Genomic DNA, 144,179 nt, shown 5'->3' on the forward strand with positions numbered 1-144,179 from the left:
TGATTTATACTACACCGTTCTCAACTTTCAACTTATTTTTCTCTGGCACTCTCAAACTAACTCAACCCTAACCTAGTTCATAGCTACGGTTACCCCGGAGAATGAGTCATTAAATCTGAAGCTATTAGTCGGTAAATGGGATCATTATCCTTTTCTTCTTATTATAATTAGTTAAGGGTTTTTTTTTTTCTAAAAAAGAATTAATATGATGTAGTATTTCAAAATAAATGCCATGACTATAACTTAATCAATTGGATTAAAAGCATTATGCTTACAATCTATTACAATTCATATTCATATAAATTTCTTTGCATTTAATTATGTGTGGTTACAAATCGAAATGAGGATTGCAATAATTCATTAATACAAAATTCAAGCTGCACTAATTAGAAAATCATTTCCATTACCAAATTATGGGTATAGAGTCAAAAACGGTCACAAGTCATGGTATTGAATCTGTGCACCAATATCCATCACAACAAAATAAAATATTCCATTACATATCTATATATAATAAATGAAAATAATTTGAGACACGTGACATGTTATAGCGTAATTTGAACAATTCTCTAAAAAAAATATTTTTGAAAAATATTGATGTATTTATTCTTTTTTTTAAATACTGAAACATGTGATTTTTTTTTTCAGAACCATAAAAATCACTTCTTTTGCCTCCTCATTCTGCTTGAAGCCTCCATAATATTATCAATATCAGATAAGCAAATCTTTTTTATGCAGTTGTTAATCCTTTTGTTAATCAAATTAGGTTTGATTCTTGTTGAATTTGAGATAGCGTGATGTGTGTGTTTTTTATTTAAACAGATTAAATATATATGAAAATTAAAGTAAAAACAGTTAGTACAAACACATTATCATCAAGACACTTGCAGTCGTTGGGAATGAGTACATAATGAGTTCATTCATAATGTTTACAATACAATTAATAACTAGTTTTTGTTTTTTTTTTTAACGGCCAACAAATCAATCCTGAGCACTCTCGGGGCACTCACTGAACAAACAAACGGAGTACTCCGAGAGTAACACGAGTCGTCCACCACCAATTCTAGGGAAAACCTAGTAACCCACCCGCCCGTAGGCACGGTGGTAAATTAGTGGTAAAACTCGTTTGGTTCAAGAATCGAACCTAGGTTTCCTTGGGTCTCCTATGCCTCACTCTTTTTTTGCACCAAATGAGAATTGAACTTGAGTCTTCAAAGAAGAACTCAAATCCTCCTACCACTTGAGCTAGAGGTCATTGTCAATAACTAGTTATTGTTTAAATGACAATTTCATTTTTTATTCTTTATGGGACTTGAACTCATGACCTTCCTAATTTGCTTTGTTTCTCTCAATGCGCCACCAACCCAAATTATTAATAACTAGTTAGATATTTCCATTTTTTCTTAAATGACCATTTAATATTTGTAATTTTTTTTTGAATGGCAAAGTCGCTTCTAAAGTGGCATTGGTTAAAAGAGGTGCCATTGGCTTTGATATCTTGTGTTCTACCAGTGGGATAAAAGATGAAGATTGTAACCACATATTTGCTTCTTGTCTTTATGCACAAAAGATTTGGTGGCCCATACTTCAGTGGCTCTGAATTCCAATATTGACTGAAGTGCACTTGGTTGCTCAAATTCTGGACCATGTCGTATCTCAAGTGGGTTCGAATAAATGGAAGAAAACAACTCATATGGTAGTCAACGCCACAGTTTGTAGGATATTGATTGAAGTGTACTTGGTTGCTCAAACAAGGGAACGCGCTACCAGGGCGGAAATTGGTAGAATTTATAAAGGAAGAATCGTTCATGTGGTAAAGAATAGGATAGTGGTTTATGTGGTCTCCTGAGAGAACTAGGCTGAATTCGACTTAATGACTATGCTATAATTTGCTTTCTCTGTCTTGCTTTTTTTTTTCTTTTTGTATGTTGTATCCCAGCCCCTAGCCCCTAGCTGGAGCTTTGTTAGTTCCAAATATATATATATATATATATATATATATATATATAGGGGATGATTCAAATGAAAACCACTTTTATTGTGAAAACTCGAAAACTAACTAAAAAAAGCCTAAAAGACACACAAATTTTTTTTTTCAATTTTTTTTTATAAAAATCGCGGGTTTTTATATATATAAAAAAACTTTTTTTCAAAAAAAAAATTTTTTTTTTGTGTAGTGCACATGTGTAATAATACACACGTGTAGTATTACACATGTGCACTACACAAATTTTTTTTTTTGAATTTTTTTTATATAAAAATACCCGCGAAATTTGGTTTGCAAAAAAAAAAATTTGTATGTTTTTTTGGCTTTTTTTAATTAGTTTTCGAGTTTTCACAATAACTAGTGGTTTTCATTTGAACTTTCCCCTATATATATATATATATATATATATATATATATATATATATATATATATATATATATATATATATATATAGGCAAATTATAAGGAGAAAACTCACTCCAGTTGACTAAACCCTGAAAACTCTAACATGTGGCTAGAATTGATCCACGTTTGAATTTAGATTGAAAGGAGTAAGGGCATGATCGTCTTTTTCTATCTTACATTTTTGACATTATGGTGATGGGTTGGTGATGTGTCTACACACTTCTCATACTTGCTTCTTCTTGTCATCTTTTTAATTAATTAAAGTTGTACTTGTGTAGACTTTTCAAGTTTGCTTTTTCTCTCACATCTTCCTCTCACAACCTTCCTTTTCTCTCATTAATACATATCCCTCATCATCTCACATCATTTTATTCGAACCAGAGAGAAGAGTGAAAGAAAGAATCCTTACTCACCATTGAAGAATCCTCTCACAACTTTCCTTCCCAAAAATCTCTCAAATCTCTCACATCTCATTTCTCCCAAACAGAGTCTTTTTGTGTTTTATGAAGCATTTCTCAAATGAAGAACATATTTTACTTCCCAAAAATCTAGAGAGATAGATGGTTAGAGAGAGAAGATCAGAGAGAGAGAGGCAATGAGGATCGGTGAGAGAGGCAGTGAAGATCGGAGAAAGATCAGAAGATCGAACTGGTGTTCCATACAACATCAGACTCAGATCTGGTTCAGATCCGAAATCCAAAAAAATGTTCCAGTTGATGTTACCAGATCCAAAAGATGCTCCAGATCCGGTTGAAGATGTTCGATGTTGAAGATGATATTTCATATAACGATTCGATGTTGAAGATGATCCAATAGATGTTCGATGTTGAACATGATGTTCCAGATCTAAAAGATCCTCCAGATCCATAAGTATGTTTGTTTTCAGGGTTTTTTTTTTTCAGATTTGCATTTTTTGTGTTTTATAGATCTTCATTTTTTGTGATTTGTAGATCTGCAACTTTTTCATTTTTTTGTTCAAGAAGATGAATGTTTTTTAGTTCTTGTTTTCTGGATATGTTGTTTTATATTACTGATTTTTCATTTTTTTGTGTAAAATTTGTTCTTATATAAACAATTTGATTTTTTTATATCTGAACAAATGCAAACAATTTGATTTAAGTTCTTATGTATTGGATTAAAATATAAGTTACTTTCTTGTTTATTGTTATGATGATTGAATCTAAAAAATCTGTTGTTGTTGGATTCTTGTTAATAAAGTTATATTTTTATATGCATGTTATATTTTTGATGTAACAATAACAATTTTATGCGTCTTAGTTATGAAACTCCAAGATCTAGGCATTTTTTATGTAACACTGTGTAACCGGGTATTAGAAATGTAACAATCGAAGAAAAAAAACATGTTATATTTTTTGTGTTACATAAATAATGCCAGTTACGTTTTTTTGTGTTACATAAATAATGCCCGTTACATTTTTTGTAACAATCAAATCAAAAATGTCTGTTACATTTTTTTTGTTACATAAAAAATGTAACAATCAAAGAAAAAATGCCTGTTACATTTTTTGTGTTACAGAAATAATGCACGTTAAAGAAAATAAAGTGCATTGTTACACTTTTTTTTAAATTACTGTAAAAAATAAAGTGTGTTGTTACATTTTTTACAGGTTATATGTTACGTTTCTATGTAACACATGTAACAAAACAAAAAAAATATGTTACAAAAATAGATTGTCATATACACATGTAACAAAACCAAAAAAAAAATATACGTCCAAAAATATATTATAAAAATATACGTACAAAAATAGATTGAAAAGTAGTCTTACAACTTGCAGACTTTTGTAAGAGAAGAAAAGTAGTCCTACAACATGCAGACTTTTGTAAGAGAAATTGAATTAATATTTCAAGATTACCCTTCAGGACATGAATATATTATAAAATTGAGACAAAAGTACACAAAAGCAACTTATGGGCAAAAGTGAATCATAGCCATCCATCAAGTATGATCAATGGTTGTTATTGGGTTTTCAGGGTTTAGTCAACTGTAGTGGGTTTTCGATTTATCCTTCCCCTATATATATATATATATATATATATATATATATGTTAAGAGTAAAATACAAATGTGCTTATCGTACGATACGTACGCGATCATCTCAGCCGTTCAATCAGGTGCAGATCTGGTGCGAATTCAATACATATCGCATGTGAAAAAGTGGTTAGCATGGGGTAGTGTGAAAAATGGCACGGGGTGTGTAGATGGACAAAATCGCATGTGGAAGATTTGAATATCGCATGTGAAAAAATGGCATGGGGTAATGTGAAAAATGGCATGGGGTGTGTAGAATCGCATGTGGAAAATTGAATATCGCATGTGAAAAATGGCATGGGGTAATGTGAAAATGGCATGGGGTGTGTAGAATCGCATGTGGAAAATTGAATATCGCATGTGAAAAAATGGCGTGGGGTAATGTGAAAAATGGCATGGGGTGTGTAGAATCGCATGTGGAAAATTGAATATCGCATGTGAAAATAATGGCTAGCATGGGGTAATGTGAAAAATGGCATGGGGTGTGTAGAATCGCATGTGGAAAATTGAATATCGCATGTGAAAAATCTCTGTGTGTGTTACTGTTCATCTTCTTCGATTGTTGGTCAATCATTGTCAGTCTTCTTCCGTTTGACCCTTACAACTCCCAAATTAGTAGTTCTTATTATCGATATCGCACTAAAAGGAACGAAGGGAGGTTGGGGAAGAAGATTTTCAGGTTTTTGAATTTGATTTAGGGTTTAATTTTGAACTATCATCGGTCAATTACAGAGATTTATGACCTCGCAATGACGTTTAACCTTCCTGGTATGATTTAGATATATTAAAATGATTAATTTAATCATTTAAATTAGTTTTGCTCGCGTTTGATCGATTGAAGATCGTACGGCTGAGGGTATCGCGTACATAATGTAGGATAAGAGGTATTGTACATTAACCGGCCTCTATATATATATATATATATATATATATATATATATATATATATATATATATATATATATATATATATATATATATATATATATATATATATATATATATATATATATATATATATATATGGGGCCGCTAGAATGAGAACCACCCCGAGTTGTAAGAACCGCGAGAACTACACCCCACGGGTGGGCGTTCACCATGATTTATTTTTACAACTAGATGTGTGTATTATAAACACAGCCGTAAAAAAAAAATTTTAAACGCCGCGGCCGAGGGGGTAGTTTTTTACACCACAAGTTTGGTGAAAAAAAAAGAAAAAAGAAAAAAAATTAAAAACACCAAACTTGTGGTGTAAAAAACTACCCGCTCGGCCGCGGCGTTTAAATTTTTTTTTTACGGCTGTGTTTATAATACACACATCTAGTTGTAAAAAAAAAATCATGGTGAACGCCCACCCGTGGGGTGTAGTTCTCGCGGTTCTTACAATTCGAGGTGGTTCTCATTCTAGCAGCCCTATATATATATATATATATATATATATATATATATATATGGGGGAGGTTCATTTGAGAAGAAAATTAAATTGAGAAGAAAAAGAACAAAGGGTACAATTGTAAAACATTAAATAGTTTTTCTTTCATCTCATTTATTATTATTTTTGACTAATTAATTAGTCATAAAGACTATCATCCTCCACAGTAAAATATTTGCCTAGACACATCAAAATTTATCCTACACGTTTTTGAAATTTATCCTACACATACTGAAATTTATCCTACACAACTCGTAATTTATCCTACACACCTCATAATTTATCCTACACTTTAAATTAAATTTTTTCTTCTTTGAAAATTTTTTTTTTTTTTTGAAAATAAGTTACAAATTTAATTTAGTTAGCTATTAAAATGAAAGACTAACAATTAATGATCTATCTAATTTTACCAATATACATTTACACCCATATTAAATACAAAAATTAAATGAAGTAAAATAAAGCATTGTTATTGGTTGAAATTTGTTCTTTTTTATTCTTACAAAAAATTTCTTCTCATTTGAACCCTCCACTATATAGGATTCCACCTGAAAAAATTTTAGTGGCTAAATGTGTATATATAATCACATTATTAATAACTCTTTTTGTTTTAATGGCAATTTTATTTTTCATTTCTTATGTGACTTGAACTCATGATGTTCCTAATTTGCTTTGGTTCTCTCACTTCGCCACCAACCCCAATTGTTAATAACTAGTTAAATATTTCCACTTTTTTTAAACGACCATTTAATTTTTTTAATTTTTTTAACGGCAAAAGCTACATTGTTCCGTCTTTTACTTCTAAACTACTCAAAGAAATCCTGATTATACACTATGTCAAGGATTTGATCCCTGTTTTTTTTCTCTAATAGACAAAAGCCACTGCCCCCCCCCCCCCCCCCCCCCCGCGAAATGGCAATATTTTTAATTAATAGATTTTGTTGACTTATTTGAACAATTTACAAGTCAACCTTTTTCGATGAAAACTGACTGAAGCATTTGATTATACAGCCCAGTCATTCTATCCTGGCCACACGAGTTTAGCGTCATATTATGAAATTTGAATTGGTAATAACTTATTGGAATATGCACTGACTTTGTTGCCCCTTCTACACACTACATATAGTCTTTGATCATCTCCAATTTCTGTACATCTTACATTGTTCCAAAAGGTTGTAATGGACTTACTTTTACCACTAATAATCTTTGTTGCCAGTATTTTATGTTTTTTTTTATCTTTAGTCGTAGGATCAACAACGGGTTGGGCGCAAGAACACCAGAAGAAGCTGCTGGATCATGGCCCATAATTGGCCACTTGCATCTTTTAGCTAGTTCCAAAGTTACTCACAGACTGTTGGGTTCTATGGCTGACATGTTTGGACCAGTTTTCACTCTTAAACTTGGTGTCCATCGAGTTCTAGTTGTTAGCAATTCTGAGATGGCTAAAGAGTGTTTAACTACCAATGATAGAGTCTTTGCTAGCCGGCCAAAAGCCTTGGCAAGCGAGCTGATGGGCTACAACTATGCTAATTTCGGCTTTGCACCATATGGACCATACTGGCGTCATATTCGAAAGATAATTGTGCATGAACTGGTGTCTCAACATCGCCTTCAAGTGCTTGCACATATTCGCGTCTCTGAAGTGAAGTCATCCATAATAGACATCTACAGAAGTTGGGTTCGAAATAAAGAGTCTTCTGAAACCGTAATAGTTGACATAAAAGAATGGTTTGGAAACTTGACTGTGAACATGGTTGCAAGGATGTTGTTTGGCGATCATTTTTTTTTTTCATCTGGTGAACAAAACAGAGACGAGTTTTTAAAGGCCATTAGGCGGTTTGTGGACCTGTTTGGAGCGTTTGTTCCATCAGATGCCATTCCATGGTTGAGGTGGTTAGATTTAGAAGGGTATGAGAAGAAGATGAAGAAGACGGCGCTAGAGATAGATATTGTAGTTAATGGATGGCTAGAAGACCATAAAAAGAAGATGAGTTCTACTTCTACAATGCAGGAAGATGAGAGCAGACACCAAGCAGTCTTCCTGGTTGCATTGTTATCCCATGTTAAGGAAGAAGTAAAGGAGGAAGTGTATGGCTTCAGCACCGCTTTCAAGTTAATCTTTAATGAAGTGTCTATCAACTTCCACGTGTTTTGTGCGATCGTGTTGTACAGGGTTTTCTGAAATTTGTATGGCTGCTTCGTTATCACACATGAGTCTACTGGCTTCGGTTTGGGGAAACCCGATCTCAGTTAGTTGTTTACGTATCCATAGAACCTCTGCTAAGCCTCATGCAATGCCTCGGAATTCTACTTCGGCGCTCGATAAGGCTACCACCTTTTTTTTCTTGCTTCTCCATGTGACTAAATTTCCACCGACCAGGGTAAAGTAGCCCGATGTTGATCTTCGATTTCCTTTGTCTCCTGCCCAGTCTGCATCTGTATAAGCTTGAATCTTCAGATGTTTGTTTGGTTGAAAGAGGATCCCATGACCTGCAGTCCCTTTGAGATACTTTACAATCCTCCAAACTACATCCATGTGCCCTACTTGAGGTTGGTGCATGAATTGACTGACCACCCCAACTGCATATGCTATGTCGGGACGAGTGTGAGAAAGGTATATGAGTTTTCCCACTAAGCGTTGGTATTTCTCTTTGTTTGCAAGTTCTGCTCCTTCTTCCATATACAATTTCTGGTTGGTTATCATTGGAGTGTCAGCCGGCTTATAGTCGATCATTCCTGTTTTAGCTAGAAGACCGAGAATATATTTTTTATGGCATATAAAGATCCCCCGTTTAGACCTGAAAACTTCAATCCTGAGAAGATACTTAAGTCTTCCCAAGTCCTTCATCTCGAACTCAGTGAATAAGTTTGTCTTTAGCTTCCGCATTTCTTCCTCATCGTTTCCTGTAATAATTATATCATCAACATATATAATTAAGCAAGTCACAAGTTTACCTTTTCTTTTAAGAAACAATGTATGATCGGAGTTGCTTTGTTGGAAACCCTATCCCTTCATTGTTAAGCTAAATATTCCAAACCAAGCCCGAGGAGATTGCTTAAGACCGTAGAGGGTCCTTTTTAATCGACATACTTCCTTGGCTTTGAAGTTTCCTGTGAACCCAGGAGGGGGTTCCATGTACACTTCTTATTTTAGTACTCCATGCAGGAATGCATTTTTAACATCAAACTGATGAAGAGGCCATCCTTCGTTCGCAGCAATAGAAAGGAGTACACGAATTGTGTCAATTTTGGCTACTGGAGAAAAGGTTTCAGAGTAGTCAATCCCATATGTTTGGGTGTAGTCTTTAGCTACTAACCGAGCTTTATATCTCTCCATGGTTCCATCTGGTTTGTGTTTGATTGTAAAGACCCATCGACAACCTACTAGTTTCTTTCCAGAGGGAAGGACACACTTTTCCCAAGTTTCATTTTTTATAAGAGCCTTCATTTCTGTTTCCATAGCTTCTTTCCAGATTTTTGATTCCAAGGCTTGTTCTACTGAGTTTGGAGGATGATCTTCGTATAGAGATGCAGTGAACGCTTTGGCTTCTCTTGATAGGTTGTTGGTGGCAATGTTTGCCTTGGGATATCTAGAGGTCCTTGCCTCTCTTTCTGGAGAGTACCGTTTGGGTGGGACCCCTCTATTGAGTTTTGGTGGTAATACATATCTTCTAGTTGCCTCATCTTGCATATCTTGTTCTTGTTCTATTGATACATGATGTGGACGCGACTCGACTCGACGCGACTCGGCTTGAATCACGACATTCCTCCGTCGTGTGTTTGAAGACTACAAGCGGGCCAAGATGCTTAAAAGGACTTGAATTAGTCCTTGGGCTGAAGAAAGAACAACAATCAAGTGCTTTGGGCTTAAACAGTTAGCGGATCAACAGAAACAAGTCATGGGCTTCATCTTTGGCGAAACATCTCTTGGGCCCAAGCCCAAGTTTGGCGAAACAGATGGATCTTGGCGAAACAAGTCTGTTTCGTCAAACATGATTCAATTTCGTCAATTGTTAATGTGTTTCCTCAAGGTTCTGATTCGCCAAGCTGAGTTTCGCCAAGCCAGTTCAGTTTCTTTGTGTCTGTGTGTATAAATAGACTGTGACTAGTAAGAGAACACTGAGAGCACATTGTAGAGAGCACACAGAAAGCAAACACACACACACGAGAGTTTGAGAGAGTTTATAGAATACATCTGTAAACATTGAGCTTGTAACCGAACCTTTCATACGTATTAATACAGTGGTGTTAATCGGTGAATATTACGTGTCGTGTATTTGCGTGTTCTATCTCGGTTTGCCTTTCCGGTTGGATTCCGCACAACCGGGTTGGTTAGTATACAAGGATTAGGCGACTAGATCCTCCTAGCCAGACCTAAAGTGGTATCAGAGCCTTGGCTCTTCTCCTTGTTAAAACCGAGTGTGTTCTTGGTTTGTTTTTTCGGGTGTTAAACTTCATATTTTTCTGGAAAAACATCTTAAAATCTAGTTAAATCTTGTTGTTTTGCTTTGTGTTTGGTTAAAAAAAACCTTGTCATTTTTCGTGTTTACATGTTAGTTATGGGTTTTTATTAAACATTGTGAGCAAAACCGTGTTTCGAAAGTGTGTCGGGTCACCGGAAAACTGATAATCTTACCGGAAAGTTCATCTTGTTCTTGTGACATTCAAAGTGTTCTTCATTAAAACTACTTTTAGATCTTTGAAATATCATTTGATAAGTTGTTTGTGTGTTGAGAAGTGATATCTGATTAAAATATTTACACCTTACTTGTTTGGTGAAAAGCAGGATGTCCTTAGCCGAATGTAGTTCTGTGTTGTGTCAGTAAAAGATAGTTTGAAAAAGTCTTCACCAACCCAGTTACCTTTTTGGCGAAACAAATTTTCAACGAAACAGAATCCCTTTCGTCAAATCAATTCAACGAAACACTTTATTGGGCCTTGTTTCGTCAAAGCCCAAAAAGGCCAAAATAATTCTTGTTTCGTCAAAATAATTCTTGTCAAAATAATTCTTGTTTCGTCAACGGCTATATATTTCTTGTTTCGTCGAGAACAAAGGACAAAAGGAATTTTCTCATTTGTTTCGTAAACTTAAAAGACCAAAACTCATTCTGTTTTGTTTCGCCAAACCATCTTGGGACACACTTATAACTTTGGGCTTTTATTTCGTCAAAGCCCAACGTCCAATCCACAATCTTTGTTTCGCCAAAGGACTTGTTGATTTCTGTTTCATCAAAAACAATTAAAACTTGTTTCGTCAACATTAAAAGTTAAAATCTGTTTCGTAAAAAGTGACAAAACAGTTTCAGTTTCGTAGAAAATTTGTTTCATCGAAACACTTTGTGAATTTAAACAGAAGGTTTTCAATTTATGATTTAACAGTTTGATTTGAGTGTGATTTACAGAGGAATTTATTTTATCACATCAAAGATGAACCCGAGTTGGTGGGGTACTTCGGCTCCGGATGGGGGAAAGTATACAAATACTAGTTTGTCTCCCTCATGGGCCGAATCTCCCGTGTCGACATCTTCACAAGCTAATGCCATATCAACCGGTCAATGGGCATTCGTATCGAATCAAACTCTGAGTATTCGAAAGCGAAACCGGAAGTTTGAATCGACCTCCAAAGTTGATGCACTTGAACGAATATCCGGGTTGGGTTGATAGATTTCGTACATACGTTCTTGGTCAAGATACATAATTGTGGATACGTTTCACTACAGATTTCGATCAAGCTATAGAGGTTGCTGCTTCATCTACTGCTACGTTTGCCGATCTTCCTGAAGATCAAAAGAAGACGTTTGATCTGGAAAAGAAAGCATACGCCATTCTCACTCAGGCGTTAAGCAAAGATATTTACCATCAGTTTGTCAGTTTCAAGACAACAAAAAAGTTGTGGGAGGCGTTGAAGACCAGAGGGGTAGGGAATGAAGCAACACGTCAACTGCGACACGATCTCCTCAAGAAAGAATTCGATGGCTTCACATGTATGGATAAGGAATCGTTGGGAGATATGACAAGACGGTTTTATCACTTGCTTACAGAGTTGGGCAATTTTGGAGTAGTAACAACTACAGCAGAGGTGGTGAAGAAGTTTGCTGATGCGTTGCCTCCCCAATGGAATAGTTTCTTGGAGATTTTGAAGTATAATGTGGTTTTGGCTACTACAAACATCAACGATTTCGTGCAGCTTTTAGAGAACAAGGATCAGGAGGAAACCTTAAAGGCAAAAAGAGTTCCAGTGCCACAAAATCCTGAAATGTATTATGGAACTCCGAGTACTTCTTCTGCAAAATCCATTGTGCCATGCAATCCTGAGATGTATTATGGAACTTCCAGTTCTTCGTCTGCAAGACCTGGTTTACATGCTCCACTTCAAACGGCGTTTGTCACAAGCACGGATTTGTATGGCAATCCAATACAAGTTCCTGTTAAGCCAGCTCCCACCACAGACTTGTATGGAAATCCACTACAACCACCTCCTCCTGCTCAACAACAAGCGTGTTATGGAAATACATCATCTGCTGGTCAGCAATCAAAGCCAAATACAGTACGCCTCGACACTTCAAGCTTTTCAAAGGTCAGTGTGGAAGTAGCAAGGGAACACATGGAGCTGCTTAACACTTTAGTGAGCGCGTACTGTGGGTTAGTGGAAGGTCAGATTGGCAACATTAATCTGACACAAGAAGACTATCAGCAGATTGACAAGGAAGAGATGGACTTGATGGACATCAAGTGGGCCTTTGCTAGTGCTGTAAGAAGGGCAAAGGATTTCATGGAAAGAACTGGCAGAACCAGCTTGGAGAGCAAGAAAGACACCAAGTATGGGTTCGATAAACAGGCAGTAAAGTGCTTCAATTGTGGTGAACGGGGTCACTTTAAAAGGGAATGTACAAGGCCAGCACAACATGGGAACCAGAATCCCTTCATAAACCAAGCAAACCAGCAGAACCAGAACAAGAACAATGAGCGTACATTGATACCTATCAACAACCAGAGCCAAGCTGGAACATCAAATGCCAACCGGGCACTTGTGGTTCAAGTGGATGAAGGTTGTGACTGGTCAATTCAGTTGAGTGGTGATGCTCCAGATGGAACAACATGTTTTGCTGAAGTGGTTAAGGATTTAGTTCACACCAGTGGTGGAGAATCTTCCGCCAATGGTGGTGAATCTTCTGAGGATGAAGACTCTTCTGGTTATAGCAGAAGTTCAGATGAAGAATCCTCAAGTTCAGGCGATGATCATGTGGGTGAGACATCAAGTGCGTCAGTTGATGCTGATATTGATGAGCTTTTGGAGGAAGCTGCAGCAGGAACTCAAAGAAGATCTATCTTGGTGGATCAAGCTGCTTATTCTTCTTTTTCTCTCCATTCAGCCTTTATGGCTAATGTCGACAGTTCATCAAGTCAGGTATGTGTCGATGAACCCACTGCTATTAATTGTGATAATTGTGATAGTTTGCATGTTAAATGTGCTGATTTAGAGGCAAACATGTCTGAGTTGCAAGGCAAACGTGATGCTTTACAAGCTAGTTTGTTTGACTTGCAAGACAAACATGTTTCTTTGAATGCCAAGTGGTGTGAGTTGCAAAGCAAACATGAGGCTTTGCAAGAGAAATATGATGTGACATTCATCCACAACCAGAAGTTAACCGTGGATCTTTCCAAATGCATTGAAGCCAATATGTTTTACGAAAACAATGAAAAAGAGTTTAAATCGGTAATTGAGAAATTAAAGAAAGATAAAACCGAATTAACAAAAATGGTTTCCAGAAAAGAAAACAAACTGACATTAATTTGTATATATCTCGCCTTGAGATAATGCAAAAGGAGATGGCTTGTGTCAAAACAGAAAGTGAGGCGATCCAACTTAAGCTAGACAGTTATTTGAGCTCTAGTTATGTGCTGGATCACATCATTGACGTTCAGAAAGAAAAACGGGATGTCACATGCATAGGCTACAAGAAATGTCCACCACCAGTGAGACACAATTATGATGCTATGCCTGACGAAGAGGATAGAACTTTCTTTGAACCATCTGTTCCTCTAGATGTGAAGGAATTTGCTACAGGACTCGGATACAAGAAAGAAGTATCATCAGATTCAGATGCATCAACAGATACATGTGTGTCTTCTGCTGAACTGAATCAGGATCCTCCAGTCATTATTGAGGATGCTGATTCTTCTGATGATGAATCCGATGATACTATACCAGCAAAGTCTGATGCGGAAATCAAAGAAGAGGACATACCTCTTGAGAATCACATTCTATGTGATCCTCCTGCAAAAACCGCTAAGACTGTTGCGATCGAGTCCTCTTCTGAAAAAGAGTCGGAGAGTGTGAATTTGCTGTACACTCTGGTTGGTGATGATAAAATTTATTCAGACAAAGATTTTCCGATTAAGAATGTTAATCAATCATTAATCAGTAAAGTCTTTGAAAATTCGACAAGTAAGTTTTTGGGAAAGACAGGATCACGTGTTACAGTAACACAATGTCCTCCAATTCCAAAGGCCGAAGTTCAAAAACAATTTGGCAATAAGAAATTACCAACAGTGCCAAAACAGCAAAATCACACCAAACCAAAAGGAAAATCAACGACTCAAGGTCAAAAGAAGCCGAATCAGAAAAAGAACATAAATGTGAACTTTGTGAAATCTAAGGGAACAGACAAAATTGAAACTTTTGAAAACAAAACTAACTTAGATTTTGTTAAGAAAGCAACTGTACAGAAAAGAAATGAATCAAACAGTTCGAAACCTAGTACCTCAGGATCACAAAGTTCATCATCATCGGCAAGACGATCACATGATACTTCGGGGTTTGTTGAACGAAGATCATGTTTTGAATGTGGTACAATTGGACATGTAATTCGAAACTGTCCATACTTTCATAAACAAAAAGGCAAAGTTGATGTTCCCCGTGATCAAACTGACCGTAAGCGATCTGTTTCTGTAACACAAGATCCCGGCCTTGTGAAAGAAAGGGAAAAGAAACAGAAACGCCAACAGGTCAAGAAAATCGAAAAGGCGATTAAAACCGATGTGGTTAACAAAACATCTGTTTCTGTAAAACCAGACAATTCAAAAACTTCAAACAACCATGAAGTTAAGATTTTAAAGAATAACACTGGTAAAACAAAACAGACCTGGAAACCAAAAACGGTTACTGAATCAGGGGGACCATCACAATTTACAAATCATCAAAGAAAAGAAGTAATTGTTGTTGATGAAAATGGAAGACCCAAGACCACAATGGCTTGGGTCCCCATCTCCAACTAATTGATTGAGTTCATGTGCAGGGTGTTCCAGGAGGAACTATCAATAGTCATTGGATTGTTGATAGTGGGGCATCCATGCACATGACAGGCGACATGAAGCTTCTCTACGACGTCAAATCTATTAGAGGAGGTTATGTTGCTTTTGCTGGAGATAAGGGCGGATATATTACGGGTGAAGGAATGATATCCAACGGGATTGCCAGCTTTGATAAGATCAATTTCGTGCAACAACTTGATCACAATCTTCTTAGCGTTTCTCAAATCTGTGACAAGCAGTTCTCAGTACACTTTGATGCTAATGGATGTTATGTGCTGAAGCCCGGCTTCAAGATCCCAAAAGAATGGATTCTCTTGTCAGCTCCAAGGATAAATGATTTGTACGTCCTTGATATGAGCCAAGCTATCACTACGTCTGCACAAGCAACATGTTTCGTTTCCAAAGCCACATAAAAAGACTCAATCTCTTGGCACAGACGTATGGGTCACATTCACTTGCGCAAAATGAATCATTTGGTTTCAAATGAATTGGTGAATGGTGTTCCTCTTAAAAATTTACATCTTCAAGACGTCTGTGTTTCGTGCCAGAAAGGAAAACAAACAAAGAAACGACACCCTACAAAGAAGATCAACACGGTGGCAGTTCCTCTTGAACGTTTGCACATGGATTTATTCGGTCCTATGAAGCACAAAAGCATCAGAAATGATCAATACTGCCTCGTGATTACTGATGATTATTCAAGATTTTCTTGGGTGGCGTTCATAGCACACAAGAGTGAAACCTTTGGTATTATCAAAAACTTGATCATTCAGATTGAGAATTTGTATAAGTTGAAGGTTAGGCGGATACGTAGCGACAATGGTACTGAATTTAAAAATCATGCCATGGCGGAGTTTTGCACCTCAAAAGGTATTCTTCACAAATTTAGTGCGGCTTATACTCCTCAACAGAATGGCGTCGCTGAACATAAGAACCGCACATTGACCGAGACTGCTAGGACTATGTTGGTAGAGTCGCAGTTGCCCATTCCATTCTTGAGTGAAGCTGTGGCCTCTGCATGTTATACATTGAACCGAGTCCTTACAGTCAAAAGGCACAACAAGACCTGTTATGAGCTTCTTCACAAACGGAAACCAGATTTGTCTTATCTTGAACCGTTTGGAGCTCCATGCACAATCATCGATCCTAATGGAAAATTTGGGGAAAAAGCAATTGAGGGATACTTTCTTGGGTATGCCACCCCGAACTTAAGAGTCTGGAATCTAAAGACAAAAAGGGTCGAGGAATGGTCTGAGGTCAGAGTACAAAGGCACACTTTGCCAGTCAAATGTCCTGGTCAGCCTTGGATGTTTGAGTACGATGACTTTTTCAATTCGATCAATGTTGAAGCCGTTGAAGAAAGTGCTGCGGCAAGGATGTTTTTCGAGAGTGACAATGCTACAGTTTCACCGGTGGTTCGTCCAATTCTTGTAAATCAAGACCCATCTTCAGTGAACAACAATGCTCTCGACAATGTGGATTTTCACGATGCTGCCGAATTGAACGAACCTTCAGAGGATGATGAATTTCTAGATGCAGATCAAGAGGTCCCTACAACAGCAGTTCATGGTACTTCAGAGGGTACTCCTCCAGTGGATGCCCCTAGAACAGCTGAAGGTACTGCATCATCCTCTTCGTCAATTCCGGACATTGATTTAGTTGTTGATCTTAATCTCAACAACCTGGGTATAAATATTCAAGTTCGAGAAAATCCTGAAACAAGGATTCATAATACCCATCCTCAACAAAACATCATCGGAAATGTGCAAAGTGGCATTCAAACAAGAAACATGTTGCAGAACAACAACAATGCAGGCTTGTATGCGGCTATTCGAGAATCCGGGCAACAAAATGATTGGTCTTTCGCGTGTTATGTCTCACAGGAAGAGCCAAGAACTTGGAAAGAAGCCATGAAAGATAACTCTTGGGTGGAAGCAATGCAGGAAGAATTGCAACAATTCCAGAAGCTTGGTGTCTGGAAACTCGTAGAGAAACCTGCTGGCTACAAGAAGATTGGTACCCGTTGGGTTTTCAAATGCAAAAAGGATGACCGTGGTGTTGTTATTCGGAACAAAGAACGTTTAGTCGTTCAAGGTTTTCTTCAGATAGAAGGGATCGACTACAACGAAGTGTATGCACCAGTGGCACGTCTTGAAGCAATTCGGATCTTTCTAGCCTATGCGACCTTCAAAGGATTCAAGGTTTATCAAATGGACGTGAAAAGTGCATTCTTACATGGTGTGGTCGAAGAAGAGGTGTACGTCGAACAGCCTCCAGGTTTTGAAGATCCTATCCATCCCGATCGGGTTTGGTTGCTCAACAAAGCTCTCTATGGTCTTCATCAAGCACCGCGAGCTTGGTACGCAACCTTATCTAATTATCTGCTGGAGAACGGTTTTCGAAGGGGTCTTATCGACTGTACTCTTTTCATCAAAGAACAAGATGGAGATCTTCTTCTGGTACAGGTATATGTTGATGATATTATTTTTGGTTCTACTAATGATGTTTTGTGTAGGAATTTCGAGCGCATTATGCAGGATAAATTCGAGATGAGTGCTATGGGGGAAATGAACTTCTTCTTGGGCCTACAAGTGCAACAAACGGAGTCTGGGATATTCATCCATTAGACTAAATATGTTGGCGACATCTTGAGCCGGTTCCAGATGTCTGATGCAACGCCCATTGGTACCCCATTACCACAAAATCACGGAATTACTCCAGACTTGAAGGGTGAAGCTGTTAACCCCTCATACTACCGCGCAATGATCGGATCTCTTATGTACCTCACAGCATCAAGGCCAGACATAATGTACCCAACGTGCCTGCTTGCCAGATATCAAGTCAACCCGAAGGCCTCACATCTTGCAGCTGTAAAAAGGATTTTTCGTTATTTGAAGGGTTGCCCTGACACCGGTCTATGGTACCCTAGGGATAATAACTTTGACTTGATCGCTTTCAGTGATTCTGATTTTGGCGGATGCAAAATCGACGGCAAATTCACAACGGTTGGATGTCAGTTTTTGGGAAATCGCCTAGTCACATGGCAGTGCAAGAAGCAGACATGCGTCGCTACATCAACATGCGAAGCTGAATACATTGCTGCCTCAAGTTGTTGCTCCCAAGTCCTTTGGATCCAACAACAATTACGCGACTACGGTTTTGAATTCCTAACTACTCCTATTTACGTTGATAATTCTGCTGCATTACAGATCACTAGAAATCCTGTGCAACATTCAAAAACCAAACACATCGAAATCAAATATCACTTCATACGTGATTGCTTTGAGAAAAGGCTAATCGATGTTGTTAAGGTCCACACCGATGACCAACGTGCCGACCTTTTTACCAAAGCATTTGACAAATCAAGATTTGACTTTTTATTATTGGTAAATGGCATTAAGGTCAAGCAAGAGTAAACCAACATCGTAAAATCATTTTTGTAAATATCTTTGTGTTTTAAATTTATCTTAGTTTATTGATTTTAGGGGGAGTAAATCCAAAAATCTGAAAATCCAAAAACATCGAAAAATTTCAAAAACACAAAAACAATAGAAAAACAAAAATGAGTTTCCTGGCAAGCAAAAGAGAAAATGATAGTACATCAGTGGTCTATCCAAACCTCTTTAAACCTTAAATGAAAAACGATAAGCAGCTCTATATAAGATGTATCGGTAGGCTTACAATCATTTTAAAGTGTGCAGGGTGATATAAATCTTAAATCGACTGAAGACCAGGTGGGAACCATTCATTGGCATATGGTCTTAGTACCGAAATTTCGTTTGATAGATTGCCGAGGTTCTGAGATATTCGGTCTTTATGCTGCTTATCATCTGGGTATCATGGTTGTATCTTTTACCGAAAAATAACGGGGACGCAAGTCTAGATCTTCCATGATACTATACATATGTGTACATATTGCATTCGACCTCAATAAGTGATCAACAATCACATGTCCATACAAATAAGTGATAATATATCACATTTATCCGGGAGTCAAGTTCGTCTCTCTGCTGTACGAAAGTACTGACCTGTTCACGGACTTGCTCCTGTGCCCTCATGCATATGAAAATCAAGTTCCTCATCAATAAGTGATTATATCACATAGGGCTTGTTTTCAAAATCAAAATAAGTGAGAATCTCACATCATATACGGTCAAACAGATGATAATCAGTATACTCACCGACAAGATGAACTGTCACACCCCCAAAATCCACCCGCGGAGTATCACCGCTTGGGAGCGTGACTGACCAGGATCAAGCCATCAATCATATCAAACATAGCATTTAATAATAATAAAAGTAGTTAAGGTAGTTCATCAAGACATGATTGATGTTTCAAAACCAAACTTTGTTTAAGTAGCGGAAGCATAGTAATGTAATCTCGAAATAGTTATAAGTTCAAACATCGTTCATGATCCAAATCCCACAACGACCTGCTCCTCCCTGTGCAAGCTCCATAATGTACCTAAGGTCCTGTAAGGCATGCAGCAAATAATCAACAAACTAGTTGAGCGAGTTCACAGAAAGTAAGTTCATAACATAGTGCATAAGTATACTAGTGGGGGCTTCCCATACTAGTGTGTACCAAAGGTGGGGGCTTCCCAAACCTTGTGTTTATATTACCGGTGGGGGCTTCCCACGTTTATCCTTACTAATGAGGGCTTCTCATTAGCGGTACTTACTAGACTAACTTCCAACCATGTGTTCTTCTTTACCGAGAACAGGAATACGTACTGGGTCACGTAGGCTTTACGTGACGTGCCCTTCCCCGAGGACAGTGGTACGCGTGGGGGCTACGTAGGCTTTACGCAGCGTGTCCTTCCGACCCGGAAGACAGTATAAGGTATTGGGTTACGTAGGCTTTACGTAACGTGTCCTCCCGACCCGGGAGACAAATGGCAAATACTGGGTTACGTAGGCTTTACGTAACGTGTCCTGACTATCCTGAGGACGATGGTCTATAGTCTAGTGAATGCGTAAGTACGAGTAACTCTTTCAATATCAACATATCCAACCCAATTCCCAACCCGGGAATCCCATGCCTTGGCTGTGTGAACTCACCTTGGTTTGCTCGGCAGATACACAAAGAATATAGTTAAGCTAGTAATTGGTCAACCACGCCCTATCATGGTTATTATACAAGTCAGGTTCGTATAAAGCACGTAGGTTACTAACACGTATTGATCATGGCAATGTACACGTATTCCAATAGCAGCCCAAAACGAACAGTAAATAAATATCCAAGTGCCCGGCCCAAATTAGTTGGGCCTGAAATAGTAAAAGTCCAACAACAGTATGGTCCGTCTCGAGTCGCAACGAGGAGATCCCGAGTCGCAACGGGACTCATAACGGTGATGTTCTCGAGTCGCAATCGGAGCTGGTCTCGAGTTGTTAAGGTCCGGTTACGAGTCGTAACGGGACTCGCAACCTTTGGTCTCGACTTGTCATGTGCTGGTTACGAGTCGCAACGGGACTCGCAACCTCGGTTTCGACTAATGCTGTTTGTGGTCTCGAGTCGAGACTATGGTTTTCGAGTCGCAATCCCCGTCGTGACAAGCAATTGGTAACAGTTTTCCCTGATTTCATGCAATTCAGTTATACACATTTATGCCATCAATTATCAGTTTCCAAAATTCAAATCACTAACAGTTTCTATCCGGAAACTTTATAGATCAAACAGGGAAAATCAACACTAATCCTTATGAACCCTAACCCAAATATATGAACAATTTAACAATCATGAAACCGTTTTATAAACATCAATCAATCATATGAATAATCCGAAATTCTGGACATAAGCATCTAATAATCAACTATCTCATAACAATTAAACTAACAGAACATGATATCCGGGTTAGCATCTATTCGGTTTCACATTTACCATACCATTCGATACCTATGAAACTATAACCGGTTAACAAGCATTCGGTTAACATCAATCCAGAAACAAATCCGATTTACATGCACATAAGAATCACATATATGCATCATAACATCAAATAGTCAAAGAAAACAATGCTAAACACACTAACCGATATGTAACAATGGTGGAGCCGAGAGCTTGGAAGGATGAGTGCGATCCCCGGTTCCGAGAGAGAGAGAGAGAGAGAGAGAGCTTGTGTGTGTGTTGCTTTGTGGTTGCAAAGATTGTAAAAACTAAAACCCTAAGATGTGTATGTGTATATATACGTAGAGTAGGTGTGGGCCGAAACCCCACATGGGTCTCGAGTCCACTATGTTGACCGAGTGGGTTGTTTTTGTAATGATTTACTAATCGGCTCAAATAGTAACATATGCAATCACAATAAATCACGTAACATGTAACATTCAATCAATCAATATAATCACGTAATCACACTAGTTCAATGGTTACATGTAATGCACGAGACGGTAAAGTACGAGTTGTCACATTATCCCCAACTAATTAGAAATTTCATCCCGAAATTTGGTATGCACTCACTGAGGAAGCTAGGTAAGTTCAATCGTTCACTGGTTTTCCTGGGGTGTCACAACCTCCCCCCGTTGATCTGGAATTTCGTCCCGAAATTCCGAAGTAGTAGCTTCAGCCTCAGTAGTGGTAGCATTGGTTTCGAATAACTGGGGGTACTTTTCTGTCATCCTGTCTTCGCGTTCCCAGGTGTACTCTGGGCCACGTTTGGAGTTCCAACGAACTCGAACAAGAGGGATTCTCTTGTGTTTGAGGACCTTCACATCCCGGTCCGTGATTTCAACTGGTTCCTCGACGAACTGCAACCGCTCATCGATAGTGAGTTCCTTAAAAGGAATGATGAGGTTTTCATCTGATAGGCACTTCTTTAAGTTCGATACATGAAAGACATTGTGAACTGCCCCGAGTTCAGCTGGTAGGTTCAACTTGTATGCTACTTTGCCAATCTTTTCTAGTATTTCAAATGGTCCGACGTACCGCGGATTCAGTTTGCCCCGTTTGCCAAAACGAACCACACCCTTCCAGGGTGAAACTTTCAATAAAACCCGGTCCCCGACCTCAAATTCCAATGGCTTTCTACGCTTGTCCGCGTAGGCTTTCTGACGGTCGCGTGCTGCCGCCATGCGTTGTCGTATCTGTGCAATCTTTTCTGTGGCGTCCACTACAATCTCTGGACCTGTGATCTGACTATCCCCCACCTCTGCCCAGCAGAGGGGTGACCGGCATTTACGCCCGTACAATGCCTCGAATGGAGCGGCTTGGATGCTGGTGTGATAGCTATTATTATACGAGAACTCCACCAAAGGGAGATGCTTTTCCCAGCCGTTGCCGAAATCGATAACGCATGCCCGAAGCATGTCTTCTAGAGTTTGGATCGTTCGCTCAGACTGCCCATCCGTCTGAGGGTGATATGCTGTGCTCATGTCTAATCGTGAGCCAAAAGATTTATGCATTGCTTGCCAAAGTTCTGATGTGAATCGTGCATCGCGATCCGAAATGATAGATGTGGGCACCCCGTGCCTCGAAACAACTTCCTTAAGATATACGTCTGCGAGAGTGGAGAACTTGTCCGTTTCCTTTATAGCCAGGAATTTTGCAGACTTGGTGAGTCGATCCACGATCACCCATATGGTATCATTCCCACGCTGGGATCTAGGTAGGCCTGTAACGAAATCCATGGAAATTTCTTCCCATTTCCATTGAGGTATCTTAGGCTGCTGAAGTAGGCCAGCTGGTTTCTGATATTCAACCTTGACTCTCGCACAAGTCAAGCATTTTCCAACGTACGTAGCAATGTGGGCCTTCATACTAGGCCACCAATAAGTAGTGCTGATGTCGTGGTACATTTTATCCGACCCTGGATGTACCGAGTAGTGAGACTTGTGTGCTTCGTCCATCACAAGTTTGCGTAGACCGCCATAAAGTGGGACCCAAATACGCCCCGTTACATAATAGGCGCCGTCTGCCTTCTGTTCCATTTGCTGTCGTGAGCCGCGTAAGGCTTCAGCCTTAATGTTTTCTGGCTTCAGTGCTTCTGTTTGAGCAGCTCGTATCTGAGCAGGAAGGCTAGACTGAATCGTAAGCTGGAGCGCTCGCACGCGCTTCGGTAAGGTGTCTTTCCGACTGAGGGCATCAGCCACAACATTGGCTTTGCCTGGATGGTACTTGATGGCGCATTCGTAATCGTTCAGTAGTTCGACCCATCTTCGTTGACGCATGTTCAAATCCTTCTGCTTAAGGATATGCTCGAGACTCCTGTGATCGGTGTAAATCGTGCACTTGGTACCGTACAGGTAGTGTCGCCATATGTTAAGCGCGAAAACAACAACTCCCAGCTCTAAGTCGTGCGTCGTGTAGTTGCGTTCATGAACCTTAAGTTGGCGAGAGGCGTAGGCAATAACTTTATCCCGCTGCATCAACACACATCCAAGTCCCCGAATGGATGCATCACAATATACCACGAAGTCATCTGTGCCCTCTGGCAATGAGAGGATAGGTGCGCTGCAAAGTCTATCCTTTAGGTGCTGAAAAGCAGTCTCCTGGGGCTCTCCCCAGCGATAGGTAACACCCTTCTGTGTCAGTAGCGTAAGCGGCTGAGCAATCTTCGAAAAGTCTCTAATAAACCGTCTGTAGTAACCTGCCAGACCCAAGAATTGGCGTATTTCTGTCGGCGTACGCGGTGCAGGCCAGTTTCTGATCGAATCTACCTTGGATGGATCGACATGGATCCCATCCCTGTTCACTACATGGCCTAAGAAGTGGACTTCACGAAGCCAGAAGTCGCATTTAGAAAGCTTGGCGTACAGCTGTTCCTTCCGAAGGAGTTCCAATATCAGGCGAAGATGCTGCTCGTGTTCCTCCTGACTCTTGGAGTAAATCAGAATGTCGTCGATGAATACTATGACGAACTTGTCGAGATAGGGTTTGCACACCCTGTTCATAAGATCCATAAATACAGCAGGCGCGTTCGTTAACCCGAACGGCATGACAAGAAACTCGTAGTGACCGTAACGAGTTCTGAAGGCTGTCTTGGAGACGTCCTCATCCCGGACTCTCAGCTGATGGTACCCCGACCTCAAATCTATCTTCGAATAGTAGCACGACCCTTGCAACTGGTCGAATAAGTCGTCGATGCGCGGAAGAGGATAACGGTTCTTCACCGTCACCTTGTTGAGTTCACGGTAGTCTATGCACATTCTGAACGTACCATCTTTCTTTTTCACGAAAAGTACTGGAGCTCCCCAAGGCGAAGAGCTTGGACGAATGAAACCCTTTTCCAAGAGCTCTTGCAGCTGTTTTGACAGTTCCTCCAATTCTGATGGAGTTAGACGATATGGGGCGCGAGCTATGGGTGCTGCTCCTGGAGCGAGCTCGATCTGAAATTCGACCTGTCGATGAGGCGGTAAGCCAGGTAAGTCTTCAGGAAACACCTGAGGGTAATCACGTACAATTGGAATATCCTCCAATTTCTTTTCCTTTGCTGATGCGTCTGTAACGAGAGCCAGAATGGCTGTGTGACCCTTACGTAAGCATTTCTGAGCCTTTAAGAAAGAGATGATGCCAACCACTGCACCACTCTTGTCACCTTGAACCTCGAGAGGTTCCTGACCAGAACGAGGAATGCGAATAATCTTCTCACTGCATAGGATTTCTGCTTGGTGTTGGGATAACCAATCCATCCCAATCACGACGTCGAAACTACCCAAAACTATGGGAATGAGATCGATAGAGAAGGCTTGACCAGCTAGGATAAGATTACAACCCTGAACTACGTGCGTGGCTTCTAGACTTTTACCGTTAGCTAACTCTACTACGTGTTTGGTGGGTAAAAGTGTTGGTGCACGTTTTAGCAGTTGACACATTTTCACAGACATATAGCTTGTATCCGCACCCGAATCAAACAAGACAGTAACATAAATATTGTCGAGGAGAAACTTACCCATAACAACGTTGGGATCGTTCACTGCGTCGCCTCGACCTAGCACAAAAGCGCGTCCCCTAGCCTCGTTGCCATTATTGTTGTTGTTTCCCCCGTTGTTGTTCCCGTTGCCCTGGTTGTTGTTGTTGTTGCGGTTCTGGTTCTGGTTCAATTGAGGGCAGTCGCGTTTGAAATGACCTTCAGCCCCACACTGGAAACATCCCCGGTTTCCACGCTGTGGCTGCTGTTGCTGCTGGTGGTTTTGTGGAGTTGGTTGTTGAGGCTGCTGATTCTGATTCGCAGGCCGTGGACTCCTACAGTCTTTGGCCTCGTGACCCATCTTAAGACACCTTTGACAACGACCCTTGTTACATGGGCCATTGTGATGTCTGTGGCAATTGTAGCACTTAGGTTGACTTCCCTGATATCTCCTCTGCCTGTGGCCACTAGAAGATTGCTGACTGGGACTCTGATAGTGGTCAATCTTCTGCTGCTGAGATTGTGGCTGAACAGATGCTGAACCTTTACTAGAATCTCCATCCCATTTTCTTTTGCTTTCGCTAGTAGTAGCAGGAGTAACTGATGGAGTGACTGTAGCAGTAGCGTTGACACGCTTAGGCAGTTTATTCTGATCCACCGCCTGGTCGGTGATGCGATGAGCGAGACGCTGGATTTCCTGGATGTTGTCAAGATTAGCCGAGGTAACATGTCTCTGGATTTCTGGCGCCAAACCCTTGAGATACATCTCAATGCGCTTGTAGGGAGGGTCCACCATAGTTGGACACAGAACGGCCAGCTCATTCGACCGTTTCGTATACGCTTCGATCTCTGACCCAACCATCTTCAGATTGTACAGCTCGTCTTCCAGCTTGTGAATATCTTCACGTGTACAATACTCACGCTTGATGAGTTCCTTGAAATCGTTCCATGGGGTGGCGTTAGCAGCTGCCAACCCTAAGATCTGAACTTGGGCGTTCCACCAAGTTAGCGCGATTCCTTCCAAGGTGCCGGTAGCAAACTTGACCTTGCGAGCTTCAGGGCACTCGCACATTTCAAATACCGATTCTAACTTTTCAAACCAATGGAGGAGTCCCACTGCCCCCTCGGTGCCACTGAAAGAATTTGGACGACAGTCCATGAAGTTCTTGAATGTGCAGACAGGCTGCTGCGCGTGTTGACCTATTGTGTACGAATAGGACGAAGTTAAATACGAGAGTTAATGTAGGATCTAGAGATCCTAGTGTGTGCCTATACTGCAGGATATACTACCTGCTTGAGCTGCTGCAACTGCCGTAGCAACTTGGGCTTGAACAAGAGCCTCTAACTGGGCTTGTGTCATGTTAATTCTTCCAGCCATTGATCTTCATGTCAAAGGCGAAATAGGTGAGAAAAGTTCGCGAATAGTGCGATGACAGTAAAGTGTAAGCACGTAAGGGTTCTTAAGCAATAGCAAATAGTGAGCATTGTAGTCTAAGCATACCGCGAGCAAAGTTCTAAGTAATTCTAGCAAGTAGGCAATAAACGTAAGCCTTATTACCTAAAATGTCGAGTCTTGCACTTGGAGCGAAGCGTCGTTGTGGATCGTTGAGAGCACTGTTCTGGTTATAGTCCGGTTTTAATAAAAACATTTTCCCATATTAAAACCAAGTTCTCTATAACCAATGGCTCTGATACCAATCTGTCACACCCCCAAAATCCACCCGCGGAGTATCACCGCTTGGGAGCGTGACTGACCAGGATCAAGCCATCAATCATATCAAACATAGCATTTAATAATAATAAAAGTAGTTAAGGTAGTTCATCAAGACATGATTGATGTTTCAAAACCAAACATTGTTTAAGTAGCGGAAGCATAGTAATGTAATCTCGAAATAGTTATAAGTTCAAACATCGTTCATGATCCAAATCCCACAACGACCTGCTCCTCCCTGTGCAAGATCCATAATGTACCTAAGGTCCTGCAAGGCATGCAGCAAATAATCAACAAACTAGTTGAGCGAGTTCACAGAAAGTAAGTTCATAACATAGTGCATAAGTATACTAGTGGGGGCTTCCCATACTAGTGTGTACCAAAGGTGGGGGCTTCCCAAACCTTGTGTTTATATTACCGGTGGGGGCTTCCCACGTTTATCCTTACTAATGAGGGCTTCTCATTAGCGGTACTTACTAGACTAACTTCCAACCATGTGTTCTTCTTTACCGAGAACAGGAATACGTACTGGGTCACGTAGGCTTTACGTGACGTGCCCTTCCCCGAGGACAGTGGTACGCGTGGGGGCTACGTAGGCTTTACGCAGCGTGTCCTTCCGACCCGGAAGACAGTATAAGGTATTGGGTTAGGTAGGCTTTACGTAACGTGTCCTCCCGACCCGGGAGATAAATGGCAAATACTGGGTTACGTAGGCTTTACGTAACGTGTCCTGACTATCCTGAGGACGATGGTCTATAGTCTAGTGAATGCGTAAGTACGAGTAACTCTTTCAATATCAACATATCCAACCCAATTCCCAACCCGGGAATCCCATGCCTTGGCTGTGTGAACTCACCTTGGTTTGCTCGGCAGATACACAAAGAATATAGTTAAGCTAGTAATTGGTCAACCACGCCCTATCATGGTTATTATACAAGTCAGGTTCGTATAAAGCACGTAGGTTACTAACACGTATTGATCATGGCAATGTACACGTATTCCAATAGCAGCCCAAAACGAACAGTAAATAAATATCCAAGTGCCCGGCCCAAATCAGTTGGGCCTGAAATAGTAAAAGTCCAACAACAGTATGGTCCGTCTCGAGTCGCAACGAGGAGATCCCGAGTCGCAACGGGACTCGTAACGGTGATGTTCTCGAGTCGCAATCGGAGCTGGTCTCGAGTTGTTAAGGTCCGGTTACGAGTCGTAACGGGACTCGCAACCTTTGGTCTCGACTTGTCATGTGCTGGTTACGAGTCGCAACGGGACTCGCAACCTCGGTTTCGACTAATGCTGTTTGTGGTCTCGAGTCGAGACTATGGTTTTCGAGTCGCAATCCCCGTCGTGACAAGCAATTGGTAACAGTTTTCCATGATTTCATGCAATTCAGTTATACACATTTATGCCATCAATTATCAGTTTCCAAAATTCAAATCACTAACAGTTTCTATCCGGAAACTTTATAGATCAAACAGGGAAAATCAAGACTAATCCTTATGAACCCTAACCCAAATATATGAACAATTTAACAATCATGAAACCGTTTTATAAACATCAATCAATCATATGAACAATCCAATATTCTGGACATAAGCATCTAATAATCAACTATCTCATAACAATTAAACTAACAGAACATGATATCCGGGTTAGCATCTATTCGGTTTCACATTTACCATACCATTCGATACCTATGAAACTATAACCGGTTAACAAGCATTCGGTTAACATCAATCCAGAAACAAATCCGATTTACATGCACATAAGAATCACATATATGCATCATAACATCAAATAGTCAAAGAAAACAATGCTAAACACACTAACCGATATGTAACAATGGTGGAGCCGAGAGCTTGGAAGGATGAGTGCGATCTCCGGTTCCGAGAGAGAGAGAGAGAGAGAGAGAGAGAGAGAGAGAGCTTGTGTGTGTGTTGCTTTGTGGTTGCAAAGATTGTAAAAACTAAAACCCTAAGATGTGTATGTGTATATATACGTAGAGTAGGTGTGGGCCGAAACCCCACATGGGTCTCGAGTCCACTATGTTGACCGAGTGGGTTGTTTTTGTAATGATTTACTAATCGGCTCAAATAGTAACATATGCAATCACAATAAATCACGTAACATGTAACATTCAATCAATCAATATAATCACGTAATCACACTAGTTCAATGGTTACACGTAATGCACGAGACGGTAAAGTACGAGTTGTCACATGAACCCTCGTGCATACCTTGATACGGGAATGTGTCGTGATGTGGATGAACACCGGTCGGTAAGTATAAATCATACCTTAACGTATCCCCTCGCCATGATTACATTTGATAAGTTGAGCTTAAGTGGACAACAATACCGATAATTGTTATAGGATGCTTATCTTAATGTTAACTAATTAAACAACTAGAGCGTTTTGGCGTGACCGTACACTGATATGATTCTCTTACCCTCGAAACTCGCAAAAAGAATGTCTGTATATATTTATTTACTGCTTTCAATCTTTACATTTGAGATATTCAAAAATACCAAAAAGATTTTAGGTGTGTTTTAATATAAACTTTATAAAAGCCAAAAAGATTTTATTTCTATTTTATTTTCGATCGTACGATGTTGGAGCTCGAGTCTTAGTTGCCTGAAACCTGAACGAAAACCGAATTGACTAAATCTTCGTAAACGGTCGAAATTTGCAAGTTTTGAAAGTTAGAAACTAAAATTGATAAATTTGTTAAACTTTCAAACTGTCGGACGGTGTTTGATTGTGACATGGTCATTCGTGTGTCATTTGTTTATATTAACTATATTCCCAGCAGTTGTTCTCATTACGCGTTTAGATTTCTTGCATGTGCAGATTCTAAAGGCAAGGAGAACATAGTCGATGACAAGCTTCGGAATGAAGACACGACGTGAAGGCACTCAAAAGATGAAGATGATCGAGTTGCCGCTGACCATCATCAACACCACAAGGATCTCAAGCATTAATGATCAAGTCATTCACGAGCATAACTCAAGGGGGAGCTTATGTTAAGGGGGAGTTTGTCAACACACTTCTTACATGATACGAGGAGTTTGTTGATACACTTTCTGCTTTCAAGACGTGAAGACTTTCAAGATCCTCTGACATTGAAGACATGAAAGATGAATCTCGCGAGTAGCGTCCAATGGGGAGTTTGTTGATACATGATGTGGACGCGACTCGACTCGACGCGACTCGGCTTGAATCACGACATTCCTCCGTCGTGTGTTTGAAGACTACAAGCGGGCCAAGATGCTTAAAAGGACTTGAATTAGTCCTTGGGCTGAATAAAGAACAACAATCAAGTGCTTTGGGCTTAAACAGTTAGCGGATCAACAGAAACAAGTCATGGGCTTCATCTTTGGCGAAACATCTCTTGGGCCCAAGCCCAAGTTTGGCAAAACAGATGGATCTTGGCGAAACAAGTCTGTTTCGTCAAACATGATTCAATTTCGTCAATTGTTAATGTGTTTCCTCAAGGTTCTGATTCGCCAAGCTGTGTTTCGCCAAGCCAGTTCAGTTTCGTTGTGTCTGTGTGTATAAATAGACTGTGACTAGTAAGAGAACACGGAGAGCACATTGTAGAGAGCACACAGAAAGCAAACACACACACACACACGAGAGTTTGAGAGAGTTTATAGAATACGTCTGTAAACATTGAGCTTGTAACCGAACCTTTCATACGTATTAATACAGTGGTGTTAATCGGTGAATATTGCGTGTCGTGTATTTGCGTGTTCTATCTCGGTTTGCCTTTCCGGTTGGATTCCGCACAACCGGGTTGGTTAGTATACAAGGATTAGGCGACTAGATCCTCCTAGCCAGACCTACATGTTCTTCTTGTGTTGGTTCCCTTTGTTCCTCCTGCACAGTTTGTTCTATTTCTATTTCGTTGTTGTCAGACATATCAGTATGAGGCCTAATATTTTGAGTATCCTCTTGTGTGTGTGAGTGATTTACCTCATTAGCTGGACTAGAAGGATCTTGGTTAGTGGCACTGTCAGATTGATAGGAAGTAGCTGACTCATCTTGGGTACTGTGATTAGCTTCTTGGGTTGGATTGTGGTTAGTTTCTTCTGACGATGGAACCCACTTTAGCCAACTCAGTGTGTCAAGGTATTCCTTCTCCCCCCGACCACTGTGTTGGGAAGTATAAAAGAATTCAGTTTCAAGGAAGTCACAGTTTAGGGTAGTATACATGTGCCGACGTTTTGGGCTATAGCACCTATACCCCTTTTGGTCGATACCATAGCCTACGAAAACACACTTCTCGGCACATGGACCAAGTTTACGCGGATCTTGTTTGGAATTTGAGCGTAGACCGTGCATCTGAAGACCCGTGGTTTTAATGTAAGGGGTGGAGGAATTTTAGTAAAATTGGATAGGGTTTGGATGGAAGTTTTAAGATCGAGGGCTCTGGTGGGCAACCGATTGATAAGATAAGTGGCGGTAGCAACCGCCTCAGGCCAAAAGGAAGCAGGGACATGAGATTCAATTAAAAAGCTCGAGTTATTTCTAAGAGAATGCGATTCCTCTGTTCGACGGTGCCATTTTGTTCTGGAGTGTTTTGGTGAATGATCCCTTTGTTTTGACAAAATTGTTTCATGTGTTCATTAATAAACTCTCCTCCATTGTCAAAACGAAGAGTTTGAATGTTGGTTTTAAATTGTGTTTGTATCATATTGTAAAACATAGTAAATTTAGTAAAAACCTCATATTTGTGTTTCAAAAAATAAACCCACGTCATACGAGTACAATCGTTAATAAAAAGTACAAAAAACCAAAAGTTTTGTCCCCCAACAATTTCAGCGGGTCCCCAAACGTCAGAATGAATGAGAGAGAAAGGTGAACCAACTTTCGTATTATTTAATTCATAAGTGTGTCTGTGAATTTTAGCTAAAGCACAAGTTTCACAATTCAAAGTTTTATTTGAAGGAAAGAGTTTTGGAAGTAAAATATGTAAATAACTAATAGATGGATGTCCTAGTCTTCTATGCCAAAGCCAGGCTTCCCTATCTGTAGTCCCATGAGCAAGCATCACATTACCCTGTTGAGTCACTTCTTCCACATAATATAATCCTTGGCGTTCAGTGCCACGCCCAATGATCATCCCCGTCCTGATATCCTGAAGGATACAAAAAGTGGGATGCATCAAGACGATGCAATTTAATTCTTTTGTCACATAACTAATGGACAAAAGTTTATGTGACAAGGACGGTACGTAGAGACAATTTGAAAGTTTTATCGTTGGAGATATTTCAATAGTTCCTCCGCCTTTAACAGGAACGATCCCCTGTTAGCGGTTTTAATATGGTTGATTCTTGGTTTATTTTTTACGATAATGTCGGCTAGATCAAATGTCATGGTGTCAGTCGCACCACAATCAAAGATCCAAGATTCATCTAGGTTTTCGCAATTTTGAGCAATATTAACTTGAGGTCCTTTAAAAACATCCTTTTTGTTATTATTAAAAACTTTTTCATTTTGATAATCATGTGTCCAAAAAAGGTTTTGAAAGTTACCATTTTATTTTCAACAGGTGCGTTGGTTTTATAACTTCTACTTTTATTATTTTTATCAAAAAATTCATTTTTAACACATCAAGGTAAATCGGTTGTATACCTTTTGTTTTCATTATTTTTATTAAAAATATTGTTTTCAACACATGACTTAGTATCGTAATTCTCATTTTTAAAAACAGGGTCTTTTGCCATCTTCTCCAAAAAAGAATTAAGGTTAAAAGAGCGGTCTGTGGTTATTCCCTCAGACCCGTTACCTCCATCCATTGCGCCGCTACTTCCAGCAAATGCGATCCCACCAAAACCTCCGTCCATCTGCTGTTCGCCGCCGCTTCCGGTGTCTCCGGTATTGCTGGTGGCGACTGCTGCCTTTCCCCCTTCCCTACTCCCTTTTTTGTGACCATCGTTCCACCATTCGGGGGGGGGGGTAACGGACAAGTTTGAAACATTGTTCTTTGGTGTGTTTCATCATACCATAATGATTACATTTCCGTTTTGACTTGTCGATTTTGGTTTTAAAAAAGGAGTCGGATCGACGCGTTTGTCCTCTAGATGCAAGCCCTAGACCTCCATCATCATTTTCGGTTCGAGTGGCGGCTAACCCAGCTGCCATCCCTGGCTGTGTTTCGGTGATTGCACCAAGAATATTCCGATGTGGAGTCTCTTTTCGGACAACCGCATAAGCTTCTTCGGCTAATGGTAGGGGTTCCATTCGAAGGATCTCTCTTTTGGTAGTATCATAGTGTCGGTCAATCGAGTTTAGGAACTGAAATAACTTCTGTTCGGATCGAATTTTGTTGTATGTAGCAATGTCAACCGGTGAGGTCATGGGGTTCGGATCTCTTCGATCTATCTCTCCCCATATTCCTTGCATTATAATCCAGAATTCCTCGAGAGGAATCCCATTCTGTTTAATTCCATTCGCCTTAACATGTAAGTCGAATGTTTGGAGTTTATCTTTTCCACTACTGTATGTGGTTACGAGTGCATCCCACAGAGATTTAGCCGTGGGAAACTCGGTCAAATTACTTGCAATATTGGGCTCGATGTTTTGTATTAACCACGAAAACACTACAAGGTCGTCTTGTTCCCATTGCTCGTACCCAACATCAGTCGGTTTGGGTGGTGATGGATTTCCTGACAAATAGCCAAGTAGTGGTTTCGATTTTCCACCAATAGCCACTCGGATCATCCGAGCCCATAGCGCATAATTCTGATTGTTAAGCTTGAGACTGATCTTCAAACTGTCTGAAAGGTTATGTTTGGAATTCTGATTTTGGGACTGAATTCCATTGAGGAGATTGGCTAATTGGATAGAAAGGTCGTTGTTGGTTTGATTGCTGGTATCGTTGTCACCAGCCATGGGGTTTAGAAGGGTTTTATGATGTAAAGAGGTAGATGATGAGCAATACGTGAATCGGTCCGAGAACCATTCACTGCTCTGATACCATATTGTTGATAAGAGTTGGGAATTGTATTGAGACTTTGTTGATACTGTGTTTTTTTATATATAAATTGATAAAGAACAGGCCCAATAAATAGGGATACATGCTAACAGTAAAAAGGAAAATAAATCATAGAATGGAAAGGATTGAGCAACGGCTCCTATCCTTGAAAGATCTAGCTGTCAAAGATATCCACCAAAAAAGGAAATGATGAACTTGATTCTGATCCTTTTTATTTTATCTTTCTAACAAGGACAAGAGTGACTCTAGATGGGCAAAAACTCTTTTCTTTTAAATGTTCCTTCAGTCGCACCAAAATAATTTGACTGTAATCAAATTTTACATTTTCTTTGTTTCTTTCTCTTTTCCTCATAGGCGATATTTGTAGCAGCTACTGACACGACAACAGTGACTCTAACATGGGCTTTAGCTTTACTAGTCAACGACCTACTGGTGTTAAAAAAAACCCAACAAGAGCTTGAAAACTATGTTGGAAGAGATAGAAAAGTTGAAGAGTCAGACATGAACAATTTGGTCTATCTTCAAGCCATTATCAAAGAGACGATGCGTCTTTATCCACCTGCGGCCCTTTCGGTTCCTCATGACTCTACAGAAGACTGCATTGTAGGCGGTTACACTATCCCTAAACGCACTCGCCTTTTTGTAAATATTTGGAAGATTCATCACGATCCACAAATTTGGACTGATCCATTTGAATTCCGACCTGAGAGGTTTTTGACAACCAAAAAAGAAATCAATGTGAAGGGACAGCATTTCGAGTTGATCCCATTTGGAAGTGGTAGAAGAATATGCCCGGGGATCTCCTTTGCTTTTGAAGCTATGCAGTTGATACTGGCTAGCATAATTCATGGATTTGAGTTCCAAAACCAACAAATGAGCAGATTGACATGACAGAAAGTCCAGGACTAACTAGTCAAAAAGCTACTCCAATTGAGCTACTTGTCGCACCTCGACTATTGCCACATGTGTATGGAGTCTTGGCTTAGGTCTCTATCTTCCTGTTGCTTTAAACAGAAGTGCTAATGTTAAAGAACTATTCAAGCCATAAGTAGCCACTAAAAGATGCTGGAAGGATGTACATGTTTTCAGAAGTGCCGATGTTAAAGAACTATTCAAGCCATAAGTAGCCACTCTTTTCTGAAATTCTGTTTTCAAATTGTTGCTTTCCGTTGTCATTATTATTAGAAACAATAAACTCGATTATATCTTAGTTAATTATTATGATACGTATATGTACATTATTACTATTATGTGGGTGTATTAAGTAAATAAGCGAAGGGGTATGTGTCGTATATGACACCGGTTCGAATGGCAGTTATTGGCGCCAATACTAACTGCCATTAACAACCGTCAACCGCCGCCTTCATGACTGTATATATACATTTACCGACAGTTTTGTTCGGTACCAAGATATTAATCCTTAATATCCTTATTCCAAATTCTTTCTATTATTAATTTCAATCGAAGTGTGTGTGGTCCTTGTTGACAAACTGATTCAACATGAAATCCGGTTATGGTTGTGATGAATCAAGTTCTGGTTATGAACATGATGTTCATGACAAACTTCCGCTGCCAACAAGTGGTATCAGAGCCACACCAGATCTTACAGAAGACGTGACTCATGTGTCTGCATCGGTGCTTCCATGTAAGCACTGTTCCGATGAACAACGTGAAAGATCAAAGGGCAAAGTGATGCAGAAACGGTGCTATTATTGCAAACTGACAGGACATCAAATAGCATTCTGCAAAGAAAAAGAAAACGATGAAGCGGCGTTGTTGATCAGGCAAGTTATGGACGTCGGTACACAAATTCAAGATGCAGACAACATAAGAGACTCAGAATTCGTCATCAGTGGAACAGACCGTGGACGTTGGTTAGAAATATGGTATGTCAGTACAAAACTCAAGCGTCACTTTTCAGGAAATTTAGAGTCTTTCAAAAGAATCAAAAACATATATGGTGTCGAAACAAACACCGGAGAAAATCAATTTTTCTTTATACGGGGCATAGGGGTTGTGGATGTTATATCCGGAAGTGAAAATTTTCGAATTCAAAGTGTGTATTATACACCAGACTTGGATAGAAATGTCCTCAGCCTTGATCAACTGATCATACAAGGCATTACAGTGAAGTTTAACGGTGAGAGATGTAAATTGTTTCCTATGTTTTGCACACCACTTCAGAATAAGAAAAACTATTTTAATGGAACAACAAGAGAGGATGAAATGGGTGAAAAAGAAAAACTGTGCATAATAGAGAAACAATTGGAACATGAAACATTCAAATCCGATTATTTGAATGAGTATTTCGAAAGGTTAAACTTGTCTTCCAATGAACCCGATTGGAACATTATGATCCTGCAATCCATGAAGATCAACGAATTTCAAGATTGTAAAGCCCTGTTAGACATGTTAGAAGATGGTGAATATGTAGCGAAATACAAGTATTACATAGAAGGAAAATTTGAAGACATGATTGACTGGTTCCTGCACATGCAAATGGGGATACGTTCAAGACCAATACCGGTGTTCATAGGAAATAATAAGAGGGTAAATCTGTTAGATCTTTACATGGTAGTCAAAAGGGAAGGAGGTCACCGTACTGTGACGTTCAACAATCTATGGGCAATGATTTCTAAAGACATGGGGCATGAGTATGAAAATGGAGAATACATGAGGATAGCATATGCCATGTATTTAGATGTTCTTATATACTATTATAAGTTCAAATCTATTCAAGAAAATGTCAGAGGTGATAGTTTACATGGAGCGGCAAGGAGTGAGGATGTAGCTGCTGAAGGAGGAAGGAGAGCCATTAGCGAAGGATGCATGCCGGAAGATGAAAGGGAACACTATGCTCTCTTCGCAGGAAATGATTGGAAAGGAATGAACAAAACGCAGAAGCGGCGAAGATTCGATTTCAGGCAAGCAGAAAAGGCTGTGAACGAAGCCAACCGAAGTGTGTCAATGAATTCCCGTGGATATAATCCAGTTTAAGGGGGAGTATTAGAAACAATAAACTCGATTATATCTTAGTTAATTATTATGATACGTATATGTACATTATTACTATTATGTGGGTGTATTAAGTAAATAAGCGAAGGGGTATGTGTCATATATGACACCGGTTCGAATGGCAGTTATTGGCGCCAATACTAACTGCCATTAACAACCGTCAACCGCCGCCTTCATGACTGTATATATACATTTACCGACAGTTTTGTTCGGTACCAAGATATTAATCCTTAATATCCTTATTCCAAATTCTTTCTATTATTAATTTCAATCGAAGTGTGTGTGGTCCTTGTTGACAAACTGATTCAACATGAAATCCGGTTATGGTTGTGATGAATCAAGTTCTGGTTATGAACATGATGTTCATGACAAACTTCCGCTGCCAACAATTATCTTACCTATTTAAGCTTTGTATGGTGATGAATAAAGATAGCTTCTTCCAGCATATATCAAGTGTGTATATTTTGATATTTCAACGTTATGCTATCAGAGCTTATGGTTTCAAGAGCCTCTGTGAGGCATCCTTCATCCTCTAAATCGAATTCGGTAAGGTTGAAGACATTACTCCGTTCTCATGACATCTAAGAATTTCTTGAAACTGACTTTCTTGTTGAGGATAAAAATAAAGGACGGCTAAAGGAAAATAGGAAGAAAGATGCAAAGGCACTAGCTATCATATGAAGTGTCGCGACGTTTCCCACACACCGGTTTAGAATTTAAATATATAGGGTACAATGTCAAACAAGTCGATACAATCAACAATTCATTATGTACGTAATAAAGATTTTAATTTGCGATAAATCATCATCTTGTTTATTTGATTTTGATCTACGAGTTAGAGTTACCAACATTGGTTTCAGAGTGGTTACGAAAAATCGATCAGGGGAAACATTTTGAAAGACATCGATCATAGCAGGTTATTAATCGAACAACAAATCGTTGAGATCATGTGATTATTAGCCGATTGAATCAAGAAATTGATCAAAGATTTGACCAATTTGTAATCCTCAGCTGGTTTCGATTATTCTAACAACGAAAGGAGTTTGTTCTTGAAAACAGAAACAAAATTCTGGAATTATTTTTGTTGTCAGATATTGTCGTTGAAATCTTAAAGCAAAGGGTTGTTTGATTGTTGAAGATCAATCGCAAAAGGCTAGTGATGATTAATCATAACAAAAGAGCCAAATTATATATAATTATGTTCCCCTTAAAGTTAACTACGATTTAGATTAATCTCAGCTTTCAGATCATTGTGAAATAAAATACTTACCACTCAAAATCAGAAAATGCTTCTAGAAGTAGAGGTTACGAGCAGTTTTAAACTAGTTCCATCTGCTCAAAATTTGTTAGAATTATAATTACTGCATTAGTTATTAAACTTTAGTTATGTTTATTATTGTTATTATTTCGTCATGTATGTATATTTAACATATAATTAGGATGTTTACTTATTAGATTAGATGATAAGCGGTTTTAGGATGATAAGCGGGTCAAGTATTCAAGTCAAACTGCAATGGCAGTTACCCGCCAAAATTAACCGCCATTATGTATGTTTAAATATTACCGGGAATCATATTATCCGGTTATCAAGACAATTTCGTTCACTGAACTTGTCCAATTATTCGTTTTGATTTCTCTGCAAACATTTCTTTGCATTCGTTTCCTTGAATCACTAGTAAACATCATCATGTCTGCAAGTTTGTATCATTCTTCCGCTGCAAATGCTGATGGTGATGTTTCGGATTTCCAACATAGTGGTATCAGAGCCACTTCTGGAAAACGATGAGAAATCAAAGCAACTTCTACCACTCTTCCTTGTCAACATTGTACCGACGAAATTAATGAAAGAAACAAGCGAATCCCTCGTATTCGACTTTGTTACTATTGTCACTTACCGGGTCATCATATCTACAACTGTAAGGCCAAAGATAATGATGAAGCAACGCAACTGTTAAAACAGGCCATCAACGTTGGGATCAGACGAAAGGAAGAAGATGTTCACTGCAAAGATGAAATGATTGTCACTGGCACCGATGGTGGACAATGGGCAGGAATATGGTATGTTAATCCGACGTTCAATCATCATTTTTCAGGCAATATTAATGTTTTCAAAAGGGTGAAACATATGATGGGTGTAGAAACAAGGTCTGGTATGAATAATTTTCTGTTTATAAGAGGGGTAGGATCGGTTGATTTGAAAACAGGGAATGAAACACTGAACATTCAAAGTGTTTTTTATTCACCGGAGATTGATCGGAATGTTTTAAGCCTTGATCAATTAACATTACAAGGCTTTACGGTCAAAAAATCCGGTGATAGATGTAAAATATATCCCATGTTTTCAACTCCGGTAATAAATTCAATAAATGATGAAACTAGTCTGACGAAGGAGGAAGAGTTGGGTGCAAATGAGAAGCGTAGACTGCAAGAACTGGGAAATGTTGATGAACAATTCAAAGAAGAATATCTGAATTCTTATTTTGAAACTCTAAATGTTTATGATGAGAATGAAAGTGATTGGAATTTACTGATTTTAAGAGCGTTAGAATTCCACGAATTTGCAGATTGCAAAGCATTAATAAATATGCTTGATGATAGAGAATATGTTTTTAAGTATAAGGTTGATCTTCAAAAGAAATTTGAAGAAATGGTTCGATGGTTCATGTATGTATATATGGGAATAACATCGAGACCAATTCCTCCTTATTCACCGAGTCAAAAGAAAATTGACTTGTTAAGTTTATTTATTCTGGTCATAAGAGACGGAGGATACCGAGACGTTACTACTACCAACAACACATGGCCAATTATTGCAAAAGACTTAGGATTTGAATATCAAGATGGAGATTACATCAGGATCATATATTCTATGTATCTTGATGTTCTGGAGTATTATTATAAATTCAAATCGGTGCAAGAAGATGTGCATGTGAAGGAGATGGTGAATGATGATGCTGAATTCTCGGGAGGCCGTCACAGGAAGACAAAACGTGCAGAAATTGCAGCAGATAATGATCATGACAATGGTGACACAACGCAATTTGCACTATTTGCTAGGAAGGGATGTGAAGACGACTGGAATGTACACAAGAAGAGGAAGCGGTTTAGTTTCGATCATATGAAGAAAGCAGTAGATGATGCTAACCGGAGTGTCATGCAACAAGGCTATAACATAACCAAAGTTTAAGGGGGTTGTGTTAGAATTATAATTACTGCATTAGTTATTAAACTTTAGTTATGTTTATTATTGTTATTATTTCTTCATGTATGTATGCAGTGGCGGACCCAGGAATTTTTCTATGGGGTGCGAAACATTTTTAAAAATTTTAGGCCCCTAGGTATATAAGTAAAAAAATCGATTCGTATCGGGTCGGTTCGGGTCGGGTCATGTAAAACAAAATAAACTGCGCCATAACGTCCCTACTCATGGTTCCTATCACAAACAAATTGATGCATAAGTTCATCGCTCCATAACATAATCTTTCAATTTTAATTTTCAACCCTAGAAATCGTGTGTAATCACCCTAAAAATCATCTAAACAACATAATCACCCTAAAAATCATCTAAACAACCATAAACAACGTCAAAACACATGAAATTTCAAACCTATTTAAGAATTTTGTTACCCTTTGGTGTCGGACGGCGGTGGTTCGCAGCTGCTGATGACGTGCTGTTGTGGTTGCTGTTGTGTTCGATGATCGCTGGTAGGAGACGACCCAAGAGAGGGAGGGCGGGAGGAATTCTAAGGGACTATTGAGCTTATTTTAATTATTATAGTTTGAACTTAGGTTAAGTTTGGTTAATGGGCTAGTAATTAGTGGGCTAATTATGTTTAATGAAATAGTGGGTTAAGGTATTGGGTATTTGGGTTAAGTTGGGTAGTATAAGTTTATATAATTTACGTAGTTTTTTTAATTAGAGTTTACTAAAAAAATTAAAATATAAATCGAAAACATTTTTTACCTAAGGTGTGTGGACGAAAAATTCCAAGGGGTGCGGATGAAAAAATTCAAGGGGTGCGGACGAAAAAATCCAATGGGTGCAGACGGGATTTTCAACGGAAAATAGCACTAAACTTTTTTTTTCCCGGGGGTGCGCCCGCCCACCTTGGGCTACATGTAATTCCGCCCCTGTATGTATGTTTAACATATAATTAGGATGTTTACTTATTAGATTAGATGATAAGCGGTTTTAGGATGATAAGCGGGTCAAGTATTCAAGTCAAACTGCAATGGCAGTTACCCGCCAAAATTAACCGCCATTATGTATGTTTAAATATTACCGGGAATCATATTATCCGGTTATCAAGACAATTTCATTCACTGAACTTGTCCAATTATTCGTTTTGATTTCTCTGCAAACATTTCTTTGCATTCGTTTCCTTGAATCACTAGTAAACATCATCATGTCTGCAAGTTTGTATCATTCTTCCGCTGCAAATGCTGATGGTGATGTTTCGGATTTCCAACAAAATTGTTGTCCGAGCATAACAGTTCTCTTTCTCTCTCTTACGAAGTAAACTTAAACCAAATTGATGTTGGTGTGTAGAATGTGGAGAATTACAAAGGTATTATTGAGCCTGCAAGAAGCTCAAGTATTAAGGGGAATGCAAATATGCAATCCAGAACCATTTATGAGATATGATCATAATTCCATTTAAATTACGTACGTAGAAGTTGTAATCAAAACACCTTTTGAAGAAAAAGCTATTGTACCAGAAAACACAACATGAGTTCTAATCGTTGCCTTTAACTTAGGATCCATCATCTTTGCTCAAGAGTTCTCCAATTGCATAATTTTTGTTTTTAAAGAATGTTTGTTGTGGTTTGTTACTTATGTTTAAGTTGAGGCCTCAGGGGATGTTTATTCTTTTTTTATATGGATCTTGGATGATTAGTTGTGACGTTTTTCACTAGCGGTAATCATGTATGTTTCCTTAAGGATGCTTCAACAAAAGCTCATCCACCTATACCAGGCCATCTTTCTGCTGATGAAAAGGATTTTATGTTAAAATGCCTCCAAAAGAATGAATTCTGTTTTTCGTTCATGTGTTTGTTACTTGGTTATGCATTTTCTATGTATGAATAGGATGTTGATGTTCGAGTACGCGTCCACCATAAACTTCAAATTTAAACCAATTAGTGAACAAGAGCTATACAAATGAAGACGCCTTTGGCCATAAATGCACTGGAATGGTTGAGGGAACAACTCAAAACATCATAGGTAACTCACTCTTAACGACTAAAATGGATGGAAGACGCCTTTGGCCATAAATGCACTGGAATGGTTGAGGGAACAACTCAAAACATCATAGGTAACTCACTCTTAACGACTAAAATGGATGGAAGAGGTATTCTATATTCTTTACTAACGGAGTGGGATGAAAATAAATTCAAGGACTTGCAAAGGCTAGGGGGAAACTTTATCACACCATGTTGCTTGAGACACACAAAAAAACCTTCATGACACCCTGCATGCATGTTCTCCATCAACAACCCGGTTATGGCCCACAAGTTCCAAAGAAATGGAACCGACCCGATCTCAAGAGTGGTCATGAGAGGGTGCCCGCAAAACCCTATCTCAAGCGTGGTCTGATATTCCTTCAAATTAATCATGGTCACATGAAAGTGAATTTGTGTTTTTGATTCAGGATCAATTATAAAAAATGGATTTTTAAAAGGTGTAATTTGAAAAGTTTGAAACAAATTTTTTTAGAAACAGAATATAAAAAGTAAAAAAAAAAAAAACAAGAAGCATTTAGCCCACCCCTTTAAAATATTTTAAAGTAACCAATATTTTGGTTAAAACTTGAGAAATACAAAGTGGATTGTAAAATGAAATCTCACTTAATCCTATCCTAAGTAACATAAAAAAACTGCACTCTTTCTTTTGTTTGGTGCTAAAAAACAAAAATAAGAGCTGTTATAAATAATCACGAGTGTAGACATTATAATCATCGTTAAACTCACTTATGTATAAGAGTTTGGGTTTCATGTTTAAATACATGTAATATATATGGTTGTACATACTCTTGGAGATATGAATGAATAAGATTACTCTTACGTTACTCTCTAATTTCTTCCTACGTTATCCGTACGAAAGTGCTCTCTTCAAAAATATTTTTTTCTCTTGATTAAGTTCCTTTAATCTCGGTCCACCTCATCAACTATTGTCATTTGTTTTGATAGATTGTGTGAAAAGCTTCTGGTTCGTGGTGTATGGTTGCGAACAAAAATTGGTATTCAATTACTAGCATCAGGGCCGTCTCCGAATATAAAAAAAATTATATTGGCCTTGTGCGTGTGCGAGATAAAAATTTTGGACCGTATTCGCAAATTTCCATTTATTATAAACTTATCAATTATTTAATCACTAAAATTTATATGAAACTAATTTAAATAGCTAAGTGTAGTTAGTAATTTATTAATTAAAAGAAAAGATGTAGTTAACAAAATTAGACATTAAATGTCATATGTAGTTAAAAAAACTAAAAACGAAGCTAAAATAGAGAAGTTGCAGACGGCGGGATTAGAACCCGCGCGCTGGAGGGCAGAGGCCACAGCTAAAATAGTGTGTTGTGTCTACCGATCAATGTGTATCTGCTGACACGTCTGAATCTGATGATACTTCTTTCTTGTATCCTAGTCCTGTTGCAAATTCCTTAACGTCTAGAGGAACAGATGGTTCAAAGAAAGTTCTATCCTCCTCGTCAGGCATTGCATCATAATTGTGTCTCACAGGGGGTGGACATTTCTTGTAACCTATGCATGTGACATCCCATTTTTCTTTCTGAACGTCAATGATGTGATCCAACACATAGCTAGAGCTCAAATAACTGTCTAGCTTAAGTTGGATCGCCTCACTTTCAGTTTTCACACAAGCCATTTCTTTTTGCATAAACTCAAGGCGAGTTATATACAGATTAATGTCAGTTTGTTTTCTGGAAACCATTTTTGTTAACTCGGTTTTACCTTTCTTTAATTTTTCAATTATCGACTTAAACTCCTTTTCATGGTTTTCATAAAACATGTTGGCTTAAGTGCACTTCGAAAGATCCACGGTCAACTTCTGATTGTGGATAAACGTCACATCATATTTCTCTTGCAAAGCCTCGTGTCTGCTTTGCAATTCACACCACTTGGCATTCAGTAAAACATGTTTGTCTTGCAAGTCAAACAAACTAGCTTGTAAAGCATCATGTTTGCCTTGCAACTCAGACATGTTTGCCTCTAAATCAGCACAATTAACACTCATCCTAACACAATTATCACAAATAACAGCAGTGGGTTCATCGACACATACCTGACTTGATGAACTGTCGACATTAGCCATAAAGGCTGAATGGAGAGAAGACGAAGAATAAGCAGCTTGATCCACCAAAATAGATCTTCTTTGAGTTCCTGCTGCAGCTTCTTCCAAGAGCTCATCAATATCTGCATCAACTGACGCACTTGGTGTGTCATACACCTGATCATGGCCTGAACTCGAGGATTCTTCATCTGAACTTCTGCTGTAACCAGAAGAGTCTTCATCCTCAGATGGTTCACCACCATTGGCGGAAGATTCTCCACCACTGGTGTGATTTAGAGCCTTAACAACCTCAGCAAAACAGGTTGTTCCATCCGGAGCATCACTACTCAACTGGATTGACCAATCACAACCTTCATCTACTTGAACCACAAGTGCCTGGTTTGCATTTGATGGTCCTGTTTGGGTATCAACGTACGCTCATTGTTCCTGTTTTGATTCTGCTGGTTGCCTTGGTTTCTGAAGGGATTCTGGTTCCCATGCTGAGCTGGCTTTATGCATTCCCTTTTGAAATGACCCCGTTCACCACAGTTGAAACACTTCACTGCCTGTTTATCAAACCCATACTTGGTGTCTTTCTTGCTTTCCAAGCTGGTTCTGCCTGTTCTCTCCATGAAACCCTTTGCCCGCCTTACAGCACTTGCAAAGGCCCACTTGATGTCCATCAAATCCATCTCTTCCTTGTCAATCTGCTGATAGTCTTCTTGTGTCAGATTAATGTTGCCAATCTGACCTTCCACTAACCCACAGTATGCGCTCACCAAAGTGTTTAGCAGCTCCATGTGTTCCTTTGCTACTTCCACACTGACCTTCGTAAAGCTTGAAGTGTCGAGCCGTACTGTATTCGACTTAGATTGCTGACCAGCAGATGAAGTGTTTCCATAACACGCTTGTTGTTGAGCAGGAAGTGGATTCCCATAGAGATCAGTTGCTACAGTAGATGGTCGATAGGCTTGCTGTTGAGGAACTGGCTGTAGAGGATTCCCATACAGATCTGTTGTTGGAGCTGGCTTGACAGGAACCTGTATCGGGTTGCCATATAAGTCTGTGCACGTGACAAATGTCGTCTGAAGAGGAGCATGAGAGATTGGTCTTGCAGAAGAGGTGCTTGAGGTTCCATAATACATCTCTGGATTCTGTGGCACTGGAACTTTCTTTGCCTTTAGAGTTTCTTCCTGATCTTTATTCTCTAAAAGCTTCACGAAGTCGTTGATGTTTGTTGTAGCCAAAACCCCGTTGTATTTCAGAATCTCCAAGAAGCTATTCCACTGGGGTGGCAATGCATCAGCAAACTTCTTTACTACCTCCACTGGAGTCGTCACAACCCCAAAATTACCCAATTCTGTAAGCAAGTGATAAAACCGACTTGTCATGTCTCCCAACGATTCCTTATCCATACACGTGAAGCCATCGAATTCTTTCTTGAGTAGATCGTGACGCAATTGACGTGTTGCTTCGTTTCCTACCCCTCTGGTCTTCAACGCATCCCACAGTTTCTTCGTGGTCTTGAAACTAACAAACTGATGGTAAATATCTTTGCTTAACACCTGAGTAAGAATGGCATATGCTTTCTTTTCCAGATCATACGTCTTCTTTTGATCTACAGGAAGATCGGCAAACGTGGCGGCAGATGAAGCGGAAACCTCTATTGTTTGATCGAAATCTGTAGTGAAACGTAACCACAATTCTGTCTTTTGCCCTAGCACGTAAGTGTAGAACCTATCAACCCATCCCGGATATTCGTTTAGGTGCATCAACTTTGGAGGTCGATTCAAGCTTCCGGTTTCGCTCTCGCTTAATAAAATGCTTTGAATACTGAGCGTCTGATTTGATACAAAAGCCCATTGACCGGTAGTTATAGCATTTGCTTGCAAAGAAGTAGATACGGGAGATTCTGCCCACGAGGGAGATGAACTAGTATTCCTGTACTTTCCCTCATCTAGAGACGGAGTTCCCCACCAACTTGGATTCATTTTAAATGCTTGATGATGAATACCTAATCAACACACTTGAAACAGACGGTTAAAACACTTATGTAACTATATATATATATATATATTTTTTTTTTTAAAAAAAAAATTTGACGAAACAAAGTCCCACGAAACAAGGATCCGACGAAACAGGTCTTGAATGTCGATGAAACAGAAGCCCAAACAGAACCCCAATTTTATGTTGTGCGAGCCCAATACTTCTTGTGCGACTAATCAGATCTTGTGCGCGTAAAAAAATCTTGTGCGATTAAAATATCTTGTGCGACCAGACAAAGACTTGTGCGATTAAAATATCTTGTGCGACCAGACAAAGACTTGTGCGATTAAAATATCTTGTGCGAGCAGACAAAGACTTGTGCGATTAAAATATCTTGTGCGAGCCCACTAACTTGTGCAATTATATATCTTGTGCAAATAAATAACTTTGTGCGACTGGAGCCCAAAAGAAGTCCAACAGAAGCCCACTTGAAGGTCCGATATAATCAGAACCCCAAATCGGAACCCAGTTCTTGTGAGATCCCAATATCTTGTGCGACCAAATTAATGTTGTGCGATTGAATATTTTAAGCAACTGAATATATTGACTTTCTATCCTCCTGACACAATGTAAGATTACTTTTACAACACAACTTTCGGCTCTCTTCACTGTTTCCAAGTAAACATCATGATGCCTTGTACACAACTTCCAACCTTAATATTATATTTAATAACTACAATAATTCAAACCCAAATCAGATCAAAACAAGGATAATGTTAACAAACAAATATGAAGATGAGATGAATACATGAAGAACAACCCAGAAAATTTGAATTCTCCGGCAAAATTATGAGTTTTCCGGTGAACAGACAAATTTCCGAACACAAATTTTTGCAAGAAACTTCACTAAAAACCAACTTTTAACATGTGAAAATGAAGAATGAAATGGTTTTTATAAGAACTTTCAGCAAACTACCAGAATTTTTGAGGTTTAAGACTAATTTTCAGAAAAATATGAACTTCAAAAATCTGAAACACACCCGAAAACTACTCGGTTTTAACAAGGAGAAGAGCCAAGACTCTGATACCACTTGTAGGTCCGGCTAGGGGAGGATCTAGTCGCCTAATCCTTGTGTACGAACACACCCGGTTGTGCGGAATCCAACCGGAGATGCAAACCGAGTTAGAACACGACAAGAACACGAGAAGGAGACCGAGACTCAACGATTAACACAAATGCATTAATACTTGAAACGGTTACAAATCAATGTTTACAAATTAATCTTTGCAAACTCTCATTAGTTCACTCGGTTGGATGTTCTTGCTTTCTGCCCTCCTACTCTCTTCAGTGTGTGTGTGTGTGTGTTGTGTCTACCGAAATCACTTGATTTTCTCTCCTATATTTTCTTCACATATGGATTAATATGGGGTTCGGCCCATGTGTGATGTATCAGCCCAAAGTTAAGTTGATTGGCCCAAGTTCATTTCCCATGCACGTTCATTATGTTCAACTATGCAGATTTTAGATATTAGTCAACAAATGACATCATCATGACATCATCATGATGATGTCATGATGATGATGTCATGATGATGTGGCAGCGGGAATTGGCTCGCGGCGCTTCGTGCTTCGCGTGTCGAACTCTGGGGCGCACGACGGAGGAATGTCGTGACTTCGGGCTTGAGCCGAACCTAACCGGGTTGAACCGAACCGAGTTGAACCGAACCTAGTCGCGACCACATAATATGTATCAACAGAATATGCACTGACTTTGTTGCCCCTTCTACACACTACATATAGTCTTTGATCATCTCCAATTTCTGTACATCTTACGTTGTTCCAATAGGTTGCAATGGATTTACTTTTACCACTAGTAATCTTTGTTGCCAGTATTTTATGTTTTTTTATCTTTAGTAGTAGGATCAACAACGGGTTGGGATCGAGAACACCAGAAGCTGCTGGATCATGGCCCATAATTGGCCACTTGCATCTTTTAGCTGGTTCCAAAGTTACTCACAAACTGTTTCTATGGCGGACAAGTTTGGACCAGTTTTCACTGTTAAACTTGGTGTCCATCGAGTTCTAGTTGTTAGCAATTCTGAGATGGCTAAAGAGTGTTTAACTACCAATGATAGAGTCTTTGCTAGCCGGCCAAAAGCCTTGGCAAGCGAGCTGATGGGCTACAACTATGCTAATTTCGGCTTTGCACAATATGGACCATACTGGAGTCATATTCGAAAGATAATTGTGCATGAACTGGTGTCTCAACATCGCCTTCAAATGCTTGCACATATTCGCGTCTTGAAGTGAAGTCATCCATAATAGACATCTACAGAAGTTGGGTTCGAAATAAAGAGTTTTCTGAAACCGTAATAGTTGACATGAAAGAACGGTTTGGAAACTTGATTGTGAACATGGTTGTAAGGATGTTGTTTGGCGATCATTTTTCATCTGGTCAACAAAATAGAGACGAGTTTCTAAAGGCCATTAGGTGGTTTGTGGACCTCTTGGAGCGTTTGTTCCATCAGATGCCATTCCATGGTTGAGGTGGTTAGATTTAGGAGGGTATGAGACGGCGCTAGAGATAGATATTGTAGTTAATGGATGGCTAGAAGACCATAAAAAGAAGATGAGTTCTACTTCTACAATGCAGGAAGAAGAGAGCAGACACCAAGCAGTCTTCCTGGCTGCATTGTTATCCCATGTTAAGGAAGAAGTAAAGGAGGAAGTGTATGGCTTCAGCACTGAATAGATTGTGAAAGAAACATACTTGGTATGATCTCTATCTATGACCGTTAGTGGCGGATGAAAAATTAATGATATGGGAGAAATCTGGATTGAGTCAAATTTGAATGGGCAAGATTTGGCTCGGGTTAGAAATACGACTTTTCTTAAAAACAATTCTAGCTCTAATTAAAGAATATGTAACTTGAAAAAGAAATAATCCGCTAAACAAAAACAAGCTAAATACAGAAATGAAATAAAAAACAATTCAAACATAATAATAAATATGATTTTTTTTAATAGAATTGAGAGGACAAGAATGACTCTAGATGGGCAAAAACTCTTTTCTTTTAAATGTTCCTTCAGTCGCACCAAAATAATTTGACTGTAATTAAATTTTATATTTTCTTTGTTTCTTTCTCTTTTCCTCATAGGCGATATTTGTAGCAGCTACTGACACGACAACAGTGACTCTAACATGGGCTTTAGCTTTACTAGTCAACAACCCGCTGGTGTTAAAAAAAGCCCAACAAGAGCTTGAAAACTATGTTGGAAGAGATAGAAAAGTTGAAGAGTCAGACATGAACAATTTGGTCTATCTTCAAGCCATTATCAAAGAGACGATGCGTCTTTATCCAGCTGCGGCCCTTTCGGTTCCTCATGAATCTACAGAAGACTGCATTGTAGGCGGTCACACTGTCCCTAAAGGCACTCGCCTTTTTGTAAATATTTGGAAGATTCATCACGATCCACAAATTTGGACTGATCCATTTGAGTTCCGACCTGAGAGGTTCTTGACAACCAAAAAAGAAATCAATGTGAAGGGACAGCATTTCGAGTTGATTCCATTTGGAAGTGGTAGAAGAATATGCCCGGGGATCTCCTTTGCTTTTGAAGCTATGCAGTTGATACTGGCCAGCCTAATTCATGGATTTGAGTTCCAAAATCCATCAAATGAGCAGATTGACATGACAGAAAGTCCAGGACTAACTAGTCAAAAAGCTACTCCACTTGAGCTACTTGTCGCACCTCGACTATTGCCACATGTGTATGGAGTCTTGGCTTAGGCCTTTAACTTCCTGTTACTTTAAACAGAAGTGGCGATGTTTAGCCACTAAAAGATGTTGGAAGGATGTACATGTTTTCAGAAGTGACGATGTTAAAGAACTATTCAAGCTATAAGTAGCCACTCTTGTAGTTTCTGAAATAAATGCAGTTTGTTACATTTCTGTTTTCAAATTGTTGCTTTCCGTTGTCATTATCTTACCTGTTTAAGCTTTGTATTGTGATGAATAAAGATAACTTCTTCCAGCACATATCAATGTTGGTGCACTTGTGTCTGTACTTTGTCTGTATTCGGTCACGATGTAAACGATGTCCTGATTTGTGTTGTAAGTTGACCAAGTCAACCATCCTCCGGTTTGACTTGGACAACAGTTGGTAAATGTTGAAAGATGTTCTGTCTCGAAGGATAAGAGATCGAAGGATGATGTGGATCCTTCGATCTCATCGAAAGATATGCTTCGAATGATTAGACCTCGAAAAGTGATCTTTAGAGGTCCATGCTGATCCTTCGAGTGACTTGTCATCGATAGATGATCCTTCGGACCATCTATCGGATCCTTCGGACTGGACATCATGGGCTGGGTATAAATACCCATGCAGTGTATGTGTTAGACAGATACTTAGACAGATTTACACAGAGACTTTTGAGAGAGCTTGAGAGCATTCTGTCCAGAAAACACACACACACACTTTGAGAGTTTGCAAGTTAGATTTGTAAACATTGTGCTTGTAACCGAAACCTTCATTTGCATTAATACAAGTTGTGTTAATCGGTGAACCCGTGTGTGTTTGTGTTGATACTTGCTTCATCTCGGTTTGCATGCTAGCTTGGATTCCGCACTCGCTAGTGGGTTAGTATAACAAGGTTTAGGTTTATTCTCGATCCTCCGAGAGGGACCTACAAGTGGTATCAGAGCCTGGCTCTTTACCTTGTTTAAAACCGGGTTTGTTCAAGTTCTTGGTGTGTTTGAACACTTGGTTTAACACCCGTTTTTGTTGGTTTTTCTACACTTTTAAACTGGAAAACGTGTTTTAAACCTACCGGGAGTGTTCTAGTTTGGGTTGGGTAACTTAAAAACTTGTTTTTAAGTGACTTGGTAACTTCCGGCCATTTCTCCGGTAAGTATTCCGGTGACTGGTTTTAGGATAAGGTGGTTCATTCTTGGCAAATTTTTCGAAGTTGGTAAGAAGGTACAGCCTGCACATCCCTTTCTGCCGAAAGTTGACTTACCTACCCATCACCTTTTCACCAACCTGTCACATCAGCGTCAGTGTGTCAGAACCTCTCGAAAGATATCTTTCGACATCGAAAGACCATCCTTCGATCAAGGAAGGCTCGAAAGATTATCATCCTTCGACCCATCCTTCGAAGTCTGAAACATATCTTTGGATAAAGGAATCTATTCGAAAGATCAAGTAAATCTTCGAAGGGTCATCAAACAAAATTTTCGATAGATCATCTTTCGAGACCGGTTTGGTGTTTGTCTTTCGTGTGATCTTTCGGTTGATCCTTCGATAATTTAATCCTTTGTCAATCATCTTTCGAAGATATTCATATAGAATTCATTTTTCTGATAAAAATGAATCCAGCATGGGGTAATCCGTCAACTGCAGAGAGCAGTACGTCTTCTGCAAGATCCAGTGTGCCATGCAATTCTGATATGTATTATGGAACCTTCAGTACTTCGTCTGCAAGACCCGTTCCACATGCTCCATTGCAAACGGCGTACGTCACAAGCACGGATATGTATGGCAATCCAGTGCTAGTTCCTGTTAAGCCGCCTCCCACCACAGACATGTATGGAAATCCGTTACCCCCAGTTGCTTTACAACACCATTATTCTACTGTAGAACCGTCATCTCTTGATCCCAAGAACAGTAGTCAGACAAAAACGGCGTTGTATGCTGAAATTGTCAAAGATGTCAGCAATGGTGGATCCTCGGGGAATGATGACAGTTCTGAACATGATAGAAGTTCAGATGAAGATGCTTCAACTTCAGTTGAGGGTGACACAACTTCAAGTTCAAGCGAGAATGGATCTGTATGTGAATCATCAAGGAAGGCTATTGATTCTGATGCTGAAAGGCCAACACCTGAGAGTGATTCCAGTCAGGTATGTGTTGATAAACCCACTGCTGTAGATTGTGATAATTGTGCTAGATTAAGGGTTAAGTGTGCTGATTTAGAAGCAAACATGTCTGAGTTGCAAGGCAAACATGATGCTGTACAAGCTAGTTTGTTTGACTTGCAAGACAAACATGTTTCTTTGAATGACAAGTGGTGTGAATTGCAAAGCAAACACGAAGCTTTGCAAGAGAAATATGATGTGACATTCATCCACAACCAGAAATTGACCGTGGATCTTTCTAAGTGCACTGAAGCCAACAAGTTTTATGAGAACCATGAAAAAGAGTTTATATCGGTAATTGAGAACCTGAAGAAAGATAAAACCGAATTAACAAAAATGGTTTCCAGAAAACAAACTGATATTAACTTATATATATCTCGCCTTGAGATAATGCAAAAGGAAATGGCTTGTGTGAAAACCGAAAGTGATGCGATCCAACTTAAGCTAGACAGTTATTTGAGCTCTAGCTATGTGTTGGATCACATCATTGAAGTTCAGAAAGAAAAACGGGATGTCACATGCATAGGCTACAAGAAATGTCCACCGCCAGTGAGACACAATTATGATGCGATGCCTGACGAGGAGGATAGAGTGTTCTTTGAACCATCTGTTCCTCTAGATGTAAAGGAGTTTGCAGCAGGACTCGGATACAAGAAAGATGTATCACCAGATTCAGATACTTCAGCAGATACATGTGTGTCTTCTGCTGAACTGAATCAGGATCCTCCAGTCATCATTGAGGATGCTGATTCTTCTGATGATGAATCTGATGATACCATCCCAGCAAAGTCTGATGCGGAGGTCAAAGATGGGGACATACCTCTCGAGAATTACATTCTATGTGATCCTCCTGCAAAACCCGCTAAGACTATTGCAATCGAGTCCTCGTATGGAAAAGAGTCGGAGGGTGTGAACTTGCTGTACACTCTCGTTGGTGATGATAAAATCTACTCTGACAAAGATTTTCCTATTAAAAATGTTAATCAATCTTTAATAAGTAAAGTCTTTGAAGATTCGACAAGTAAGTTTTTGGGAAAGACAGGACCACGTGTTACAGTTACACAGTGTCCTCCTATTCCAAAGGCCGAAATTCGAAAACAATTTGGGAATAAGAAATTACCAACAGTACAAAAACAGCAAAATCATGCCAAACCTAAAGGAAAAACACCGACTCAGGGTCAGAAGCAACAGACCCAAAAGAAAAACAAGAATGTGAACTTTGTGAAATCTAAGGGAAGGACAAAATCGAGACTTATGAGAACAAATCTAACTTAGATTTTGTTAAACAAGCAACAGTGTTGAAAAGAAATGATCCAAACTGTTCAAAACCTAGTACCTCGGGATCACAAAGTTCATCATCGTCGGCAAGACGATCACATGATGCTTCGGGGATTGTTGAACGAAGATATTGTTTTGAGTGTGGAACAATTGGACATATCATTCGAAATTGTCCATATCTTCATAAGTTGAAAGCAAAGGTTGATGATCCCCGTGAACAAAATCATGCCGCCCAAGAGAATAGAAAAGGCAAACAGAGCGAAAACAAGAAAAAGGTTCGGAAGATAAACCTCGTGAAATCAAGAGGGACTGATAAAATTGATACTTCCAAAAACAAATCCAATAAGGATTTTGTTAAACAAAGTAAAATTTTGAAAAGAAACAGTCAAAACAACTATACACAACACACAAACGATTGTGATGTAGGACCAAGTACCTCAAGATCACGAAGTTCATCATCTAGCTATTACAGCTATGATACTCTGAGGTTTGTTGAGCGGAGATCATGCTTTGAATGCTGTGAGTATGGACACATCATTAAGAATTGTCCATATCTCACCAAGGGAAAGTCAAAAGTTGATGCCCCCCATGGTAACAATTACCATAAAAGATCTGTTTCATCAAAACAGGACCCTCGTCTTGTTAAACAACGAGAAAAGAAACAGAAAAAGAAACAAAGAAAAGAAGTTGAAAAGGCTTTAAAACCGGAGGTCATCCAAACAATATCTGTTAAATCAGATGTTAAACATGAAAAACAGAAACAAATTTGGATACCAAAACCGGTAATTGTTTCAGGGGGAGCTACATCAATTCCGAATCATCGGGAAATGGATGTTACAATTCTCGATGATGACGGACGACCCAAGTCTGTGAAGGCTTGGGTCCCCCTCTCCAACTAATCTCTGAATGAGTGTGCAGGATGTTCCAGGAGGAACTATTGATAGTCTTAGGATTGTTGATAGTGGAGCGTCCATGCACAAGATTGGCGACATAAGGCTCCGAAATATTGTTATATCTAGGAAAATGATGTTGTCATTAATGGAGAGGAAGGAAAAGGAAAAGAAGACAAAAATGTCTGATGAAAGAATGTGGTTAAATGAAGCTTCAAAATTCGACCAAATGAAGAACGTGCCAAAATTTGGTTGTTATGGTTCTTGATCGGGTACTCAGGAAAGATTCGAATAAAATGTACGCACTAGAAGCACATCTGAAGTTCACAATCAGCAAGCTAAACGTGCAGTGTACATTTCTTCGCGGTGTGATTGAAGAAAATGTGTTTGTTGAACGAACTACACCGGATGTGCAAATGTCTTGGGTGGATTGAACAACCACACACTACTTCTCAAGAGGAAGACAAATACCTTCGCTGGTGGAATGTGGAAGACCAGCCGGAACCAAAGGTTTTTGATCATGTTACTGTGAAGAGATTCTCCAGTAGCTACAAAATCGACTTTGAAGTCCACACCGGGTGGATATCCAGTTTGGGAGAGTGCTCAAATTCCTTGCAATGCTCGAAACAATTGCAGGATACGGTTTTTAAAATTTCTAATCTCTCCTATACTTGTTGATTTTTAAGCTGCTTTATGAATTATTGTCATCTCATACAACACTCTTTGACCTGACACATTGATCTCGAATATCACCTCACACGTGATTGTTTCTCTATGAAACTCGTCAATGGTGTCATGGTCCGCACCGCTTACCGACATGCCAACTGATTTTTCCAAAATTCAATAAAATCATTTCTGATTAAAATTAATTTTGGTAAACGGCATTGAGGTAAAATACGAGTTAACCAACATCGGAAAATCATTTTTGTAAATACCTTTGTGTTTTAAATTTATCTTAGTTTATTGATTTTAGGGGGAGTAAATCCAAAAATCTGAAAATCCAAAAACATCGAAAAATTTCTAAAACACAAAAACAATAGAAAAACAAAAATGAGTTTCCTGGCGAGCAAAAGAGAAAATGATAGTACATCAGTGGTCTATCCAAACCTCTTTAAACCTTAAATGAAAAACGATAAGCAGCTCTATATAAGATGTATCGGTAGGCTCACAATCATTTTAAAGTGTGCAGGGTGATATAAATCTTAAATCGACTGAAGATCAGGTGGGAACCATTCATTGGCATATGGTCTTAGTACCGAAATTTCGTTTGATAGATTGCCGAGGTTCTGAGATATTCGGTCTTTATGCTGCTTATCATCTGGGTATCATGGTTGTATCTTTTACCGAAAAATAACGGGGACGCAAGTCTAGATCTTCCATGATACTATGCATACGTGTACATATTACATACTGCATTCGACCTCAATAAGTGATAAACAATCACATGTCCAAATCAAATAAGTGATAAAATATCACATTTATCCGGGTGTCAAGTTCGTCTCTCTGCTGTACGGAAGTACTGACCTGTTCACGGACTTGCACCTGTGCCCTCATGCATATGAAAATCAAGTTCCTCATCAATAAGTGATTATATCACATAGGACTTGTTTTCAAATCAAAATAAGTGAGTATCTCACATCATATACGGTCAAACAGATGATAATCGGTATACTCACCGGTAAGATGAACTCTCGTGCATACCTTGATACGGGAATGTGTCGTGATGTGGATGAACACCGGTCGGTAAGTATAAATCATACCCTAACGTATCTCCTAAACATGATTACATCTGATAAGTTGAGCTTAAGTGGACAACAATACCGATAATTGTTATAGGATGCTTATCTTAATGTTAACTAACTGAACAACAAGAGTGTTTTGGCATGATCGTACACTGATATGATTCTCTTACCCTCGAAACTCACAAAAAGAATGTCTGTAAATATTTATTTACTGCTTAACTTTTATTATTGTTTTCTTTTAAACAGTTTCGTCGTTTGGTGCATATCAGCACGACATTAGCGGTGATGTCGTTTGATAACACTCAAAGGATTTTAAATTGTTGTCTTTTAATTTCAAAAATACCAAAAAGATTTTAGGTGTGTTTTAATATAAACTTTATAAAAGCCAAAAAGATTTTATTTCTGCTTTATTTTCGATCGTACGATGTTGGAGCTCTAGTCTTCGTTACCTGAAACCTGAACGAAAACCGAATTGACTAAATCTTCATAAACGGTCAAAATTTGCATATTTTGAAAGTTAAAGACTAAAATTGACAAATTTATTAAACTTTCAAACTGTCGGACGGTGTTTGATTATGACATGGTCATTCGTGTGTCATTTGGTTATACTAACTATTCCAAGCAGTTGTTCTCATTACGCGTTTAGATTTCTTGCATGTGCAGATTATAAAGGCTAGGAGAACATGGTCGATGACAAGCTTTGGAATGAAGACACGACGAGAAGGCGCTCAAAAGATGAAGATGATCGAGTTGCCGCTGGCCATCATCAACACCACAAGGATCTCACTTCATAAAGATAAAGTGTTTCGCGAGCATAACTCAAGGGGGAGTTTATGTTAAGGGGGAGTTTGTCAACACACTTCCTACATGATACGGGTAGTTTGTTGATACACTCTCTGCTTTCAAGACGTGAAGACTTTGAAGATCCTCCGACAATGACGACTTGAAAGGACATCAGAGTTTTGAGAACTCGAAGACCAAAGACCATCGAAGTTCGAGACGAGTCTACAACTATAGAAGATAAAGACAAAGCTACAGCCAAGGGGGAGTTTGTTGGTGCACTTGTGTCTGTACTTTGTCTGTATTCGGTCACGATGTAAACGATGTCCTGATTTGTGTTGTAAGTTGACCAAGTCAACCATCCTCCGGTTTGACTTGGACAACAGTTGGTAAATGTTGAAAGATGTTCTGTCTCGAAGGATAAGAGATCGAAGGATGATGTGGATCCTTCGATCTCATCGAAAGATATGCTTCGAATGATTAGACCTCGAAAGGTGATCTTTCGAGGTCCATGCTGATCCTTCGAGTGACTTGTCATCGATAGATGATCCTTCGGACCATCTATCGGATCCTTCGGACTGGACATCATGGGCTGGGTATAAATACCCATGCAGTGTATGTGTTAGATAGAGACTGAGACAGATTCACACAGAGACTTTCGAGAGAGCTTTGAGAGCATTCTGTCCCAAACTCACACACACACTTTGAGAGTTTACAAGTTAGATTTGTAAACATTGTGCTTGTAACCGAAACCTTCATTTGCATTAATACAAGTTGTGTTAATCGGTGAACCCGTGTGTGTTTGTGTTTATACTTGTCTCATCCCGGTTTGCTTGCTAGCTTGGATTCCGCACTCGCTAGTGGGTTTGTATAACAAGGTTTAGGTTCGTCATCCTCCGTGAAGGGACCTACAATCAAGTGTGTATATTTTGATATTTCAACATTGTGGTTTCAGAGCTTATGGTTTCAAGAGTTTCGGTGAGGCATCCTTTATCCTCTCAATCGAATCGTTAATGGTAAGTAGTGCATCGGTGCAATGCAGCCCCATATTTAAGTCCTCACATGTGATAGCTATGAGTTTTGAAGTGTAAGGTTGAAGACATTACTCCGTTCTCATGACATCTAAGAATTTCTTGAAACTGACTTTCTTGTTGAGGATAAAAATAAAGGACGGCTAAAGGAAAATAGGAAGAAAGATGCGAAGGCACTAGCTATCATATGAAGCGTTGCGACGTTTCCCACACACAGGTTTAGAATTTAAATATATAGGGTACAATTAATAGACTACCGACTTATAGAATTGTAAAGATATTATGATTATTGTAAATATCTCTTCCTATAATAGAGGAGAGCCCTTTGTATTATATATAGATTATTGAATTAATGAGAATCAAGGGAGTTTACCATTCTATCATGGTATCAAACCTAAACTTACGATCCTAACCCTACTGCCCTCTCCTTGCGCCGCTACCCCCTAATTCCGATCATAATTTTTTCCCAGCTTCTTTTCCACAGCCTCTTTCTCTTTCATTCTATTCCCTATGGCTACTCCTCTACACCCAGCGGTCACCGTGACCAACATCCGAGAACTTATACCCATCACTTTAGACGTTGAATCAGGCCATTATACCTCATGGTCGGAGCTATTCAAATTACAATGCAAGGTGTATCTGGTTTATGATCATCTTCAGCCTAGGACTTCCTCTGCTACCTCGTCTGATAAGTGATAAGACACAGACAATAATAAAGATAAAGACAAAGACAAGACCACTCCTTTTGAATCACGGGAGCGTCTTGATTCCATTGTTTTACAATGGATTTACGGGACGATCTCCCAGCATCTTCTCCACACAATTCTGAAGCCGAACACCACAGCTTTCGATGCTTGGACTGCTCTCTCTAACCTCTTCCAAGACAACAAGGCCACACGGACTATAGACCACAATAATCGGTTTGCCAACACCCGTCTTGATCAGTTCAATTCTATGTTTGCGTATTGTCAAGCTATGAAAGTTATCTATGACCAACTTATGAACGTTGGATCTACTATAACGGATGAACAACTGGTGCTACAGGTTCTTACCGGCCTCACGGAACAATATGAAAGTATCGCTTTAATCATACAACAGACGAAAGCCTTACCTGACTTTTATGAAACCCGGTCTCGTCTTTGTACGGCTAAAACCCGCAAAATTAACCAAGCTAAGCAAGCACACAGGTTGCAGGTAGGGGTGTTCAGGATTCGTTTCGAATTCGAAAAATTCGAAATTCGTTTAAATTCGATTTGATTATCAAGAATTCGTTTCGATTATAAGAATTCGAATTCGATTCAATTCGAGTCAAGTAAATCGAATACGAATCGAATACGAATTTATAATTTCAAATTGGATTCGATTCAAAATTCGAATAAAAATTATACATTTTTATTTATTATTTTTATATATAATTCATATATAACTTTTATTAAGCTATACTATAAATTATTTTCAAATTTTTTCCAAGTATTAAAATTACCCATTACCATACCATACCCACTCCATGACCCATAAGTAAAACCTAAGTAACAAATCTATCAATTGATTTCTAACCATAAAAGTATTAACTTGTAATGTGGAGTGACTATTCCCGACTTCTCGTTTTGAATTTTAGACTTGTGATACTTTATTTGAAACTTTTTAATGTGACATCATGCTTTATGGCTGCTTTAAAATTTATGTTTCATTTTGATAGTTTTTACATGTTTTAAAGAATATGAATTAAATCGAATTTATTCGAATTCGATTCGAAATTTTAATCGAATACGAATTCGAATCGAATTCGACAGGTTTTAATCGAATTCGAATCGAATACGAATTCAAGGAAAATAAAAATTATTCAAACAATTCGATTCGAATAATTAGAAAATTCGATATTCGATTCGATGAACACCCCTAGTTGCAGGTACTACTCTTAGTTAATGCCACAGCCGAAGGAAATTCGTTTAGTCGCTCACAAGAACAACGTAACGACTCGCAAGACAACCGCAGCCGTGGCAGAGGTCGGGGCCACGATCTGAACAACTCCACCAGGGGACGCACGCGGCGGCTAGACCTACTCCCCACAAACTGTTGTTCAGCTGTGGCCCTCTCCGTGTATCTCACTTGGGCCGGTCCGCAACCAACCTACTCTCCGCAACAATGGGCACCATGGATAGCTCCCCATGTCCGTACCCGACTGCCGCAAAACCCACTAACCCAGGTCAAGGAATTCTCGGCCCACGGCCTGCTCAGAATTATGCAGCCAGTCAAGCTCCATCTTATGACACTCAGAGTCTTACCGAAATGAATCAAGCACTTTACAACATGTCGCTAAATCAGTCTGATCCGAACTGGACCTTGGATACAGGTGCATCTGACCACATGACTCATAATTCGATTAATTTCTCATATTTTTTAATAACGCCCTGTTTCGTCACATCATAGCCGGTAATGCAAGACCATACCCGTTCACGGACATGGCAACCAAACCCTACCACACCCATTTCCACCTTTTAAACTAAATAACGTCCTTTACGCGTCATCCCTAACTAAAAGCTTACTTTCTGTCCACCGTTTTACAATGGACAATCACGTATCTATTGAATTTGACCCTTTTGGTTTTCTTGTGAAAGATCTCTAAGACCCGGACCCCTATCCTAAGATGCAATAGCTCCGGGCATCTCTACACACTCGATCCTAAGCAAGTTTCCAAGTTCACCTCTCCTACCACTTTTACAGCTATCACTTCAGACATTTGGCATAAACGCCTCGGTCACCCAGGCAATAATTTATTACATTCTCTTAAGACTTCTAGTTTTATTAAATTTGGTTCTTTTAAACCTACAATTTGTCAATCATGCGTGTTTGGAAAACATATTAAATTACCATTTGTGGCTTTTCTTAATTCTACATCTTTACCATTTGATATTGTTTACAGTGATTTATGGACCTCTCCAATTTTGAGTAGTGTAGGTCACTGCTATTACGTCTTATTGCTTGATGATTTTAGAAACTTCTGATGGACTTACCCAATTAGTAACAAATCACAAGTTTTCTCCATCTTCACCACTTTTTCCAAATTCATAACCACCCAATTTGAACGACCAATTAAACAATTTCAGTGCGACCCACCCCCTAACCAAACTGATTTTTCATCCAACCCACCTATTCTTCACACGTACTCCAGACGTCCTCGTACGTCCTCTATACCTCAGCCTCCCCACCCCCACCCCCACTCATACCATTCGCACACACTCCATGGATAGAATATCCAAACCGAAACAACTCTTTAATCTATACGCTACGCTAATTACCCCATCCCGAAATCTCCCAAAGATGTCTTGTCCTCTACGAAATGGTACAATGCCATGACTATTGAATTCATTGCAACTATTAAAAAAACAGGACGTGGGAATTAGTCCCTCGAGCGCCAGACATGCATTTTATACGTAGCATGTGGTTATTTCGCCAGAAATTCAGGTCCGATGGCCCTTTGGAACGATATAAAGCTTGTTTGGTATGTGATGGCAACACTCAACAGGTTGGCATTGACCGTGGTGAAACTTTTAGTCCAGTTGTAAAACCAGCTACCATGAGGACAGTTTTGACACCGGCTCTATCTCAGTCTTGGCCTATTCATCAACTGGACGTCACAAATGTGTTTTTGCATGGGAATTTGTATAAGGCCTCCTAATCCAAGATCTCACTCAGCTAAAGCCACCAACAGGTGTGCGGAATCCACCTGATGATTAACCACTGCAGATGAAACACTAGTATGCAAAGATTTGTGAGAGAAATCAAGAATACACTGAGTATTCTTGATGATGAAGATGAATGACGTCACTCACACAAAGCAGCCGCCAGATAAAACACACACAATGATTAGGGTTAGGTGCACAGAATTTCACACAGAATCGCTGCCTTGTCTATTCCACATAAAGGTATATAAACAAGGCAAAACCCGGACTTTCAAGACAAACTAGAAAGCCCGGACAAAACATACTACACAAAGCTCAGACCTTTTGACCTAGACAAAACTCAGACAAAAGGCTACACAAACAAAACTCTGACCTTAGTCCTATACAAAACTCAGACAAAGGCCTATGCTAAAACTTGGACAAAATGTCCAAGGATAAACTTGGGACTATCTTTCAACAAATGTACAATAAAGACCCTACTAAATGGGAGACATGCACTTACCACCTAAAGTGCATTAACAAACTCCCCCTTGATCAGTGCATGGTCTTCATTGGTCTTGAGATTTTCATCCTTTCTTCGAGAACTCGCTTCCTGCCCATACCTTGCTCTTCATACAGAATTGAACTACCATGATGAACTGATCAGCTAGCACACGATCTTCTTCAAGGTATTTCAGAGGTAGGCGACGAAGCTTCTTCAAATCTTCCATCTTGAGATGAACGAACCAGACGCACACAGCTTCTTCAAATCTTCCATCTTGAGATGAACAAACCAGACGCACACAGCTTCTTCAAATCTTCCATCTTGTGATGAACGATCCAGATGCACACAGCTTCTTTAAATCTTCCATCTTGTGATGAACGACCCAGACGCACACAACTTCTTTAAATCTTCCATCTTGAGATGAACGATCCAGACCTGAAACACTTAACACCGGATTAAGAAACTTGACCCCTAAGACATCGGCCCAGACCTGGATCCCAAAAATAAATTCCAATACCCCAGAATTAATAATTTAAATATTAAACAACCAACATTTAATAATTTGTATTTCAAAACACGATCATTTAGAACATGTTACTTCAAAAACTTATACTTTTGGGAAAATATCACAACTTGGAACAAATTTTATGACTTCCTTAACCTGATGAAATTTCTCACATGCACTTATTTATGAATCTTACACGACCGATTTTTCATAAGGAAAACTTATTTTAACTTACCGAACTTGATATTTAATATCTTATTAAAATAATTTTCACAACCCTAGAGTATTCTTAATAAGATAACTCGCACATAGAAACAAGAAAGCAAAATCTTTTTGTGGTTTTTTCAATTTGAACTAAATTAAATAGGTTAAACCTAAGAACATATTTACACTAATTATCTTTTTGTGAAATCGGAGCAAAGGAATCATATCGGTTTTACTGTCAGTACCCAACACACAAGAACCATAGCGTTTAGCTTTAATCTTTTAGAATGATGTTGACAGTTCAAGACGTTCAACGGTATTGTGGTCCACGTAAGTTTTAGCACGCTTTCGAACACTGTTTTCGAGATATGTAATTAAGTGTATTAATAGCTGACAGTAATTGTGTTTACCCACCTCAGAATATACTCCCGTATCAAGGTATGCACGAGAGATCATCTTACTGGTGAGTATACCATTTATCATCTGTTTTTTGACGTATAAGCTAATGTGAGATACTCACTTATTTGGAATTGAAAACAAGTCCTTTGTGATAGAATCACTTATTGAGGAGGAACTTGAATTTCAGATGCAAAGGGCACAGGAGCAAGTCCGTGAACAGGTTAGTACCATCGTACAGACAAAGAGACGAACTTGACTCCCGCATGATTATGTGGGACATGTGATTGTTTATCACTTATTTGGGTCGAATGCATCAGGAATTAAGGATATTTACACGTATATATGGTATCATGGAAGATCTAGACTTGTGTCCCCATTATTTTCAGTAAAAGAAGCAACCATGATACCCAGATACCCAGATGATAAACAGCATAAAGACCACGTATCTCAGAACCTCGGCAATCTATCAAACGAAATTACGGTACCAAGACCATATATCCGAGAGATGTGCCACACAAGTTACGCAGTTCATTATGTTTATATACCAAAGACAGGTTCTTATTTACGCGTAAAACCTACAGAAGCAACGTATAATGAAGCTATCACAGTTAACGGTTAATTTTATGCATATAACCATAGTCCTGCACCAGTTACGACTAACCGATGCACTATCATTTCCCTTATATCTCAACATGACTTCATTTTAAATTTTTCATATGTTTTAGTATTTTTCTGAAAATTTATCCTACAACTAAGTAAAATATTTTTGGAGTTTTTCAATTTTTCGAAAGCGGTAAGAACTGTACAGAAAAGATAAAATAAAGTTTCTATGCGAGTTTAGAAAGCATTTTACTCTGGGTTGATCATGCCAATCATTCGGACTAGATTTTCAAATCTAGCCCGATCGAATGTTTTCGTAAACAGGTCGGCAAGATTATCCAAGGTGTCTACCCTAACCACTTCTATTAAACCCTTCTCAGCACAGTCGCGAATAAAATGATGCCTAACATCTATGTGCTTAGTGCGTGAGTGATTAACTGGATTGTTTGTTATGGAAATGGCAGAGTTGTTATCGACAAGGATAGGAGTTCGAGTAAAATTCAAACCGTAGTCCCTCATTTGCTGCTGAATCCACAAAACCTGAGCACAACAGCTTGAAGCAGCAATGTACTCAGCCTCGCACGTGGATAGAGAAACGACAACCTGCTTTTTGCATTGCCAAGAGACAAGACGATTCCCAAGAAGTTGTGCGCCGCCAGAGGTTGACTTTCTGTTCATCCGGCACCCTCCAAAATCTGCGTCAGCATACGCCATCAAATCCAGACCACCTTCAGCTGGATACCACAATCCAAGCTTTGGCGTCCCTTTCAGATATCTGAAAATACGCTTGACTGCTTTCAAGTGAGACTCCTTCGGAGTTGATTGGTACCTAACACACAAACAAACAAAGAACATAATATCTGGTCGTGAAGCAGTAAGATACATCAATGAACCTATCATTGCCCGATATAGAGTCGGATCCACTTCAGGATCTTTCACATCATCGGGTGAAAGCTTGAGATTTGTCGGGAGAGGCGTGTCATAGGGTAAGCTATCTTCCAATCCAAATCTTTTGAGAATCTCGTGGACATACTTTGTCTGATGCACGTACGTCCCGGTTTTTCCTTGACTCACTTGAAGACCTAAAAAGAATGATAACTCGCCCATCGCGCTCATTTCAAATTTTGACTTCATCACCGCCTCAAACTCACGACACAATTCTTCATTTGAAGAACCAAAAATTATGTCATCAACGTAAATTTGCACGATCAGAAAATCTCCCCCTTTCTTCAAAATGAACAGTGTGGAGTCAATCGCACCACGCGAGAACCCATGCTCCAAAAGATGCTTTGACAACGTCTCGTACCATGCTCGAGGGGCCTGATGGAGACCATAAAGAGCCTTGTCCAACAGATAGACCTTGTTGTCTAACCCTGGAGCTTTGAAACCCGGTGGTTGGGACACATGCACAGTTTCATGCAATTTCCCGTAAAGGAAGACGCTTTTCACATCCAACTGATAGACTTTGATACGCATATGTGCAGCAAAGGCTAGAAACAAACGAATAGCTTCCAGTCTTGCCACCGGTGCATAAACTATGGTATAATCAATCCCTTCCTCCTGATTGAAGCCTTGAACAACCAACCGTGCTTTGTTTCTGACAACGACACCCTTATCGTCTTTCTTGCACTTGAAAACCCATTTCGTGTTGATTGCATGTTGGCCCTTTGGAAGATCGACCAAATTCCACACCTTTAACTTGTCGAACTGAGCTAACTCTTCTTGCATCGCCTCACACCAAGAATTATCCTTCAGAGCCATTTGATAGTTCTTCGGCTCTATCTGAGAGATAAAACATTCATACAGGCTAAGATTGTAGATTTCTTCTTTCTTGATAACAGAGAACAGACATTGCATCTCCGAAATACTCCTTCACGTTTGCACTCCCGCATTTGGATTCCCAATAATATTATCAACAGGATGATGAACATTTGTTCTTGGAACTGAGATTGCCGGAGCTTGAAGATTGTTTCCCAAATTCGATTGAATCTCCCCCTCAACATTTGCATTACTACTAGAAGCTTCACCATTACCAGAAGACGCATCAACATTTAGATATGCTGAAAAGTCAACGTATAGATCTCCACTGGTAGTTTGAGCAGCTGCATTGGGGATCTGCTCAGCAACAACATCATTTACGGTCGAAGAATCAGCGACTGGAACATTCGAAGACACATTAGTAGGAATACTTGCTCTCCAGCTCGCATCCACTTCATCTTTGTTCACAAGATGTGTGTATACAACCTCCGAATCTTCTTCTGAAACATCAGGAAGATCAAATGAATCAAATAATTTATCATAATCATAACCGCTTTTGGGACCGAATTCGTACGGTGGAGGATCGAAACTCAAAGGAGTTATATCAAACACGATCTCCACTGTTCGCTTCTTGATATTATAAACGCGTTTGTTTGGAGTTCCATTGGCATATCCCAAAAAGAACCCAACTTCACCAACTTCCCCCATTTTAGGAGTATCTTTGGTGCGTTTGATAACACACTTAATCCCAAAAGGTTGAAAACCAGATAAGTTCGGTTTCCTGTTTTCAAGCAATTCATAACACGTTTTATCTTCTCTTTTGACAATAAGCACATGATTTAACACATAACATGCAGTGTTTACCGTTTCGGCCCAGAAGAAAATTGGCAATTTCGATTCAGAAAGCATAGTGCGGGCCGCCTCAATCAGGGTACGATTCTTCCGTTCTGCAACTCCGTTCTGTTGAGGAACATATGGAGCGCTGAACTGATGAATTATTCCCATTTCCCGACATAACTCATCCATATACTGATTTTTAAACTCAGTGCCGTTGTCACTTCGGATTTTCTTAATAGGAAGTGAATAATTTTTCTCAAGTTGTTTGAATAAGTCTCTTAAAATACTAGCAGTTTGATCCTTAGTTTTTAAGAAAAATACCCATGAGTAACGTGAGAAATCGTTAGTGACAACTAAGCAATAAGACATCCCACCAATGCTAGCAACATGGATCGGGCCGAAAAGATCCATGTGAAGCAATTCAAGTGGTTTTCGGATTGAGTTAACTGTTTTCGGTTTATGAGGCTTTCGTTTGATTTTTCCTTTTTCACATGATTCACATTTGTTGTGCATATTGAAACTACGTAAAGGAACCCTCAACACTAAGTTGTTTTTCACTAAGTGGTTCATTTTTCGCAGATGCACGTGGCCCATTCTCCTATGCCAGAGATACGATTGATCTTCAGTCGCCTTTGAAAGTAGACATGTCGCTGGAGCAGTCGAGTTAACCAACGGGCGCATGTCCATGACGTATGTGTTATTCACCCTTGGAGCCCTCATAACGATCCAATCTTCAGGAACAGCAAATCCCGGACGTAAGACGAAGCAAGCTTTATCAGTGAACATCATCGTGTACTTGTTATCACAGATTTGAGAAACCGACATCAAGTTATGCTTCAATTCTTCAACGTAGTTCACTTTATGCAGTGTGATTTTTCCATTTGACACAGAGCCTTCACCAGTGATGTATCCACCCTTTTCACCGGCAAAGTTCACATAACCACCACGAATTTGTTTAAAATTGTTCAATAGCTCTTTATTTCCTGTCATGTGTCTGGAACAGCCATTATCGATATACCAAATATAGATAGCCCTCATCAGCTGCTCCTACACTCCCCAACAAGAAAATTTAGTTAGAGTGTGGGACCCAAGCCATGATGGTCTTGGTTCGTCCTGATTCGTCAACATAAGAAAACTCTTTAAAATAACCATCATCGCCTCTGTGTCCACCATTTCCATTTTGGAAATTATTGGAATGAGTCCCCGCAAATCATGGATTATACGGAGTTGACGATCTGTTGGTATAACCAGAGTTTCCATAACCTCGGCTTCCATAGTTTTGGTAACTGTATTTTGATTCCTGGGTGGCTCAAAATTCCTACCAAATCTAGGAGCATCTTCGTGTCTTGAGAATGATCGTGGATGACTATCCGAATGCGGTCTTTGATTTGGAAATTGGGGGGGGGGGGTGATGCATTTTGGTCATTCACGAATCTGTTCTGTGCATGAGGTCTAACATAGTTGTTGTTCGAACCTCCAGAGCGTTGGTCATTCTCAACTAGTTGAAAGGTGACATGATTTTGTCGTCTGTGAGGGGTTTTCTCACGAGTATCATGTCTTTGAGATACATTTTCTGATCTGTCCCCACGGTTAATAACAACGGGTTTCTCCTCTTGATCCTGATTAGGTTGTGATTTAATATTTGGTTTGACAACTGGTCTTACTTCTTGTTTAATCACTTTGTTTTTCTCAACCTTCTGATTTTTACCATTTTTCTTTTCAACATTAACTAATTCATTTTGTGGTTTTTCAATAAAAGGTTTCTTTTGATCAGGATCAACAAGAGATTTACCCCTGTCATCTGGACAGTCTGCTGCTAAGTGTCCTTTCCCACGACACTTGTAGCATTTGCGAATTTTCGCAGCATTCTTTGGACGTTCCTCATGAGTGGTCGAAGATGATGAGTCGTTGGTGGAATTTTTTAAAATTTGGTTCACAAACTGAGAGTTGGAACCTGTTTCGATCTTAACTTCTTCTTTGACAAAATCCTCCCCTTTCACAAACTCAGTTTTAGGGATATTTTTCAAAGCCTTTTTAGTTTTCCCACGTGACTTTGGTTTTGACTTCACATTTTGAACTTGATTAAACATTTCCAAAATCTTATTGCTTATCAAATTTTCAATGTTTTCAAGATTTACTTCATTTTTCTTTGAAACTCCACTCATCTTCGACTGATCTGAGTCAGTAACTTCATCTGGCTCAGATTCTGACTCACTTTGCGGTTCAACCGTCAGAGGAGTCTTTGGCACAAAATTTACCAATTCAGGATCAATGCTTGGCATTGATGTATAATTATGGTTTACCGGAGGAGGTACCTTAGTATAACCAATGCCGAACATTTCTTCCTCAGATTCTTTGAGACGTTGGCTGTTAATACAGAAATTCATCACTTCGGATGAATCCCTGAACTTTTCAATCTTTCGTTGCAGATCTAAAATCAGATTATCTTTTTCCAAAATGATTTTGTTCTTTTCCAAAACACAATTTTGATTCATTTCAAGTTCAGATTTTAATTCCTGATTTTTAAGATTTCCCTGAGCCACAAGTCTCTCAAATTCAGAGATATCATTTTTCAGTGCTTTTATCTTAATTCGGTGTTCTTTATCCGAATTAGATAAAACAGCAATGAGTTCTCTGGATTTTTCTAAATCTGCAATTAAGTTTGTATTATGAAGTGCATATCTATCAATCTTAGTCACAAACTCAACACATCTAGCACATCGCTTATCTACAGAAGATAATTTTACCTCAATGCCAGCCATGAATGCACAAGCCTCGTTTTCAACGGAGTTTTCTTCCAACCTTTTAGCTTCTGCATCCGCAAATTGCTGCATTTCGGCTGTGGAGATGTTGAATTCAAAGCGTTCTCCTTTTTCTCCATCTTCTGTCTTGTTTGACTTTTCAACAGTCTCTTCAATTGAGGGATCCACATTTTCAGCAAGATTTCCCGAGTCCAATTCTTCCCCAATAACCTCAGCTACAACTGCAAGTTCCTCTATGCTAGTCTCTTCGACAATCTCCTCACACACTTCTTCGTTCACAATTTCAGCTATAAATGCTTGCGACACAATAGCTCCTGAAATGTCTTCCAAAGCACAACCCCAGTCATAAGGCTCAGTCATATTTTGTAGAGGTTGAGCCACCATAGCATTGTTTGTCGAAGGTGTAAGATTTTCAGACCCACTTGAACGAGCACTTGAGTTAGAGGTAGCAGTTGATGCATTGTTGTGAGGTCTTGAATTACTGCCTCGAGAATTGTTATCAGATCTTTCCATTTTCGGCTTTCGACAATCACGTGCGAAATGCCCGTAGATACCGCAGTTGTAACATTTTACTTTGGACATGTCGACTCCCATTCGAGTCTTTGTCTGACCTCTTATGAACTTCCTACTCGTCTTCAACAGAAACTTCTTCGCTCTTCGGACTAACAGTGCCATATTGAGTTGTAGATCAAGTTCTTCCATTTCGTCTTGATCTATCTGATCAAAGTCCTTATCGAGACTTGACGGTTCAACGAGCTTTCCAAGACAGATGTTCTCGTAGGCAGTCATGAAGGACGCCAACAGACTCATGTTTTCTTCAATCATCTTCAAACAGCTTGCATCTATCTTGGGAATGTTCAAACTTGTTCCTTGAGATTTCTGAGCTCCACTAGAAGAGTACATCCCTTGATTAGAATTGGTTGTTCCACTTGAACTGTCATTGTTGCTTATAAAGGCGTGTTCACTTGCAGGGCCTTCATTCTCCGAATACAAGGCAACACCAACTCCACCATTACTGCCCTTATCCGTTGGTTTCGAAGCCTTATATAACTGAGGATCTTGGATCTTCTCGAAATCCGATGCTTGATCTTCCATATTCCAAGCATAACCCCTCAGTTTTTGAACAGCTTCTTCCAATGAGAGCTCTTCATAGAGAACACCCTCTCTAATCAAAGCGGTGTACATATTCCATTCTCTGGAAAGACAATTCACTCAACCTTCTCAAATTCAGTGTAGATACCCTCTTGACTTCTATCAAGTTCGCTCAGCAGATGATAAAATCGGTTCACTGTGTCATCAAATGATTCATTTCTTAAAGCCTTGAACACAACGAATTGAGTCTTCAAACGTTCGAGACGTCGCTTCTTGTACATTTCATTTCCTTCATATCGCTGGATCATACTATCCCACAACTCCTTTGAGCTATTTCTCTTACCGAACGTATGAAGTATAGATTGCGACATTGCCATCGTTATCATTGACATAGCTTTCTCTTCACAGTCAAAAAATCTCTTTTGGTCGTCAGTGAGTGCCAAATACGTATCAATCGTCAACGTACGTACTGGAGTAGCTCCACATCCTTTAACGATACACAACCAGATTTTGATGTCTTTTGCTCGTACATATCTTTCGAAACACTCCTTCCACTCAGGAAAATCAAGCTCGTTTATCAACAAAGGAGGTTTGTCGCTACTTCCTACCTCAGCATTGTGCTTGAGGTTTTGCACCATTGCAGTCAGATTGTTGTTTGCCATTTCAGAAAACAACAGTAGGTTACCAAGTAAGAACTGTGTTACTGAAAAGATTTTCTAAGTCCAAACTCGGAGAGAAAACACGGAGTGAAATGTCTGAGCTTTAATCAGAGTGTGAAACCCGGATCACAAAAACCTGAAATAAAACACAAACAGAAAAACTTGGACACTACACAGTTAGAAGTCTAAACTCAGACCACCTAAAGAGAATTTGGACTCCCTAACAACACAAAACACAAAGTTCGGACTGGTGTTAAAACTCTCACACAAGGTAAAATTCGGACGAAATATATTAAACTTGGACTCCTAATAAATAATAAAAAAAACGGACTCTAATAAAGGTTAACTAAAAATTCGGACTCCTAAATAAAGATTAAAAAAAAATCGGACTAGGTAGAGAGATAGTTATAAAGTCGGACTTTAACAAAGCTAAATAAATAAAAAAAATCGGACCTATATATAAAAAACTCGGACCTATAGACTTAACTAACTAAACAAAAAAGTCGGACCTATATATAAAGAACTCGGACCTATATGACTTAACTAACTAAACAAAAAAGTCGGACCTATATATAAAGAACTCGGACCTTGACTTAACTAACTAAATTGAAACTCGGACTAAACAAAATAAAAAGAATTCGGACTCATATAATAACTAAAAGTTCGGACTTCTATTTAATGAAGTGAAATAAAAGAAACAAAGTCAGACTTCTAGAACCTACGACTTAAAACTCAGACAAATAACATATTAAAAATTCGGACTAGGTAAAGCCTTAAAGATCACCTAAACTAATATTCGGACAAAGTCAACAAAGAAGAAATAAAATTCGGAGACTAATAATTTACTATAAAACTCAACAAAGAAGTCGGACAAAGTCAAACTTCTTAAACCTCGGACTCCTAAATAAAAATAAAAAATTCGGACTATGCTTATAAACTAAAAATTCGGACCTGGGTAAAATTCGGACAGAGATTTTGAAACTCAGAACAGGTTCAAAACTCAGAAGAACCAATCCCCGGACTATCTCCCCAATGTGACTTCACACTGGTTCAACAATAACCCGGAGACACAAACACAGAATTTAAACTACGGACAAATCTTCTAAAGATCAAACTCAGAATCTTTTTCAACCTTCAAACTCTGTATGAACAAGAACCAAAACCCCTGTAAAACCCAGATGAAGAACAACACTAATAATCACCAAACTACTCAAAATCCATCATCAAATCACTAGATATGAATGAAGAATCATGAATAAAACACAAAAACTCACTAAACACTCACTAACCCCTATCAAAGATTGAACTTTTCTCACAAAAACCTTCAAACTAAGAAACACCTACAGTAGTATGAGCACACTGCTCTGATACCACTTATAAGGCCTCCTAATCCAAGATCTCACTCAACTAAAGCCACCAACAGGTGTGCGGAATCCACCTGATGATTAACCACTGCAGATGAAACACTAGTATGCAAAGATATGTGAGAGAAATCAAGAATACACTGAGTATTCTTGATGATGAAGATGAATGACGTCACTCACACAAAGCAGCCGCCAGACAAAACACACACAATGATTAGGGTTAGGTGCACAGAATTTCACACAGAATCGCTGCCTTGTCTATTCCACATAAAGGTATATAAACAAGGCAAAACCCGGACTTTCAAGACAAACTAGAAAGCCCGGACAAAACATACTACACAAAGCTCAGACCTTTTGACCTAGACAAAACTCAGACAAAAGGCTACACAAACAAAACTCTGACCTTAGTCCTATACAAAACTCAGACAAAGGCCTATGCTAAAACTTGGACAAAATGTCCAAGGATAAACTTGGGACTATCTTTCAACAAATGTACAATAAAGACCCTACTAAATGGGAGACATGCACTTATCACCTAAAGTGCATTAACAATTTGAGTGAAACAGTATACATGTATCAACCCATGGGGTTTCAACATCGTCATCATCCGGATCATGTATGCTTGCTAAAGAAATCCTTATATGATTTGAAACAGCCCCCTGGGTCTTGTACCAGCGGTTTACTGATTTTGTCTTGCACATTGGTTTTCAACATAGCAAATGTGATAATTCTTTATTTATTTATCATCATGGATGTGATATTGCCTATCTGCTTATTTATGTTGATGATATAATTCTAACCACGTCGCATGATGCATTACGGGTTATGCTCATGAAGAGATTAGCTAATGAGTCATTTTCTAGGCATTACTGTGACTCATCAGCAAAACTGCATGTTTCTATCCTAACAGAGCTATGCTATGGATACCATTGACCAGGCTGGTATGCACTCATGTAAACCAGTTGCTACATAAGTTGACATAAACTCTACCGTCGCCTTGTTGGGGGTCTACGGTATCTCACATTCACTAGACCTGACATAAGCTATGTAGTATAGCAGGTTTGTATGCACATGCAATCCCCGCGTATTGATCACTGGAATGCATTGAAACGCATTATTCACTATCTTCAGGAAACGTCCTCTTATGGTCTTACGCTACCATTTTTATGACCCTACACGCTACCGTCGCCTTGTTGAGGCCCTACAGTATCTCACATTCACTAGACTTGACATAAGCTACGCAGTCCAATAGGTTTGTATGCACATGCACTCCCCGCGTATTGATCACTAGAATGCACTGAAACGCATTATTTTCTATCTTTAGGGCACGTCCTCTTATGGTCTTACGCTTGGACCACTTACAGATTTCTCCCTCCGTGGCTACACTGATGCAGATTGGGCCGGTTGCCCTGACACCTGTCATTCGTCATCTAGTTACTGCCTATATCTAGGCTCCAATCTCTTGTCCTGGTCATCGAAACGTCAGGCAGTTGTTTCTAGATCTAGTGCCGAGGCCGAGTACAGGGGGGTTGTTATTGTAGTAGCTGAGCTATGCTGGTTACGAAACCTTCTATTCGAGTTACATCTTCCGTTACCAAAAGCTGGCATTGTCTATTGTGATAATATTAGTGTCGTGTATATCTCTGATAATCCGGTTCAACTGTTGAACCTCGCAGCTCGCTTGAAACTCGCTCGAAAAAAGTTTGAAAAGAGCTCGGCTCGAAATTGGATCGGTTGTAAACGAGCCAGCTCGGCTCGGCTCGGTTTGTAAACCAGCCGAGCTCGAGCTTGGCTTGGCTTGGCTCGGCTTGCGAGCTCGTGAGCCAACTCGTCAAGGTTTATATCCTTCATTTTTTTGTCCCACATCGCTCAGAAGACAAAAACTAAGGGAGTATCTTCCCTATAAAAGAAGGTACAGAAAGTGTACAAAGTGAGTTAACAATTTATACTTGCATATTTAGCCATTTGGTTAAATATAATTGCAATTATGGCCCTTAGTCTATGAAAAAATTCATTTTTAGGGCTTTTTATGTAGTAAATTTTGCGATTCTTTGTTAGTTCGAGCTAGATCGAGCTGAGCCGAGCTAGTTCGAATTTTGAATTTTAATCGAGTCGAGCTCGAGCCTCAAATTTCAGCCCGATTTGAAATTCGAGCTCGAGCCGAGCCAGCTCGAGTCGAGTTCGAGCCGAGCTCGGGCCGGGTCGAGCTCTGCTCGACTCGGCTGGTTTACAACCCTAGTTCAACATCAACGTACCAAACACATTGAACTGGACATTCATTTTGTTCATAACTTGGTGCAACATGGTACTGTTCGTGTTCTTCACGCTACCAGATAGCAGATATCTTCACCAAAGGTCTCCCTCGAGTTATGTTTGATGATTTCAGATCCAGTCTCAGCATTCAGCCTCCTCTTGCTTTGATTGCGAGGGTGTAATAGACTACCGACTTATAGAATTGTAAAGATATTATGATTATTGTGAATATCTGATCCTATAGTAGACGAGAGCCCTTTTTATTATATATAGATTATTGAATTAACGAGAATCAATGGAGTTTACCATTCTATCAACAATGTCAAACAAGTCATACAATCAACAATTAATTGTGTACGTAATAAAGATTTTAATTTGCAATAAATCATCATCTTGTTTATTTGATTTTGATCTACGAGTTAGATTTACCAATTAACATTGGTTTCAGAGTGGTTATGGAAAATCGATCAGGGGAAACATGTTGTAACTTGTAAGCCTTCGATCATAGCAGGTTATTAATCAAGCAACAAATCATTTTGAGATTATCTGTGATCATTGGCCAATTGAATCAAGAAATTGATCAAAGATTTGACCAACTGGTAAGCCTCAGCTGGTTTCGATTATTCTAACAACAAAAGGAGTTTGTTCTTGAAAACAGAAACAAAATTCTGGAATTATTTTTGTTGTCAGATATTGTGGTTGAAATCTTAAAGCAAAGGGTTGTTTGATTGTTGAAGATCAATCGCAAAAGGCTAGTGATGATTAATCATAACAAAAGAGCCAAATTATATATAATTATGTTCCCCTTAAAGTTAACTACGATTTAGATTAATCTCAGCTTTCAGATCATTGTGAAATAAAATACTTACCACTCAAAATCAGAAAATGCTTCTAGAAGTAGAGGTTACGAGCAGTTTTAAACTAGTTCCATCTGCTCAAAATTGTCGTCCGAGCATAACAGTTCTCTTTCTCTCTCTTACGAAGTAAACTTAAACCAAATTGATGTTGGTGTGTAGAATGTGGAGAATTACAAAGGTATTATTGAGCCTGCAAGAAGCTCAAGTATTAAGGGGAATGCAAATATGCAATCCAGAACCATTTATGAGATATGATCATACTTCCATTTAAATTACGTACGTAGAAGTTGTAATCAAAACACCTTTTGAAGAAAAAGCTATTGTACCAGAAAACACAAAATGAGTTCTAATCGTTGCCTTTAACTTAGGATCCATCATCTTTGCTCAAGAGTTCTCCAATTGCATAATTTTTGTTTTTAAAGAATGTTTGTTGTGGTTTGTTACTTATGTTTAAGTTAAGGCCTCAGGGGATGTTTATTCTTTTTTTTATATGGATCTTGGATGATTAGTTGTGACGTTTTTCTCTAGCGGTAATCATGTATGTTTCCTTCAGGTTGCTTCAACAAAAGCTCATCCACCTATACCAGGCCATCTTTCTGCTGATGAAAACGATTTTATGTTAAAATGCTTCCAAAAGAATGAATTTTGTTTTTCGTTCATGTGTTTGTTACTTGGTTATGCATTTTCTATGTATGAATAGGATGTTGATGTTCGAGTACGCGTCCACCATAAACTTCAAATTTAAACCAATTAGTGAACAAGAGGTCTACAAATGAAGACGCCTTTGGCCATAAATGCACTGGAATGGTTGAGGGAACAACTCAAAACATCATAGGTAACTCACTCTTAACGACTAAAATGGATGGAAGACGCCTTTGGCCATAAATGCACCGGAATGGTTGAGGGAACAACTCAAAACATCATAGGTAACTCACTCTTAACGACTAAAATGGATGGAAGAGGTATTCTATATTCATTACTAACGGAGTGGGATGAAAATAAATTCAAGGACTTGCAAAGGCTAGGGGGAAACTTTATCACACCATGTTGCTTGAGACACATAAAAAAACCTTCATGACACCCTGCATGCATTTTCTCCATCAACAACCCGGTTATGGCCCACAAGTTCCAAAGAAATGGAACCGACCCGATCTCAAGAGTGGTCATGAGAGGGTGCCCGCAAAACCCTATCTCAAGCGTGGTGGTCTGATATTCCTTCAAATTAATCATGTTCACATGAAAGTGAATTTGTGTTTTTGATTCAGGATCAATTATAAAAAAATGGATTTTTAAAAGGTGTAATTTGAAAAGTTTGAAACAAATTTTTTTAGAAACAGAATATAAAAAGTAAAAAAAAAAAAAACAAGAAGCATTTAGGCCCCCCCCCCCCCCTTTAAAATATTTTAAAGTAACCAATATTTTGGTTAAAACTTGAGAAATACAAAGTGGATTGTAAAATGAAATCTCACTTAATCCTATCCTAAGTAACATAAAAAAACTGCATTCTTTCTTTTGTTTGGTGCTAAAAAACAAAAATAAGAGCTGTTATAAATAATCACGAGTGTAGACATTATAATCATCGTTAAACTCACTTATGTATAAGAGTTTGGGTTTCATGTTTAAATACATGTAATATATATCGTTGTACATACTCTTGGAGATGTGAATGAATAAGATTACTCTTACGTTACTCTCTAATTTCTTCCTACGTAATCCGTACGAAAGTGCTCTCTTCAAAAATATTTTTTTTCTCTTGATTAAGTTCCTTTAATCTCGGTCTACCTCATCAACTATTGTCATTTGTTTTGATAGATTGTGCGAAAAGCTTCTGGTTCGTGGTGTATGGTTGCGAACAAAAATTGGTATTCAATTACTAGCATCAGGGCCGTCTCCGAATATAAAAAAATTATATTGGCCTTGTGCGTGTGCGAGATAAAAATTTTGGACCGTATTCGCAAATTTCCATTTATTATAAACTCATCAATTATTTAATCACTAAAATTTATGTGAAACTAATTTAAATAGCTAAGTGTAGTTAGTAATTTATTAATTAAAAGAAAAGATGTAGTTAACAAAATTAGACATTAAATGTCATATGCAGTTAAAAAAAACTAAAAATGAAGCTAAAATAGAGAAGTTGGAGACGTCGGGATTAGAACTCGCGTCTCCTTGTTGTTTAGACCGCTGGGTGTATGTTCAGAATTTCGCCATTTGGAATGGAGATGGTACCTTGTCACCTGAAATGTCTCCTGCAAATTCTCTGCACCTTCCCTGCATAAGGCTGAAAAGCCTACAAGAAACAAAAATCGCCATTCACAATGGCTTTTGCATTATTTGTGAAATATTTTTGCATGTACGTAGCGTTAGTTGTGATTTGGTTTTTGAAACAAGCATTACATTGGTAAAAAAACTCGGTTATGGCCCACAAGTTCTATAGAAATGGAACCTACCCGATCTCAGGAGTGGTCGTGAGAGGGTTCCCGCAAAACCCTATCTCAAGCGTGGTCTGATATTCCTTCAAATTAATCATGTTCGCATGAAAGAGAATTTTGTGCTTTCAATTCTGGATCAATAATAAAAAAAGATATTGGAAAATAATCACAACTTTCACTAAGTGACAGATATCACTCCTAACTTTTGATTTATACTACACCGCTCTCAACATTCAACTTATTTTTCTCTGGCACTCTCAAACTAACTGAACCCTAACCTAGTTCATAGCTACGGTTACCCCGGAGAATGAGTCATTAAATCTGAAGCTATTAGTCGGTAAATGGGATCATTATCCTTTTCTTCTTATTATAATTAGTTAAGGGTTTTTTTTTTTTTCTAAAAAAGAATTAATATGATGTAGTATTTCAAAATAAATGCCATGACTATAACTTAATCAATTGGATTAAAAGCATTATGATTACAATCTATTACAGTTCATATTCATATAAATTTCTTTGCATTTAATTATGTGTGGTTACAAATCGAAATGAGGATTGCAATAATTCATTAATACAAAATTCAAGCTGCACTAATTAGAAAATCATTTCCATTACCAAATTATGGGTATAGAGTCAAAAACGGTCACAAGTCATGGTATTGAATCTGTGCACCAATATCCATCACAACAAAAGAAAATATTCCATTACATATCTATATATAATAAATGAAAATAATTTGAGTCACATGACATGTTATAGCGTAATTTGAACAATTCTCTAAAAAAATTATTTTTGAAAAATATTGATGTATTTATTCTTTTTTTTTGAATACTGAAGCATGTGATTTTTTTTTTCAAAACCATAAAAATCACTTCTTTTGCCTCCTCATTCTGCTTGAAGCCTCCATAATATTATCAATATCAGATAAGCAAATCTTTTTTATGCAGTTGTTAATCCTTTTGTTAATCAAATTAGGTTTGATTCTTGTTGAATTTGAGATAGCGTGATGTGTGTGTTTTTTATTTAAACAGATTAAATATATATGAAAATTAAAGTAAAAACAGTTAGTACAAACACATTATCATCAAGACACTTGGAGTCGTTGGGAATGAGTACATAATGAGTTCATTCATAATGTTTACAATACAATTAATAACTAGTTTTTGTTTTTTTTGAACGGCCAACAAATCAATCCTGGGGCACCCACTGAACAAACAAACGGAGTACTCCGAGAGTAACACGAGTCGTCCACCACCAATTCTAGGGAAACCCTAGTAACCCACCCGCCCGTAGGCACGGTGGTAAATTAGCGGTAAAACCCGTTTGGTTCAAGAATCGAACCTAGGTTTCCTTGGGTCTCCTATGCCTCACTCTTTTTTTGCACCAAATGGGAATTGAACTTGAGTCTTCAAAGAAGAACTCAAGTCCTCCTACCACTTGAGCTAGAGGTCATTGTCAATAACTAGTTATTGTTTAAATGACAATTTCATTTTTTATTCTTTATGGGACTTGAACTCATGACCTTCCTAATTTGCTTTGTTTCTCTCAATGCGCCACCAACCCAAATTATTAATAACTAGTTAGATATTTCCATTTTTTTCTTAAATGACCATTTAATATTTGTAATTTTTTTTTGAATGGCAAAGTCGCTTCTAAAGTGGCATTGGTTAAAAGAGGTTCCATTGGCTTTGATATCTTGTGTTCTACCGGTGGGATAAAAGATGAAGATTGTAACCACATATTTGCTTCTTGTCTTTATGCACAAAAGATTTGGTGGCACATACTTAGGTGGCTCTGAATTCCAATATTGACTGAAGTGCACTTGGTTGCTCAAATTCTGGACCATGTCGTATCTCAAGTGGGTTCGAATAAATGGAAGAAAACAACTCATATGGTAGTCAACGCTACGGTTTGGAGGATATGACTTGACCGTAACGAGAAGATTTTTAAAGGGAACGCGTGACGTGCAGTCGTAGGTACACGCAAATTTAATACAAATACAACTAATAGCTAGCGGTAAGTGGGTATCGAACTCAAGGAGTATGTGGAAAATGTGTGATTTTATAGCTTTGCACTTAAACTGAAATTAAACTAAAATGCAGAAATTAAAATTCAAGAGTTGGTTGTTTTGGATTTTGGAACTAATCTTAACTAAGTAAATTGCAAATCAAAGATTGTAGTTTGTAAACAAATTAGGAACAAGCGACCATCCTAGACTTCAGGTTTTAATCCACACTAATGTTTATGCCCAACTAGAAAGAATCACATAGACATGATTCGTGTTTGATTATCTATTTTTGATAAAAGGGAACTAAGTACTCGGATTATAAAATGCGAGATTGTTACCCGATGATCAATTGGCAATTATCCAACCCTAATCCCTCCCATGATATCTCGATGCCAACGGCACCAAGAACGTATGGTTTTAGATTACGATCAAACAAAATTCAACACCTTACAAACAAACATTTAAACACCACAATAACTTAAACAAACATTCAAAGTAATTGTTCTAGAAATTCAAGCACAAACATAGTGTTTCAAAAGTAAACCTTACATCTAGGATGATCACCAAAAGTTTAGCCACTCATGGCTTGAACAAACATCATAACAAAAGGATTAATGTTCATACGAATCAAAATCACAAACCGAATGTTAGAAATTGTTTAGAACCAAGCAAGAACAGCCAAATTCGCCCCTAGCAAGTTCCCAAATCGTCCAATCATGAGAATATCCCAAAAGACACCATCAAAACTGATTAAATGAGGCAGTTACATTTTTTCCACAGCTTCCACCGTAAATTACGGTATCACCGTAAGTAATTTACGGTGATGTTCAAAGTGTTACGGTCTGGATAGACTGAGTTACGGTGGCCAATGTTGATGTTTCAGGGCCACCGTAAATTACGGTGGCACCGTAATTTACGGTGAACCCCTGAAATGTGTGCCTTGTTTCTTCTTTTGTTCCGCACACAACCCGTTCATCTTCAAACCTTCCAAAGCTGCATTTTTCTCCACTTTAAGCCGCCAAACCGCACCTGAGACATAAGCAACAGTAGTTATCTAATTCAAGATAATTACTCACTTAAATGAGGGATAACTTGTCTTTTTAACATCATAAAGGGTTGTCCGATGGACCGCCCGTCACATCCCCACACTTAACCGTTGCTTGTCCCAAGCAACTCATTAAATCAATTTCTTAACACGTGATCAATGTAAATCAAGCAAAAACATACAATCCTTCTTACTAACCCCTTTTTGACACCCACTAATGCACCCCTCTCTATATCTCTCCTCTCGGTGACAAGTAAACACTAGCAAAGATACGCTAGACACACAAAAGGTAAACGGGTGATTGCACAACTATATGCTTGTACCTAAATCGGTTCTTCTCCTAGTATGTGTTGAACATGAATGAAAATCAAAGGGACTTCCAAGGTTGTAATGTGGCTAGGTGTATGGGTAGGAAATGGAATATATATGAAGTAGCGAAACTTAACCCTGTCTTTTTTATTACGATAAAGCAAACTAACAACTACCATCACTTTTTTTTTTCTTTTTCTTTTTCATTTTTTTAACATATAGAAACATTCACATAACATATCTAAACACGACTAAAGCAACTACTAGCACTATAAGACCGGGTTAAATTGGGTAAATTTTTAAGTAAGTAGCTAGGGGTGACAAACGATAAGCTTTTAGGCACAAAATGGCTACTACATGTCAAAACCCCCGCCCCTCTCGCAACCATGCTCATATATATAACTTATGAGGTCCAATCCCCCATATCCCACACTCGCTCACACCAAGACGAGGCTACCTAATTGCCCTTATCCTTTTCACATTCACATTCAACTAAGGACTCAAACCGCATTCAAGCACAAGTTCTAATGCACCCCCACCCGTTGCCACTCTCATCAAAGATAAGCATTATTTATGTACAAAGTGGCTTCAACTCTCACCAAGAATGAAAAGGGTATCAAGGGTTGCCGGTGCATCATTTGGGGTTAATCTAGGGTGTTCAAATTTTCACAATGTTTTGCTTGACTCAAAATTTTTCAAAATCTTCAAAAATTACCCCCCATCCCCACACTTGGGATACATTGACCCCAATGTATGGTTTTGGGATGCTTTGATCACTAAACCCTTCAACATCATCCAAAAGCTCAACACTCAAACCACAAATTTCTTTTTGGATTTTTCATTTTATAATTTTTTTTTATTTTTCTTCTTTTTTTTTAACACCAACACACACACCACCGACTAGCACCAACCCAAACACAACATAACAACTAACACCACCCAACCACCCGACCATGAACAAAACAAACTAACAAATATGCACAAAATATACAAAGGAGGAACACAACCTGACTAATAATAGCGCGGTCCCGGCGGCCCAAAAATGGAAGACATCATGTCGTTCCATTCTCCAAACGCAAATGAGCCGCTACTACTCCCTCCTTGTTGTTGTTGAGCTCCTTCTTGTTGCCTCGGGTCGATCCATTGTAAGTGGTGAAGCTGTGGAGTCGGATACGACACACTACTATCATAAGGTGGTAGAGAGGAATAATCCACATGTTGTGGATCCACAACCACTGGCCGCCCAGCGTGCCAGTCTGCATGCAATCTTCTCTCTTGATCATCGTGGTACCGATTATTCATTTCCACTTCTTGGGAATACGTAAAAGTGCGATTCCATGCCTCATTACGATCAAAGCTTTGTTTCAAGGGCCGCTCTATGCTTGCACTCATCATTGTATTTTGATCATATAACATCCGCTTCGGACCCGACCAAGTTTCAAAAATCGGAAGCCGGAGGACGTTGATTTGCTATCACCTCTTGCATGGTACCTTCATAAGCCCACCCGGGCACATAAGAACGCTCCGTATAGTCGTAGAAAGCGCCACCATAACCTCCACCCGGGCCCCCTTGCCCCAAATTCACGTTCACATGTTCACCACCATGCGGCGCATCCGCATAATCATCGTCACCACTTGGGATTTCTGCATCACTCTCGGGTTCATCTTCTTCACCCGGTAACAAATTTTTAGCACCCGCCTTTAACGCTCTCCATCTCTACCCCTCCGACTTAAGCTTTTGGTACCGCTCCGACTGCGTATAATTCCAACCAATCCCCATCTTGTCTAGAGTAAAAGGCTGATGTCTTTTTGTTGCTCCTCTATCTTCTGACGTAAGTTCCTTCTGTTGCTTCATTAACCCCGTGATGATTCGACAATATGGAATAATGTCTCTTCCAAACTTGTTCCGGCAGATCCATAGGTGGTTCATGATCAAATAACGGATTGGGAAGCGCAGACCCCCAGTAAGAAGTGAATAGAGAATTGGTACTTCCGGGAATCTTACTTGCTCTTTGTCCCCCCTTCGTGGTATGACATTCAAAAGACAAATTGCCAACAACAATTTTGCTTCGATTTTTAAATTTTTTCGATACAAAACTCCATGATAAGTACCGGGCAAAAATAGCATTGCCAACATGTCGTTCCAATGGGGGTGCTTCTCCGGCTTCACCAAAAGGTTATCAAGGGTGGGAATCATATAATCTCGAGCTGGAAGACTATCATATTTCCCGAGCTTTTTCAACGTGTCAAAAGACATCTCCACTGGAACCCCGTGCACTTCACCAACTAACTTCATTTGTGATGGCTTTTCATATGTGTTAACCTTAAGAGTTGCCATCCATTCTTGAATTTCAGTGATAAACAAATTGCTTTTATCTTTGTCAAAACATTTAAGTGCCGACTCCCAACCTAGAGCCCGGAACTTGTCAAACACCCCGAACTGACCAAACTCAATTTCCCGGACATCCCTTTCACATATAAAAGCCCCTGCCTTATTCTTCAATTTATTCATACGGTCATGATATAACGTTGGCTGCCAATGCTCCGGCTGTTCATCCAAAGGACCCGAGTCCCATTTCGGCTTTTCAGCCGGGTCCAACTCCATTTCCTCATCTTCACTTTCACTTTCGCTTACTCGACCCATGTATTGTCTCTTCCTTGGTTGTTGTTCCGGTTGTTTGCCCTTTCCCTTCGATGACGAAGATGAACTAGCTCCGGTCTTTTCTTTTGTCCGTGCCATTTCCTACACACATTAGAGCAAACAACACAACCAAATGCAAACATTAGTCTTCTCTCCCCACAATATCCCCACACCTATTTGTTACCATGGTTGTAGATGTTAGTGAACCCAAAATTTATAAAGACTTTTTCAAAAATCGGGCATGGTGTCTCTACAATGTAGAGCATCCCAAAAGTTCACTACTTCAATCACAAATCCTACATCTACAACCCATAACCATGTTCAAGTAACAAGTAACAAGTCAAAACTATGAACAAACAAGTGGGTATAAACAAATAACCTAAATAACCTTACTTTTCACAATGTAGCATCAAAATATAACAAATAAGCTTCCATACCTTGGTTTGAAGATGCTAACAAACTTGTGAAACAAAAACTTCAAAAACCCCTAAAATTTTCAGAACTAGGGTTTGGAATCCGAGCCCGAAAACTTCATTTTTTCACCAATCTCTTCTCAAAATCAGAAAGTGCGTGAAAAATTAGCCAAGTTAGACTCCGATTTCACTTGATTTGGTTGAAAATTGAAGAAGCTATGGGTGATTAAGGGTTGAAGAAGCTATGGAGATCTTGTGGGGTTTGGAAAGCGATGGAAGAAAGAGATGGATGAGAAAGGTGAGGGGAAAAGGAGTGGCTGGGGTGTCTTCACGTGATGGATGATTGTGTTAATTAAATTTTTTTTTATGAAACGCTGAACCAGGAACGACCTTTTGTCTCGCCAGGTCCACCGTAATTTACGGTGCCACCGTAAATTACGGTGCATGCTGGCAAGACAATCCCACCGTAACTCAGTAGCTAAATGCCGTAAAGGCCAAACAATTTTAATGGCCACCGTAACTTACGGTGCGACCGTAAATTACGGTGGCATCTGGGCACATCTGGTTTGCTGCAAAATGTCGTTTCAAGTGTACTTTTTTATATTTTTTTTCGATTTTTTTGTGTTTTTTAAATTTTTCAAAAACATATAAAAATCACCCTACCCCCCCGATAGTTCCGTGTTGTCCTCAACACAATGTTAGAGCAATTCGTGACCCGAATATCCCCACACTTGTTTCAAACACGGATTTCAAAGAAATACGGTAATTGCACAAACTATACAAAACAAAACAAAATGCTACTATTTACACTACCAAACCTGGGCCTCTCACGGTTGTTCCTCATCGACCGGGCGTGGGCGCAAGATGTAGCCCACTTTGTCAAGCTCCAAATTGTTTATGTCGTTCCCCTCCAAGTACGGTTTCAACCGGTGACCGTTCACTGTTTGTTGTTTTAACGTTTGCTTGTCTTGGATGTCTACATCACCAAACCATCCAACCCGCCGAACGACATATGGGCCCATCCATTTGCTTTTAAGCTTACCCGCGAACATCTTGAGTCTTGAATTATATAACCAAACCTTTTGACTGTCACACCCCTATTTTCCACGTGTCACCGGTGGGCCCGGTGGGGAGTATCGTGACGTCATTGATATCATCATAGTCAAACAACACAACATATAAAATGCACAGCGGAAGCAAAAGATATAGATTTATTTCAACTGAACAAAATGTAATGTTTAAGTATTACAACACAGTCGAAACAGATCCACAGGCGGATCAATTAAAAAGGAAAACTGTTCAACAGACTTTGACATCTAAAGCTTGCGAGACTTGAGTAATGATGCCTGGAGTAGCCAGCCTATTTCGTCTAGCACCTGCACTTAGCCTTTTTGGAAAATACGTCAGTTTGCACTGGTAAATACAACTTAACTGACTCATTTTGAAAAGAGTTTGAAAATTGATTTAAATGCACTTCGGCAAAATATTTTATAACTTGGGACAATTATTCAAAATAATCTTGTATACAGTTTTACTCATTTGTCGTCCATTAGGGCCGGTTTGTAGGGCCGGACTTAAGTTAACTGACACGCCACAGGTATAATGCCCACAAGGTCGATTCCTTATAGTGGGATTCCAGTTTTTACATAATGCAGCTGTCAGGTGTACGCCTACACCCCGTGCTTAGGTCATGGCCATTTCATGAATGATGCCAAGGATATCCGGGACATGGTCATTTAACCCCCAAGGGCCATACACCAAATAATACATATCAAACAGGTTATGTAAATACATCAATCACAGTACGATTTAAATGACTACATACACCTGACCAAGCGGTACTTTTATAGTACCGTATCCCAAGCCCGTATAGGGAAAATAAGTTAAGGGTATTTACCTGAGCAATAGTATAATTCAAATACAGCAAGTGCACATAGCTTTTACTGGGCTCCTAATCTGGAACGAAGGTTTTAATAACCTATTAGAATCCTAACGGGTCTTTAATTAAGTTTATACTTAGACCGGTTAGTTTTCAAAAGAAAAACACGGTTGAACGCATGATAAAGCGAAGACCGGTTTAGAATGTGGTTTTGACCCGACAAGCTTGTATGCTTGTTTAATATGGGTAACTTAGTCACATTCTGGATTTTGAGACGAAAACGATATGGTTTGACCCGTTTCGGCTAATATATGCAAACTAGTCACATAGGCCGATCCGAACGCGAATGAAGCGTAACGGGTAACCAAAAGAGTCATGAACATGTTCCACAAGTTAATATGCCTTAAATATGTTGTGACATCAGTAGGATGTCTTCTATTATGCCTAACACGAATTTAAAACCAATTTATGCCTCGCAGGGGCATTTTTGGTCATTTAAAAGTTATAAAAGGGTTTAAATATGATTCTGAGTTTCGGGTCTGATGAAATCAGTAAAAATACTCATTTTACTAAGTTATATCAGTAAGGTATAACTTATATGTGAAATCTATCCTTTATAACCAAACTATGCATCTTAAGGGCATTTTGGTAATTTCACATAAGCCTAAAAGGTCAAAATCGGAAATCTGAGCTTAAGACCTTTGCTTACTGTTAGAATGTAAATATTTACTAAAAATATCAGTAAGCATCAAACCTTATATTTATAAAATGGTTTTAATACATACTACGCGTTAAAAACGCTTAAAAAGACGATTTGGAGCCATTTCCGGGTTTTCAAAGGAAGGCCGATAATTTTATTATTCCAGAAGGCTCAAAATACTTTATTTATCATATTAGATCAGTAGAAAAAGGTTTGGGGTCAAAAGGATTTGTAAAACTCCTTTTATAACCTAAAAGGGCAAAACCGGCAATTACCGAATCAATCTTAGAATCCTAAGTTATGCTCAGCCTAAAAATAAATAAAAATCTTCAAAAATCCCAAAATATTATATTACATCAGTGGGTAATAAGTTTGGTATTAAAAATTGGGTTTAGGTAGGCTATATGCTAATTATGCGGTTTGTTTTCTTAAAAGCTTCTTAATTACGCTAATGAGCATAACTCTTAATCTAGACCTCAAACAGATGTCAAATTCTAGGGACAAGTTTATAAATCAGTAGCTAAGGTTTCTATTCTTTCACTTTATCAAAAATCATGTTTTAAGGTCAAAAGGGCATAATAGTCAACATTTAAGCATTTAACGGAATCATGTATATGAATTAGATAACCAATGAACCAAGTTGTATAATCATAGAGGGTTATACTTCTAGGTAACTTGGTCCTAATAAAGCTCTAAGGCATTCCTAATTCATGCTTAAACGGGTCAGAACTGAAAGTCAAAGCATAAGTCAAACTATGCGACTTTCGGCCCCGAACCGAGCTTAAACTGAAAATTGTCGAGTCGAACATGTTTAGACATGTTCTTATATTAATTACCAAGTTATATGAGTGTCAAAACAGGTTTCATAGCTTACACATTAATAATTATGTGTTTATTTACAAAATAGCTTCCTGTTGACTTTTTGTAACCAAGTTTGACTCGACAATTGACCTAATTAAAGTGGGAATCAGAGGGAAACCTTTTTGGGGTTTAATGCCCACATAATTACCAACTCATAGGTACTTTCATATTGACAAATTACTGGAGCAATTAAGATTAATGACGAAGTCAAACCTTAATTACGACGGTTTGACTAAACGCTTATAAACTAAGCAAAACTGAATTAAAGGAGGTTAAGCATACTTACAATAGTCCTAAGCACAACTAATGGTCACTAGGAAGGATGCTTGAGCTCCAGGAACCTCCAAGAAGAGAGTTGTGAAGTTTACAAGTGAATGAGCAATTGAAGATCACAACCTCATGGCCTTATATAGGTTTCTTGGATCAATTTGATCATGCCAAACAAGTCTAGGGAGGTTATGGGATCATTCCAAGTGTCCCTACACCCTTTAAAACCATCAAACAAGCTCCAGGTATGAAAAACCACGTTTCTAAGTCAGTTAAACCGGCTGTACAGACACCTGTGATGTTTTTCTGCATCTGGTAGTCCCAGGCGGCCCGCTTCAGGATATGTAAGGGTCTCACGCGGGCCGCATGGCCCTTCTGATCCGGTTACAAAGTTTCAATAATTGCAGTTTTGGTCCCTGGTCCTTCCAAACTTGATTTTAATTTGGTTTCTTGCACTATAAACCCCCAAACTTGACTTTTAAGGACCCCAAGTCATAAACCAACTTTTTTTAGTCCCCGGTTATTCATACGTTCACCGAAAAGTCTTAAATTTTAATATTGACGCTTTTAACCCCTCGCATACGAATATTGTCATAACTTTCTCATACTTAATCGAAACCTTGTGAAATTTTTATCACACACTCTTGTGAGTATAATTTATCATTACAAAGCTTAGGGTCCGCTAAAAGATCACTCAGAGGTATACTTTAAACATGTTGACACATTTAGCCCCTGCAGTTTGTAATTCCTCACTTCCTTTCACAATTAGCTTCGTATGATCCATGATTTATTCGTTTAAGGGTATAAACATCTTGTAGGGTTATTAAAAGATATATTTATCTATTGTTGACATTTTGAACCCTTATATTCACATACTTTCTCTGTTTGTCAACTTTAGTCCCTCTAATTCAATCCTTTACACGTTTTAAGTCCATGACACGTGTCGATATGATATTGGACATGAATTTTCGAGGTGTTACATCCTCACCCCCTTAAAAGAAATCTCGACCTCGAGATTTACTGAAACAAATGAGGGTATTTTTCCTGCATTGTGGATTCTAACTCCCACGTGTATTCGGGACCTCTACGAGCATCCCATTTGACCTGTACAATAGGCACATACTTTCTTCGAAGCTTCTTTACCTGCCAATCCTCAATCGATACAGGTTTTTCCACAAATTTCAAGCTCTCATCTATATGCACATCTGTGTGTGGTATGACTAGTGATTCATCAGCTAGACATTTCTTCAGATTGCAGACGTGGAACACATTGTGAATACCACTGAGCTCTTCAGGTAAGTTTAACTTGTAAGCCACTGATCCTACACATTCGATGATCTCGAATGGTCCTATATATCTCGGGCTTAGCTTACCTTTCTTACCAAATCGCATCACTCCCTTCCAGGGTGATACTTTAAGTAGGACCTTATCACCAACCTCAAACTTGAGAGGTTTTCGCCTCTTATAAGCATAACTTTTCTGCCTATCCCTGGCAGCTTTCAGGCGATCACGAATCTGGACAATCTTGTCCGTCGTCTTGAAAACTATTTCAGGTCCTGATAATTGAGTGTCTCCTATTTCTGCCCAACAGATGGGCGTTCTGCATTTCCTACCATATAATGCCTCAAAAGGCGCAGCCTGAATGCTTGTATGGTAGCTATTATTGTAGGAGAACTTGACCAATGGCAGGTGCTTATCCTAGCTACCGCCTAAATCAATCACACACGCACGTAGCATGTCCTCCAGGGTTTGAATGGTACGCTCACTTTGCCCATCCGTCTGAGGATGGTAAGCCGTACTAAAATTTAAATGCGTGCCCAAAGACTGTTGGAAACTTTTCCAAAAATGTGACGTATATCTGGTATCTCTGTCAGAGATAATAGCCACTGGTACTCCATGCAGAGATACAATCTTATCAACATACAACTGGGCTAACATGTCAGAACTGTAAGTTTCCTTAATGAGTAGGAAATGTGCTGACTTAGTCAGTCTATCTACTATCACCCAAATAGTATCATTTCCTTTGTTAGTCTTTGGGAACTTGGTGATGGAATCCATCGTCACCATTTCCCATTTCCAAGTGGGAATTTCAGGCTGTTGCAGCAAACCTGACGGTTTCTGATGTTCAGCTTTAACTTGAGCACACGTCAAGCATTTAGCTACATAGGCAGCTATAGACTTCTTTAAGCCTATCCACCAATAATTCGTCTTTAAATCCTGGTACATCTTATCAGCTCCAGGATGAACGGAATATTTGGAACTGTGGGCTTCCTGGAGGATATCCCGAAGTCCTCCATAAATTGGAACCCATATTCGTCCATTCAACCTTAGGATTCCGTCCTTGCCGTAGGATAACTGCTCCTCAGTTACTCCTAGCTTCTCATCAGGATAGTTAGCTTCCAGCACTGCTTCCTTCTGTGCTACTAACAATCTTTCATTCAAATTATTCTTTATCTCAATGCTCTTGGCATTGATTCTTATAGGCCTTATCCTTTCCTTTCGACTTAAGGCATCAGCAACCACATTTGCCTTGCCTGGATGGTATCTTATTTCACAATCATAGTCATTTAAAGTTTCCATCCAACGTCGCTGCCTCATATTTAAGTCCTTCTGATTAAACAAATGTTGAAGGCTCTTGTGATCAGAGTAGATTACACACTTCGTTCCATATAGGTAATGCCTCTAAAGCTTTAGTGCAAATACAACGACACCCAGCTCCAAGTCATGGGTGGTGTAATTCCTTTCGTGCACCTTTAACTGACGTGAAGCATAGGCAATGACCTTGCCTTTCTGCATAAGCACACACCCCATCCCGGTGTGTGATGCATCACAATATACTACAAACTCATCAATTCCATCAGGCAACGTCAAAACAGGAGCGTTGCTCAACTTTTGCTTCAAAATATCGAAGGATTCTTGCTGCTTAGGCCCCTAATTGAACTTACTATTCTTGCGAGTCAGCAAGGTCAGGGGTGCTGCAATTCTTGAGAAGTTCTCGATAAATCGTCTGTAGTACCCGGCCAATCCTAAGAAACTGCGAATCTCCGTGGGCGTCTTTGGCTCCTGCCAGTTCATGACAGCTTCGACTTTAGCGGGATCTACTTGGATACCACGCTCACTTACAACATGTCCAAGGAATTGGACTTCGCGAAGCCAAAATTCGCATTTTGAAAATTTGGCATAGAGCTTTTGCCGTTGAAGTAGTTTCAAAATACAACGGAGACGCTTCTCGTGGTCAGCTTGACTCTTTGAGTAGATGAGGATGTCATCGATGGAAACAATGACAAATTTGTCCAAATAAGGCTTGCATATACGATTCATGAGATCCATGAATGCGGCTGGTGCGTTAGTGAGCCCAAAAGGCATCACTAAGAACTCATAATGACCGTAGCGAGTCCTAAACGCAGTCTTGTGTACGTCTTCATCTTTAACCTTCAATTGATGGTAGCCTGACCTCAAATCAATCTTGGAGAAGTAGCTTGCCCCTTGAAGCTGATCGAATAGATCATCGATCCTGGGCAAAGGGTACCTATTCTTGATAGTAACCTTATTAAGCTCACGGTAATCAATGCATAGACGCATTGATCCATCCTTCTTTTTGACGAATAAAATTGGCGCTCCCCATGGAGACAAACTAGGTCTTATAAAACCCTTGGCTAGCAAATCATCTAGCTGCGTCCTCAATTCCTTCATCTCTGTTGGTGCCAACCTATAAGGTGCTCTAGCAACAGGTGCTGCTCCGGGGATGATATCAATTCTGAATTCTACTTGCCTATCTGGTGGTAAACCAAGTAGTTCTTCAGGAAAAACTTCAGGGTACTTAGAAATGACTGGAATATCTTCAATCTTGGGCTTCTGCTCGTCGACCGTTACTTGTGCCATATAAATGACACAACCCTTCTTCATGCACCTGGATGCCTTGAGCATAGACACTTGCTCCGGTAATCCGTGTTGGGTATCTCCTTGAATGGTAAGTGACTCACCAGACGGAGTCTTAATCACTACTTGCTTCTTGTTGCAGATGATCTGGGCTTGGTTATGCGATAACCAATCCATGCCCAATACTATATCAAATCCGGCTAACTTCAAAGGAAGCAAGGACAAAGGAAAAGAGTGGTTCCTAAAAGATATAACGCATCCATCTAACATGGTTGAGGCGGTTTCTAAGGTTCCATCGGCTAACTCCACCTCATATTTCACACTTAAGGTTTTAACAGGTATATTCAGCAACTTACAAAACTTGTTATCTATGAACGACTTATCAGCGCCAGAATCAAACAGTACTCTAGCATATACATCATTTACGAGGAAAGTACCTGTGATCACATTGTCGTCCTGAATGGCCTCCTGCACGTTCATTTGGAAGGCCCTAGCATTGGTCTTCTTGGCTTCCTCAGGCTTCTTAGCGTATTTAGGGCAGTTAGTCTTAATGTGCCCTTTCTCGTTAGAGCCGTAGCAGGTAGCATCTTTGATTCTTTTGCAATCAGTAGTCTTATGCTCCTTAGACTTGCATAACCCACATGCAGGTGATCCTGATTGAGACTTGGTCTCAAGCCTGCATTTTCCAAAGTGACGTTTTTGGCAAGTTGAGCACTTTGGCTTTTCTTCAGTTCGCTGGTTACCCTTGTTGGACCCAGATTCTTTCTTGTGGTCCGAATTACCTTTATGCTTCTTCTCAGACCTTCGTGAGGTATCATCCTCACGCTTCCTCTTACTCTCCTCTGAGTTCTTGAGCGATCTCAGCCTGACCGCATCTAAGGTGAGGGATAGAGATAGATCAGCAACTGATCTAAAAGTAGTAGGTCTCGTAGCCTTAACACTGGCTTTGATTTCTGGGGCTAGACCCCCAATGAAGCGAGCAATCCTCTTGGGCTCTGGTGTCACCAGGTAAGGAACCAATCTAGACATGGTATTGAAACTGGTGAGGTAAGCTTGACAATCTAAATTCTGCATCACCAATGATAAGAAATCCGATTCAATCCTTTCCACCTCATGCTGTGGACAATAGTTCTCCTTAATGAGAACAACAAACTGCTCCCATGACATATTATAGAGTGGGATCTTCCCAGCAGCTTGAATGAGAGACTTCCACCATGCTAGTGCCTCTCCCTTGAACGATTGGGATACATACTTCACTATATCCCTTTCAGCACAACCGCTGATATCAACAATAGTCTCCATTTCATCTAACCAAGTCACACAATCAATTGCTCCTTTCTCCCCAGTGAAATCCCGGGGTTTGCAGGAAACAAAGTACTTATAAGTACAAGACTTGGTACGTGGCTTATCATCAAACACTATTCTCTTGGATGGAAAACTATGTTGGTTTGAGGAATGTTCGACATCCTCTTTCTTAGGTCCATCCTTCTTCGAGGGTGGCTTGCTATGAGCTTCTGAATGAGTCTTAGGAACAGACTTAGAGTGAGGTACCGAAGAGGTTCTACTATACGTCTCACTAACCTCCTTGAATTGCTCCTTTACAGCTTTAGATACAGCTGCATCAATCAGTGTACGGAGCTCTCCCTTGGTTATATTAACCTTATCATCATCGTTTTCCAGGGAATGACTGTTCACTTCCTCCGACCTCGCCATGTAGCTTTAATTGCTACATAAAAGAAAACAAGGGCAAGGTTTACATATAGAAGCTTATACAGTCCCATTGTTTTAAACGATTTATTAACTATGGTTTATAATACCCATTTTAGTTAAATATCCAGGATAACCCTAAGTTATATATAATAGCACAAAAGGCCTAGTCACGTAGACAGATTTAATTATTAAACCAGGATTTTATAGAATTTAAGGTTGAATCAAAGTTCATTACCCTTTCTTGACAGGGAGTTGCAGGCTACCACTGTCTTTAGTCCCAGAGGACGCTAATTATAGCCCGTGGGCACTTCATCCTTAAGGGATGATAAATAAAGGAATTCAGAATAACCCTTTTTAATAATGACTTATAATAATGACTTATGTGATTTTATCGGATCACACTTTGTCAAGCATATTAAGATGCTTTCAGATGTTAACAAGGTTTGAATCTTTTCGAATAGGTTGTACCATCTTGGCCATGTCTGCAATGACATTTAGGCTAGGTTTTACCTTTAAGATTCTTTTAATTTTAAACGCAGAGCAATCCTAATTTGAGATGTTAACAAGGATCTGAATCTAATCGAGGAACTACCATCTTGGCCCTATCCTGAGCTAGGTCTTGTCCTTTTTTAGATTTTGCCATTTTATCATAATGGTAGATCTTATAATATAGGAATCTAATCATCCCATTAAATTTAAACAAATACATGGTTGCCCTAAACGGGACTTCTATCAAATGACTTGCCCATGCAAGGGCTAATCAGAAAAATAACAAAGGAGACAAAATATAACGAATTAGGATTAGTCCTATGTTCTTGTCTAGACTCAAGAGTGTGCAATTGTGTAACTGAGATTAAACACAAAAGGCTAGTGTTTAATTCACTCAGCGTTGGCTCTGATACCAACCTGTCACACCCCTATTTTCCACGTGTCACCGGTGGGCCCGGCGGGGAGTATCGTGACGTCATTGATATCATCATAGTCAAACAACACAACATATAAAATGCACAGCGGAAGCAAAAGATATAGATTTATTTCAACTGAACAAAATGTAATGTTTAAGTATTACAACACAGTCGAAACAGATCCTCAGGCGGATCAATTAAAAAGGAAAACTGTTCAACAGACTTTGACATCTAAAGCTTGCGAGACTTGAGTAATGATGCCTGGAGTAGCCAGCCTATTTCGTCTAGCACCTGCACTTAGCCTTTTTTGGAAAATACGTCAGTTTGCACTGGTAAATACAACTTAGCTGACTCATTTTGAAAAGAGTCTGAAAATTGATTTAAATGCACTTCGGCAAAATATTTTATAACTTGGGACAATTATTCAAAATAATCTTGTATACAGTTTTACTCATTTGTCGTCCATTAGGGCCGGTTTGTAGGGCCGGACTTAAGTTAACTGACACGCCACAGGTATAATGCCCACAAGGTCGATTCCTTATAGTGGGATACCAGTTTTTACATAATGCAGCTGTCAGGTGTACGCCTACACCCCGTGCTTAGGTCGTGGCCATTTCATGAATGATGCCAAGGATATCCGGGACATGGTCATTTAACCCCCAAGGGCCATACACCAAATAATACATATCAAACAGGTTATGTAAATACATCAATCACAGTACGATTTAAATTACTACATACACCCGACCAAGCGGTACTTTTATAGTACCGTATCCCAAGCCCGTATAGGGAAAATAAGTTAAGGGTATTTACCTGAGCAATAGTATAATTCAAATACAGCAAGTGCACGTAGCTTTTACTGGGCTCCTAATCTGGAACGAAGGTTTTAATAACCTATTAGAATCCTAACGGGTCTTTAATTAAGTTTATACTTAGACCCGTTAGTTTTCAAAAGAAAGACACGGTTCAACGCATGATAAAGCGAAGACCGGTTTAGAATGTGGTTTTGACCCGACAAGCTTGTATGCTTGTTTAATATGGGTAACTTAGTCACATTCTGGATTTTGAGACGAAAACGATATGATTTGACCCATTTCGGCTAATACATGCAAACTAGTCACATAGGTCGATCCGAACGCGAAACATGCGTAACGGGTAACCATAAGAGTCATGAACATGTTCCACAAGTTAATATGCCTTAAATATGTTGTGACATCAGTAAAAGTACTCATTTTACTAAGTTATATCAGTAAGGTATAACTTATATGTGAAATCTATCCTTTATAACCAAACTATGCATCTTAAGGGCATTTTGGTAATTTCACATAAGCCTAAAAGGTCAAAATCGGAAATCTGAGCTTAAGACCTTTGCTTACTGTTAGAATGTAAATATTTACTAAAAATATCAGTAAGCATCAAACCTTATATTTATAAAATGGTTTTAATACATACTACGCGTTAAAAACGCTTAAAAAGACGATTTGGAGCCATTTCCGGGTTTTCAAAGGAAGGCCGATAATTTTATTATTCCAAAAGGCTCAAAATACTTTATTGATCATATTAGATCAGTAGAAAAAGGTTTGGGGTCAAAAGGATTTGTAAAACTCCTTTTATAGCCTAAAAGGGCAAAACCGGCAATTACCGAATCAATCTTAGAATCCTAAGTTATGCTCAGCCTAAAAATAAATAAAAATCTTCAAAAATCCCAAAATATTATATTACATCATTGGGTAATAAGTTTGGTATTAAAAATTGGGTTTAGGTAGGCTATATGCTAATTATGCGGTTTGTTTTCTTAAAAGCTTCTTAATTACGCTAATGAGCATAACTCTTAATCTGGACCTCAAACTGATGTCAAATTCTAGGGACAAGTTTATAAATCAGTAGCTAAGGTTTCTATTCTTTCACTTTATCAAAAATCATGTTTTAAGGTCAAAAGGGCATAATAGTCAACATTTAAGCATTTAACGGAATCATGTATATGAATTAGATAACCAATGAACCAAGTTGTATAATCACAGAGGGTTATACTTGTAGGTAACTTGGTCCTAATAAAGCTCTAAGGCATTCCTAATTCATGCTTAAACGGGTCAGAACTGAAAGTCAAAGCATAAGTCAAACTATGCGACTTTCGGCCCCGAACCGAGCTTAAACTGAAAATTGTCGAGTCGAACATGTTTAGACATGTTCTTATATTAATTACCAAGTTATATGAGTGTCAAAACAGGTTTCATAGCTTACACATTAATAATTATGTGTTTATTTACAAAATAGCTTCCTGTTGACTTTTTGTAACCAAGTTTGACTCGACAATTGACCTAATTAAAGTGGGAATCAGAGGGAAACCTTTTTGGGGTTTAATGCCCACATAATTACCAACTCATAGGTACTTTCATATTGACAAATTACTGGAGCAATTAAGATTAATGACGAAGTCAAACCTTAATTACGACGGTTTGACTAAACGCTTATAAACTAAGCAAAACTGAATTAAAGGAGGTTAAGCATACTTACAATAGTCCTAAGCACAACTAATGGTCACTAGGAAGGATGCTTGAGCTCCAGGAACCTCCAAGAAGAGAGTTGTGAAGTTTACAAGTGAATGAGCAATTGAAGATCACAACCTCATGGCCTTATATAGGTTTCTTGGATCAATTTGATCATGCCAAACAAGTCTAGGGAGGTTATGGGATCATTCCAAGTGTCCCTACACCCTTTAAAACCATCAAACAAGCTCCAGGTATGAGAAACCACGTTTCTAAGTCGGTTAAACCGGCTGTACAGACACCTGTGATGTTTTTCTACATCTGGTAGTCCCAGGCGGCCCGCTTCAGGATATGTAAGGGTCTCATGCGGGCCGCATGGCCCTTCTGATCCGGTTAGAAAGTTTCAATAATTGCAGTTTTGGTCCCTGGTCCTTCCAAACTTGATTTTAAGGTGGTTTCTTGCACTATAAACCCCCAAACTTGACTTTTAAGGACCCCAAGTCATAAACCAGCTTTGTTTAGTCCCCGGTTATTCATACGTTCACCGAAAAGTCTTAAATTTCAATATTGACGCTTTTAACCCCTCGTATACGAATATTGTCATAACTTTCTCATACTTAATCGAAACCTTGTGAAATTTTTATCACACACTCTTGTGAGTATAACTTATCATTACAAAGCTTCGGGTCCGCTAAAAGATCACTCAGAGGTATACTTTAAACATGTTGACACATTTAGCCCCTGTAGTTTGTAATTCCTCACTTCCTTTCACAATTAGCTTCGTATGATCCATGATTTATTCGTTTAAGGGTATAAACATCTTGTAGGGTTATTAAAAGATATATTTATCTATTGTTGACATTTTGAACCCTTATATTCACATACTTTCTCTGTTTGTCAACTTTAGTCCCTCTAATTCAATCCTTTACACGTTTTAAGTCCATGACACGTGTCGATATGATATTAGACATGAATTTTCGAGGTGTTACATTGACCCACTTCAAAGGTTTTCTTCCTTAACTTCGCATCGTGTACTTTCTTGAGCTTGTCTTTATAAGCCGATGCACATTCATAAGCCTCATCTCTAAGTTCCTCAATTTCGCACAATTGTAGCTTCCTCATCTTCCCCGCTTCGTTGTAATCCGCATTAACCGTAGTGATCGCCCAATAAGCCCGATGCGCTAACTCCATTGGCAAGTGACAAACCTTTCCATACACCATCCGGTAAGGTGTTGTGCCAATCGGAGTTTTGAAGGCCGTTCGGTATGCCCACAACGAATCATCCAATTTACCCGACCAATCCTTCCTATCCGTTCTTACCGTCTTCATGAGAATTTCCTTGATTTGACGGTTGGACACTTCGACTTGTCCACTCGTTTGTGGATGGTAAGGTGTGGCAATCTGGTGATTCACGCTATATCTCTTCAACAATTTCCCGAAATTGAAGTTCTTGAAATGTGAACCTCCGTCACTTATGATAACTCTCGGAATGCCGAACCGGGCGAAGATGTTGGATTGAACAAATTTGCAAACAACCGAATGGTCATTTGTGCGTGTTGCAATGGCTTCAATCCACTTAGAGACATAATCTACCGCCACCAAAATGTATAGAAAACCATTCGAATTTGGAAAGGGACCCATAAAGTCAATGCCCCAAACATCAAATATTTCTACAACCAAGATCGGTTGTAAGGGCATTTCATCTCTTTTCGATATGCTTCCCATCTTTTGGCAATTGATGCAATTTCTAGCGAACTCACAAGCATCTTTGAAAATAGTGGGCCAATAAAACCCACATGAAAGAACCCGGTAACCCGTTTTGTGCCCGCTAAAGTGACCCCCACATGCGGATGAATGAGCATGGGTCAAAATTTCCAATACCTCCCTTTCGGGCACACACCTCCTAATGACTTGATCCGGCCCAATCTTGAAAAGGTCCGGTTCATCCCAAATATATTGCTTCACTTGGACCATGAATTGTTGTCTTCGCTTTTTGGTCCAATGACTTGGGATGGCACCCGTGGCCAAATAACTCACGTAATGAGCGTACCATGGTGCAACAAAGGTGGACATGGCTAGGAGTTGTCTCACACCCCCAAATTCCACCTGCGGAGTATCATCCGCTTGAGGGCGTGACTGACCAGGATCCAGCCACCAATTATACGGAATAATTGAATTAATAATCATAGTAATACTTACCAACCATACGATTAGTAAATATCATGTTCAGAGTTTAAAGTTTTAAGTTCAAATAGTAGTAAGTAGCGGAAGCATAAATAAAACAGTTTTAAACAAGGTTCATGGTTCATGTTTATTTAGCACCCAACACAGGGGTAGACGAACACTACACATCCCCAAGCAGCAAGCTCCTCAGTCACTGGTTACCTGCAAAGCATGCAGTAAGGTGTCAACAATAATGTTGAGCGAGTTCACTAGTTGTCCAGTTTTAATTACCAAAAACTTGTTTCACCAGTTAATTTATCCGTTTATACATGCCATGGGGAGCTACCCCAAAAGTTAGCGACTAAACTGTTTTTCCAATACCGAACACTAGGTAACCGTTGCGTTTCCGCAGGATGCCCCGATGTCAATGTTCTATCATCATTGACGGATGCCTGAGTACATTAGTTCACGACCGATCCCATACACGGGCACGGTGTGAGGCTGGTAAAACCTAAATAGCGCTATCAACTAATAACCCGTTCGCCTGGCCCCGGCAACTAATCGGTATTATGTAGTAGGGACTTGAGTGATAGAGTTTCGTTTAGTGCCGTTTGTTTCAATCCGTATAAACAGTAATTAACTAAAGGTTCCCAATAACAAGGGAAGAAAAGTAAGTTGTATCCCTCATAGGAGATAGTGTTGTTTTTAGTTCCGTTTCCCAAACCATCGGGAACGCATGCTTTAAGTTGTGAACTCACCTTGGGTTGCTCAGTAGATAATTACCCGGTCAATCACGTTGGTCACCACGTCCTAGCATGGTTACCAAATATAGGTCAAGTTGGGGTACAAGTAATCACATAAATCCTACACAAGCTAACACATAGCATGCATACAAACATACATTGGGTTATTGGGCCGGCCCTAATATTTACACAATCATACAGAATTTCAGCAACACATAGTCCAGTCAACAGGTAGCCCAAACTAAGCACATTGTGGCCCAATAACCAAAGTAGGCAGCCCAGTCGAGACAAGGCGGTCTCGACTCGAGAACACACGGTCTCGAGTCGCAACCAGGAGATCTCGTGTTATCATGTTTTGGTCTCGAGTGGTGCCGGTTAGGAGTCGCAACCTCAGAGGTCTCGAGTCCAGTCTCGAGTCGAGATTATGAAGTCTCAAGTCGAGACCTTGCCGGTCTCGAGTCCCTGAAGTCCGTCTCGAGTTGTCATGGGATGGTTTCGAGTCGCAACCAAGGGTCTCGACTCGCAACCCCGGATACGTGCACCAGAATCCTTCTAGAACCTGTCCAATTGTACTAACCAATAGAATTCTGTTTTCATGTAATTGTGTACTATCCAACCATATTGCACTAACATGTTTTATTGTCTAATTACCAAGCAAAACGGATCAAAACAAGCATTTTTGAATATTCATATCACATTCATCTAGTTCATCATCTTAGGGTTTTCAACCTCTAACAAAACCTCCTATGTTGCATCGAATTTATTAAAACAGTGATCACCAACCGGAAATGCATTCAAAATCACGTATTTTGAATCACATATTCATTCAACTCATATATATATTGCAAGGCATTTATTTATTTCTACATTTACAAGTCAAGCTAGTATGATAACCATCAACATCTTATGCATCAAAACCTTATTCATCACATAAGCATCATCTAGTAACAAGTAACCATTTTCTTTATCAAACAATCACTTTCATCATCAATAAACAACAATCATTATCAAATATTCTAAGCACAATGGTTCATCTTTCATTCATCATTTAACTAATCAAGCAAATAAAACTTATCATCCATTTTATCCAAACAACTATAAGACACTAACCGGTTAGAAGAATCAATGCACCAACTTCCAATTGATGGTATTGAGTGAGTAGAAATCCGAGAGCTTTGATGTAATGGTTGAACCCGAGAGAGGGAGAAGAGGGTGATGTTGCTAGGGTTTTAGTGAGGGAGAGGTAGAGAGTGTGAGAGTGAAATGAGGGAGAGTGTAAAGGAGGGTGTGTTGGGGTTTTTGGTCATTATAAGAGGGTGGTGCACCTTGAGTGGGTTGAGGGCTCCCGAAATGGGCTTCTCGGTTGCATGGCCCAACCGGCCCGCTTGTTAATGTTCACTCGAGACCGGGAGTGGTCTCGAGTCGGATCCTTGGGGTCTCGGCTCACTTGTAACACACACATATATATATAATATACATACATACAACACATAATAACAAATAATCCATAGTTTTCATTTAATAATATACGTACACGCAACGATATTACAAGATAATGCTCGGGGAAATCCCAGAGTGTCACAAGTTGCTCATCGGGAAAACTTTTGTTTATTTCACTAACATCGTCAATCCCTTCAACCGGAATCCAAGACAAGTGATCCGCCACTACATTCTCACTTCCCTTTTTGTCTCGGATTTCTAAATCAAATTCCTGCAACAACAATACCCACCGAATCAACCGAGGCTTCACATCCTTTTTCTCCATCAAATACCGGACATCACTATGATCCGAGTATACCACAACTTTGCTCCCCCAAATGTACGAACGAAACTTATCCAAAGCATACACCACCGCTAATAATTCCTTCTCGGTTGTGGTGTAATTAAGTTGTGCTTCGGATAAAGTCTTGCTCGCATAATAGATAACCATCGGTTTCTATTATGAACCCGTTGACCCAAAACTGCACCAATAGTAGTGTCGCTTGCGTCACACATGATTTCGAATGGTTTCGACCAATCCGGCGGTTGTAAGATGGGAGCCTTCACCAAATGTTCCTTCAGAATAGAAAAAAGCTTGCATACACTAATTAGTAAAATCAAATGGGACATCCTTTAGTAACAAGTTGCACAAAGGCTTAGTGATAACACTAAATCCTTTAATGAAACGTCTATAAAAACCCGCGTGTCCCAAAAACAATCTTACCCCCTTAACATTTTTCGGAGGTGGCAAAGAGGCTATTACCCGTATTTTTGCCTTGTCCACCTCCATTCCCCTTTCCGAAATTACGTGACCCAACACAATGCCCTCTTGCACCATAAAATGACTTTTCTCCCAACTTAGCACTAAATTTTTCTCAACGCACCTTTTTAAAACTTTTTGTAATTCGTTGAGACATGATTCAAAACTAGTGCCAAAGATTAAAAAGTCATCCATAAACACTTCAAGCGACTCCCCAACCATGTCCGAGAAGATACTCATCATACATCGTTGGAAAGTGGCCGGAGCATTACACAAGCCAAATGGCATTCGCCGAAAGGCGAAGGTGCCATATGGACAAGTGAAGGCGGTCTTATGTTGGTCATCCGGGTGTATTGCGATTTGATTGTAATCCGAATACCCGTCCAAAAAGCAGCAATATTTTTGACCCGACAGTTTTTCAATGATTTGGTCAATAAAAGGTAACGGAAAATGGTCCTTAGAAGTGGCGGCATTCAATTTTCGGTAGTCAATACATACACGCCACCCGGTAACCGATCGGGTGGCAATTTGTTCCCCATTTCCGTCCTTGACTACTTGAATGCCGGCCTTCTTAGGCACAACTTGGGTGGGACTCACCCAAGCACTATCCGAAATCGGATAGATAATTACCGCATCCAACCATTTAATTACCTCCTTTTTAACTACCTCCCGTAGGTTCGGATTCAATCGCCTTTGAGCTTCTCGTGTCGGCTTTGCATCTTCGGTGGTAATGATCTTGTGCATGACGATTGATGGACTAATTCCTTTAAGATCGGCAATCGTCCATCCGATAGCTCCCTTGTTGTCTTTCAAAACCTCCAATAAGGCTTGCTCTTGTGCCAACTCCAAATTAGAGGCAATAATGACCAGCAAAGTGTCATTATCCCCTAAAAACGCATATTTCAAGTGGCTCGGCAAGTCTTTGAGCTCCAACCTTGGCGGCTCTTCCAATGACGGTTTAGTCCCCGAATGGATCTCCGTCGGCAAATTTTCAAATTGGTGAGTCCATGGCGGCCGACCTTCCCTCAAGGCCATAGCATCTTGATTCTCTTCTTCAACCCGGAGTGCATAAGCATGTACCTGTTCAGAAAAATCACACAAACAAACTTCCATACCATCCTCATCATACTCATGCGGGTTGCATCCTTCAACTATATCTGCCATGAAACACTCATCAACACCCTTAGCATTAGAATTGTTAGTGAAAACATTCAAACGCATTTTTCGATTTCCAAAAGTCATATCAACTGTACCAAATCTACAATCAATGACAGCATGTGCGGTGCTCAAAAATGGCCGACCCAAAATTACATTTTGTTGTTGTTTTGGGTCCGCGGATGAGTAGTCTAAAACAAGAAAGTCAACCGGGTAATAAAACTCATCAATTTTAACAATTACATTTTGGACCATCCCTCGGGGTAACTTATGAGACAAATCGGCCAAAACAACCATTGTCTCTACCCTTGCTAACGGACCAAAATCATATTTGTCATATAAACCCCCCGGTAAAATGCTAACCCCGGCTCCAAGATCTAGCAACACCTTTGCCATTTGAAAATTACCCACTTGAATATTAATTAATGGCGTGCCCAGATCTTGGAGCTTAGGAGGAAGCTCCCCATTCAAAACCGCACTTACTTGCCCGGTTAAGTCCACCCGCTTAGGCATTTTCTTCTTGTTTTGCCTTTTTTGTGTACATAACTCTTTTAAAAATTTTGCATAGGCGGGTACTTGTTTTATTGCATCAAGGAGTGGAAGGTTAATTTTAACTTGTTTAAACATATCCCACAACTCTTCTTTTTGGGGACCTCTTGGTGCAATAAAATTTTTCTTTCCCGGGTCAAGTAAAGCCGATGGAAACGGGACTTGACTCGGTTCACCCTCAACTTTTTCATTTTTTTCATTTTCACCCAAACCCGGTTTGTTAACATTTGATTCTATTGGTTTTACCGGTGAAACTTCATCATCACTTTCAATACCCGTGATATCCTCAACCACCTCCTCAACCAATTCGGGTGACAAATTGGCTTTAAATTCTTTTCCACTTCTCAAGACACTAACATGATTAATATTAACATTACCTCGTGACGAATCATGTGAAGGATTTGCCTTGGTGTCGCTAGGAAGTTGACCTTTTCCCTTCTTCAATTCCGCCACATCGGTTGCCAATTGACCCATTTGGGTTGTTAGTGATTGGATGGTCTTGTCACGCACTTCATCTTTTTGCATTCGGACTTTGTCAAGTTGGTTTCTCTTTTGCATTTCCGCTTGCATACTCTTCAACATATCCATCATTTCATTTCCACCCGACGACCCCCTTGTTCTTGACCCGTTTGGTACTGCCTTTGATAGCCTTGATTGTTTCCACCTCTATACCCACTTTGATTGTTATAAGGTTGACGCGAACCAAAGTTACCTTGGCTACCTTGAAAATTCGGGTTAGATTGATTTGAGGGGTTCCCGTACCGAAAATTTGGGTGGTTCCTCAACCCGGGGTGGTAAGTATTAGAATTCATGTTGTTATAATTTCTACCACCCCCTCCTTGACCTTGAACGGCATGAACTTCTTCATATTGCCCTTCCACCATTCCTTGGCAATTTTCAGCCGCATGACCTATTTCATTACACAATGCACAAACATCATAAATTTGGTTAGTGGTTTGAACATTACCGTCATCTATTGCATGCACTTGAGGTCGGGCAATGGCCGGTCGTGCTCTCCTCGATGCTTGAGCTTTTCTTTTTGATGTAGTTGCCATGCTCTCCAAAAACTCCCAATCATCATTCTCGTAATTTGTACCAAAAGTCCCACCGGTGATAGATATTTAATCACGAGCATCTTCAGCACTCAACCCCTCGTGAAAAGCATTCATTAATTCTCACAATTCAATTCCATGGTGAGGGCAATTTTTGATCATCATATTGAAACGCTCAAAAGCCTCATGAAACATTTCACCATGTTGTTGTTGGAAACTCCTCAACCCTTTTCTAGCATCATTCGTCTTTTGAGCAGTGTAAAATTCATCCAAAAAGGTTTGTTGCATTTCCCCCCATGTATATATAGATGCTGAAGGTAATGTGTAGAACCACTTTTTCGCCTTGTCTTCCAAAGAAAATTGGAATAGTACCAATTTAATATCATCGGCTGAGAATCCTTGACTTCCAAGAGTGTTGCAAATCGAGTCATAAGCCTCCAAATGAAAGTAAGGCTCCTCCGTTGCTAAACCCTTATATTTTGGCAAGCTTTGCAATGAGTTAGTCCTCACTTCAAATGTCCTCCCTTGATCATTGTGAGGAATGACTACCGGTGAAGGATTATGAGTGATTACCGGCCTAAAATGCGCTTCAATGCCCCTCACATTTTCTCTAAGATGCCTCCTTGGTACACCGAACCTACCCCTTGGAGGAATAGGACCCATTGGCCTTGGTACATGTCCTTGTGGTGCAATTGGTTGTTGAAACTGTTGTTGTGGCATCTGTGGGCGTTGAATTGGTCTTTGGAATTGTGGTATTACGTGTTGCGGTCGAACTTGTTGCAATGGTGTAGGGCGTTGCAGTTGTGGCCCTTGTGGTCTTGGCCGAATGTGTTGTGGTATGAGTTGTTGTTGTTGTTGTACTCCACCAACACTTGGCATTACTTGCATTTGACCTTGCATGTATCCGAATTCTCCTTGATTTCCATCACCCCCATAAGCATACCCGTCTTCATCAAAACCTTCAAACTCCTCATATCCTTCATCATACCCATCTCCTTGAATTCCCGAAGATTGCCCAAATGGGAGAGTCGAGTACTGAAAACCCGATTGGTGTTGTGGTCTAAAAGAGGGCATAGCATGCACAATAGTTGAATTTGGTGCAATTGTGAAGTTAGATGATGATTGACCCGTAGTTGGGGGAAAGAAGTGAGATAATGGTGGGATTGTGGTAGAAGGGTTAAAGGTAATGGCGGGTTCGACTTGGGTAGTGATCGGTTGAGTAACATTGGTTGGTGTGAATTCGACAGTGGTATTAGGTAACGTGGTGTTTGGTGATGGTTGGGTGGAAGTAGGTATAAAGGATGAGGTCGTTTGACCCGTTGTAGGTGGAATTTGTGTCAGCCATGATGTTTCTTGGTGTGATGGGTAAAGTGGGTGAACCAATGATCTTGTTTTCTCGTACTAAAACTCTGTTTTGCCTTAGCGTTCTTTCAATTTCCGGATCAAACGATAGCGGTGATGACCTGTGAGAGCCCCTAGTATGCATACACCTGAAGTACCTGCACACTAAACACAACCAGCGTAAACCCGAAAATAACAAAACAAAACTATTAAACTAACACACGTTGCGCACTACTCCCCGGCAGCGGCGCCAAAATTTGACGTGCAGTCGTAGGTACACGCAAATTTAATCCAAATACAACTAATAGCTAGCGGTAAGTGGGTATCGAACTCAGGAAGTATGTGGAAAATGTGTGATTTTATAGCTTTGCACTTAAACTGAAATTAAACTAAAATGCAGAAATTAAAATTCAAGAGTTGTTGGATTTTGGAACTAATCTTAACTAAGTAAATTGTAAATCAAAGATTGTAGTTTGTAAACAAATTAGGAACAAGCGACCATCCTAGACTTTAGGTTTTAATCCACACTAATGTTTATGCCCAACTAGAAAGAATCACATAGACATGATTCGTGTTTGATTATCTATTTGTGATAAAAGGGAACTAAGTACTCGGATTATAAAATGCGAGGTTGTTACCCGATGATCAATTGGCAATTATCCAACCCTAATCCCTCCCATGATATCTCGATTGCCAACGGCACCAAGAACGTATGGTTTTAGATTATGATCAAACAAAATTCAACACCTTACAAACAAACATTCAAACACCACAATAACTTAAACAAACATTCAAAGTCATTGTTCTAGAAATTCAAGCACAAACATAGTGTTTCAAAAGTAAACCTTACATCTAGGATGATCACCAAAAGTTTAGCCACTCATGGCTTGAACAAACATCATAACAAAAGGATTAATGTTCATACGAATCAAAATCACCAACCGAATGTTAGAAATTGTTTAGAACCAAGCAAGAACAGCCAAATTCGCCCCTAGCAAGTTCCCAAATCGTCCAATCATGAGAATATCCCAAAAGACACCATCAAAACTGATTAAATGAGGCAGTTACATTTTTTTCCGCAGCTTCCACCGTAAATTACGGTATCACCGTAATTTACGGTGATGTTCAAAGTGTTACGGTCTGGATAGACTGAGTTACGGTGGCCAATGTTGATGTTTCAGGGCCACCGTAAATTACGGTGAACCCCTGAAATGTGTGCCTTGTTTCTTCTTTTATTCCGCACACGACCCGTTCATCTTCAAACCTTCCAAAGCTGCATTTTTCTCCACTTTAAGCCGCCAAACCGCACCTGAGACATAAGCAACAGTAGTTATCTAATTCAAGATAATTACTCACTTAAATGAGGGATAACTTGTCTTTTTAACATCATAAAGGGTTGTCCAATGGACCACCCGTCAACGCGCTACCAGGGCGGAAATTGGTAGAATTTATAAAGGAAGAATCGTTCATGTGGTAAAGAATAGGATAGTGGTTTCTGTGGTCTCCTGAGAGAACTAGGCTGAATTCGACTTAATGACTATGCTATAATTTGCTTTCTCTATGTTGCTTTTTTCTTTTCTTTTTGTATGTTGTATCCCAGCCCCTAGCTGGAGCTTTGTTAGTTCCAAATATATATATATATAGGGGATGGTTCAAATGAAAACCACTTTTATTGTGAAAACTCGAAAACTAACTAAAAAAAGCCTAAAAAACACACAAAATTTTTTTTTTAATTATTTTTTTATAAAAATCGCTGGTTTTTATATATATAAAAAAACTTTTTTTTCAAAAAAAAAAAATTTGTGTAGTGCACATGTGTAATAATACACATGTGTAGTATTACACATGTGCACTACACAAATTTTTTTTTTTGAAATTTTTTTTATATAAAAAAACCTGCGAAATTTGGTTTGCAAAAAAAAATTGTATGTTTTTTTGGCTTTTTTTTAATTAGTTTTCGAGTTTTCACAATAGCTAGTGGTTTTCATTTGAACCTTCCCCTATATATATATATATATATATATATATATATATATATATATATATATATATATATATATATATATATATATATATATATATATATATATATATATATATATATATATATATATATATATATATATAAGTATCTATAGAAAACCCACTTAAATTTAGAAAACCCGGGAAACTCAAAGCTCCCGTTGTTTTTTTTTTTTGAAAAAAATTACACATGTTATATACATGTTTTTAAGGGTTTTGGGCAAAAAAACCAAAAAAACGCCGATTAGATATTTTAAAAAAAAATAAACAAGTTTTGGTGTAACACATGTTACAAATATGTCAGGTGAATGTAACATGTGTTACACCAAAACTTGTTTATTTTTTTTAAATATCTACTCGGCGCTTTTTTGATTATTTTTGCCCAAAACCCTTAAAAACATGTATATAACATGTGTAATTTTTTTCAAAAAAAAAAAAAAAAAAAACATCGGGAGCTTTGAGTTTCCCGGGTTTTCTAAATTAAAGTGGGTTTTCTATACATCCTTCCCCTATATATATATATATATATATATATATATATATATATATATATATATATATATATATATATATATATATATATATATAAGATTCCACCTGAAAAAATTTAAATGGCTAAATGTGTATATATAATCACATTATTAATAACTCTTTTTGTTTCAATGGCAATTTTTCATTTCTTATGTGACTTGAACTCATGATGTTCCTAATTTGCTTTGGTTCTCTCACTTCGCCACCAACCCCAATTGTTAATAACTAGTTAAATATTTTCACTTTTTTTTTAAACGACCATTTAATATTTTTAATTTTTTTAACGGCAAAAGCTACATTGTTCCGTCTTTTACTTCTAAACTACTCAAAGAAATCCTGATTATACACTATGTCAGGATTTGAACCCTGTTTTTTTTTCTCTATTAGACAAAAGCCACTGCCACCCGAAATGACAATATTTTTAATTAATAGATTTTGTTGAGTTATTTGAACAATTTACAAGTCAACCTTTCTCGATGAAAACTGACTGAAGCATTTGATTGGCGTCATATTATGAAATTTGAATTGTTAATAACTTATTGGAATATGCACTGACTTTGTTGCCCCTTCTACACACTACATATAGTCTTTGATCATCTCCAATTTCTGTACATCTTACATTGTTCCAATAGGTTGCAATGGATTTACTTTTACCACTAGTAATCTTTGTTGCCAGTATTTTATGTTTTTTTATCTTTAGTAGTAGGATCAACAACGGGTTGGGAGTGAGAACACCAGAAGCTGCCGGATCATGGCCCATAATTGGCCACTTGCATCTTTTAGCTGGTTCCAAAGTTACTCACAGACTGTTGGGTTCTATGGCAGACAAGTTTGGACCAGTTTTCACTCTTAAACTTGGTGTCCATCGAGTTCTAGTTGTTAGCAATTCTGAGATGGCTAAAGAGTGTTTAACTACCAATGATAGAGTCTTTGCTAGCCGGCCAAAAGCCTTGGCAAGCGAGCTAATGGGCTACAACTATGCTAATTTCGGCTTTGCACCATATGGACCATAATGGCGTCATATTCGAAAGATAATTGTGCATGAGCTGGTGTCTCAACATCGCCTTCAAATGCTTGCACATATTCGCGTCTCTGAAGTGAAGTCATCCATAATAGACATCTACAGAAGTTGGGTTAGAAATAAAGAGTTTTCTGAAACCGTAATGGTTGACATGAAAGAATGGTTTGGAAACTTGATTGTGAACATGGTTGTAAGGATGTTGTTTGGCGATCGTTTTTCATCTGGTCAACAAAATAGAGAAGAGTTTCTAAAGGCCATTTGGCGGTTTGTGGACCTGTTTGGAGCGTTTGTTCCATCAGATGCCATTCCATGGTTGAGGTGGTTAGATTTAGGAGGGTATGAGAAGAAGATGAAGAAGACCGCGCTAGAGTTAGATATGGTAGTTCATGGATGGCTAGAAGACCATAAAAAGAAGATGAGTTCTACTTCTACAATGCAGGAAGAAGAGAGCAGACACCAAGCAGCCTTCCTGGCTGCATTGTTATCCCATGTTAAGGAAGAAGTAAAGGAGGAAGTGTATGGCTTCAGCACTGAACAGATTGTGAAAGCAACATGCTTGGTATGATCTCTATCTATGACCGTTAGTGGCGGATGAAAAATTAATGGTATGGGAGAAATCTGGATTGGGTCAAATTTGAATGGGCAAGATTTGGCTCGGGCTAGAAATACGACTTTTCTTAAAAACAATTCTAGCTCTAATTAAAGAATATGTAACTTGAAAAAGAAATAATCCGCTAAACAAAAACAAGCTAAATACAGAAATGAAATAAAAAACAATTCAAACATAATAATAAATATGATTATTCTTAATATAATTCAGTCGCACCAAAATAATTTGACTGTAATCAAATTTTATATTTTCTGTGTTTCTTTCTCTTTTCCTCATAGGCGATATTTGTAGCAGCTACTGACACGACAACAGTGACTCTAACATGGGCTTTAGCTTTACTAGTCAAAAACCCGCTGGTGTTAAAAAAAGCCCAACAAGAGCTTGAAAACTATGTTGGAAGAGATAGAAAAGTTGAAGAGTCAGACATGAACAATTTGGTCTATCTTCAAGCCATTATCAAAGAGACAATGCGTCTTTATCCAGCTGCGGCCCTTTCGGTTCCTCATGAATCTACAGAAGACTGCAATGTAGGCGGTTACACTGTCCCTAAAGGCACTCGCCTTTTTGTAAATATTTGGAAGATTCATCACGATCCACAAATTTGGACTGATCCATTTGAGTTCCGACCTGAGAGGTTCTTGACAACCAAAAAAGAAATCAATGTGAAGGGACAGCATTTCGAGTTGATTCCATTTGGAAGTGGTAGAAGAATATGCCCGGGGATCTCCTTTGCTTTTGAAGCTATGCAGTTGATACTGGCCAGCCTAATTCATGGATTTGAGTTCCAAAATCCATCAAATGAGCAGATTGACATGACAGAAAGTCCAGGACTAACTAGTCAAAAAGCTACTCCACTTGAGCTAATTGTCGCACCTCGACTATTGCCACATGTGTATGGAGTCTTGGCTTAGGCTTCCAGTTACTTTAAACAGAAGTGCCGATGTTAAAGAACTATTCAAGCCATAAGTAGCCACTAAAAGATGTTGGAAGGATGTACATGTTTTCAGAAGTGCCGATGTTAAAGAACTATTCAAGCCATAAGTAGCCACTCTTGTAGTTTCTGAAATAAATGCAGTTTGTTACATTTCTGTTTTCAAATTGTTGCTTTCCGTTGTCATTATCTTACCTGTTTAAGCTTTGTATTGTGATGAATAAAGATAACTTCTTCCAGCACATATCAAGTGTGTATATTTTGATATTTCAACATTGTGGTTTCAGAGCTTATGGTTTCAAGAGTTTCTGTGAGGCATCCTTTATCCTCTCAATCGAATCGTTAATGGTAAGTAATGCATCGGTGCAATGCAGCCCCATATTTAAGTCCTCACAGGTGATACCTATGAGTTTGAAGTGTAAGGTTGAAGACATTACTCCGTTCTCATGTGGAAACTGACTTTGTTGTTGAGGATAAAAATAAAGGACGGCTAACGGAAAATAGGATGAAAGATGCGAAGGCACTAGCTATCATATGAAGCGTTGCGACGTTTCCCACACACCGGTTTAGAATTTAAATATATAGGGTACAATCTCAAACAATTCGATATAATCAACAATTCATTTTGTACGTAATAAAGATTTTAATTTGCGATAAATCATCATCTTGTTTATTCGAGTTAGAGTTACCAACCTTGGTTTCAGAGTGGTTACAAAAAATCGATCAAGGGACATATTTTGTAAGCCATGGATCATTCAAATCGTTTTTAGATTATCTATGATCATTGGCCAATTGGTAAGCCTCCGTTGGTTTTGATTATTCTAATAACAGAAACAAAATTCTAGTGATTGGTGATTAATCATAAAAAAGAGCCAAATTAATCATCTTTCCTATTTGAGTATTATTTTGTTTATTGAATTTAAATATCGGGTCTAGTTATTCTACAAAGTCTTTTAATTATAATAGTGTAAGAAGATTTATAGAGTGACAATTGTCCAATAAACTAAAATTAAACCCACTACATCACCACCCAAAACTAAACACCCCCCCCCACCCCCACCCGCCAAAAACCTAACAACCACCCCCCCCCCCCACCCGCAAAAAAAAAAACCTAAAAAAACTAAACACCCACCACCACCCAAAAACCTAAACCCCCACCCCCTCGGCAAAAAAAAAGAATTTTTTTTGGGGGGTGGGTGATGGGGGAGGGGGAGGGGGTGGGGGTTTCGGTTTTTGATGGTGGTGGATGTTTAAGGTTTTTTTTTTTTTTTTTTTTTTTTTTTTTTTTTTTTTGTGTAGTGGGTTTTTTTAGGTTATTGGACACTTGTCATTTTATAAATCCTTCTTACACTTGTCCAAAGGAATAATTTTTAAAATGCCAAAAATGATAAACCATATTTTGGATGGAGCATTTTTTTCCCTTTCGAAATTGAATTTTAATTACTAAAGTAAAAGTTTGGTTTTTATGGTGTTTGTTAATCATCTGCAACATTTTTTATGTTTTTTTTTTTTTTTTTTTTTTTTTTGTTATTGGGGAGAATAACCAGATTCATCTTTGTCTTTTGGACATCACTTAAAGCGGATCTCTAGCATGAACCTTCCTTGATTCAATTTCTCAAAAATCAAACATACTTTAACCAATTTATACAAATCATAGCACTTTCTTTAATTGCATCTGCTTTAAGTTTTTAAACAATTCCAAAAGGATAATTAAATTAGATAATCTAAACTTATCCAAAATTTTATACAGATTGAATTTCAAACTATTTTTAAAATTATGAATTTCTCTGTAACAAACGAATATAATAAATTACATTGTTGGCGAATAAGATGTACGAAATACGTGGTATAGTCTATGTATGAATAAGATGTTAATGTTTGATTACGCGTCCACCATAAACTTCAAATTTAAACCAATTAGTGAACAAGAGCTCTACAAATGAAGACGCCTTTGGCCATAAATACACTGGAATGGTTGAGGAAACAACTCAAAACAGCATGGGTAACTCACTCTTAATGACTAAAATGGATGGCAGAGGTATTCTATCTTTACTGACGGAGTGGGGTGATTATAAATTCAAGGATTTGCAAAGGCTAGGTGGATGTTCCTTGAGCCACATAAAAAACCTTCATGACACCCTGCATGTTCTCCATCAACAACCCGGTTATGGCCCACAAGTTCCAAAGAAATGGAACTGACCCGATCTCAGGAGTGGTCGTGAGAGGATGCCAGCAAAACCCTATCTCAAGCGTGGTCTGATATTCCTTCAAATTAATCAAGTTCACATGAAAGTGAATTCGTGTAACATCTTGCTACTATTAAGCGGTTTCCGTTTAATATACGAAAAATGAACGTGTAATTAGGATTTCATATACCTTGAAAAATGCTGGTTAATTAAAACTTTTACAAATTTAAAAGTTTACAACATAATGTAATTAATTTCGTCAATTAAAAATAACAACGAAACGGTGTGCGGAAGCTTGTATCATAATCGTGTTCGGTTCCTTGATGAGCTTGATCGTCATCCGGTATCCATGGATATACCTACATTTCATGAACCATGAAATAAATTAGTCATTCGCAGTTTATAAGTGTTTAAATCAAGTCCGGATATTAAAACAAACAAGAAAAACATATTTTGCAGCTTTTTGGGTCCCTCGCGGGGCGTGACCGAGAGCCTCTTAACTTACGCGGGCCGCGACCACCAGTCGCGTGTCGCGACAGGAATACACTCCTCCGTCGCGTGGCGCGGGGGAGACGTTTTTCCAGCAGTAATGTTGCTGAATCCTGCAGATTTACCCAGCTATGGCTTTAGTCGAAATACGAACTTTAAAGTGCCATAACTTTCATTCTACTTATCCATTTTACATGATTCTTTTTCATACGCGTCCGTAATTTATTTCTCCATCTTATGGAGTTAAAATCCGACATCCAGATTAACATAATTTCAGACCTTTAAGTCTTCGGCTTACTACCATTTTTACCATATATTGACCCGTTCATGATTTTATCACACCAATATGTTTATTTGACTTTTAAACTCATGAAATTCATTATTTCAATATCTTCTATCATATTAATCTCAAATCACGGGTTTCTTACATAATAAAATCCCGTTTACGCTTAAATGCTTGTTTTGACCCGTTAAGGGTATTTATGTACTTTAAGCTTAATTTACGCTCGTCCCTTGTATGCAACATAAGTCCACCCATTTATATTGAATAGTCTTCCACCACAATTATAATTGTGGTGGATTTAACATACTTAAATACTTATTCCAAATTTTATCCCTCGGATATGTCATTTTACGGCAAGACGCACTTTAAGGCGTTTAACCCTAGAAAGTTTATTCCTACAACTTTTATGCGCACCCAAGGGTTGCATGGTCATAATATAAGTTTTTAAACAACCTCTGAGGGTCGTTTGCCCGGTTGACCCATCAATGGCTTTTTGGTCGATTTTAGTCCTTCAACTTGTGATGAAGGACTTTCACTAAATACTTGACCAATCATTGCACTTTTAACTAGAAGACTATATATGCGTACCTGGCCCGGGTCAACAAATAGATCCGACTTATACCTTGCTTTAATTAACCAATATTCTATGGCGTCGCGATTATCCAAATTGCTAATCGCAATCACATTAGTGGATATTGTCAAATGGTGTTATCATCACCATTTGACCCGTTTGGACTATAAGACCAAAGATAAAAGCATGATTTTAAATTTCCAAATTCACCCAATTGCCCCATTTACCATAAACCATGGTTTTTATCATTTACACTTGTTCCGACTTGTGTCAATCGTGTCGGAACCCTTATTTTGGATATTACATCTTTCGCATTTATTGTTTATAAAATATACATGTGTCTTACAAAAGGGGTGTAAGTTTTACTTACCTCGTATCCAAGCTACACTTTTCTTTTCCTTATTGATCTATTTGACCTGCTTACTCCCCAAGCTTCACCTAGCTTGTTAAGCGCCAACTATTATTCGTCATTCGCATGGTGATTAGTTTAAACATGACTTAATATGATTATTCCACCTTACGCATTTCTATATCTAATTATCATTCATCACATTGTAAGTCAGTTTGACTTTTAAAAGTCAAATGCCCATTAGTATACTAGATGCATATTCGAGTTCATCAACTAGTTTTTGCATTCTTTAATTACCCGGTAGGCGTTATCTTTAGGCCACCTTTTTAACCAAAGTTCTAACCATGTTTATCACATTTCAATCACTTTAATTAGTTCAAGCGATTATCAAAAACTAATTTATTCATTCATTTCACAAGAATAAAGGGTTCTCATCTATACGTGAGACCCATTCATCATATCACTAGGATTCATCCCAACACCTTATATAATCAAGTTCTTCATATGAACTAATATACTACACGATTTCATACACCAATTTATATGAACGAAATTACCAATTTCATCATAACATATAAAAACCCACTTCAAGTCGTGCATGAGCTTTCACTCAAACTTGTAATTTGTTCAAGTATCTTGCATCACCTATCACTTATGATGATTTCTAACACAAACATATCATCATCTTCATTATTAAGTCAAAACCCACTTAGCACATAATAGGGTAATTATCAAATCCCTAGTTTTGACAACAATTCATCAAGTTTTCTAATAGGGTTTGTTTCTAAACCAAGATATAATCACAATAACACTCATAGATTCATCATTCATTCCAGAATTTCGATTATGACTGTTCATTATAATCTCAAAGTATCACCAAATCATTCAAGTCATATCATCATATGTATGATTTTCACTTAGGATTTAGTTCCTAAGCATGTGTACATCACTAACTTAGCCATAACTCCTCAAATCCTTACATAATTCGCGAATTATGATGCTAACTCAAATTTTGCAACTTCACGAATCATCAAATTTTTACATACCTTATGTTCCCCACGACTAGGTGATCACGAATTTGTAATCATGCAGACGATTCGGGCTAGATTTGAGCTTCAATTTGGACGATTTGTTGAACTAGGGTTTTTAACCCCTTTCTTTCTTCTCCTGGTGTTTACACGCACACACACACACACCAAGTGTGTTGTGTTTTTTTTTTTTTTTTAATAAAACAAGTTTCCCACTTCTCCATATTAGTCCCTCATGTTTTATTTTGATCAAATGAAGCTATATCTCCCATTAGTTACTTAATCACATGCTACTAACTAGGTTAATTACTCCTAGTTACTTTAACGGGTTCGGGAAGTTATAACCCGTTATGTTTTAAGTCCCGTTAATTTGGCCTTTTTATATACTTTGTTTTCTCAAAGTATTTATTCCCCCTTTTGATTAATATTAAGTTTATTTATTTGAGTCCTAATATTTACCGGGTTATTTTTACCACTAACGACATTTTACCCGTCTTTACTATTAACGTGGTTTGATTACCAAACCCGTTTTTGGGATGTTACAAGTCTACCCCCCTTAAAGAGGTTTCGTCCCCGAAACCTTATTTACGTAGTTCATTGATTTAATCAAACGAACCTAGTTTCGTTTTCAAGGCTCCCATTTCCTTTAGTCAAAAGTTTTCATGTATATTGACGCGTACGTCTTTCTTGTGTAAGGTCTCGCGGGCCGTTACTTACAGCTCATAACCCTTTTTCTTTATTGACTGAGTTGTCACTTGACCACTTTAGCCTCGTTAGTCTTTTAACAGGTCTATCCCGCGCTTGTGTTATATTAACAAGCGCTTGTATTTGTTATGATACTTTCTTAACCTTGAATAGTTTTACCGGCTAGACTAATTAGTCGCCGTCACTTCATACCCCGTAACTCACGTTACAGCGTGATCATTTTCTATATTTCTTTTCTTGTCCGTGAGCGTGTCACGTCACATTTAAGTTTAATTCAACGTTTCTTTATCATACTTCTTCTTTTCGAATGTATCATCTCTCACCTATCGATGTTAAAACCCATATCCTTTAATATAACCTTTTCCTAATTTCTCTCATAATACCTATATTTGTTAAAACGTCATTTCTTACTAAAACTAAATTTTAGTTTAATGTTTTCTCTTCCCCTTGTCTTATATCCTTTTATTACTTTTAGGAATTTTAAATCCGAGGATTTATTTCTTTCCGATATTATTTAATTCGTGGAATTAAAATTAGTTCCCACACTTAACTCAACTGACCCGTAGGTTCTTTTACTTAGCCTCGTAGGCTATTTCTTTAGATTTTTCACCTTTTTAAGGTGAGATGTTATAGCGGTTCGTTTCTTTCTACTTATGACCCAAGAATCTTCTTGGTCCTGTAGACCTTAACACTACGTTTAATCCCATAGGTTATGATGATCCCGTAGATCATCTTTTATTCGTATTTATATTCAAATGTCTATTTATACATATATAGCTTTAAAGCATCCTTTGTCATGTTTGGAATCATTTAATTTTGCTTTTGAACTTTAGTTGACCTTGACCGTAGTCTAAGGTTTGATTTGTTTACTTTTAAACTATCTTTCCGACTTTACGACTTCTAACGTCATTTACACGTCAGTTTGTCCTACGCTTACCGTTACCCAGTTCATACTTATACTCCTTTACAACCCATTACCCGGGTCCTTCTATCTTATTGTTTTTAGCTTTCCGGTTTCACCGGTTTGTGTTTTCCTATTATATTAAGCGTTATTCCTTAATTGACTCGTTTGACTCATTTTGGGTGAATTTTCATCACTTATGAATGTCAAACTTCATTCTCTATTTGACCCGTCCAAATTTGAAATGGTTGAACGTAATTACCAAAATTTATGTTTGGGAAATTCTTGTCATCTTTTAGTCATGACTCATATTCCGAGTCTTTTGACTTTCTATTTCGCGTTCCCGTCTCTCGGTTTGCGCATTCACCCACAATCCTACCCGTCCATCGGGTATTTATACCGTAATCATTATCAAGTAACCATTCTTATATGGTTTTAAACATCATTGTAATTTATTTGGTCGTCTTAGCGAAATCCATCGCTTTTATTCAATTAAGTCCTTTATTCATTATTTAATTCGTTTGACTTGTCCACGTGAATTTCATCACTTATGTCAGTCAAACCTTTATCCCCATGCCTTAGCATTCTCATTAGTTGGTTTGTATTTTCATTTACTTCGATCTTTGTCCCTTCTCTCGGGCTCGTCATTTTAACGTAATACGCTTCCGTCGTCCGACTTGCGTTTACGTTTACTATCAAACATCTTATTTATTTGATTCATTTGGGTACCATTTAAGTTAGTCCCATTCACCCCGCCCTTACTACATCGGACGTAAATGTGTCCGCTACAAGAAGCTCATGGTATCATATGCCACTACTTACTTGGCCAGAGTAAGCGATCAGCACATGATACACATGACCCTTTTATAGCTTTCACATCACACCCTATGTAAGTAATGCCTCTATTTATTTCAAATCTCTGATTTCATTTAGTAAAACTTTATTTAATTGCAAAACAACAAACATTAGTTTTACTAGTTTTACCTTTGAGCATATAAAATGTTTTTCTTTTCTATCGAACTATTATATAATCACATTTGTTAATGTGATCGCTACTTTTCTCGATACATTATATTGAGAGTTTTCCACTTGGATAATTACCCCCGTCCAAGTTTCCATATGAACTAATCCTATTATTTCTTTGTTATTCATCATCGTGAATAACACATATTTCTATAAAATTTCTCTTAGAAACATCATCCTGAATAGATATGTCACACCCCCAAAATACCACCTAGGGAGTGTCCCTGTTAGGCGTGTGACAAACCAATAACGAGCCACTAATCATATTGAACCAGTCACAAATGTTGAGTAAAATCATCAATTATTACTGAAAAGTATCGTTAGTAAGTTTAAATGAAAACCAACAAGTTCAGCGGAAGCAAATAAAAGAAAACATAGTTTAACTGTTTCAAATTAAATGTATGAAATCAATAAACCCATCATTCGTATCCCATCAGCACGACCCATGACCACTCCAGCTACTTCAGACAGCAAGTTCCAAATCCATATGATCTAACGACCTGCGAGCATGCAACAAGTGTATCAGACAACGCTGGTGAGTCCATAGTTTTACGAAAACGTTGATTACCAAGTGTTTAGTTAATCCATTGAATTTAATTCCGAAAGTAATGTTGAAAACAATGTTGATAATACCCCGATACAAGACGGCTTCTGATTATTTTGCCCTTTCTCCAATGCTCCTATCAAAGCATTGGTCATGACTAGGTCATTAGTTCAACACCCGTCCTCCCAGGTACGGGGTGAGGCTGCCAAACCTAAGTAGCGCTACTAACTAATACCATGTTACCTTCCCAGTAACCAAACAACACGGAGGGACTTTAAAGGTGATAGGAAGAGTATATTATCCAACATTCCCGTTTTTACCCCAAAGACTTATCCCTCCCAGGAATACCCACTGACTGTCCCAACCACCGGGACGCATGCTCAAGAGATGAACTCACCTTCGGTTTGCTCGGTAAGATTAGTTACGTGGTTACAATTGATCACCCAAATCCTAACATTATTACCAATAACAGTCAGTTGTATAGCACTTAATCACATATTACCTATACATATTGTACATGATACCCGCACGTAATGTCATGGAAAGCGTAGCAGTTGATCATGTAATTTATCAGTTGATAGCATGTATAATATCATCCAAGTGTGTGTTCTAATCTAATCAAGGCCTAAGTGTGTATGTGTGGTGTTGTGCGGCCCAGAACATTACGCAGCCCAGAACACGATCCCCTAACAGTTTCATATGTCCGGTTGCCCAGGATATTACGCAACTCAGTTGGGCTTCAGGCCCAACCTCAAAACATAATTAATAGCATGGCCCTAAGGTTAACCAAAACATATGCAGCCCAATCGGTTGCTTGTAAAAATAATTAAATGACCTCGACCCACTTGTACACATATTGTATTCAAGCAACACAACCCCTAATTCACTTACCTCACATGCAATGTATTACTAATTGAATTAATGTTTAATGGCCGACAACTTTTATAGTAGGTTGGTGATTACTGGGCCTTTCAATTTTAAGCACATGGGCAGTCAACTATGTATTGAGTTCAATGGTCATCATCATCATCATCGCATAACAGGGACTATCTTCATCAACACTTAAAACAGTTAACAACTTCATATATCGAGCAACAGTTCATCATCTTATTGCTTTTTAAACAAGCTTATCGGTGTCTTGGGATTGCGGCTGATGATTATGATTGCAAACATTCTAATCGGGTTAATCGAACGATGATTTCAAACACTATCATGCATCCCTATCTCTATCATCATATCACTAAAATAAACCATGCAGCACATAATTTCGAGATACCATCTAACAGTTTTTATTCGTGCATTAAACACCTTCGTGTAATCTACGACTACGCTTACATATATATTCAGATTAGCAAGTTTCGGCAGTCGTAACGATACACGTTCAACGGTCACGTTCATGCGTAACACCACATACATACTTTCAAAACTTCAAGGCTACTGTTAGTTATATAGTATATACACACACGCATACATAATACACCCACTAATTCAGATTTGCAAACACATAGACAGTTAAGCATGATGTCACGTAAACATAGATTCGCAAGTCGAACCGAAACCATGACGAGAAACCGCGATGAATACGATAATTTAAAGAGTTACAGATGAAGGAGAGGGGCCTTACCGGTGATCGGTAGTTGTGCTCCGGCTGAAACGGGGGTGGTGGTGGTCGTCTGCCGTCTCGGATCAAGGGAGAAATAGGAGTTTTGATTTTAGTTATCAAGTTTATGTGTCAAGTCAAAATAGGTTACGTATCAATAAATTGTAAGGGTTTGGAACGGTTATCCCTTAATAACCGAAATGGGCTCAAGCCCAATAACTTGGTTCGTTGCTCAACAGGAAAGGGGGTAGGGTTGTTATGTTGCAAATGGAGACTTTTAAGTAATTACATACATTCTCTAAGTCATGTCTAATTATTGGAACAGTGGGCTAAACCCCTTCTACTCAGGACATAAAAACCGAGCCTACTATAACTTGTTTACACATGAAGTCGGTTGGGCTCAGTTTGTGTTGGTTTGGGTCAATGACTTGCGGCCCAAGACAAAACTAACAAAACAATGCGGAACTAATCGAACTAAACAAACAAACGCGTAACTTATAACACATCGGAACGGAATAATAAGGAATTGGTTTAGAAAGTTAGACGTTACTAACCTCAAAGGTTCGGGTTGTCACAAGATATCCTATTCAAGTTTTATCATATATATGCAACCATTATCCCCTACGTGTTTGTTGCATATTACTACTTATGAGATTAAATTTAAAAGCTTGAACCTGGTAATGCTTGCCCTAACGGGCTTCTCTTGCCGTGAACTTTGTTCGCGATCATCACACGATTTAGGTCCTCAATGAGTGTGCTCAGCTTGTCATACCTCGGACCGTTCCACCGTCATATCCACAATTCATTCAACTCTCGTCATCTTCAGATGCGAGTGTCCTTCAACTAAACATTTACAAAAGTTAGTAATTTCGACATTAATGGATGCTCGTAGCATAATACAAGGCTTTTCTACTATACGCATCAACGCATGTAATTTCGTTGACTATATTTACTCTATATCGTTTTTATTGGTGTAACGTGTATTACACGATAACCATATGTGTTCTTTACAACACTTTAGCATGCTAAATCATTAACATACATGTACTTACCGGATTTGCGATCAAGCCTCGAACCGAACACATTTGTCAACAACCTTGAGCTCTGATACCAACTTGTAACATCTTGCTACTATTAAGCGGTTTCCGTTTGTTTAATATACGAAAAATGAACGTGTAATTAGGATTTCATATACCTTGAAAAATGCTGGTTAATTAAAACTTTTACAAATTTAAAAGTTTACAACATAATGTAATTAATTTCGTCAATTAAAAATAACAGCGAAATGGTCTGCCGAAGCTTGTATCATAACCGTGTTCGGTTCCTTGATGAGCTTCATCATCATCCGGTATCCAAGGATATACCTACATTTCATGAACCATGAAATAAATTAGTCATTCGCAGTTTATAAGTGTTTAAATCAAGTCCGGATATTAAAACGAACAAGAAAAACATATTTTGCAGCTTTTTGGGTCTCTCGCGGGGCGCGACCGAGAGCCTCTTAACTTACGCGGGCCGCGACCACCCGTCGCGTGTCGCGACAGGAATACACTCCTCCGTCGCGTGGCGCGGGGGAGACGTTTTTCCAGCAGGAATGTTGCTGAAACCTGCAGATTTACCCAGCTATGGCTTTAGTCGAAATACGAACTTTAAAGTGCCATAACTTTCATTCTACTTATCCGTTTTAAGTGATTCTTTTTCCTACGCGTCCGTAATTTATTTCTCCATCTTATGGAGTTAAAATCCGACATCCGGATTAAAATAATTTCAGACTTTTAAGTCTTCGGCTTACTACCCTTTTTACCATATATTGACCCGTTCATGATTTTATCACACCAACATGTTTATTTGACTTTTAAACTCATGAAATTCATTATTTCAATATCTTCTATCATATTAATCTCAAATCACGGGTTTCTTACATAATAAAATCCCGTTTACGCTTAAATGCTTGTTTTGACCCGTTAAGGGTATTTATGTACTTTTAAGCTTAATTTACGCTCGTCCCTTGTATGCAACATAAGTCAACCCATTTATATTGAATAGTCTTCCACCACAATTATAATTGTGGTGGATTTAACATACTTAAATACTTATTCCAAATTTTATCCCTCGAATATGTCATTTTACGGCAAGACGCACTTTAAGGCGTTTAACCCTAGAAAGTTTATTCCTACAACTTTTACGCGCACCCAAGGGTTGCATGGTCATAATATAAGTTTTTAAACAACCCCTGAGGGTCGTTTGCCCGGTTGACCCATCAATGGCTTGTTGGTCGATTTTAGTCCTTCAATTTGTGATGAAGGACTTTCACTAAATACTTGACCAATCATTGCACTTTTAACTAGAAGACGATATATGCGTACCTGGCCCAAGTCAAAAAATAGATCCGACTTATACCTTGCTTTAATTAACCAATATTCTATGGCGTCGCGATTATCCAAATTGCTAATCGCTCCTGATAACATACCACATAACAATCACATTAGTCGATATTGTCAAATGGTGTTATCATCACCATTTGACCCGTTTGGACTATAAGACCAAAGATAAAAGCATGAGTTTAAATTTCCAAATTCACCCAATTGCCCCATTTACCATAAACCATGGTTTTTATCATTTACACTTGTTCCGACTTGTGTCAATCGTGTCGGAACCCTTATTTTGGATATTACATCTTTTGCATTTATTGTTTATAAAATATACATGTGTCTTACAAAAGGGGTGTAAGTGTTACTTACCTCGTATCCAAGCTACACTTTTCTTTTCCTTCTTGATCCGTTTGACCCGCTTACTCCCCAAGCTTCACCTAGCTTGTTAAGCGACAACTATTATTCGTCATTCGCATGGTGGTTAGTTTAGTCATGACTTAATACGATTATTCCACCTTACGCATTTCTATATCTAATTATCATTCATTACATCGTAAGTCAGTTTGACTTTTAAAAGTCAAATGCCCATTAGTATACTAGATGCATATTCGAGTTCGTCAACTAGTTTTTGCATTCTTTAATTACCCGGTAGGCGTTATCTTTAGGCCACCGTTTTAACCAAAGTTCTAACCATGTTTATCACATTTCAATCACTTTAATTAGTTCAAGCGATTATCACAAACTAATTTATTCATTCATTTCACAAGAACAAAGGGTTCTCATCTATAAGTGAGACCCATTCATCATATCACTAGGATTCATCCCAACACCTTATATAATCAAGTTCTTCATATGAACTAATATACTACACGATTTCATACACCAATTTATATTAACGAAATTACCAATTTCATCATAACATACAAAAACCCACTTCAAGTCGTGCATGAGCTTTCACTCAAACTTATAATTTGTTCAAGTATCTTGTATCAACTATCACTTATGATGATTTCTAACACAAACATATCATCATCTTCATTATTAAGTCAAAACCCACTTAGCACATAATAGGATAATTATCAAATCCCTAGTTTTGACAACAATTCATCAAGTTTTCTAATAGGGTTTGTTTCTAAACCAAGATATAATCACAATAACACTCATAGATTCATCATTCATTCCAGAATTTCGATTATGATAGTTCATCATAATCTCAAAGTATCACCAAATCATTCAAGTCATATCATCATATGTATGATTTTCACTTAGGGTTTAGTTCCTAAGCATGTGTACATCACTAACTTAGCCATAGCTCCTCTAATCCTTACATAATTCGCGAATTATGATGCTAACTCAAATTTTGCAACTTCACGAATCATCAAATTTTTACATACCTTTTGATCCCCGCGACTAGGTGATCACGAATTTGTAATCATGCAGACGATTCGGGCTTGATTTGAGCTTCAATTTGGAGGATTTGTTGAACTAGGGTTTTTAACCCCTTTCTTTCTTCTCCTGGCGTTTACACGCACACACACACACCAAGTGTGTTGTGTTTTTTTTTTTTTTTTGTTTTAATAAAACAAGTTTCCCACTTGTCCATATTAGTCCCTCATGTTTTATTTTGATCAAATGAAGCTATATCTCCCATTAGTTACTTAATCACATGCTACTAACTAGGTTAATTACTCTTAGTTACTTTAACGGGTTCGGGAAGTTATAACCCGTTATGTTTTAAGTCCCGTTAATTTGGCCTTTTTATATAGTTTGTTTTCTCAAAGTATTTATTCCCCCTTTTGATTAATATTAAGTTTATTTATTTGAGTCCTAATATTTACCGGGTTAATTTTTACCACTAACGGCATTTTATCCGTCTTTACTATTAACGTGGTTTGATTACCAAACCCGTTTTTGGGATGTTACATGACACCCTGCATGTTCTCCATCAACAACCCGGTTATGGCCCACAAGTTCCAAAGAAATGGAACTGACCCGATCTCAGGAGTGGTCGTGAGAGGATGCCAGCAAAACCCTATCTCAAGCGTGGTCTGATATTCCTTCAAATTAATCAAGTTCACATGAAAGTGAATTCGTGTTTTCGATTCGGGATCAATTATAAAAAATGGATTTTTAAAAGGTGTAATTTGAAAAGTTTGAAACATTTTTTTTTAGAAACAGAATATAAAAAGTAAAAAAAAAAAAAAAACAAGATGCATTTAGCCCACCTCTTTAAAATTATTAAAGTAACCAATATTTTGGTTAAAACTTGAGAAATACAAAGTGGAATTATAAAATGAAATCTCACTTAATCCTATCCTATCCTTAATAAAGTAACATAAAAACTGCATTCTTTCTTTTGTTTTGTGCTAAAAAACAAAAATAAGAAAGCTGTTATAAATAATCACGAGTGTAGACATTATAATCATCGTTACCCTCACTTATGTATAAGAGTTTAGGTTTCATGTTTAATACTATAAATACATGTGATGTAATACATATCTTGAAGATATGAATGAATAAGATTACTTTTACGTTACTCTCTAATTTCTTGCTAAATTATCCGTACGAAAGTGCTCTCTTCAAAAATATTCTTTTCTCTTGATTCAATTCCTTTAATCTTGGTCCACCTCATCAACTATTGTCATTTGTTTTGATAGATTGTGTGAAAAGCCTTCTGGTTCGTGGTGTATGGTTGCGAACAAAAATTGGTATTCAATTACTAGCATCAGGGCCGTCTTTGAAAATAACAAAAAAAATTTGGCCATATGCGAGATAAAAATTTTGGGCCCTATTCGCAAATTTTAATGTATTCTAAACTCATCAATTATTTAATAACTAAAATTGTGAAGGTAATTTAAATAGCTAAGTGTAGTTAGTAATTTATTAATTAAAAAAGATGTAGTTGACAAAATTAGACATCAAATGTCATATGCAGCTAAAAAAACTAAAATTGAAGCTAAAATAGAGAAGTTGGAGACGTTGGGATTAGAACTCGCGTCTCCTTGTTGTTTAGACCGCTGCGTGTGGGGATTGGGTTTGGGGCCTGGGTTGACATGTGGCGGAGATGGGCTCCATCAGACCACCGAAAAAAAGTGGGATGTGGTAGCGGCGTGCATTGGGGCTTGGGTTAACAAGTCATTGTTATTTTTTTAAAATAATTAAAATTTCATTTAATTAAATTAACAATTAAGTCTAAACCCTAAGGCTAAACCCTAAAGCCTAAAGGCTAAACCTAAGGCTAAACCTAAGGCTAAACCCTAAAGCTAAACCCTAAAGGCTAAACCCTAAAGGCTAAACCTAAGGCTAAAGGCTAAACCTAAGGCTAAACCCTAAAGGCTAAACCTAAGGCTAAACCCTAAAGCTAAACCCTAAATCTAAACCCTAAAGCTAAGCCCTAAAGCTAAACCCTAAAAGCCAAACCCAAATATATTTAGGGTTTAGGGGTTATGATTTAGGGTTCGGGGTTAAAAGATCCTAGTTAGGGTTCGATGAGCCGGTTCCAACGCCGCTGGAATGAGTCCAATCGGAGTTCGTTTGAGTCAGTTCCCCACTGTTACCCACTTTTTTAGTGTTTCTCAATAAACCTCACACTATATATATATATATATTCTAGCTTATACAACGTAAATTCTATACAAAACTAAAAAAAAATTGGGGCCCCAAAGGGTTTAGGCCCCGTAACGTCGCCCACCCCGCACACCCTCAAAGCCGGCCTTGACTAGCATGTTGTGATTCACTACTACTACTAGAAAAAAAGTGATGTAAGTAGTAGCTGTAAAATGAAACAAAAAAGAAGATGGTAATGTGTGGTGTTTCTCTTAACTATTAGGGAGGAAGAGGCACTTAAGGTTTTAAACCCTAGTCCTAACCAATCAATACTCGTTATGTCAAATTTGACTCAAAGTACCTATTAGCTAATAAATACTAGCAACACTAGGGATGAGTATGGTATATGTTCGGCACCGAAAGTACCGGTACCAAAAAATGGGGAAAGCATTTACCGGTATTTTACCCATAAATACCGGTACCAAATGCTCATCCCTAACGACAACACCCATGCTATAAACATTTTTTTAATTTAAAAATAAAGTTAAATGCTCGAACCAATCAAAACTCACCCACCAGTCCCAAGGTCAATAACTTCCTCAAACAAACTCAACCCTTGCACGGGTAAACCTACTAGTTTAACCAACCCATCTTGCCTACCTTAGGGGTGGTTGCGGTGTTATGGCATTAGTTCGAACCCGTGAGCCCTTACCCGTGGAGTGCCCCACCCCCTTTTTTCCTTATACCGGAGGTAGGAAACGAAACAAGGTTGTGCTGAATATTGCTAAAGGGATATACTGGGCTAGGATTCGAGTTACAAGAACTAGGGCCAAACCAACCACCCAAGAATGGAATCGTCGAGCGAAAACACTTGACAACCTCCTAGAAGCAACTTTTCTTGCCACCAGACCTTTTTCCATCAATTAGGAATCTGATGCCGTCACTAAACACATTCCTTAAATGCCGTCACTAAACACATTCCTTAAATTCCAGCCATTTGTTTTGTTGAGTGTTTTTTTTTGTGTCTAATCCGCATATATATCACCATTGCCCTTGATTTTCTTGACTGTATATCTCTTAAATGTCAACATATACACGTGTGATTTAGTTTACGAAGATTTTTCAATGCCGAGAACCTCGATCAGAGAGTAAAAAACGCATAAGGTTCACAATGGTGTAAAATTAAAATGGGATATACCGGGCTAGGATTCGAGTTACAGGAACAAGGGCCAAACCAACCACCCAAGAATGGAATCGTCGAGCGAAAACACTTGACAACCTCCTAGAAACAGCTTTTCTTGCCACCAGACCTTTCTCCATCAATTAGGAATCTGATGCCGTCACTAAATAATTTCCTTAAATTATAGTCATTTGTTGAGTCTTTTTTTTTTTTGTGTCTAATCCGCATATATATCACCATTGCCATTGATTTTCTTGAATGTATATCTCTTAAATGTCAACATATACACGTGTGATTTAGTTTACGAAGATTTTTCAATGCCGAGAACCTCGATCAGAGAGTAAAAAAGGCGTAAGGTTCACAATGGTGTAAAATTAAAATGGGATATACCGGGCTAGGATTCGAGTTACAGGAACAAGGGCCAAACCAACAACCCAAGAAAGGAATCGTCGAGCGAAAACACTTGACAACCTCCTAGAAGCAGCTTTCCTTGCCACCAGACCTTTCTCTGTCTAGGAATCTGATGCTGTCACTAAACACATTCCTTAAATTGTAGCCATTTGTTGAGTGTTTTTTTTTTTGTGTCTAATCCGCATATATATCACCATTACCCTTGATTTTTTGACTGTATATCTCTTAAATGTCAACATATACACGTGTGATTTAGTTTACGAAGATTTTTCAATGTCGAGAACCTCGATCAGAGATTAAAAAAGGCGTAAGGTTCACAATAGTGTAAAATTAAAATGAGATATACCGGGATAGGATTCGAGTTACAGGAACAAGGGCCAAACCAACCACCCAAGAATGGAATCGTCGAGCGAAAACACTTGACAACCTCCTACAAGCAACTTTTCTTCCCACCAGACCTTTCTCCATCAATTAGGAATCTGATGTCGTCACTAAACACATTCCTTAAATTGTTGCCATTTGTTGAATGTTTTTTTTTTTTTTGTGTCTAATCCGCATATATATCACCATTGTCCTTGATTTTCTTGACTCTATATCTTTTAAATGTCAACATATACACGTGTGATTGGTTGATTACAGGGCGTATACGGGGGTTTAATGAATAGGGGCAACAGTTTGTTGTCTGGTAACGTCGTTACAGTATTATTCTTTCTTTCAGGCTATTTTGGGTTGTATATATAATACATAAAACTGAACACATATCTCTGTCATTTGTATAACTTCAGTCACTAGCTAGTATCATGATATACATAAAACTGAACACATATCTCTGTCATTTATATATAGCTTTACATTTAATATGCGATGTATTAGTTGCAGAAAAATCGAGCGTACCTGGACGTCTTGAAACTGTTGTTCTGTCTCTGTCATAGACGACTTGAAACTTCTGTCCTGTCTCTGTCGTAGGAATGTATGGTCGTATGGCAGCTTCTGAACTTTCAGGTATTCTCACGTAGGAGATAACTTTTTATTTTGTTATAATCTAGTAATCTAACTGATAATCTTGACTCAAGGAGATAACTTTTTTTTTAAAATTGGGTTTAAAAGATTACAGATAAGTATATCTTTGGGTTTTTATGTGTTTTAAAATTTCAGATATATTAGGTGTTTTAAAAATTACGTTATTTATGTGTTAATGTGTTTTAAAAATTCCGATCCATTAGGTGTTTTAAAATAAGGTTATTAAGTTCATGACTGCAAAACTTCACAGTTTGACTTGAGTTTGCCTTTTAAAAAAACATATTAGTGTGCAAAAACTATGGGGTACTGCCGATTCTAACGGTTGGAGGCTGTCATCATGAACTGTACACTAGGGGTGCAAACGAGCCGAGCCGAGCCCGAGCCCGAGCTCGAGCTCGTCTAACATATGAAAGCTCGACAAACCTGACGAATGGGAGCTTAAACAGCCCTAGTATCAACTATATCCTAAAGGGTGTTTTAGTCTTTTACTTCCAGAAACAAAGATACTGTTTTCAGCTGTTTTTTTTTATCAACGGCTTTCAGCTTTATTTTTAATCAAAAGATTTATCTCATCCAAATATTTGCAGCATCTGGTCCAATGTTACCACCAGTGGCAGAAGACAAAAACTTAAATATCAAAAAACAAACGAAATCTGAATTTGAGGATCTATTTGACGGATTAGATTGGGTGACTCCGTCACTCGCCCAACAACCATGTAAACAAGACATCAAGAGTCTTTCCGAAAAGGTATACTCACCAACACATGTTCAAAGCGAGTTATTCTGATTAATCTAACGACAACATGTTCACTTTTGAACAGCCAACTATGGTGCCACCATCTTCCGTCCAGTGACAACTAGTAGTTCATACTCAACTGCAACCTAAGCTCACGGGTAATCATCAAAATGGCGTGAACGGGTTCGGGTTCCAGCGACCTATTGGGAATCCCGGATTATACACACCATCAAGGTAAGTTTTATATGCATTATGCGTTTTACATTGTGCAGTATTCACACCGGTACTTTCAATTAGGGTGGGTCATGCCAAAGATTTGAAACTTCAAACAGGCCTTTTAAACCTTTTTTTCGTTTTTTTAAATAATCAGGTATGTCTATATATAATGATATTCATGAACCATCTTTCATCACTCTTTAATATTTCTAACACAAACTAATAATCATGAAAAGAATAAAGTAAGAATTTCAAGTAAAACCGTCAAAACCGAATTGTCAAATCGCTAAAACAGGCTAGCTGACAATCAGACAAACATTAAAACGTTAGATCATTCATCTCTTGATCGTTTGCATTTCAGCCACAATCGGTCACTAATTGTCATTATTGTTGGTGCACTTGTGTCTGTACTTTGTCTGTGTTCGGTCTGTATGAAAACGATGTCCTAAGTCAGTCTGTAAGTTGACCAAGTCAACTGTCCTCCTAGTTTGACTTGGACAACATGATGTTGTCTGGATCGAAGGATAGCCTCGAAGGATACAACTGATCCTTCGAGGTGCTCGAAAGATATGGTTCGACCATGGTTCAACCATTAGACATCGAAGGATGATCCTTCGATGTCCATGCTGATCGTTCGAGCTCCCTGTCATCGATAGATGATCCTTCGGACCATCTATCGAGTCCTTCGACCAGATCTGCTATGTATGGGTATAAATACCCATGCAGTGTGTTAGTGTTAGATAGATGCACACATAGAGAGTTAGAGAAACTCTGCTGCAAAACACACACACACACACTTTAGAGAGTTTGCAAACAGATTGTAAACCTTGTGCTTGTAACTGTAAACCTTCATACGTATTAATACAGTGGTGTTAATCGGTGAACTTTGTGTGTTCTTGTGTTTGTTCTTGCTTCATCCCGGTTTGCCCGCTAGCTTGGATTCCGCACTCGCTAGTGGGTTAGTATAACAAGGTTTAGGTTGTTCTCGATCCTCCGAGAAAAGGGACCTACAAGTGGTATCAGAGCCTCGCTCTTTACCTTGTTTAAAACCGGTTTGTTCGAGTTCTTTGGTGTGTTTGGACACTTGGTTTAGCACTCGTTTTTGGTAGTTTCCTTGCATTTTGAAACTGAAAAACGGATACTAAACCTATCGGGAGTGTTCGGGGTCGGTTTGGGTAACATAAAAATCGTTTTTGTGAAACTTTGATTTTCCGGCCATTTTTCCGGTGGTATCTCCGGTGACTGTGGTGGATAAGGTGTTTGCCATTTTGGGTAAACTTTTTGAAAGTCAAATAGTTGGTAGAAAAGTTGGTGGCAGAACATCCTTTCTGCCGAAAGTTGGTACACCAACCTGTCACTTTTCTCACCAACCCATCAGTACTTTCGGCAGTGTGTCAGACCGTCGAAAGATAACTTTCGAGCTCGAAGGATCATCCTTCGATCAAGGAGATTCGAAAGATAACCATCCTTCGAACATCTTTCGAAGTTAGTGTGTTATCCTTCGAGTCAAGGAATCTTTTCGATAGATACATCCTTCGAGTTACTGTTCACTACGAAAGATAAGGATTCTTCGTGTTGGGTGAATCTTTCAAGGTTATCTTTCGAGATTATTGTTCGAGCCATCAACAGTGATCCTTCGAACACTGTTGATTCTTCGAACAAGTGTCATCTTTCGAGACCTGTGTTCGAAACATAAGGAGAATCTTTCGAAATTATCTTTCGAAAGATAAGGATCCTTCGTATAAATCAATCTTTCGAAGTCATCCTTCGAAGTTGTTGTTCGAAACTCAACAAGGATCTTTCGAACCCTGTTGATCATTCGAACAAGCATTGATCTATCGAACAGGTTGCATCTTTCAATTCATATCTGTTTTTAGACTTAACAGTTTGTGGTGTGTAGGTTTGATAATTATTATTTGATCAAAATGAGCTGTACAAGTCCTTGGGATTGGAGTTTGGACTCACGAAACAATCAAGAGTTAGTGACTGCTGCAGATTGGGCAAAGAGTATGGTTCCACAGCCATCAATCAGTCCAAGTCAATGGGCTTTGGTATCCAATCAAAGTCAAAGTCTTCAGAACCTTCTGATTAGTGAAAGTGAAACTGGCAGCAACAATCGTCCACCTAAGTTGAACCATATGAACGATTTTCCATCTTGGAAAAACCGGTTTCACACATATGTTCAAGGGCAAAGCACTGATCTTTGGACGTGTTTCATCAATGCGTTCAATACTAATCTTGAGACTGCTGCGTCAACTTCTGAGGGTTATGCAAATATGCTTGAAAATGACAAGAAGGCTTATGAATTGGAGAAAAAGGCCTTTGCCACACTTACTCAAGCACTCAACAAAGACATCTACCATCAGTTCTCTTATTGCAAGACCACGAAAGCATTGTGGGATGCCTTAGTTGCTAGAGGAGAAGGCAATGCAGCTGCTAGAAAATCTCGGCATGATTTGTTGAAGAAAGAGTTTGAGTCTTTTCAGTTTTTGGAAAACGAGACTCTGAATGATATGATCACACGTTTCTATCATTTGATTAGTGAGATGTGTGCTTATGGAGTTGTCGCTACTCAACAAGAAATGGTGAGTAGATTTGCTGACGCCTTACCTCCAAAGTGGAGTTCCTTCATTGAACTGTTGAAGCATACTGGAACTCTAGATCAAATCAACATCTATGAGTTCATTCAAAAGCTGGAACATAAAAATGATGAAGAGATTAGGAAAGCAAGGCGTGCTCCAGCTCCTCAGAATACGGAAATGTATCTTCCAGGATTCGATGTTTTGGCAAGATCTGCTGCAGCTCAGCAACAGCAACCTAAGCTGCAGACTGCATTTGTGTCCAATACAAGTTCAAGTTCCTTTCCGTTTCCTCAATCAACAGCTGCTCCATCACAACCTCAATTCGATCCAAGGTCCTACATTCCTGTTCCAACACAGCCACAACCACAACCTCAACAACAACAACAGCAAGCTCACTATACAAGCAATCCTCAACCTCAACCTCAAAGTCATCACACAATCCGAGTCGACAACTCAAATCTTTCACACCTTAGCATTGAAGTTGCTAAGGAACATATGGAAATTATCAACACCATGGTCAGTGCATACTGTGGTTTGGTAGCAGGTCAGCTTGGAAACATCAACATGACCAATGAAGATTATGATCAGATCGACAAGGAAGAAATGGAGTTGATGGATATTAAATGGGCTTTTGCTAGTGCGGTTAGAAGGGCAAAAGATTTCATGGCACGAACTGGAAGAACTTCGTTGGAAGGAAAGAAAAACACGAAGTATGGGTTTGATATTAATGCCGTCACGTGCTTTAATTGTGGCGAGAAAGGGCACTTTAAACGTGAGTGCACTCGACCAACAAAACACGGCAATCACAACCCTTTCAGAAACCAGACGAATGTGAATGCCCAACAAGAAAACCGTGAACGGAGGATGGTGGCAGTGAACAACAATCAGGGACAGCCTGGATCTACCAATCACAATCGGGCTTTAGCTGTTCAAGCTGATGAAGGATGTGACTGGTCAGTGCAGTTTGGTGAAGGAGATCAGGGAAGTGGAACTGCATTGTATGCTAAGGTCATCGAGCAGGTTCATAAAGAAGAATCTTCTGGGAGCGATGACAGTTCTGGTTATTCTGGCAGTTCGGATGAAGAAGGCTCTGTTTCTGGGGATAATCACTCAGAGCCTGATGTGAATGAAGAAGGAGATGATGATATTCAGGAGCTACTGAATGAAGCTGATGAGCTTAAATGTCAGAAATCAATTCTGATTAGGAAGGCTGCTACTGCATCAAAGGAAATGGAAAAGCTATTCTCTGAAGATGGAGCTTTTTCTTTTCAAACTGCCTTTATGGCAAACGGCTCAGCCTCTACTAGTCAGGTAACTTCTGAACCCCCTGCTCCTAGTATTTGTAAATCATGTGCAGAGATGAAGCTTGAATCAGAAAAGCTTCATAGTCATAATCAGAGTTTGGTTATTGAACTATCGAAATGCAAAGAGGCAAATATGGCTTTAACTCGGAACGAAAAAGATTTTAAGGAAGTAATTGAAACTTTAAAGAAAAATGTTTCCGAAGTTAATAAAGTAGTTTACCACAAGCAAGTAAGTATAAATGAATATATTAACACTGTGGAAGAAACTAAGAAGCAACTAGCCATTGCCAAATCTGAGCATGATGCGATCAAACAGAAGTTGGATAGTTATTCTAACTCCCGATTTGTGCTTGATCACATCATCGATGTTCAACAATTGAAAGGGAATCAGAAAGGCATAGGGTACAAGAAATGTCCGCCCCCTGTTATGAACAATTATACCAAGATGCCTGATGAGGAGGAAATGCCTCGGTATGAACCCAGTGTGCCTCTTGATTTTGAGGAATTTACTACTGGCCTAGGGTTCAAACCGGACAGTTCATTTAACACATCCGAAAAGCAACAAGAAGCATCAACATCCATGGATCAAAGTTCTCCAATCATTGAGGACTGTGAGACATCGGATGATGAACCAGAAGTGGATGTGAGTGAACAGGATAACTCACTTAACAAGATGAAAGGAGTTGTCATTCCCATTGAGAATCACATCCTGTGTGATCCTGACACTCCTGCCGTTTCATCAGACGAGAAACAAGTGATAGATCCTGTCAAGGTTGAAAAGAAGGCGGTGTCTACTGTTAAAAGCAGTAATGTGTTGTATACCTTGGTTGGAGATAGTAAAATCTATTCAGATCACGTTTTTCCAATCAAAAATGTAAATAAATCTTTGATTGATAAAGTCTTTGAAGACAATACAAACAAATTTTTGGGAAAAACTCTTCCAGGAATTGTGGTAACACAATGTGATCCAATTCCTAAGGCTGAGATTAGGAAACAATTTGGTAATCAAAAATCTCCAACCAATCAACAACCGACTGCTTCTAAGGGTAAACAACCACAACGAGCTCCAAAGCCAAAGGCTAAGGTTGAATCAAAAGGAGCTCGTGACATGAAGAAAGGAAAAGATGTTAAGTTTGTAGCATCAAGAGGTACAGATAAAATTGAGACTTTTGAAAACAAATCAAACACTGATTTTGTACAACAAGTCAAAATTTTGAAACGTAACAGTGATAACAATTACATCCAACACACAAACGGGTGTGATGAAAGAGCAAGTACCTCAGGTTCTACAGGCTCAACATCTGGTAGTCGATCAAGTTCTCCTAAGTCTGTTGAAAGGAGAACTTGTTTCAAATGTGGAGAAATTGGGCACATTATCAGAAATTGCCCAAATGCTCCAAAGAAGAAATTTGTTGAGAAAACTTCACCTGAAACAGTTCACCCTCAACGTCGATCAGTTTCACCTAAACAAGATAAACGAACTGTAAAAGAACAAGAAACTAAACAACGACGTAAGAACATAAAAACTGTTGAAAAAGCTTTAAAATCTGAAGTTAAAACAGTTCAGAAGGAACCAAGAGTGTCACAACCTGTACAACCAGAATCTTCAAAAACTGGTAGGCACAGACAAACTTGGTTACCTAAGTCGGGTGACAATTCAGGGGGAGCAGTTGTTCTTGAAAACCATCAAGAGATAGAGCTTACGTATCGTGATGCCAAGGGACGACCCAAGACCACTAAGGCTTGGGTCCCCATTCTCAACTGATGTGTTTATTTGACATGTGCAGGATGTTCTAGGAGGAACTATTAATAGTCATTGGATTGTTGATAGTGGAGCATCCAGGCACATGACTGGCGACTTACGGCTCCTGTATGACGTGAGAAATATCAGAGGAGGGTATGTTGCTTTTGCGGGTGATAAAGGCGGGTACATCACTGGAGAAGGAAGTATCTCCAATGGAATCGTGTGCTTTGACAAGATCAATTATGTGAAGCAAATTGATCACAATCTTCTCAGTGTGTCGCAAATCTGCGATAAAAAGTTCTCAGTGATTTTTGATGATGCTGGCTGCTATGTGCTGAAACCTGGATTCAAAATTCCACAAGAATGGATTCTCTTATCGGCTCCGAGAGTTAATGATCTTTATATTCTCGACATGAGCCAGGCGATTACAACATCTGCACAAGTTACTTGTTTTGTCTCAAAAGCAACAGAAAAGGAGTCTATATCTTGGCACAGAAGAATGGGACACATTCACTTGAGAAAAATGAACCATTTGGTGAAGAATAATCTTGTGAATGGTGTGCCTGTAAGAAGTTTTCATTTGCAAGATATCTGTGTCTCGTGCCAAAAGGGGAAGCAAACGAAGAAGTCTCACCCTTTGAAGAAAATCAACACTGTCAGCATGCCTCTCGAACGTCTTCATATGGACCTTTTTGGACCTATGAAGCACAAGACAACGTTTGGTGATGCTTATTGTTTAGTAGTTACTGATGACTACTCTAGATTTTCTTGGGTATCTTTTATGGCACACAAAAGTGAAACTCCTGGCATCCTCAAGGATCTTCTTACAATGTTGGAGAATCTCTATACGTTGAAAGTGAAAAGGATCCGAAGCGACAATGGAACTGAATTCAAGAATCAAGTTATGGATGAGTTTTGTACTTCTAAAGGCATTCTTCATGAGTACAGTTCTCGTTATACTCCACAACAAAATGGTGTCGCTGAGAGGAAAAATCGAACTATTATTGAAACTGCAAGAACCATGTTAGTAGAGTCGGAACTCCCTATTCAATTCTGGGGGGAGGCTGTATCGGCTGCATGCTACACGTTAAACAGAGTTCTTACAGTTAAGAGACATGGCAAGACTTGCTTCGAACTCCTTCAGAAAAGGAAACCGGATCTTTCTTACCTTGAACCGTTTGGTGCTCCTTGTACTATGATTGAGCCGGATGGAAAGTTTGGTGCACGAGCTATCGAGGGTTTCTTCCTTGGATATGCAACTCCGAATTTTCGTGTTTGGAATCTAGCTACCAAGAAGATTGAGCTATGGAGCGAAGTTAGGGTTCAAAGGTACACGAGTCCTGTTAGGGCTCTGGGTGATCCGTGGATGTTCGATTATGATGGGCTATTTGACTCCTTCAATCTGCCAACCTTTGACGAAGAATCAGCAGCGGCTCGGATGTTGTTGGAAAGTGACAACGCTGCAGTCTCGCCATTGGTTAGACCTATTGTTGTTGACCCTCAAGCTTCTACGTCAGTCAACAATATGGTTCAAAATGAGGTTTATGAAGATGCTGCTGATTATAATGACTCTTCTGAAGATGATGAATATCATGATGCAGCTGAAGGATCTTCAGCTCCAGCTGCTCCTGTTCAAGGTGCTTCTGTAGATACACCTCATACGCAGAATATAGACACTGCTGAAGGGAATGCATCCACCTCTACCCACATTCCTGGTGTGGAGTTGGTTGTTGATCTTAATCTGAATAATTTGGGTATCAATGCTCGTGTGCCAGATAATCCTGAAATGAGGATTCACGATACCCACCCCCAGCAGAATATCATAGGAGATGTCCATCGCGGTGTGCAGACGCGTAATCAGCTGAGAAACAACCGGAATGCTGGTTTGTATTCAGCTATAAGAGAATCTGGTCAACAGAATGACTGGTCCTTCGCGTGTTACGTGTCACAAGAAGAACCAAAGTCGTGGAAAGAAGCTTTGAAAGACAGTGCCTGGGTTGAAGCCATGCAAGAAGAATTACAGCAATTTCACAAGCTGGGTGTTTGGAAGCTTGTTGAAAAGCCTGAGAACTACAAGAAGATCGGCACTCGATGGGTCTTCAAATGCAAGAAAGACGACCGTGGAGTGGTTATTCGAAACAAAGCTCGTTTAGTCGTTCAAGGTTTTCGTCAGATAGAGGGGATCGACTACAACGAAGTCTATGCACCTGTTGCACGTCTGGAAGCTATTCGGATCTTTCTGGCCTATGCCTCATTCAAAGGATTCAAGGTTTACCAGATGGACGTCAAAAGTGCATTTCTACATGGTGTGGTTGAAGAAGAGGTATATGTCGAACAGCCTCCAGGTTTTGAAGATCCTGTTCATCCCGATCGGGTTTGGTTGCTCAACAAAGCTCTCTATGGTCTTCATCAAGCGCCACGAGCTTGGTATGCAACCTTATCTACATATTTGCTGGAGAACGGTTTTCGAAGAGGTCTTATCGATTGTACTCTCTTCATCAAAGAACAAGATGGAGATCTTCTTCTGGTTCAGGTATATGTTGATGATATTATTTTTGGTTCTACTAATGATGTTTTGTGTAGGAATTTCGAGCGCATCATGCAGGATAAGTTCGAGATGAGTGCTATGGGGGAAATGAATTTCTTTTTGGGCCTACAAGTGCAACAAACGGAGTCTGGGATATTCATCCATCAGACTAAATATGTTGGAGACATCTTGAGCCGGTTCCAGATGTCCGATGCAACGCCCATTGGTACCCCACTGCCAACTAATCACGGAATAACTCCTGACTTGAAGGGTGAACCTGTTAGCCCTTCATACTATCGCGCGATGATCGGATCCCTTATGTACCTCACAGCATCAAGGCCAGATATAATGTACCCAACGTGCCTACTTGCCAGATATCAAGTTAATCCGAAGGCCTCACATCTTGCAGCTGTTAAAAGGATTTTTCGTTATTTGAAGGCTTACCCCGACACCGGTCTGTGGTATCCTAGGGATAATAACTTTGACTTGGTCGCATTCAGTGATTCTGATTTTGGCGGATGTAAAATCGACGGCAAATCCACAACGGCTGGATGTCAGTTTTTAGGAAATCGCCTAGTCACATGGCAGTGCAAGAAGCAGACGTGTGTAGCTACATCAACATGCGAAGCTGAATACATTGCTGCCTCAAGTTGTTGCTCACAAGTTCTTTGGATCCAACAACAATTGCGGGACTACGGTTTTGAATTCCTAACTACTCCTATATACGTTGATAATTCTGCTGCTTTAGATATCACTAAAAATCCTGTGCAGCATTCAAAGACCAAACACATCGAAATCAAATATCACTTCATACGTGATTGCTTTGAGAAAAGGCTAATCGATGTTGTTAAGGTCCACACCGATGACCAACGTGCCGACTTATTTACCAAAGCTTTTGACAAATCTAGATTTGATTTCTTATTATTGGTAAATGGCATTAAGGTCAAGCAAGAGTAAAACCAACATCGGAAAATCATTTTTGTAAATATCTTTGTGTGTTTTTAAATTTATCTTAGTTTGTTGATTTTAGGGGGAGTAAATCCAAAAATCAGAAAATCCAAAAACATCGAAAAATTTCAAAAACACAAAAACAATAGAAAAACAAAAATGAGTTTCCTGGCGAGCAAAAGAGAAAATGATAGTACATCAGTGGTCTATCCAAACCTCTTTAAACCTTAAATGAAAAACGATAAGCAGCTCTATATAAGATGTATCGGTAGGCTCACAATCATTTTAAAGTGTGCAGGGTGATATAAATCTTAATCGACTGAAGATCAGGTGGGAACCATTCATTGGCATATGGTCTTAGTACCGAAATTTCGTTTGATAGATTGCCGAGGTTCTGAGATATTCGGTCTTTATGCTGCTTATCATCTGGGTATCATGGTTGTATCTTTTACCGAAAAATAACGGGGACGCAAGTCTAGATCTTCCATGATACTATACATACGTGTACATATTACATACTGCATTCGACCTCAATAAGTGATAAACAATCACATGTCCAAATCAAATAAGTGATAAAATATCACATTTTTCCGGGTGTCAAGTTCGTCTCTCTGCTGTACGGAAGTACTGACCTGTTCACGGACTTGCACCTGTGCCCTCATGCATATGAAAATCAAGTTCCTCATCAATAAGTGATTATATCACAAAGGACTTGTTTTCAAATCAAAATAAGTGAGTATCTCACAATTTATACGGTCAAACAGATGATAATCGGTATACTCACCGGTAAGATGAACTCTCGTGCATACCTTGATACGGGAATGTGTCGTGATGTGGATGAACACCGGTCGGTAAGTATAAATCATACATTAACGTATCCTCTAAACATGATTACATCTGATAAGTTGAGCTTAAGTGGACAACAATACCGATAATTGTTATAGGATGCTTATCTTAATATTAACTAACTGAACAACAAGAGTGTTTTGGCATGACCGTACACTGATATGATTCTCTTACCCTCGAAACTCGCAAAAAGAATGTTTGTATATATTTATTTACTGCTTAACCTTTATTGTTCTTCTTTTAAACAGTTTCGTCGTTTGGTGCATATCAGCACGACATTAGCGGTGATGTCGTTTGATAACACTCAAAGGATTTTAAATTGTTGTCTTTTACTTTCAAAAATACCAAAAAGATTTTAGGAGTGTTTTAATATAAACTTTATAAAAGCCAAAAAGATTTTACTTCTACCTTATTTTCGATCGTACGATGTTGGAACTCGAGTCTTCGTTGCCTGAAACCTGAACGAAAACCGAATTGACTAAATCTTCATAAACGGTCGAAATTTGCAAGTTTTGAAAGTTAAAGACTTAAAATTGACAAAATTATTAAACTTTCAAACTGTCGGACGGTGTTTGATTGTGACATGGTCATTCGTGTGTCTTTTGTTTATGCTATATTCCAAGCAGTTGTTCTCATTACGCGTTTAGATTTCTTGCATGTGCAGATTCTAAAGGCAAGGAGAACATGGTCGATGACAAGCTTTGGAATGAAGACACCACGAGAAGGCGCTCAAAAGATGAAGATGATCGAGTTGCCGCTGACCATCATCAACACCACAAGGATCTCACTTCATAAAGAAGTCTTTTCACGAGCATAACTCAAGGGGGAGCTTATGTTAAGGGGGAGTTTGTCAACACACTTCCTACATGATACGGGTAGTTTGTTGATACACTCTCTGCTTTCAAGACGTGAAGACTTTGAAGATCCTCTGACATTGAAGACTTGAAAGGACATCAGAGTTTTGGTAACTCGAAGACCAAAGACCGTCGAAGTTCAAGACGAGTCTGCAACTATAGAAGATAAAGACAAAGCTACAGCCAAGGGGGAGTTTGTTGGTGCACTTGTGTCTGTACTTTGTCTGTGTTCGGTCTGTATGAAAACGATGTCCTAAGTCAGTCTGTAAGTTGACCAAGTCAACTGTCCTCCTAGTTTGACTTGGACAACATGATGTTGTCTGGATCGAAGGATAGCCTCGAAGGATACAACTGATCCTTCGAGGTGCTCGAAAGATATGGTTCGACCATGGTTCAACCATTAGACATCGAAGGATGATCCTTCGATGTCCATGCTGATCGTTCGAGCTCCCTGTCATCGATAGATGATCCTTCGGACCATCTATCGAGTCCTTCGACCAGATCTGCTATGTATGGGTATAAATACCCATGCAGTGTGTTAGTGTTAGATAGATGCACACATAGAGAGTTAGAGAAACTCTGCTGCAAAACACACACACACACACTTTAGAGAGTTTGCAAACAGATTGTAAACCTTGTGCTTGTAACTGTAAACCTTCATACGTATTAATACAGTGGTGTTAATCGGTGAACTTTGTGTGTTCTTGTGTTTGTTCTTGCTTCATCCCGGTTTGCCCGCTAGCTTGGATTCCGCACTCGCTAGTGGGTTAGTATAACAAGGTTTAGGTTGTTCTCGATCCTCCGAGAAAAGGGACCTACAATTATTTTCTGCAAAGAATAAATATAATTGATTATCAATAATTTAGCATAAACGGATAACTTAAAGTAAAATAGTGAATTGGTATGATCATGTAACTACCAGGGCGTTGCCGACATCTTTTAACATGCCTTATCAATACGGTTATTACGTTTTTTACCCGGTGTGCAGCAACGACCATTGCACAGTGTTTGCATCTTGCCTTTTGATTCCCATGATCATCCAAAAACTTCACAAACTCATCCCAAACTCTATAATTTAACGAACTTGTTCTCCTTCTAGCCATCTAAGTTTAACCAACAATAAAAACTAAAATATAATTCTGATAACATGTTATTTGTTTGTTATATTCAACATTGATCATTGTATTGTTCTATAAACTAATCAATGAATCATTAATGCAGGCTGTAGAGTTTCAGGGAACCATACCTCGTGAACTAGCTGCAGCAACACATACAAAATTTATGGAAAGTATTGAAGATTTATTGAAGAATTGGATTTAGTTGTGACATATCTTACTTATTGTTTGATATATCACGAATTAGGTTAAGTTATTATGATGGGCTTTGGCCCAGATTAGTTGTTTGTACAGAATTAATATATTAAATCGGTTCCAACAGGTTCTACTCGGTTCTTTGATGTTCCCTACCCGACCCGACCCGATACCCGACATACTTGATTTACAGGAACCGAACAAGTACCCTATATCCTATAATAGGGTCGGTTTCGGGTAGATTTCGGTTTGGTTCTTGGTTCTAATCGGGTCGGACCTATTTATGCTCACCCCTACCTGCCTCTCTTTTACCCGCTGTAAAGAAAAAAATATCTTACCTCATTAATCACTCTAACTAGTTTAATACCCGTCCGGTGGACGGGTTACGTTGATGTATTATATAGTAACAATATGAATGAACCTATGAACACAAAGAAATAAAATAGAGTCAGATTACACAAAATATATGACAAACAAAACTAACATATATTAACGTTGTGGGTTTCCCTTTGAATTGTGGGCGGGCAGGATCATCAGAACTATCTGTTTTCACAAAGCGTGGGTGACCTTTCACGAATTAGTTTACCAGAATGGTCGGGCTTGTATAGCATTCGTTTGCCATTAAAAAAATTCATCTTGCAACAATGATCCTGTAGAATTTATGTTAGTGATTCCTAACGTGATGTCGTGGTCACAATCAAATTTAATCCAATTACTACTAAATAGTTAGTGGCAAGTGGGTATCGAACACAGTGAGTTTGTGGAATATGTGTTATTTAAAGTTTAACTATGTTAACTAAAATTAAACTAAATGCAAGTAAAGTAATTGTCAAGAGTTGATTTGAGTGAATTGGTTTCAAAACTAAAATTACTATTATGATTGCAAAATGTAAGTGTTGGTTGTAAACAAATTAGAGACAAGTAATCATCTTTAGTTTCCGGTTTGCTTTGACATTTATGCTAACATTCCACTAGAAAGAACTACATAGACATAGTTCATGTGTGATCAATTGCAGTGATGAAAGGGAACTAAGTACTCAGATTCCTAGAACGTGAGGTTGCTACCCGATGATCAATCAACCCTTACCCAAGCCTAACTATACCCATGATATCTCGATTGCCAACGACACCAAGAACGTATGGTTTCTAATTAGTTTAACATAAGAATCAATAATTTACTAACAATCAATCACACACCATAACAAACAATTTAATAAAGATCAAGATTGTTATTCTAGAAATAAGGAAATAAAGCATAAAGTCTTACAAAACCTTCCACCAAAGATGACCACAAAATGTTTAGCCACTCATGGCTTGAACAAACATCATAAACCAAGTTTTAATCTTCAAACAAGTTAAGAACATGAAAAACAATGATAGAGATAGCCTTCAAGCTCCAAAAGTTAGCCAAAATTCGTCCCCCAATGTTGTGTAACCGAAAACCCATGATAGGAGAGCATAAAACATCATCAAGTGGCCCATTAATGCATGAGTTACAATTTTAGAACAGTCGCTTACGGTGGCCTGGAATGGCTTACGGTGGCTTTAAACTGTCATACGGTGACAAAAAGTGCCAGTCAGCGCCGTAAGCTACGCCCCTTGCCGTAGTTTACGGCAGGCTTCAACATAAAAACTTGTTTTCAGCATAACTTTTTCGTTTCAACTTCGTTTTCTTCACCGTTTTCGCCTACGTTCTCGTAATTTCGTCCTCTATCATGCTATCCTCTTTATTCTTCAATTCCAAAAATTGATTTTTTCATTGATGCTCCAAATTACTTCCCTTTTAAGCTACATTTGCACCTGCACGTCCAAACAACTAGTAGCTACCAAGTTCAAACAATTAAACGTGTAAAGCATCGGATTTTAATCTTTTTAAGG

At 38.8% G+C, this 144,179-nt stretch overlaps 4 protein-coding genes, 1 non-coding gene and 1 pseudogene across 5 annotated transcripts; all 6 read left to right on the forward strand.

Annotated features, from left to right (window-relative positions):
- Positions 1-7,241: 7,241 nt before the first annotated feature.
- Positions 7,242-8,060, forward strand: LOC110901872 (cytochrome P450 82A3). Its single transcript, XM_022148636.1, has one exon. The coding sequence runs from the start codon at positions 7,242-7,244 to the stop codon at positions 8,058-8,060; it is 819 nt and encodes a 272-aa protein (XP_022004328.1).
- A 25,580-nt stretch (positions 8,061-33,640) lies between these two features.
- On the forward strand, positions 33,641-34,909 carry LOC110901869 (cytochrome P450 82A3). The gene is given in 3 exon segments (XM_022148634.2): positions 33,641-33,655; positions 34,100-34,604; positions 34,607-34,909. Coding segments are annotated over 3 exon segments (645 nt in total). The 3' UTR covers positions 34,732-34,909.
- Positions 34,910-47,890: 12,981 nt separating this feature from the next.
- On the forward strand, positions 47,891-111,270 carry LOC110901868 (annotated as a pseudogene).
- LOC118485343 lies at positions 104,704-104,809 on the forward strand. Its single transcript, XR_004875643.1, has one exon. It is a non-coding gene; the product is annotated as a small nucleolar RNA R71 (small nucleolar RNA).
- LOC110901867 (cytochrome P450 82A3) lies at positions 109,103-109,477 on the forward strand. Its single transcript, XM_022148633.1, has one exon. It carries the CDS (start codon positions 109,103-109,105, stop codon positions 109,475-109,477), a length of 375 nt encoding a protein of 124 aa, XP_022004325.1.
- LOC110901866 (cytochrome P450 CYP82D47) lies at positions 109,484-111,268 on the forward strand. Its single transcript, XM_022148632.2, has 2 exons — positions 109,484-110,044; positions 110,374-111,268. Exons 1-2 carry the CDS (start codon positions 109,535-109,537, stop codon positions 111,004-111,006), a joined length of 1,143 nt encoding a protein of 380 aa, XP_022004324.2. The 5' UTR covers positions 109,484-109,534; the 3' UTR covers positions 111,007-111,268.
- Positions 111,271-144,179: the final 32,909 nt, after the last annotated feature.

This window comes from Helianthus annuus, chromosome 12, assembly GCF_002127325.2.
Source record: "Helianthus annuus cultivar XRQ/B chromosome 12, HanXRQr2.0-SUNRISE, whole genome shotgun sequence".
In the NCBI taxonomy this organism is placed as follows: domain Eukaryota; kingdom Viridiplantae; phylum Streptophyta; class Magnoliopsida; order Asterales; family Asteraceae; genus Helianthus; species Helianthus annuus.

What these genes read in the sequence shown, in the direction of transcription:
- LOC110901867 (XM_022148633.1), top strand. Translation starts at nt 109,103, where the DNA reads ATGGATTTACTTTTACCACTAGTAATCTTTGTTGCCAGTATTTTATGT.
- LOC110901872 (XM_022148636.1), top strand. Translation starts at nt 7,242, where the DNA reads ATGGCTGACATGTTTGGACCAGTTTTCACTCTTAAACTTGGTGTCCAT.
- LOC110901866 (XM_022148632.2), top strand. Translation starts at nt 109,535, where the DNA reads ATGCTTGCACATATTCGCGTCTCTGAAGTGAAGTCATCCATAATAGAC. An exon ending in TTGTGAAAGCAACATGCTTG is followed by an intron (nt 110,045 to 110,373) that starts GTATGATCTCTA and finishes TTTTCCTCATAG; the next exon opens with GCGATATTTGTAGCAGCTAC.